Below are 124,948 nucleotides of genomic sequence, written 5' to 3' on the forward strand. Positions count from 1 at the left end.
AATATAATCGATACTATAACACAACAATCGGCTGATAATGTGTTTAATCTAACAAATGCTAACCAAATTAACAAATTTTCTAGACTTTACAATAAACAAATCCCTATTAAAAACGAACAATTTAAAAACAAAACCGTAATGAACTTGACTAACACTGATTTAACCACTGACATGATTTCTGTCCTTTCTAAAGGCCTTAACTTTGCCGTTACCCCACGCACAATTCCAGTGGATGAGACAATTGCTGAGGTAGAATCAGCAGTAAGACTCCTTCCACATAATGAGGCAGAGATGACTAGACACGAGGTTGCCAAAATAATTGAGAATAGTAAAGTACCGAAAGTAAATATTAGCTCGAACGAGGCAAAAGCCTTAAGAGAGCTTCGTCTAAATAAAGATATTCAAATCCTAGCAGCTGATAAGGGCCGCACTACTGTAGTGATGTCACGAGCCGATTATGATAATAAAATTAAAGATTTATTAGAGGAAAGTACCTACATTAAAATTAAACGAGATACAACTAATACTCTGGAACGTAAGACTACTGCAATCATTGCAAATTCATTAATCCCAAAAAATGAGCAATTCCTAATTAAGCCAAGGGCTTCAAAACCACCTAGACTGTATGGGCTACCAAAGATCCATAAAATCGGCATCCCTTTACGACCCATAGTCAGTATAATTGGCTCTGCCACATATAAATTAGCAAAATATGTAACTAAACAAATACAGCCCTACATCGGTAGGACATCATCATTCATAAGAAATTCAGAACATCTTGTGAATATGATCAAAGATATTAAACTTAACCCTAATGATATTTTGGTGAGTTTTGATGTGATTTCGCTATTCACTAAGGTTCCAGTGAGCGAGTTGCTTAAATTACTTGATACACTGGTAAAGAATACAGATTTACCAAAAGATATTCCAAAACTCGCTGACCATTGTTTAAATAACACTTACTTCTTATGGAGAGGTGAATTCTTTAAACAAAGGGAGGGAGCAGCAATGGGCTCTCCTTTATCTCCTGCTATAGCAAATTTGTACATGGAAAACTTTGAAACCAGAGCACTTGCCTCGAGCACATTAAAACCATCCTTTTGGTTTAGATATGTGGATGACACTTTGGTTGTCTGGCCACATGGTAAAGATACACTTAACGATTTTCTAAATCATCTCAATGCACAAAACCCGGCCATTCAGTTCACCATGGAAATGGAGGTGAATAACACACTCCCGTTCCTGGATATTTTACTTGGGCATGGCCTAAATGGTAAAATAACACACAGCGTTTACAGAAAGCAAACGCACACTGATGCCTATCTGAATGCAAAATCGCATCATCACCCAGCTCAGAAATCCTCTCTTATCAAGACGCTCATACATCGGGCTAAAACAGTGTCAGATGATGAAAGTCTAGTGAGAGAGATTAAACATGTTTAAGAAGCACTAAGACAGAATGGCTACAATAATGCTCAAATTAACAGAGCACTAAATGCCAAATCACGATCGCAAAGCAACACTGCTGAAAGCGATCAGATTATTAAAACAATAAAAATACCATTTATCTCAGGAGTAACTGACAAATTAGCCCGTGTTTTGCAAAAGCAAAACATTACAGTAAGATTTGGTACAGTACACAAAATTCAACAACTAGTAACGTGCACTAAAGACGAATTACCTAAATTATCAACAGAAGGTGTATATCGGATTAATTGTGTATGTGGCAGATGCTATATTGGACAGACAGGGCGTAACGTTAGTGTAAGACTAAAAGAACACCAGAGAAATATTAAACTATCGCAAACACAACTGTCGGCAGTGGCAGAACATGCTTGCCAACAGGGACACTCAATTGATTTTGACAACGTTGAAGTGTTGTGTAAAACTAGTTACTACTGGCAAAGACTAATTAGAGAATCCATTGAGATTGAGAGAAACAGAAATAACTTTAATCGCTCAGACAGCTACAGGCTTAGTGCGGCCTGGAAGCGTATTATTAAATAAGATGCATTACAATTCCTTATAAGGGAAACAAGCACTAACTGATTATTAATGTAGCATAATCACAATAGAACACATTCCAAATGATTACTAATCTACAACTCGCATCGTAACAATAGCCTTATTACTAATCAAGTATATAATTACAATAACCCCCCCCCCCTCAAATCTTTGCACCTGATGAGTTAATGAGTTAATGATGACGTCACCCTGCTGCTGCTCTATATAAGAACGGGAGACACAGCAGAGCCTCACCATTCTGGCGAATTGCCCGATGATGCTGGATGCAATTACCAGCGAAACGTCGTACTACTCAAAAATTGTAAATGTTGTGGTTTCACGCTTCAACACACCGGTGGGCTAAAGCAGTGAACTATTTGTCTTTTGTCAACGTGACACTTTTTTACTGATTGGCCGTGTCGGGTGGTGGAGGGTTACGACACATTTATAAATAACGCGATCTAAACCCAAAAATCGTTGATTAGTAACTACACGTGTCAAGTGAAGTGTGTGTAGTCAGAGGCATAGTAACTACACGTGTCAAGTGAAGTGTGTGTAGTCAGAGGAATAGTGACCACACGTTGTATCGTGACAAGTCAAGGTTTAATAAAAAGTGTGCTACCCGTCAAGTGGTTTCCTGCCGTCATTCCAATACTTCATGTGTGATCATTATTTTAATTTCGTCTGTCTATCCAACTGGTGGATGAAGGCCTCCCCCGTGCTGTATTGGCTGCGGGTTTTTTTTTAACCATACTTCACCACCCTGGCTCGTGGGGGGTTTGCGAACTAAGGACCGGTTCAGATATCATTATCCAGAACCAGGTATCGAACTCAGCTCGCTGGGGTAATAGCGCGGTGTGCTAATCACGTCCACGGCTCAACTCCCGTGTTTATATACATTACCTATATATATACTGTATGTGTGGATTCTATATTTGAAGTTTTTGTGACTGCAAGGATCCATATTCTTTGGTTCTTTCGGTAAAGTCACGTAGGTGAAATAAAATATATATAATGCAAATAAATAAATGTATTTATTTCTTATATTCTTGGTTCTTTCGGTAAAGTCACGTAGAAGACAAATAATAAAGTAATATAAATATAAAACAATAAAAATTCTCACGACGTTTCGACTGCAACACAAGCAATCATCATCAGGTGTGAAATCCACAGCAGTCACGAAAGCTTTAAATCAGTATTTTTATTTTTAGTTAATTTTAAATAAAAATAAAATACAAATAAATAATAATAATACAATTTTATTTTCGTTTATTTTACATTTTGTATGTGTGGACTATAATTTCAGAATTTTTGTTTTATTTCGGCCTTGCTTGGCGAGTGCTTGGATGGCCATTTACACCCCTGAAGTGCCTCTTTATAGTCGGGAGAGGCCAGTCGTAATTTCCATTGACATTCATGACTGTGAGGGATGGAAACGACTTGGGGAGGCTTTCGTCCAGCCGTAGATAGATCATGCCTGAGGATGATAATATAGATGAATGTGCTTCTCCGTTTTCAACATTCAAACGGTACAATTTAATAACAACGTATTTCAGAAACATAAAAACTACGAAAAAGTACTCGATTCAATTTTAAATCTTAATTTGGAGCTTTCGTAACTGCAGGAATTATTCTTTGGTTCTTTCGGTAAAGTCACGTATAAAGATAAAATAATAAATTAAATTAAATACTAGCATACGACGTTTCGATTGCAACACAAGCAATAATCATCAGGTATAAATTAAATGGAAACACAAATCTAGTATACTTAGAAATGTAATGTAATACAACAGAGAGTCGGATAACATAACAGTCAACACCCTATCTAGTAGTATTACATTACATTTCTAAGTATACTAGATTTGTGTTTCTATTTAATTTATACCAATTTTAAATGTTGTTGTACGATCCCCGGCGTTAGCTGGTTGAGTCGCCTGGGGGTTGGAGGCAGCCGTGAAAGTCGGAAATGTCAAGCGAAGAGGAGAGGGAAGAGGAGAGCAGGAAGATCTTGGCGCAGATCGTGGAGCTCAGCAAATGGAAGGGCATCTTCCAAGCGCAGGGGTAAACGCATCGCGAACGATCGCCAATTCACGTTTACGCTGGAGCCGTCTTCGTCAGTCGCAATCTATCCACTGCTGGATGCATGCATCCGTCTTCACTTTATACATTTGTAATAAGAGCATATCACGACCATCAAGGCATCTCGAAGCGCGTTCCATGTGCTGTGATAACATATGCACGAATGTACAACACTTAGCATGCATGAAGTACAATCCATTAAATTTCGATTAAAAGCTTTCGTGACTGCAGGGATTCATCTTCTTGGTTCTTTCGGTAAAGTCACGTAGAATAGAAATAATTAAAAAAAAAATCTAATAAAATAATTCTCACGACGTTCCGGCCACAACGCAAGCAGCCGTCCTCAGGAGGAGAACAGGTCTGTCGAGAAGACAGCGTCTGTTCTCCACCTGAGGACGGCTGCTTGCGTTGTGGCCGAAACGTGAGAACTATTTTATAATATTTTATTTTTATTTTATTATTATTTCCATTCTACGTGACTTTACCGAAAGAACCAAGAAGATACAATCCATTAGTTTTCAATTTTGCACAGTGTACTCTTTGGTTCTTTTGGTAAAGTCACGTAGGTATAAAATAAAATAAATCACGACGTTTCGGGCGCAACACAAGCATGCTTTCCCACCTGATGATGGAAGCTTGTGTTGCGATCGAAACGTCGTGTGATCTATTCATTTTCTACCTACGTGACTTTACCGAAAGAACCAAAGAGTATGGATTCCTGCAGTCACGAAAGCTTCAAATCGAGTTTGCACAGAATGTATGTTTAACTTATTTCGCACCGTACGTAGTCAACCGTGCTAATCGGAGGTACGGTTGATTTAAAAAAAAACAGCAATGTTCCATTTCAGATATTCACCACGCCGCTGCTGAAGTTGTCGACGAGAGAGACTTGTAGTGTCCGTGAAAGATGACCGACTCACATTGCCCCGTGTGAAATGCGCACTATTTGTCTTGCAGACCCAGCCCCAAGGACGATCTCGCAGAAGACGAAGCAGTTGGGACCGAGGTGAATGCAGAAATTGGCTGTTCGACGTTGAAGCAGGCATTTTATTTAACACTCTCATGCATTGCGCACTAATACGGGACACTTTTTTAAATCCTTTATATTAAGTTCGCTTGCTTGCTTAGGACCGTGCAAATCTTTCGGTCGTTTTTTAACCCACTTCCCGTGATCCAATCGAGGTGACATTTTCCACACAGATTCGTTGTGCGTGACAATTAATGTTCGTGAACATTTTTTTCCAAAATTTTACACTTTTTAGGACAAAAATATTATATTTAATTACCAATTGCTTAATGGTGCAATGCAATCATCTGACCCATAGGTGGCAGCCATCTCAAGCCAGAGGACGAGAGGACTCTAGCCGCCACGCATATAAAGGATTTATTGTGAAAAACTTTGTTTTTACGGGTTATACTTATTAGAACTGCGTTTTGTGTTTAGATTATTGTCCTCCCCACCCCCGCCCATCTGATTTGCAAGGTTGGCTACGTACGGTGCGAAAGACGTTACACACACACACGTATATGCGTGTTGTTTGTCAATGTCCAAATAGGCGTTTCATTGAGCTGAAGATGTAACCCGCAGTGTGAGGAGCTAAGTCTTCACCCACTGCAGAAACGGTTTCCAGCTATTTAGGTAACAGATTTATTGGCAACCTTTATATACATCGGGTTAACACGTAGGCTTTCGCGACCAATATTATTCATAATCAACGTTTTTGGGTTAGGTCGCGTTATTTATATATTTATATATATGATGACGTCACCCTGCTGCTGCTCTATTTAAGACGGGGAGCAAGAGCAGAGCCTCACCATTCTGGCGAATTGCCCGATGATGCTGGATGCAATTACCAGCGAAACGTCGTACTACTCAAAAATTGTAAATGTTGTGGATTCACTCTTCAACACACCGGTGGGCTAAAGCAGTGAACTATTTGTCTTTTGTCAACGTGACACTTTTTTGCTGATTGGCCGTGTCGAGTGGTGGAGGGTTACGACACATTTATAAATAACGCGATCTAACCCAAAAACGTTGATTATGAATGTATATACATCGGGTACGAGCACGTGGAGATGGGGAAACTCATTTGCAAATAGTAACACACACACAGATCAACCAGTTAGACACATCAACCAGTTAGACACACCAAATACCTGAAGTTAAACAGACACAACGAGCAACGCAGGCAATGTAAACATTCAAAGAGACGTCATGAAACCCTGTTCAAGCGGAGCCAGAGGTGTTTCTTGCTAGCTGATAAAAAACAAACATTTGATCTGCGTGAACCAAACATTGAATCAGTGTTTCACTGTAGAGAAGCAATATTTACTTGCCTCTTTGGTTCTTTCGGTAAAGTCACGTAGGTAGAAAAGATAATAGATCACGACGTTTCGATCGCAACACAGGCAATCGTCATCAAGTGTGAAACAAACACAGCAGGAGGACTGCGGCAACAAGAGTTTATGTAGGATTTTGGTGGGACCAACCCATGGGTAAGTGGGTGGAGCTAGAGAAGGAATGTTTTACGTAAATGTAAATGTGAGAGATTAGCATGTCAATGTGAGACGGCCCAGCCACCGGTTGGTGTGCCAATGGCAAACCTCTTAAGAGTAAAAGATACACATGTTGAGAGAGAGGCACAGAGAGAGAGAGACACACACAGAGAGTCACAAATAACAGCTGACGTAGGCAGGTAGGATGGAAACATCACAGTCAGTTAAGACTTCACCTGGTTAATAACGTCCTTCCAACGATTGCTCAGTTTGTACCCATCCTCTCGGTTGAAGTTGTGTCTGTATTTATATATCTGGATGGCCTCATGAACACATCTCTGAAGGTAGCCGGTGGGTTTGCAAAGTACCTTCGTCTTGGAAAAGTCAATTTCGTGTGAGCCCACTGCGTTAAAACAATGATCAGCAAAGGCAGAGGTATTGGTCCTACCGTGTTTCAGATCTGCCTTGCGTTCACGAACGTGGTTCGAGACATGTCGTTTCGTTTTCCCAATGTAACTGTTGCTTCAGCCACAACTTAGTTTGTAGACACCAGGGTATTGCATGTCAAGAATCACATCCTTTACACAAGAGATCAAATCGCGGATTGTGTGTACTATGTTAAAACGAACCTGGATCTTGTGTTTGTTTAAGATTTTAGAAATCGTTTTGGTAACCCCTGCAATGTATGGTAAAGGTATGGTTTTGATTGGGTCCTCAGATGGTTGTCTCCCCATGGTTGGGGCTACAGCTTTGCGGATTGTACGGTCAGAATATCCATTCATCCTGAGGGCTTGGTGTACGTGCTCCAGCTCACTGCCGAGGTGGTGCTGGTCGGAGACTATGGTGTAGTGTTTTGATAAGGGAATTTTTCTGGGCTGGATGGTGGTGGGAGTCAGGCTTTAGATAGGCATCCGTGTGGGTGGCTTTCCTGTAGACAGTGTCCCAACGAGCCATCAGGTCTCTTCTCGATCAAAACATCCAGGAATGGTAGCTTGCCATCCTGTGTGAGAGATTAGCATGTCTCACATTGACATGCTAATCTCTCACATTTACGTAAATAAATCCGTCTCTAGCTCGGCCCATTTACCCTTGGGTTGGTCCCACCAAAATCCTATTTAACTCTTGTTGCAGCAGCTCTTTCTCCTAAATCAGCAGTCCTCCTGCTGTGTTTGTTTCACACCTGATGACGGTTGCTTGTGTTGCGATCGAAACATCGTGATCTATTATTTTTCCTACCTACGTGACTTTACCGAAAGAACCAAAGAGTATGGATTCCTGCAGTCACGAAAGCTTCAAATCAATATTTACTTTGCTCAAGTAATGTTCCAGCACAATCTGTGCAGCCCATAGGTGGCCAACCGATACGAGATGATAAAGTTACACCAGGTTACATATTTAACTCTGCCATAAAAAGTTGCGTATGAGGTAATGGCCCTTGTTCACAACGCGTGGAGTGAGAGGCCAGAGAGTTTGCACATCATGTCGACATGTTGGTGCAATGTTTATTTAAAACACGTCAGAGCCCGTTGGGTCCAAACGTTTATTTTTGACAGACTCCAGGGACACAGAACGATACAGTCCACATGTAAATAAAGCGGTCAACACATCTAATGTTACATCGGCATGGACATTAGAGAAAGATCAAGACAAAATTCACAATCAACAATGAAGCAATGACGACGAAGTGCGGTTTATTCACGTGTTTGTAATTTGCTAACAGGATATATTTTACCAGTAGAACAGGATATCTATCTGATAATGTGACAAAGTTGTCAAATTATAAAAGTCGTGCGAAAAATGCCAGGATCTTTTGGGGAACATGCGATGTTGCATCGGAGGACCGCGATTGAAGGTGCTGGCTAGGGGGGAGAGGCCTTCATGCAGCAGTGGAATTGATCATGGTTGATGATGAGCATGGTGATGTTGCTAGCAGTGGAATTGATCATGGTTGATGATGAGCATGGTGATGTTGCTAGCAGTGGAATTGATCATGGTTGATGATGAGCATGGTGATGTTGTTGCAGTGGAATTGATCATGGTTGATGATGAGGATGGTGATGTTGCCAGCAGTGGAATTGATCATGGTTGATGATGAGGATGGTGATGTTGCTAGCAGTGGAATTGATCATGGTTGATGATGAGGATGGTGATGTTGCTATTGAGGTGCTTTGGGTCACACTATCAAGGCGACGCGTGGCATGTTGCAAGTAGCCAAGGATGGGAAGAGATGGAGATCCACGACTGTCAGTCCCCACACATGATGATGTTAACGTGCTATAAAGTTTTAAAAATTCGCAGAGAATTGCGTAAAAACTGGAGTCGACTCATTTTTCACGCTCGCCTGGGTGGTGGTGGAGGGGGTGTTTGGGTCGATCAGGGACAAGAGATCCGTCACTGTGCGTGCTTCTCTGGTCAGAGCGAAGAGCCTGAGGCTGGAGCCGAGCGGGAGCATGGGGCCTCTGCTTCCCATCCCGTGCTGGACACAAGCCGCTTTCTTGAGGCCTCGTGCGTTCCCAGCCGCAATCTGCTGTCTGCCGCACTGGGAGGGGAGGCCATCACATTGCAGACAGCCTCGGTGAGGTCGCCCTTCGGGGCACTCGGAGCTAGAAGTTACGCAAATCTTCTTGGTTCTTTCGGTGAAGTCACGTAGAAGGGAAATAATACAATAAAAAAAATTAAACATGATAAAATATATTGCTATATTATTTTATATTATCTTATTTTATTATGTTTTATTTATTTCTATTATTTTATTATTTCCCTTCTACGTGACTTTACCGAAAGAACCAAGAAGATGAATCCCTGCAGTCACGAGAGCTTTAAATCGAAAGTTACGCAAAGTCAACGGGCTCGCACGCGACAAACGTGTAATCCGCCCGTGATGCTCACCGGAGAAGCGGACGATTACATTTCGATTTAAAGCTTTCGTGACTGCAGGGATTCATATTCTTGGTTCTTTCGGTAAAGTCACGTACAAGGGAAATAATAAAATAATAAAAATAAAACATAATAAAATTTCGATTTAAAGCTTTCGTGACTGCAGGGATTCATATTCTTGGTTCTTTCGGTAAAGTCACGTAGAGGGGAAATAATAAAATAATAAAAATAAAACATAATAAAATTTCGATTTAAAGCTTTCGTGACTGCAGGGATTCATCTTCTTGGTTCTTTCGGTAAAGTCACGTAGAAGGGAAATAATAAAATAATAAAAATAAAACAATCAAATTTCGATTGAAAGCTTTCGTGACTGCAGGGATTCATCTTCTTGGTTCTTTCGGTAATGTCACGTAGAAGGGAAATAATAAAATAATAAAAATAAAACATAATAAAATTTCGATTTAAAGCTTTCGTGACTGCAGTGATTCATATTCTTGGTTCTTTCGGTAAAGTCACGTAGAAGGGAAATAATAAAATAATAAAAATAAAACATAATAACATTTCGATTTAAAGCTTTCGTGACTGCAGGGATTCATATTCTTGGTTCTTTCGGTAAAGTCACGTAGAAGGGAAATAATAAAATATGATAAATATAAAACAATAAAAAAATTCTCACGACGTTTCGACTGCAACACAAGCAATCATCACCAGGTGTGAAATCCACAGCAAGAAAATTTGAAGAAGAAAAAAACGCCACTTTTTTCAAATTTTCTTGCTGTGGATTTCACACCTGATGATTGCTTGTGTTGCAGTCGAAACGTCGTGAGAATCTTACTGTTTAATATTTTTCTTATTTTATTATTTCCCTTCTACGTGACTTTACCGATAGAACCAAGAATACACATACCACATGTTGCAAACTCCTGATTATATCAGCAAAACTTCATTCTTCCACGTTGCACTGTTCACTTCGACGTTGCTTAACTTTTTCTGCCATGAATTCCTAGCGTCCTCTAGGAATTCTCACGACGTTTCGACTGCAACACAAGCAATCATCACCAGGTGTGAAATCCACAGCAAGAAAATTTGAAAAAAGTGGACGATTGTTTCTCCATGTATCTGTCTCTCCAGATAAAACCATCAGCCTCGTAGCTTTCCAGGAGTGCAACATTCCAGCAACTTTGGTTCAACGCAAGAAAACTGTGGACCGGTTTCGTATCAAGTCATTGACTCATGGTTGATGATGAGCATGGTGATGTTGCTAGCAGTGGAATTGATCATGGTTAATGATGAGGATGGTGATGTTGCTAGCAGTGGAATTGATCATGGTTAATGATGAGGATAGTGATGTTGCTAGCAGTGGAATTGATCATGGTTGATGATGAGCATGGTGATGTTGCTAGCAGTGGAATTGATCATGGTTAATGATGAGGATGGTGATGTTGCTAGCAGTGGAATTTATCATGGTTAATGATGAGGATAGTGATGTTGCTAGCAGTGGAATTGATCATGGTTGATGATGAGCATGGTGATGTTGCTAGCAGTGGAATTGATCATGGTTAATGATGAGGATGGTGATGTTGCTAGCAGTGGAATTGATCATGGTTAATGATGAGGATGGTGATGTTGCTAGCAGTGGAATTGATCATGGTTAATGATGAGGATGGTGATGTTGCTATTGAGGTGCTTTGGGTCACACTATCAAGGCGACGCGTGGCATGTTGCAAGTAGCCAAGGATGGGAAGGGATGGAGATCCAAGACTGTCAGTCCCCACACATGATGATGACTCATTGACTCAATGACTTGTTTGTAATAGGCAAGGATGCTCTCTTTGTTCAAATGTGTTCAGCTTCATGTCGGAAGATGTGTTCGCTTCTGCGTCGTAAATCAATCCACGGTGGCGTTATGAAATCGTCGTAAATGCGCATCCTCAGAAATTGGACCGTCGTAAACCAGAGTCCGCCTATAATATAATCATTACATAATCAAATGTGTAGGGAGGAATATAAATAATCAAATTCACCACATTAAACAAAGTATATTGTCCACATCCCATCAGCCTTGCGGCCTTCTGAGAGTGCATGTGCTGACATTGTTTCACGCAAGAGCAATAAGAATAATGACGATGCCCTTCGATTTATTTATCCAGAAAAACCTTACCGAGTCGCTGACTCGGTTTGTCCATTTTCCCTATTGAGTGTTTGGCAACCCAGAGATCATCTTATAGAGCATTTAGGGCACAGCAACACCTCGCTGGTCTCGCCAAGGAGCATAAACCACCACGTCAACTCCGGTCATTCTCGCAGCAGCGGCTTTTGGCTGGCCATCGAACAAAGATGGTCACCTCATCGTGCGCTTTCAGACGCGCTTCTGCGGCCGTCTGGAACGCTCTTCCTTCTGATATTAGGAAGCATACTGGAGCTGTACACTTTCAAATCTAAATTGAAAACACTTCTTTAGAAACTGCTTTTTGTGTTCAGTTTGTTGTCCTTTCCCCTGCAGCTCCGAGTAGCACGGTTGACTATGTACGGTGCGAAAGAAGTTCAACATACATTATGGTGCAATATTTGATGACACAAACTACCCTTAATTTTCAGTTAATATTGAATGTTAAGCAAGAACAATAACATATATGTTCTTCCCAGGAGCTAAAGAAAGCGCTGTTTGGATCCGCGGCCATCGCCTTCCCATTGGCGTGGAAAAAATCACGGTTCCTGTTCCGAGAACCAAAGTCGCCACTTGGATACGCACTGATCACAGACAGAGTAAGTAGGAGACCCACTGATCATGGACAGGGGGAGCAGTCACGAGCAACGCGACAGGCCATGGTTGCGGAACCTACGTCCTGCAAAATCGAACCACAATTCAATTCACACGACCCCCTCCACAATTCACACCACCCCTACTACAATTCACTCCACCCCCACCACAATTCACTCCACCCCCACCACAATTCACACCACCCCCACAACAATTCACACCACCCCCACCACAATTCACTCCACCCCCCCCCCCCACAATTCACACCACCCCTCCCACAATTCACACCACCCCCACCACAATTCACACCACCCCCACCACAATTCACTCCACCCCCACCACAATTCACACCACCCCCACCACAATTCACACCACCCCCACCACAATTCACTCCACCCCCACCACAATTCACTCCACCCCCACCACAATTCACACCACCCCCACCACAATTCACTCCACCCCCCCCCCCCCCCACAATTCACACCACCCCTCCCACAATTCACACCACCCCCACCACAATTCACACCACCCCCACCACAATTCACTCCACCCCCACCACAATTCACACCACCCCCACCACAATTCACACCACCCCCACCACAATTCACTCCACCCCCCCCCCCCCACACAATTCACACCACCCCTCCCACAATTCACACCACCCCCACCACAATTCACACCACCCCCTCCACAATTCACTCCACCCCCACCACAATTCACACCACCCCCACCACAATTCACTCCACCCCCCCCCCCCTCCACAATTCACGCCACCCCCACCACAATTCACACCACCCCCTCCACAATTCACACGTCCCCCGCTACAATTCACACCACTCCCACTACAATTCACACGACCCCTGCTACAATTCACACGGCCCACGATGCCACGTGACACAGCTTTTGGCTGTAAAAGACAACAGTTATGGGATATAAGTGATGCAATTTCCTAACATGTCAATTTCAGATACAATTCAAAACACGTTTTTCTCGGATCATCCCAAATGTTTGTTTCTGGGCTCAATTTGCGTTTTAGTCTTTTTTAAAGGTCGATCCAGTGATCGAGAGCACACCTCTATAGCCTTGTGTACGATCCGTCTTTCTGTTCGCACAGGCTGGCGCAAGGGGCCTACAGATGGTGGTGCAGACGTACATCGTCAAGCACCTGCTGTTCACGGCTGACGGCCACGATGCCGACGACGTTCAGTGGTAGAGCCGCCAGCGACCACGCCGGCGTTCGCCTGCACACTGACCTCGACCTGGCGACTTAACCGGGTTATCGTGTGTGGCAGATTGATGGTCACCAGTGACTGCACGCGCACACAAACAATGCAGTGAAGGATTCCAGGAGGTAGAGGTGGGGGGGTGTGATGCCTTCTCCCATTGAGACCCAGAAAACTGGAAATGTATTTGACATTTACCAGGAAAATGTCATTAACAGTTTTTTAAAACCTTCACATTTTGGGAAGTTTCTAGATCCACCTCTGTGATGACGGTGGTGGTGGTGATAATGGTCGTGGTGGTGGTGATATTAATCGTGGTGAAGGTAGTATTGATGCTGATGGTGTTGGTGATGAAGATGGTTGTGAAATTCATGGTGGTGATAATGATGGTGATATTAATGATGATGCTGGTGGTGGCGATATTTGTGATGGTGGTGATGATGATGGTTGTTGGTGGTGGGGATGATGATGATGATGGCCAATCCCTGCACCCCACCCCCATCTGCGCAGCCTCACGTCAGTGTCTGCTCGCGAGCAGAGCCGGGCTCTGGTGGAGGCTCTGGCTGACGCGCTGTGCAAGAGCGCTGGCGGGGGCGTTGGCCCCACGCGCGTCTGCCTCGCCACCCACGACGACTACGTCGGCGGTGGCGACGGCCGCCTCGGCGAATACCGCTCCGACAAGGTCACCGAGACGGTGAGCGGTCCCTCTCTCTGGAGCCGCCACCACCACCACCACCTCTTAGAGGGAGCGCCTGGGGCAGAAACTCTGCCCTCGGTGCCCTTGTGGTACGTACGTTGAACTTCTTTCGCACCGTACGTAGCCGACCCGTGCTAATCGGAGGTGCGGCGCTGGTGGCTGCTGGGGTCAACGAGGGAAAGCGGCGCAGGGGACGCTGCTCGTGCACCTTTGCCCACTTCACATGAACTGATGTTTGTCTCGCGGTCGCATGGCGAACAGCACGTCAGCTCCCGAACGTCCGGGTAACGTTTTGTTTACTCGCGAGACGAGGTTTCAAACTCGATCCGGGCGGCCTGAGAGGCCACGGTATAGCGGGGTGGCTATCGATGCCGACCTCCACTGCGCCACCGGCGTCTTTTACTAATACGGGGGGTTACGTGCGCAGAGAGCATTGCAGCGAATTCCATCGTTGTACCGTACGTCTATGCTCCCATAGCCTAGGTTTGGTTTTTTTTTGCTTCGACAGCTCACACTGGCGAGCGTGGTGAAGAATGGTTAAATAATTCTAGATTTGAAGCTTTCGTGACTGCAAGGATTCATACTCTTAGGTTTTTTCGGTAAAGTCACGTATGTAAAAAATAAAAGTAAAAGTTAATAAAAGTAATAATGGAAATAAAATAATAACGTCGTGATTTTTTATTTTATTTTATTTCCATTATTACTTTTATTAACTTTTAATTTTATTTTTACCTACGTGACTTTACCGAAAAAACCTAAGAGTATGGTTAAATAAACCCAAACGACGCACTCGCGCCGTCGGAAGGCCCTCATCCGTCAGTGGATTGCGAGGGGCTGTCACCGCCTTCTAGGGCTTTGACCGACGCTCGATTAACACGCCGCACGCCTTTCTGAGAGGGGAAAATAGCAATTCCGAAAACGCGGACACGGTTTTTTTTTTAAGCCACGGCTTTGCCTTTGCTGCGTTCGCGTTCTAAACATCGCCGTTACCGTCCCTGTGCAGCTGCGCATATTTGAGTTCGCCGAACGAGAAGACCTGCTGCGCTTCCTGAAGAGACATCTGTCCTGCGTACGACTCGCACACATCGTTCACGTTGATCACTCACCTTCCTGAGCTCATTTGCACACACTTATTATCATTATTGTTGTTTATTTTCTTCGACTGTCGTGGCGGAGTGATTGATCTAAAATCCCATGATGTTCTGCAAGAGCTAGAGAGCTGATATCGAGCAATAATACAGTCAAGGCAATTATACTGGTAGGAACCACCTGGTTCCACCAGCCCACAGGGGATTATTATTGTGTCCGTCCGTCGTGTATCCAAAAATGGGAGGGGTGGGGCTGGGTGGAGAAGGGAGGTTGGGGAGGGGCTGGGTGGGGAGGGCTGGGTGGGGAGGGGCTGGTCACCCCGTGGTGCCCTTATAAAACTCAACGTTTAACCTACTCACGCCGGCTTGTGCCCGCCCTCAGAGTCGGGCATATTTGCGGAATACACCACGCCGCCGTTGACCCTGGCCATTGACCGAGCAACCCAACGTTCCTACCAGCTCCCTCCGCAGGAATGTGTTAATTCAGGGGCCGATGGCACAGTGGTTAGCGCACTGCGCTCTGAACCCTGCCTCCTGAGTTCAATCGCTGGCCATGGCCAATGGTAGCTGCCTGGACGGGTTTTGACATCCCCCTGTTGAGCCCACACTGGCCAACGTGGTGCTCTTCTTTCATATGGCCGATGAAGAGCAACTACTGTTACCGATCATCTCGAAGGGATTTAGCCATTCAATTGCTTTGTTGGAGAGTTGGTAAATTGCAGCTTCGCCAAACCCACCCGCCACATTCAGGTTTGTATTTGGGGCAGTGCGAAGTTAGACGCTCCACGAATTGGTGTTCGTAGCCGCAGTCTCACGCAGGATGGGAGAGTAGTTTTGGTTGTTCTCCACTTGTGTATTTGGTGTCTACCGCGCCTCCCGTTGTTTGTGCGGATCTGGTTAAGCGCTGCCCGCTGATTCTGTGGATTAGATGGAAGCCGGGCAGTGTGGTTGTCGCATGGGTGGAAAAAAAACTATTTTTCCAGCGGCACGCATCGGGTTTTTTCTTTAATACAATTAAACCCGATTTCGGGGAATTAAAACCTGGTTTAATGAATACGAAACTCTGATCCAAGGCTTAGGCTGCTTCCTCGTCGGTGCTGCTATCGTACTCGGGGCCGTCGGGCACGGGGTAGTCGTAGAATGCGGCGGGCAGGTTGGTCTTGATGAACACGAGCTTCTCCTCCACAATCGTGGGTGACAGTGAGTTCCTAAGCTTGGAATGGATGAAGCCCATCGTTGAGAAGTGCGATTCTGCAATTAGAACCAAGTAAACCGGATTTCTCCCAATCTCAGATGATCGGGTTTAATATAATAAGTATAACCAGTAAAAACAAAGTTTTTCACTATAAATCCTTTATATGCGTGGCGGCTAGAGTCCTCTCGTCCTCTGGCTTTAAATGGCTGCCACCTATGGGTCAGATGATTGCATTGCACCATGAAGCAATTGGTAATTAAATATAATATTTTTGTCCTTAAAAGTGTAAAATTTTGGAAAAAAAATGTCACGAACATTAATTGTCACGCACAATGAGTCTGTGTGGAAAATGTCAGTTCGATTGGATCACGGGAAGTGGGTTAAAAAACGACCGAAAGATTTGCACGGTCCTAAGCAAGCAAGCGAACTTAATATAAAGGATTTAAAAAGACAATTAAACCCGATTGTAAAAAACCCGACTGTGCCACCCTTGGGTTGTCGTCGTCAGGCAACTCCCTACGTGGCCAACACCACGTGGCGATGGCTGCATCCAGCAGTGCACTGGCAGTGGCTGAACTTATTATCGAAATGACACAATGGAGAATGCACACCCACAATTGGCCGTGCCTCCCAATAGAGCCTTGTGGTTCAAATAGCAACGGTGCACAGGCAGCAGCAGCATGAGCCTGCCTTGTGCACCCAGTCCTTGCAAGTGGTGCGGGGCAGCGCTGGAATGACCTGTAGCCGTTGCTGCCAAGATCAGGGCTTGATACAGGGGCTTCCAGACTCCCTCGCGATCCACCACCATGGGCGACATGCTGGGTTGGGGGTAGGCCTTCATCCAGCAGTGGATTGTTTAACGGCACCTTATACCTTTTTTCTTCTTGGTTCTTTCGGTAAAGTCACGTAGAAGGGAAAAATACAATAATAAAAATAAAACATAATAAAATACAATTCTCACGACGTTTCGGCGACAACGCAAGCAGCCATCCTCAGGTGAAGAACAGGTCTGTCGGACGCTGTCTTTCCGACAGACAGACCTGTTCTTCACCTGAGGACGGCTGCTTGCGTTGTGGCCGAAACGTCGTGAGAATTGTGTTTTATTATGTTTTATTTTTATTATTTTATTATATATCATCATATAATATTATATATTATTTTATTATTTCCCTTCTACGTGACTTTACCGAAAGAACCAAGAAGATGAATCCCTGCAGTCACGAAAGCTTTAAATCGAAAAATCATCATTATTATTGTTGTTGCATATTGATAGATATCGAATAATGATCTTTGCGTTTTGCAACCGTGCCGCATGCATCACTGGTCACTCTCCCCGTGGTGGTGGTGGTGATGGTGGTGGTGATGGTGGTGATGGTGGTGGTGATGGTGGTGGTGATGGTGGTGGTGATGGTGGTGGTGATGGTGGTGATGGTGGTGGTGGTGGTGATGGTGGTGATGGTGGTGGTGGTGATGGTGGTGATGGTGGTGGTGATGGTGGTGGTGATGATGGTGGTGATGGTGGTGGTGATGGTGATGGTGGTGGTGGTGGTGGTGGTGATGGTGGTGGTGATGGTGGTGATGGTGGTGGTGATGGTGGTGATGGTGGTGGTGATGGTGGTGGTGATGGTGGTGGTGGTGATGGTGGTGGTGGTGGTGATGGTGGTGGTGATGGTGGTGATGGTGGTGCAGTTCCAGGATTTCGGGAGCCACGGGGCGATCTTGTTTCTGTACAGCGCGCTGCTGTCCCATGGCGTGGGGAGGTGAGTCCCACGTGACGCACCGTGACGAGCCGACCTCATCCGTCAACGTGTCGGGAAGTGACCCTTCTTCACAGCGCATTGTTGTTAAACTACCGTACAAAGTCAAGGCGGTGACGTAAATAGAGTAAGGGGCCGTCCATAAATGACGTCACGCGATTTTGGACGATTTTTTACCCCCCCCCCCCATCGTCACACGACGTCACAAAAAGTCAGACACCCCCCTCAAATATGACGTCACAAAGCTCTGTCCCCCCCCCCCCCCAAAAAAAAAGACATGCTTCAAATCGCTTTAAACGATTGTCATTGTAGTGAGTATTTAATGTGGCGCTGCACTCTGATGTTGTAGGAGAAAACATTTATTAAAAAGTCTATTTAATTAAGTAGTACGTGTTGCCTATATTTATTTAAAGTTGCGCATTTTGATGTGACGTCACATTTCTCAAACCACCCCTCGTCACAAATGTCTGACCCCCCCCCCCTAGCTGCGTGACGTCATTCATATACGGCCCCTAACAAATGCTGGACCGTGCCTTTGATGTGTTTGGGTCGACTTTAGCAAGAGATTTCTTTGGAGGAAAGTGCACGGTTCAGCCGATACCACGCACAGTGCGGAGTAATTGTGTAGCGTGGATTCCATGTCCCGTGTCACACGGTGCAGGGTACTGAGCGACTGTGGCCACACTGCATCCCATCTCCTGCAGCTGCATCAAGGCAGCTACGAATGCGCACAGGTAGTACGGAACCACACGCAAAGAGATTCAAAACACGCATCTTCTTTCCACACTAATCGGTCCGTCCCGACACTGGTGATTTCCACTTTCCTCGCACGTTGAAGGCAAATGCTCATTCATTGATTTGGCTAAAGATGTAACACGGCCCGCTCCTTTGAGACTCGGCGAGGCTTTTCTGTGCAAATAAATAGCATTGTTATTTTGCTACATTTAGCGGTTTGTGACCAATATTTAAAAGGCGAGAGATGTATTCGCTCTAAAGAGAAACCAGAGTAAAGTACTCTCAGTTCTTTCTGTAAAGTCACGTCGGTAAAAAATTTAAATTTAAATTAATAAAAATTAAATAATAATACATTTTAATTTTAATTTCAACCCTCGGAAAATAATAATAATAATACATTTTAATTTCATGTTTTTACCTACGTGACTTTACCGAAAGAACTGAGAGTATGAATCCTTGCAGTCACGAAAGCTTCAAATCTAGAATCAGAGTAAAGTAGTTTAACATAGGCTTTCACGACCAATATTATCCATAAGAGGTTTTTTTGGGTTAGATAGCGTAAATTCTGGCTGTCGCCTGATGAGGCTGGTTGTAATTACCAGCAAAACGTCGGACTCAGATTGTAAATGTTGTAGGTTTTCTATACAACACACTGGTGTGCTGAACTAGTAACGAATGGGCATGTTTTGTTATGTGACAAACCTTACTATTGGCTGTGTCGGCTAGTGGCAGGTTTAACGACACATTTATAGTTACGCGATCTAACCCAAAAACACTTCTCTATCATGCAGAGTAAAGTAAATATTGAAAGACTGCCCACACATAATAACTGGCTATACCTCCATGCCTCTCATCAAATCACCGGGAATCCACCCGGTCTGGTAAGAGCCACAACAGCCTTTGGATGGGTGACCACCATACAGAAGGTTGTCAAAGGCGACTGTGGGTCCGTGCTACATCCTAAAAGGAACCCAGATGCCACATTGGCACCGCCGCTGGAGGCGGCTTGGCGTGAGGACCGGGGAACTGGGCCCGATGCGGATTTCCACTGCAACATCCCTGGGGCCGTGCCGAGCCAGGCGCTGGGCCTTCTGGGCTCGCTGGTGTAAGGGAGCTCTGCGTGCTTTTCACCGTGGCCGCCCCTCGGAAATAGTCGTGGGATTGCGGGTCAACGCAGAAAGGAGACGCTGTCAATGGCATCATTCGCATAGGTCAACAACAACAAAAATCATGGCAGAAATGGGTTTTTTTTTAGATATTGGCTTTGCCTAGCTGAACCTAACCCAAGTCTGCATTTACCGCCAAAAATATAAATAAATTTCTAAACATACTATTAGAAATATCCCCCCGTTATCCATCATCTCATAATAACGCGGTGGCATTTGGACAGTTTATAAATCACGAATGTATTAACGCCATCGTCATCATCAGTCGCTGTCGATCCAGTTGCAGATGAAGGGTTCCCCACGCCGTCACCAAGCACGACGAGCGCGTTGGTGCGAAAGAAGTTCGTCACACATGTTATTCTTTGCCAGAGGAGTGTCCGCAAAGGTCCGGCGGCAATGACCTTTCTCCGTGTGCAGGCCCTGGTGAACCTGCTACTAACAGGGCAGGCGAGTCTGTCTGTCGTCAACGGAGACGCGGGTCTTGGCTGGGATGATGAGCAGCAGCAGCAGCATCATCGGCAGGGTCCCCAGAGCCGCAGTGAAATCGGATTCTTGCGTTGGAGCAGGGAAGACCGTGAACCAGAGGCAACACGACAGGTCGGAGCATGGTCACCCCCAACACTCCCCATGTCCCCATAACCAACGGTTTCCTGTATGGACGCATCAAATAAAGATGCAAATTGACGAACGTCCATCAAGACGCGAACGTTCGATCAAAAACCTACACGTCGATCGTGATCTGTTAGTAAACAGGTGGCGCTATGTAATCATGACAGGACATCAACAACACAAAGACATAATAAACGTTTTTGGGTTAGATCGCGTTATTTATAAATGTGTCGTAACCCTCCACCACCCGACACGGCCAATCAGTAAAAAAAAGTGTCACGTTGACAAAAGACAAATAGTTCACTGCTTTAGCCCACCGGTGTGTTGAAGCGTAAATAACGCGATCTAAACCCAAAAACGTTGATTATGAATAATATTGGTCGCGAAAGCCTACGTGTTAAATTGACTCCCTATGCTAATCCCTCACAGTAACATAGCCACTTCCGTGCCCTCGTTTAGGAGGCCGCTCTCCTATCTAACAGTTACATGCTAATTTCTCACATTAACATCACTAGCCCAGGCCACTTCTTTATAACCCTTGAGCTACATCCATTTTAAACCTTTTAAAACAATCTGCCTCAGCAGTAGACCATGCTTTCCCACCTGATGATGGATGCTTGTGTTGCGCCCGAAACGTCGTGAAAATTTTATTATGTGTTTTTATTATTATTTTATTATTTCCCTTCTACGTGACTTTACCAAAAGATCCAAGAATATGAATCCCTGCAGTCACGAAAGCTTTAAATCAAAACTCCCAATACTGCGGTTGGTCAGCCAGACCCATTAATGCAACCACGTCAGAGCTCAACAACGACCACAATGTTTATTTTTTGTGATATTTCATTGGCAGTGGTGGGCAAGCGTGGTGAAGGGGCGTGGTGCTCAACACCCACCCCTCGTGTGCCTGTGCCGGCTTTCATAGGTGCTCGCTAACAGCACCCCTTGCCCCCCACCCCATCCTCTTTCTATTTTTTTTCTCCCCTCCTCGCCTTGCCTTGTCCTTAAAAACACCCATGCTCCCATCTGTTGTCGCTACGTGAGTGGGGCAATGAGCACCGCGCCTGGGGCTGCTGTCCGCGGAATTTCTGTGCCCCCATCCCTTCTTTTTCATGGCTTGAGCTCTCTTCTCTTCCTCCTTGTCTTCTCTCTTCCTCCTTCTCTTCCTCCTTTCGTACGGCTGCGGACATCGATGCAAAGCAACGACGTCAATTTCACATTCAGGCGGTCGAGCCAGATAACCGAACTCGGCAGGAGCAGCGGAGTTGTATTGCCGCTGTGATGCTGTCTCCTCCGTATTTGTGGATCGGGCATTGCATCGCTATACGTTGCACGCTCTGTTCTGGATGGCCACAGCGGCACGCTGGAGAGTTTTTAAATAAAAAATGTGTGCATCAGGTATCTTCCATGGTTTGTGCGGATGTGGTTTAGGGTGGAGCATGCGCTTCGTGGAAGATCAGACCGGGCACAGAGCTCGCTCTCTCTACCAGTGCTCTTGTTAAACAAACAGCACTTGATAATTGTTTTTTTACTCTTCTTTCTGGCAACAAAACTGACACCTTTTTACAAGGAGTCATGTTTGCATAGACCACAATACAACATGACTCCTTGTAAAAAGGTGTCAGTTTTGTTGCCAGATAGAAGGATAAAAACCCAATTATCATATTTTTACTGGCAAATGAGGTTCCAATGGTGTAAACAGCACTTGCCCCAACAGCCCGTTAAAGGCTACACGGGGGATCTTTGCCTTTGTGTTCCCGCAGGTCGGCAGCATGCTCAAAACCCCGCGCCTGCCCGTGTGGCTCTGCAGCGTGAACGGGCGTCTCGGGGTCCTGTTCTGCGGCAAGCGCTCACTGCTCTCACACTGGCGCGCGGAGTGCCGCTTCAGCCTCTACTACTGCAGCGGCAGCGCGAGTCAGCGCGCTACCGTCAAGCTCACGCTGAGTACGTCATCCCCCCTCCTCGCACGCTGTCACTCCGCGTCCCGACACGCCTCCCGGTTGGAGCACGTTTGGCTACGTACGAGTTCGACGTACGTACGACCAAGCAAGGCCCTTTCGCCAAAAAATGACGGTCGAGATTTTATTATTTTAAAGGTGGCTACTTATTCAATGATGCTGCCCTCCCCCTCCCCCCCAATATCTGGAACTTTCTCTTTGACCGTCTGCATTGCTAACTCCACCGTGCCCCCCCACCCCACCGCCCCCCCACCGACCCCACCATATTCTGTATAATCAGAAGTTGATTTCCCGAGTAAAGGGCATTGAGATTAAAAGCTATTTTTGAATGGCGACTCAGCCATCAATTCCATGATTACAGGTGTAGGAGTGTTACGGAGGGGCTGTATACAATGGGATCTAATGGGGAAGAAACACAGTGGGCGTGGCTATGTCGGTGCACGGGCAGGTGCTCCCAGCGACGTCCGCATCGGGCAGCCTGGGGGGCTGACTCGGAGCTGGGATCCCCCGGGGCCCCACCCCTCAGCGGGGGGTTTGGTATAAAAGGGGATGAGCCGGAGGGCTCGGGGAGATATGTTAAGCTTAACCAAGTGAAGACCGAAGATCGTCCAGATAGGGCCCTGGACTCCCCTGCATCGCCGCCCTTATCAGGGCCGCACAGGACCGAGCCAGCGGCGTGGTCCCGAGAACCAGAGCCAGTGCTCTGGGACTCCGGGTACCGTAAGCCCGACTTACCAGTGTCGGGCCAGATAGCCTCCCCTAGCCCGTTAGTGGAGGACTAGGAGGTAGGTTAGGTATAGCTAGCAAGTGTATTCCCAGCTAGCCGGGTGAGGGGGCCGATACCCCCTCCAATGTTGTATGTCCGTGATTGTGCCAACTGACGCGGAATAAATACGTGTGCCTCCAACCCCGGCGTCCAAGAGATATTACATCTGGTGACAGAAGTGAACAACCACGAACATGGACACGCGCCGGACAGCTCGAGCCGGGGTACCGGAGGCTGAGGACACCGATGCAGTTGTGGAGCACGAGACGGCTGAAGAAGGCATCGAGCAGCCGGGGCTGGATGCATCCACACCGCAGCATTGGGATGGGGGAGATCCGTCGACAGATGGACTGCGGCAGGCTCACGCTAAACTGGCGGAGCTGCTGTACGCTGCTGCCGCCACGCTGGACCAGATCACATGGCTGGGGGCTGGTGGACCGCCACGGGGCGACGACAGCCGACGACCAGCGCGCCTTCCCGCCATCTCAACGGAGCCCAACTTCGAATCTCCCGCCATTGCCGCAGCAGCTGCTGAGGGCGTGGCCGGCCTGAGCCTCGCGTCCGACGTCGGGCGTACAGTGGCTGCCGCGTCATCACCAGCGGACAGAGCATCACCACTGGTGCGACCGGCGATGCCATCCGTCGTTCGCGCCGAGGCCGAGCAGAGTGACGGTGACAACGGAGAGAGACCTTCCACGGCGGCCGCTGCGTTACACCAAAGGCTACCTCCACTCAAGGAGTTTGTTGGCGAGGATGGCGACTGGGGCGGCTTCCAGCTGCGCTTCCTCGCGCACCAGGAAATGGCGCAGTGGACAGATGCCGAGGCTCTCCGCGCGCTGCCGGCGCTCCTCGACAGCGACGCCCTCGCCACTCTTGCATCGGCACCGAAGGACAAACGCTCCACGCTGCAGATGGCACTGCAGCTGCTGGCTGCAGTCTACGGACCACCGTCGGACTGCAGGCAGCTCTTTTATGATCGCCAGCGAGGTGCAAAGGAGTCGCCCCTGGCGTATCGTACGAGTCTCCTGGCACTAGCAAAAACGGCCTTCCCACGAATGGACAACGAAGGCATGGACGCTATGGTGACCGAAAAGATCCTCCTGCTGGCGGACGACTTAGACATCGTCGTCGTGGCACAGGACGACGCAGAAATGTGTTCCCTCCAGGCTGCACGACTCCTCCACGCCAACCTACTCTCGCAGCGACGGAAGGCCAGCAAGGCAGCGACCGGGCGTGCTGTGGCTGCAGCCACACTCCCGGCGGAAGAAATTTGCGCCGTCGATCGTCAACTGCAGCAGAGAACGGGAGTACGGGCGGGCCGGGACGGGTCGAGCCGCCTCGACCATCCATCGTCGTCGCCAGCGCTCCCGCGCTGTTACAATTGCGGCATCCGGGGCCATGTCGCCTCGGGGTGCCGCTCTCCTCGGCAGCGCGGGACGACGCCTCGACAGGACGCCGGCCCTCCTCCCAAGCTCCATCAACATAACCCGGCGAGTCGCGGCACCCCTCATGTTTGGCCCACGCACACACCCGTCACACACTCGCACACCGCAGCGAACGGGGGGCCGACATTGCACACCGTCGCGCCAACACGCACCACTGTGGGGACTCATATCGAACCCAGCCAGTGGTCCGTGTTGGCCCATCGCGTTGTGGCCGCATCGTCGGGATCGTCAGCCATTGTGGGGCACATTGACGGGGTTGAGGTGCGCATCCTGGTCGATACGGGAGCATCGGCGACTATCATTTCTGAACTAATTTACAATATTCTTCCTGTCCAGAGCCGTCCTTTGCTGCCCGTTAACGTTCCATTCTATGCTGCTAACGGGGGCTCACTTGGCATCATTGGACAAATTCGAGCGCAAATTTGTATCGGTGATATCAAATTATCTGGCCCGATTTTTGTTTCCTCCTCGCTGGCGGTTCCGTGCCTGCTGGGGACGGACTTCCTGGGCAAAATGCCGATTCGTATTTTGATCGACCAGGGCTGCATTGAGCTCCCGTCGGGCCGACGCATGGCGTTTCTGCCGTCCCCCGCTGTGGGTCGGACGGCGTTCGCGACGGTACCGGCGTTCGTAGAGAGAACGGTACGCGTACCGCCGGGGGCACAAATGTTGGTGCCTCTTAAACTTCGTCGGCCCTTCGCTAAAGGCATTGGGGACCAGGGGGTTCTGCTGGGGCCGTCTAGGGCCGGGGTTAGTGGACCTCATTTAATTCCGGCCCAGACCATCGTTAAAGGGGACGGGGATCCTTTCATCGCGGTCCTCAATGTGGGGTCGCAGACGGTGGTGGTTCCACAGGGAACCGTGCTTGCTTACGCAACGCCGGTGCCCTGTGAGGAACCCGTCGCGAATCACGTAGGCACTGTCCCTCTGCCGCGACCACATTCGGACAGCGATGAAGGGTGGCTCGAGGCGCTTTGTGCGGGATTGACGGACCTGTCGGACTTAAAGCGTCAAAAGCTTAAAATACTGCTGCGTGAATTTTCCGACGTTTTCAGTCGGAACAAATTCGATTTGGGCTGTACCCATCTGCTGCGTCACCATATTGATACAGGTGACAGCGCACCAATACGCCAGAATCCTTTTCGGTTAAGTCCCGCCGAAAAGGACCATGTCAAATCGGCCGTTGATGACATGTTAGCCGCCGACATCATTTCTCCCTCTACCAGCCCTTGGGGAGCGCCGATCGTCCTGGTTAAGAAACAGGACGGCTTGTTGCGTTTTTGCGTCGATTTTCGTCGCCTCAACAAAATTTCTGTTGCCGACGCATACCCGCTCCCACGGATGGACGAATCGCTTGACGCCTTGGCGGGAGCGCGATTCTTCTCCACATTGGATTTGCTTTCGGGATTCTGGCAGCTTCCTCTGGACGATGATTCAAAGCCTAAAACTGCATTCCGTACACCGCACGGCCTGTTCCAATTCAACGGTTGCCGATGGGACTCCACTCAGCGCTGGCAACTTTCCAGCGATTGATGGAATTGGTTTTGGCTGGATTGCAATGGGACTCGTGCTTGATTTATTTGGATGACGTTATCGTCTTTAGCAAAACATTTGACGAACATCTCCAGAGGTTGTGGGCGGTTTTCCTCAAAATGCGGGCTGCTAATTTGAAATTTAAACCCCAAAAATGTCATCTGTTACGCGAATCTGTGCGTTATTTGGGACATATCGTCGGACGCTCAGGTATTGCTACCGATCCCGCCAAAACGCAGTGCGTCAGCTCCTGGCCGACTCCCACCTCTGTGGGAGAGGTCAGGAGTTTCGTTGGATTCGCGTCGTATTACCGACGGTTTGTCGCGGATTTTGCGACAATTGCGAAGCCCCTACACGCTTTGACGTCAAAGGGGGTCCGGTTTCATTGGGGACAGGAGGAGGAGGCTGCTTTTCGCTCCCTTCGGGACGCTCTGGTGAAAGCTCCTCCCTTGGTTTACCCCGATTTTTCTAAACCCTTTTTGCTCGACACCGATGCGAGCAACACGGGTATTGGGGGTGTGCTTTCCCAGGTGGTTGACGGCGTAGAACGGGTAGTCGCGTACGGTAGTCGGGTGTTGTCTCCAGCGGAGCAAAGATATTGTGTCACCCGGCGGGAACTGATGGCAATTGTCAATTTCATCCAACAGTACCGCCCATATCTGTACGGTCGGCGTTTCACCGTCCGTACAGATCATGCGGCACTACAGTACGCCCTGCGAGTTCAACAACCATCGGGACAATTGTCTCGATGGTTGGAGATTCTCCAGGACTTTGATTTTGAAACTACGTACCGTAAGGGCGTTCGCCACACCAATGCGGACGCTCTGTCGCGCATGCCAACCACCTCCGAATGCGCATGCCTCCTGGGGTCGGGACGTTGCAGGCCTCCGGGTCAGATATCCGTTCCGGTCTTGGCGGCTGCCGACGACGCAGCGTCAATGACGAATTCGATCGCACAACAGGGTAAAGATTCCCTGTTGGGGTTGCCTGTCACTGAATGGGGGCGCCTCCAGATGGAGGATACCTCCCTCCTCGCGTTGCGTCGTCGCGTCGGGGGTGCGGGGCGGGGGAGGGGTGATGCCGACTCATGGGAAATGGTCCAGGGTGTGCTAATGCATTGGGACGGGAGATCCCATCGACACCGGCTGGTGGTCCCTTCTGGGTTGCGGGGTAAGGTGGTGTGGGCCGCTCATGAGCGCCTCCTCCACCTGGGGACCCAAAAGACCCTCGCCTTGCTTCAGCTTGATTTTTTTTGGCCGGGCATGACAAGGGATGTCGCGGATCTGTTGGGGTCATGCCCTCGGTGTGCGCAACGGAAACCACCAGCACAGGAGTCTAACCCGCCTTTGCAATCTATCAAAGTCTCCAGAGTCAACGAGCTTGTCGCGCTGGATATTCTGGGCCCATTTCCCACCACCCCCAGGGGCAATAGATATTTGTTGACCGGTGTGGAGTACTTTACGCACTGGCCTATGGCCTGGCCCCTTGCCAACCAGTCGGCAGCAGCCATCGTGGAGGCCTTTGTCCAGGGATACGTCCTGGACAAAGGTGCTCCGGAGCGGCTGCTGACCGACCAGGGCAAACATTTTTCCGGCAAACTACTCCAACAAGTCTGTGAGCTCCTGGGCACGAAAAAAATTTGTACCTCCCCGTATCACCCGCAAACTGACGGGATGGTCGAGCGTCTGCATCGAACCATCACGTCGATGTTGTCACAGCAGGTTTCGGACTCACAGACCGATTGGGACCTGCAAATTCAAGGGGTCTTGGCAGCATATAGAATGGCCCCCCATGCGGCAACGGGATTTCCCCCCTTCTTCCTCATGTATGGCCGCGAACCTGACCCGCCTGTTCGGGCCCAGCTGCAGATCCCCGCGCCGCAGGGTAAAACTAAATTGGCCGATCCATGTTAAATTTAATCTTGCTAAATTAACAGAGGCACGGGATGCTGCCATGCAAAATTCCGACCTCCGTCAGAAAGCTAATGAGAGACTCAGACTGGGTCGGGCGCACGTGCTGCAGTGGAAGCCGGGGGACAAGGCATGGCTGCACTGTCCACAGGTACCACTTGCAACCTCCTCTAAACTGGTGCGGCCGTGGCGGGGCCCTGTGGAAGTGGTTGAGGTTTTGCGGCCTCAGTGCGTACGCATCAAATGGGGGAAGCGGCGGTGGTTTGTGCACCCGTCCAGATTAAAACCCTTCGTTGCGGTACGAATTCCCACTTCACACACGCGTGGCCAAACATGTGGGGGGTCGATCGACTCAAGGGGTCCGTCTCCGCTGCTCTCACCTGACGTGTTGCCGGCTGTCCCGCCCCCAGTTGCACCAGGAGTGACGGACTCACGCCCGACAACCCCTCCTGGGGATGCCGAGGGTCTCGCAGCATCAAAAAGACACTCACTCGGAGACGGACAGTTGCCACCCGACAGTCCGCCATCCGGGGTTTCCCCGTGTGACGGGCCCGCTGCAAGAACGCGCGCAAAAATGCGCAGACTTTTGTGACGGCCGGAGAAATGTACATATGTTGTGTTCATTGTGTGTTGTGTGGGTGGTGTGGTTCCTGCACATTGGATTGTACATATGTTGTGTTCGTTGTGTGTTGTGTGTGTGGTGTGTTCTCCTACATATTGTATATAGGGTGCTCTTACGGTATTCGTATTTATTCAGGGGGGGTGCGCCGGGTTAATTCTCTTCTTGCTGTTGCGGTTCTTGTTGGTGTTCTTGTTATTGTTGAAGAAAAATTGTGAGGCACACGCGGGTTCAAGGGGTAAATACACTTTTATTGTTGTTTTTTTTGCAGCCGGGACGGCTGCGAGCTGTACAGGGGGGGGTGATGTAGGGGTGTTACGGAGGGGCTGTATACAATGGGATCTAATGGGGAAGAAACACAGTGGGCGTGGCTATGTCGGTGCACGGGCAGGTGCTCCCAGCGACGTCCGCATCGGGCAGCCTGGGGGGCTGACTCGGAGCTGGGATCCCCCGGGGCCCCACCCCTCAGCGGGGGGTTTGGTATAAAAGGGGATGAGCCGGAGGGCTCGGGGAGATATGTTAAGCTTAACCAAGTGAAGACCGAAGATCGTCCAGATAGGGCCCTGGACTCCCCTGCATCGCCGCCCTTATCAGGGCCGCACAGGACCGAGCCAGCGGCGTGGTCCCGAGAACCAGAGCCAGTGCTCTGGGACTCCGGGTACCGTAAGCCCGACTTACCAGTGTCGGGCCAGATAGCCTCCCCTAGCCCGTTAGTGGAGGACTAGGAGGTAGGTTAGGTATAGCTAGCAAGTGTATCCCCAGCTAGCCGGGTGAGGGGGCCGATACCCCCTCCAATGTTGTATGTCCGTGATTGTGCCAACTGACGCGGAATAAATACGTGTGCCTCCAACCCCGGCGTCCAAGAGTCCTCAACGATATTACACAGGTTTAGAGAACCAACAACTTGATAATAGCAATTATATTGTACAATTACACTCATGCTTAAATGTTTGTGATCTCAATAGAGTCAGGTTAAATGAGGACAGAGATGGTAGAATGGAGATGCCGTGTCCAGGCTCAGGACTTTCGCCTTCCTCTTCTCTGCCACCTTTAACCATTTCAATCTGTCGCAGTGCCTGAATACAGAAACGAAACAGTTTATTTTTATGTTGCCAGGTAAAGTCCACTGAGCTATACAGCTATTTTTCAGAAGCGACCTGGCCACAAATGATAGCTCAACGAAATGGCTTATCACGTGGAAATGTATAGCAGCCAAATACTCTAAATGCACGTTAAATCTCAATGTGGAGGGAAAAAAACCGGAGGACCTGGAGAAAAATCCCCGCGACCACAGGGAGAACATGCAAACTCCAAATATACAGCAGCAGGCGTCAGGGTTGGGATCAAACACACAACCTCCTGCACACCAGGCGAGCGAGTTAACATCAACTGGATACTGCTCCCTCATCTCTGCAACTTCTTTCTTTTCCTTACCCGATGATGCTGGATGTAATTACCAGCGAAACGTCGTACTAAAAAATTGTAAATGTTGTGGATTCACTCTTCAACACACAGGTGGGCTAAAGTAGTGAACTATTTGTCCTTTTCTTCTTGGTTCTTTCGGTAAAGTCACGTAGAAGGGAAATAATAAAATCATAAAAATAAAACATAATAAAAAATACAATTATTTCATTATTTCCCTTCTACGTGACTTTACCGAAAGAACCAAGAAGATCAATCCCTGCAGTCACGAAAGCTTTAAATCGAAATATTTATCCTTTGGCAACGTGACACTTTTTTTTGCTGATTGGCCGTGCCGGGTGGTGGAGGGTTACGACACATTTATAAATAACGCGATCTAACCCAAAAACGTTTATTATGACTAAAACAAATGTATCCTCTTCCCCACAATCTCATGTCACCCTTCGTGTACAGCATCTCGAGATGCAGTCCCATTTAGATGCTTCGCAGATACAAATTGTATTGTGATTAAACTGCGTACCACCACCTCCACTTATATCACGTCATTACCATGATAATATATAAGGTTAGTAAGTGTGTAACAATTAACTCATTGATCGATTAAAATTCACGTGCAGTGTTACACTCACTATAGATTCATAATTAGTTAACTTTGGGTTAGATTGCCATGCAGCAACAATGTTAATTTTAAACTATAGCCCTCCACCACCGACAAAGCCATTCAAATCAAGTTGTGACGTCATGGGAACATTTGGCAGTAAACTGGAGGAATGTGAGCAGCGTTTTCACAATTTTGTGTAAAATTGTCAAACAAAAATGTTGCCTTATTATCAATGCTGAGGAACTTTAGTAAATGCGCACGATCCTTGAAAGAAAGTATCATGAATTGTGAAAATGTATGAAATTGTGATGTTGCAGTAAAATGTTATATGCATATCAATTCGCATAATCTCATTATCACTACCACCATCAACATCCATGGTCCATCTCCTGCTAGATGAAGGCCTTCTCCGATTACCATAATCATCATCATCAGGAAATTGTCAATATCTTTTACATCATGCAAGAAGTCACAATTCCACTCAGCACAGTCATGATACAATCAATGTTTTCACAATGTTGTCGCCTCCGTCTCCACAGTACCCGGTGTTTGAGAGACCGCACCAGATATTCATTTAAAGCCGACTCGATCTAGAGGAGGCCCAGGACCGGTTTCAGATATTCCCCACCGATCTTAACCGTGAGCAGGACACGAGCTCAGATCGCCGCGTTCGCGGCACTGTGCGCTCACCGCTGCGTTTGCCGCACCCCGCTGTGTCGTCTCGCCACCCACGCGACAGACACGCACTCACACCAGTGGGAGCAGGGCCAGTGGCAGAAGGACGGGGGCACGGAGAGGACGGTGCCCTCCCTGGAGCGGCTCATCCACACCCGGTGGGGTGGCACAACCGTCGATTGGAACGGCACAGAACCATTCTACTGATGGTGGCGGTGGTCGTGTTGAAGTTATGGCCTCCGATTATTTTATCCAGTTGGATTCGAAGGCCCGAAAGAAGTTCAACATACGTACATACATGACAACGAGCAGAATAACTTGCGTGCGTGAGCAAGAATTGACGAATCCACCTCTGAACTGTGGTGTGTTTGTTATGTAATGGAAGTATAAAGTAACATGTTTGGGCTTGACTGGTCCTTATGAATCTTGAAATTTGAAATTGTGACAATATTAGTCTTATTCATTGTGCATATCTGTACGTCCTGTGTGATTTAAAAACAATCTGATGGTTGATAGACGATAAGTTTAAAGTTCCATATTTTAAACTTTGATTACATTCTATGTAACACAAAATGCATTGTGACATTAAAATCAAGAAACTTCGAGAATAGCATGCGATCATGTCAGAATCAGAATATGTGCATTTGTATGCATGTTTACAGATTCCATTTGAATTAAATGACATCCTTAATTAATGGCGTAAAATTCAGTTCAGGACTTTTCTGTGAAAATAATTCCTTGATAGTGATTTACATACGTATACTGTGTGGTGCTAGTAGTCGTCCTATGGTCGTGTACTTTGTGCTACGTGTAATAAAAGACTCCGTCAGGCACTGCTGGTCTCCGTTGGTCTTTTATTGGGTTCTTTCTCCGCACCCTGCTGGTCCTGTCCGCAGACCAGCGTCGTCTCGCGCGCGCCCCACACGCGCTCCCTTGTCAGCTCCTCTACTCTTCCTCACACCCCGCTGGTCCTGACAAGGGACGAGCATCTCCTCGCGCGCTCCCACGCACGCTCCTCCGTTAGCTCCTCCACTCCCGCACTCCGCACACCGCTGGCCGACGGCGTCCTGAAGGTCCTTCGGCCACGTGGCCGATGGCGCGGATCTCCTCTCACCACCCAACGTGGCTCAGCCTCTTAACTCCCGCAACTCCCCCTATCTCTCTCGGGGCTCCCACTTATATCCTCTCCCCCACGTGACCCTGACTCCTCCCCTTTCGGATCGTCAGATCCGGCCTTCCCATACTGCCCTGCTGGCTCCACCCCCATTCACCTCGCTTCCCATTGGAGCCGAACGGCGGCCCCTCCCACACGCCCCCCATACCGGGCTCCGCCCCCCAATACCCCGGGCCGTGTGATTGGGCCAGAGCCCAGCAGCAAACCCCATTTACGCTCGCATTACATATGTATAGAATATAAGCATGCAACAATCCCCACATCAAGGCACGTGTAATCTGATACACTGTGCTAGCTGCCTTATATGACAATTACAACAACCATCTGGTGCACAGGATGGGATCTCCAAGATTGGAAGGCTGCCCTGGTGGTCCCCTTTTTAAGAAAGGAGACCACTTGTAGCAACAACTACTGCCACATCTCCGTCAGTGTACTATTTAACATCGCCTTGCCAGGCACATCGAGGAGAGGCTTGTGGAGCCGTAATGTGGGTTTCACGTGACCTACATCTCTGCTTTGTTGACCTAGTCAAGGCTTATGATAACATCAGAAGGCCACGGTTCTGGGTTATTTTTCGTGCTTTTGGGGTCCCCCTGACTCTGCTCACAATCATTAAGTTATTTCATTATAAATGCCCGGATAAATCTACCACGGCATCTCCCTCAATTCGCTGAGAATGTCCTGGCAATTGTTATTCAACGTCATCTTGCCAGGAGTGGGAGCGATTTACCATTAATCTTGGTGTGCAAGAGGGATGTCCTCTGGCCCCTACACCATTCAACATCTTATTTTACCACGTAGTTCGAGACGCTTAGTAAGGCTGTACAGGAGGTATTTCCATCTGCTACAGATACAATGGGAGACGAATGAATGACCCCGTGTGGTCAAGGGATGGCTCCCTATTGTTTAATCATGCTGGTGATCTGGAAATTGCTGCGCATTATTAAGGAGTTGGAGAGTCTACTGCTGAACCTGGAGTGTGCTACTAAGAGATGGGGCCTAACAATCAGCGGCACAAAAACAAAGTACCTGTATTTATGACATCAAATATTCCACCCCATCCATGAGTGATCGGGCAGTTGTTGAGAGAGTTGAGACATTTCCATACATGGGCAATCTACTTATGCCTAGCTCCAGTTTGGTAACGGAGATCTCACTCCGAATCAGTTGAGCGACTTTGGCTTTCCATCAGCTGGATAATGCTCCATAAGAAGATCTGGGTCTTCTTGGCCACAGTAATGCCCTCTCTTCTCTACGCAAAACATGGAGCCCTTTAAACTAACATCTGCTCTGGATTGAAACGTACAGGTTGGCCTGCTTATGATCCATCACGGGTTAACCAGACTGGATTATGTGAGGAGCTCACATATCCCTGAAAGACCTTGAGACAGTTCCATGAGTGAGTTCTTCCAACAGCCAAGGCTGCATTGGCTGAGTCATGTAGCCCGCAACCCATTGCACCTGGGTCACAGAACAGACCCAGGTGCCATAGGTTAGCTGACCAAGATGACTGGCAGATGCCCCAACTGTGCCCCCTGCCGTGCCAACTTGCTTCATTTTATACACACGTCGCTTCGCTCGTTGTTGTGAGCATCAATTTTATACCCTCAGTTGTTGCTGGAGGGCAACTGCCTCCAACTGCCCAGTAGCAGCAGCGTCCTTAACGAGCCTCCCCCATGGAGGCCGATCTTGACACCGCTGGTAGCAGTCGTCAGCAAGTTCACTCAGCTCCACATCCTTCCATACCGCACCACTCCATTTCTTCTCCAGCCCATGTCGTTCCCGTTTAGCCCCCTCTATGCGGCCAAACAGAAGCTGCTTGGGCATGCGGTGGCTGGGCATGCGGTGGCTGGGCATGCGGTGGCTGGGCATGCGGTGGCTGGGCATGCGGTGGCTGGGCATGCGGTGGCTGGGCATGACCCAGCCAACGCAGCCTTTGCCTGCCAGAGAAGCTCACCGATGGGAATGTGTGCAGATCTTTCACGGATTTGTGAGCTCCTCACACAATCAAGCCTGGTTAAAGCTAGGATGGATCGTAGAGCATGCCAGCCTGAATGTTTCTAAGGGGCCGTCCATAAATGACGTCACGCGAATTTTGACCCCCCCCTTCGTCAGACCCCCCCCCCCCCTCAAGTATGACGTCACAAAGCTCTGCCCCCCCCCCAAAAAAATTTAACATGCTTCAAATCGCTTTAAGCTATTGTCATTGTAGTGTGTATTTAATGTGGCGCTGCACTCTGATGTTGTAGGAGAAAACATTTATTAAAAAGTCTATTTAATTAAGTAGAACGTGTTGTCTATATTTATTTAAAATTGCGCATTTTTATGCGACGTCAAATTTCTCAAACCCCCCTCCCTCGTCACACATCGTCACAAATGTCTGACCCCCCTCCTCCTCCTCTAGGTGCGTGACGTCATTTATGGACGGTCCCTAACCGCCCCAGATGTTCCTTGAGAGGGGTCCACGTTTCACAAGCGTAGAGAAGCTTCGTGTGGAGCGAGAGACCCGGTAGCTTCCACACAGCGTTGCGCAGCCGATGCGAAGATAATGCCGCTCGACTGATTCCGAGTGAGACCTCTGCTGTGAAACCGGAGCTTAATCAACAAGCACCGCTCCCCCCACAAAGATCCCCCGTGTAGCCTGTAACAGACTGTAGGGGCAAGTGTTGTTAGCGAGCACCTATGAAGGCCAGAACAGCACACAAAGGGGTGGGTTGGGTCAGCACCACGCCCGGCCGCCTTTGTCTCCCCAGTGGCGATGTTTACACACAGCACCAGGTACTCATTTGAGGCTGAGTCGACCTAGGGGAGGCCCATGGCCGGTTCAGATAATCGTCACTGATTTTGGCCGTGAGCGGAAATCGAACTCGGGTCGATAGGTTCGTAGCGCAGCGCGCTAACCGCTACACCACCGCTCCCCCCACGCACACAAACACACAGACACACACAACAACAACCGCCATTCGCCACTAAGTGGCAGTCACCACAACTTTTGTGCCAGGCTACGTGCACCTTGAGGCCACGTGAAGTGTCGAACGCCCGCTGGCAGGAGGTCACGGGACAGACCCAGCAGGTGCCACGGGTCAACTGACTGTCAGACACACGCACACAGACACACAAAGAAAAACACGCACAGACACACGCACAACACAGACACAGCACACACAGACACACACACGCTGAACACACACGCACAACACAGACACACACGCACAACACAGACATACACACACACAACACAGACACAGCACACACAGACACACACGCTGAACACACACGCACAACACAGACACACACGCACAACACAGACATACACACACACAACACAGACATACACACACAGACACACGCACAACACAGACACACGCACACAACCCACACACAGACACATACACACACACACAGACACACACACAACACACACACACAACACAGACATACACACACAGACACACGCACAACACAGACACACGCACACAACCCACACACAGACACACACACAACACAGACATACACATGTAGGGGTGTCAGGGGAAGGATTCCCACCAATAGATGGGTTAGTGGGAGGGGTGATCGAGGAGATATAAGGAGAGAACGGGCGGGAAGAAGGGGCCTTTGGCGGGAACGAGATTGGGACGGCTGGGGACAGGTGTGAATGGAAGAAAAGGAATAAAGGACGAGACCCCTGCAATCTCGTGTCGGCTCCCCTTTACATTTGGTGGCAGCGGTGGGATCTTAATGGCTACAAAGAAAAATCCCCGCGGGAAAGAGCCAAGGGAAGAGGAAGCAGGGGCCGGGGATCCTTCCCATCCCGGGCAACAAGGGGGCCTGCTATCAGAAGCAGCAGCAGGGGGCCCGGATCGCCTGGAGGACCCCATGGAGGACCGCATGGCCCGCGTGGAGAGGGCACTCCAGGAGCTACTGCAGAGGCTCCCTATGGGGGGCCCGCCAGCACCGGGACCCCCACCCCCACGCATACTACGGAAGGAGAGGCCACGGGACCCGGAGGCTGACCAGCCGGCCGGGCGGGAGTCGCAACCAACCTCGTCACGCCAGCCTGTTGTATACTAACCCTTCTTCCAAAATTGATATTAATAATGTTTGATGATATTTTTATATATTATCTTTTTACTTGTTTTTTAATGAATGAAAACACACCAAAGCGCAGCAAACTGCAAAACACCAGGTGTTGTTAAGTAATGAACTGGAGGAGGGCTAGGATGGCAGAATTTGCAACCTTGCTTCAAGGAAAGATAAGGCCTGATAAACGGGCACATGTCACCCGTGCAGGCGGCAGAGACAGTGGGAGAGTCAGCCAGACATAGTTAAGGCAAAAAGCCCAACCATCCTGCATGGTTTTAAAGTAACGTCAAAATTCGAAATTCAACAACAGAGTAGGCTAAATTATCGATCCTCACGCTCGCTCAAATTGGAGACCAGGCTGCGAGCTACATCAATGAACCATTGCCCATTTGCTAATCCAATACTGAATGTTAATATTACTGAAGTCAAAACGAATTCTATGACCTCAGCACATGGGCGAATAATAGGGCAGTGTCAACTCAGAGGCGCCTTTGTCTAAATCACAACCACAGAAAGCCAGGAATCATCACTGATTGTGTGTTTAGGGATTCTGAGCTGGTTGGAACACGTGCACACAGGGAGGAGGTAGAAATACGCCTTGTCCTCCTGCAGCTGAGGGAGCAAAGATAAATCCAGGGTGAGTGGTCAAACGAAGTGGGTCAGCTCAAGGCTGTGTGCACAGGGGAGGGAGCTGATTTAAACAACCCTGCACGTCTGAACGTGAGGGGGCCTTTGACCTGAAATTAAGAATAACACTCCCAGAGCAGAAGGTTGGAGGGCCACAGTGAGACGAATAAGAGTGTTGTATATCTCTCAAGGATGCAGACTCAGCTGAACAACAAGGCTGCGGGGGTCACCAGAAGTTCGCGTTCGCCTAGTTAAGACAAAAAGCTCAATTATTCTGTATTGCTATTAAAGTAACGTTAAAGTCGGAATTTAACAACAGGGTAGGCTAAAGTTATTGATATTCACACCCACTCCAATTAAACCAGGCCACAAGTTACGCCTACTGAACCATCACCATCATTAAGTCAATATGAAATGTTATTTCCATCTATACAACTCGACCCGAAGCATATGACAATCAGAACCTTCCTAAGTCAAAATTGAATCGCACCCAGACAGGAGCGAATAGTCGATATAAGGTTGAAGAGGGAAGGAAATTAAGAGCACGGCGAACTCCAAACGTAAGCAAAAAGCCGGGAACGACACCAACCCAGCGACCCACCAGCCCAGCAACAGCGAGTCGGGCTTCGACAGGCCATAAAAGTAGAAATAATAACTCCTGGGGTCAGGGGACACAAGAAGAAGCAGGCAGACAAAAACCAGAACTGACTCCAAGGTTCAACCGCCCTCACCTACAAGGAGTGACGGAAATTAATGAGGCCTTGAGTTAACGGCGTCAGCTGGACAGCAACAACAACGGCGAGCAGAGATAGGGTTGGGCAAAGACTGCGGGGCTATGAAATGCAACTTCATGTCAGTAAAGCCCTGACGAACAAGTTAAGTTAAAGACATCACAATACATAATATCGTACATAACATCAATGTTAACGCTATTCACCGTAAACTATATTCCGCTTATATAACCATGCAGACACCAAGGAATACGAATTCCTAGGATCAAGAAACTTACCCCTTAACCTAAGATATCGGAAATAAATTAATAATAATAAGCATATGCATGAAAAGACAAAAGTAAAACTTATGGAAAGCCAGGATAACGGGATGAATCACCACCAGGTCGAATATAAAATACATAATAAAAGAGCGATGTTAAACCCAGGGTCGGAGAGAAAGGGAGATCCCGGCCGTCTTTGTATCCCCGCAGCGCGGGATAGGAGTGTGTATACGCTCGGGGAAACACCTCCACTTGAGTCAAGCACCACGATGGGAAACGACAGACCTTAGGTTACATACAGAATCATAACTGTGAAATGGTAAGGGACAAATGTTAACTTAAAACTTTTTAACCATTTCTTTGTGCGTCGGTGAGGGTCGGAGGGAGTGTTGCCCCTCCCTCCAGGTCGTGCAACACGGACAAAGACGCCTATGAGACGATTTGTAACGTCTGTGTTTTGGTTCATGAAGAAGGCCAGACAAGAGATAATATCGCACCCAGACAGAGAGACGACTTCGAGGCAATTTGTAACATCTGATTGTTTGCTCGTGGATTTTATGGAGGGAGTATGACAACGGAATATACCGTGGGTGATGCACACAAGGACATACGGACGTACGGACACACACATGGACACACCTACCTACGGACAGATCCTGACACAGCAAAAATCGAAAGAAACCCCGCCTTGTGGGCAGGATCTAAAGGGATTTTTCGGCATAAAAGAAAGGACCCTGAGCATTGGAAACCAGCTCGACCGGGAGGGTCGACTCAGGAGCGAGCTGCGACCAGCGGGTCGGCTCGACTCATCTTCAGCTCGACCGGGAGGGTCGACTCAGGAGCGAGCTGCGACCAGCGGGTCGGCTCGACTCATCTTCAGCTCGACCGGGAGGGTCGACTCAGGAGCGAGCTGCGACCAGCGGGTCGGCTCGACTCATCTTCAGCTCGTCTGGGACTCAGCCGAGTTCGATCGGCTCACCGGAGCCGGCTCTCGGGGCTCGACTCAAGCGGCCCCATCTCCTCTGCAGGCGGGCAAGACCCGCTTGACAGCTCAACTCGGCCTGCGTGGGTCAACCTCTGCCGAGTCGGAGGTCTCTGCTGCCGCCGGAGTGGTGACGGTCGCGGTTTGGCGACAAGGCTCCGTGCTCACCCTGGTCGACGACCCAACACTGCACGCTGCGAGCGAGCTGTGGGCGCCACCTACCGACCGGGTTCCGAACTGCGACAGCGTATCAACGAGCATCCGAACCAGTTCACCACGGTGACAGGGGAGCGACTGATACGTATGACGCGCACCGCCCCCTCACCACACGACCACCAGGCGTCTGTTTGACATAAAGAACCGACTCCGAACACTGACTATTCAAGACAACTCTTACCACTCAAACACACTCGAACCCATAAGCCATCCGTGGCTGTGAAGGCATCACAACGAGACCGAGTGATGGCCATCCATCGTTTATAAGAGTATTCGTAATTTTTATCTTTAATATTTAGTGGGCTGTACTCTTAATCGCATAAATTCCCAACAGATCCATCAATACGAATTGATTCTTGGCACCTCCTTCCGCCGAGCCACGCTCACGTGGGGAGTGGTGGCCCACCAGATCCTTATCAGGTGATCTGGTCCCCAATTAGTAAACTTGGTATAAGATAACGATCTTCGGAAAAGGAGCACCGTCGCAGGCCCTTACTCCAAGCCATTCTGTTGTCAGATAACCTGCCGATGTATCTGTTGAGATTGGTGCCTTTAAGAATAATAACTGTTTTTGATTGTGTTTTTTTTTATCGCCGTATAATCTTTCAAGTATCTTTCAGTCATAATCGCCGCACGTACTCGCATCCTCTACAGAATATTCAACTGTCCCGTGACCCAAGGTGCTAACAACGTGATAAGGGTTGCGTATGATCAATAAGGAGTGCGGTACTGCGTGAACAATATTGAGTATAATCATTCATTAACGTTAAGGTTTTTCTTAGCATAGTATTTGCATATTTTAACGACTCTCTCTCTCACTAACAACCATCGCGTTACGCGGGATCCATGTGCCGTTGTCAAAGTGAAATCAGACAATCGTTGATGATACTGTATTGATGCCGTGTTGACGTTCCGGGATTGAGAGTTCGCATACTATATCATAGTTGAGGTTGAATTAATAATAAATTGATTAATACAGAAGTGGTTGTGTGATTCTTTCCTGAAATCTATGCATAAGATCTGCTTCTGCGTTGAGATCTGAACTTGGTGACCTTAATAAACACACTAATACATACTCAGTAAATGTTAAAGCGATAACGGGGTGAACCGGGGACCTAAATATAACCACGAAAACCCACTCTGGGAATGTTAAAGCGAGAATGAGACGAACCTAGACAACGATGCCGAGTTAATCTAAGTTAATCTTGCATACTTACACCACACCTGCATAACTGCATACGATTAATTGCCTTATTCCGATCGATAACCCACCCTCGTCACCGAGGCGGGGTCTGGTTATCATAACGACTTGCATTATCATAATTACACCCACTCGCATAATTACAACGATTACCTCTCGAATTGGCATAATTAAATGTGCATAATTACATAAATTAACATATTTCCGGATAATTACACATTTGGCCAAATTTCATTTGATTATTATTATTATTTTCACTGAATATTCATAACCCACATATACAACATAATAATTTCACCCACGCACGCATACAACATAACAAATTTTGATAACCAACATATACAACAAGCCGCCGCCGCTCCCGCCAAAACCCCCAGGGCTAAACACCCAACACGGAGAGCAGGTGGCCGGACGGCCGCGTCGGCTGGGGCCCGTCGACAAGTTCGTGGCTGAGGAAGACGATTGGGAGGGGTTTGTCCGCCGATTCGAGGCTGCCTTCCACGCTCTCGAGTGGACAGACGAAGAGGCACTACGAGCGCTGCCATCCGTTCTGGGCAAAGAAGCACTCTCCTCTTACACCTCCCTTCCCTCGCACAGCAAGTCCACGCTACAGGCGGCCTACGAGGCTTTGGGGGAGATCTATTGCCCGGCGGAAGGAGCCTTTAAACGGTTCCAGGATCGCCAGCGAGGGGCTAAAGAATCCCCTTTAACCTACAGGGGTGCGCTGCTCGTGTTGGCGAGGAGAGCTTTCCCTCGCCTGGCTGAAGAAGCGCTCGAGGACCTCGTGGTCGAGCACCTCATCGCCTACGCTTGCCGCGCTGGCGTTGTAATGCCCATGGTGACGCCGGAGGAACGCACCTCGCTGTGGGCTGCCCGGACCATCCAAGCCCACGAGCAGGTCATGGGCCGGGCGCCACCCGTGGGCCCGGTGGCTGGCGCGGCGGGGGGGAACAGCCGAGCCATTGCCGCAGCGCTACTGGGTCCAGCGACACCAACCGCCGAACCTGCACCGTCGCCACAGGCTGCCTGTGGGGCAGCTGGGAACGGACCGCCGACGTCTGAGATGGAGCCATCGCTGCGGGAGGTGTACGTGGCGATCTGGGGACTGGCGGAGCAGAGGGACCAGGGGCGCGACCAGCCGCCGCGTCGCTGGCAGCCGCCTCTACAACATCGCGCCGAGCCCCCCCGACGGAACGCCCCGTGGGTCTGCCACCATTGTGGTCGAGAGGGGCATGTGGCGAGGGGGTGCCGTACGGAGCCGGAGGCCGCCAACGTCACCTGGAACCCGCCGGGGCCGAACGCCGACAGGATCCAGGCGAGTGACGCCGTCCCACCCGGCCTCTCGGTCGGGCCGAGTAATTACAATTCCGACGCCGCGAACTCACCTGGAGTCTCCTCGGGGTGGGCGCCGGTGGTGTCGTTTCCCGGTACCCACTGTCCTGGTCGGGGGAAGGGGATAGCGCCGGGGCCTGTGATTGCGTCACGACCCAGAGTGGCGTCGCGAACGGACGTGACGTTGCATCCGGAAGTGACGTCGCGGCCGAAAGTGGTGTCGCGGATTGCGCCGGGAATCGCGCCGGGGCCGTGGACCGCGCCGGGAATCGCGCCGGGGCCGGGGACCGCGTCGGGGATCGCGCCGAGGCCGGGGACCGCGCTGGGAGTCGTGCCGAGGCCGGGAGTGACGTCGCGGGCGGAGGTGACGTCGCGGGCGGAGGTGACGTCGCGGGCGGAGGTGACGTCGCGGGCGGAAGTGACGTTGCGGCCGGCAGTGACGTCGATGCCGGGCGTGGCGTCGCGGGCGAGCGGGGTTTCGCGGGCGGGCGTGACGTCGCGGGCGGGCGGGCGGGGTTTCGCGGGCAGGCGTGACGTCGCGGGCGGGCGGGGTTTCGCGGGCGGGCGTGACGTCGGGGGCGGGCGGGGTTTCGCGGGCGGGCGTGACGTCGCGGGCGGGCGTGGTTTCGCGGGCGGGCGTGACATCACCGGCGGGCGTGACGTCGCCGGCGGGCGTGACGTCACCAGTTACCTGCGACGCCGGCGAGTTGCCAGGGGCAACGGCCCGGGGGCGGAGGCAGCCCACACGATTGACATTGCGCCCTGGAGCAGTTCCACGGCCCGCCTCACCACCGCTTTGCGGCAGAGCGAGACGGAACCAGGGGGACCACGCCCCCGTGACAAAGGAAAGGGAGGGGCTCACGGGAAGGCCCACCCCCCAGTCCCCACCGCCCCCTATAATGGGGGGGCCCCCCCACACCACAAGGGGGGCCCATCCTACGTCACCAAGGGGGGGCAATTTGCACCACATAGAGAGCCCAGCCCGCAACCCAGGGGTAAGCCCACACTATGTAACAAGGGCGCGTTCACCCTGCTGCGACGCACTCCAAAGGGAGGAACCCCATCTTCGGTCCATTCACATCCATCCCCCATCATTTCACCATGCACCACAGGATAACGAGACGCCGCCTGGTCAGTGGCCAGACTCAGCCACACAATGGAGGAAGTTGGCAAGGCGGGTGGTAGCGGCCACATCAGGAACCTCGTTCCTGGTCGGTGAAATCGCGGGAGTGTCGGCACGTATCTTGGTGGATACAGGGGCATCAGCCACGATCATCTCGAGCACCATGCACGAGATGCTGCCGGATAAAATCCGACCTTTAGTCCCCGTCAAGACAACGTTCATTGCAGCAAATGGAGGCAGCATGGGCTTCCTGGGCCAGGTTGAAGCCCCGATACAGATTGGGCAGCTTTCGGTAGCAGGACCCATCCTTGTCTCCGCAACGTTGCCCGTACCCTGCCTGTTGGGGACAGACTTTCTGAGGCGGATGCCAATGAAAATCGATCTGGCCAATGGGCGGGTGGAAGTCCAAGGAACGCATCTCCATTTCCTAAAGGCGGAGGGGGCCAGCCGGGGTGTACCCTACGTGCAGGCTCTGGTCAGTAAGTCTGTCTCCATTCCCCCGGCAGCCCAGATGCTGGTTCCGCTGCAATATCGGTCCCCCCTCGTGACAGCCCGACCAGACTCACCCATCCTGGTGTCTCCGGCGTCAGCTGCCATGGATCGCTATGCGCTGGTGGGAGCCGAAACTATTGTACAGAGGAACCAGCATCTGTTCATTCAGGTGCTGAACACCTCCGATAGAACAGCGACGGTGCAGGAGGGAACAGTTCTGGCCCACGTTAGTCCCTTGTCACTAGGAGCCCCAGGGACAGAGCCCGAGCTTGTAGGCAGCATCAGCCAGTCCGAGGACAGAGGGGCCGAATCGTGGATGGACCAGCTGGCGGGGCCTGAGCCAGGATTGCCGCCCGACCAGAAACAGCAGCTGCACTCGTTATTGCAGGAGTTCTCGGACGTGTTCAGCCAGGGACCGTTCGACCTAGGGCGCACAAATCTGTCACAGCACCACATCAACACGGGAGATGCCGCACCCCTGCGCCAAAACACATATAGAATGAGCCCAATGGAAAAAGGGCACATTCAACAAGCGGTGCAGGAGATGCTGCGGGCCGACATAATTTCTCCATCCTCGAGTCCCTGGGGGGCACCGGTGGTCCTAGTCAAGAAGTCAGATGGGTCACTGAGATTCTGTGTGGACTTCCGACGCCTAAATGCCGTCACGCTGGCCGACGCATATCCCCTACCACGTACCGACGACTCATTGGATGCACTGGCGGGAGCAAAATTTTTCAGTACGCTGGATTTATTGTCCGGGTTCTGGCAGGTCCCACTAGACGCGGACTCCCGGCCAAAAACAGCGTTCCGGACACCACAGGGCCTGTTCGAGTTCAACTGCCTGCCTATGGGCCTCCAGACTGCGTCGGCAACGTTCCAACGCATAATGGAGTTGGCCTTAGCAGGCCTCCAATGGGAAACGTGCCTCATCTACCTGGATGACATCATTGTTTTCAGCCGATCATTCGAGGAACACATTGACCGATTACGTCAGGTATTCCTGCGGTTCCGGGACGCGAACTTGAAGCTCAAGCCGTCGAAGTGCCACCTTATGCAGTCGTCGGTACGCTACTTGGGCCACGTCGTCAGTGAGTCTGGAGTGGCTACAGACCCGGAAAAGACGGCCTGTGTGAGGGCCTGGGCTGTTCCCACAACGGTTCCGGAGGTACGCCGGTTTGTGGGTTTCGTTTCTTACTACCGCCGGTTTGTGCCCAACTTCGCAACCATTGCCAAGCCCTTGCACGTGTTGACGGCGAAGAACCAGAGGTTTTATTGGGGCCCTCTGGAGGAAGAGGCATTCCAGCAGCTGCGCTCGCGTCTGACAGATGCACCACCATTGGCCTTTCCGGATTTTGGCCTCCCCTTTATCCTGGACACGGACGCCAGCGATGTGGGCATCGGCAGTGTTTTGTCGCAAGTCCAGCAGGGTCGGGAGGTGGTTATCGCCTATGGTAGTCGCGTGCTTTCATCAGCGGAGCAGCGCTACTGCGTCACACATAGGGAACTCCTGGCAGTCGTTCACTTCGTGCAGCAATTCCGACCCTACCTGTATGGTCGCAAATTTACGGTCTGCACTGACCACGCGGCCTTGCAGTATTCGCTCCGCATCGACCAGCCTTCGGGCCAGCTGGCCAGATGGATAGAGCGCCTGCAGGAGTACAGGTACCAAGTAGTGCATCGCAAAGGGACCCGACATGCCAACGCAGACGCATTGTCCCGACTGGCGCCCCAGGGCCCTTGTGCATGCACCACAGGCGGGGCACGCTGCAAGGGGGCGAGGCCGGAGGGGACGGTCATCGCTCCCGTACGCACGGCGGAGGGCGCACAGGGTGAGGTCCAGCTGACCGACCACGACCTGGGGCTGACCTTGGACGATTGGAGACGGCTACAGCTGGAGGAAGCCCCACTGCGAACACTACGCGCCTCAGCAGAGGCAGGGGGGGAGGAGTACATTGTATGGGAGGATCTCCTCATGCGATGGGACCCGACAGGGCGCCGGCGATGCCTGGTAGTTCCGGAGTCGCTGCGTCAACAATTGGTTATGGACGTACACGGCCGCCAGCTGCTGCACCTGGCGGGGCGGAAGACACTGTGCACATTACAGCGTCGGTACTTTTGGCCAGGTATGACCGCTGACGTGCATCGATGGGTCGCTACCTGCGTCGAATGTGCGCGGTGAAAGCCGCCACCCCGGGTAAGCCGGGCGCCCCTACAGCCCATCACGGTGACCAGGGTCAACGAATTGGTTGCGTTGGACATCCTGGGACCACTGCCGGTCACGCCACGGGGAAATAAATACCTGTTGGTCGGAGTCGAGTACTGCACGAGGTGGCCGATGGCATGGGCCCTCCCGGACCAAACGGCACAGACCATCGCCGATGCCTTCGTGGGAGGCTATGTCCTTGATAAGGGGGCACTGGAGCGGTTGCTCACGGATCAGGGCAGGAATTTCTCCTCACAGCTTTTGAAGGACGTCTGCTCTATCCTGGGCACTAAAAAGGTCCGAACATCTCCGTATCATCCCCAGACCGATGGGATGGTAGAGCGGCTTAACCGCACCATAGCGGCCATGCTGTCCCAAGTGGTGGACGAAAACCATTCCGACTGGGACCTCCACATTCCATCGGTCTTAGCGGCGTACAGGGTGGCCCCGCACGCGGTGACGGGGTTCTCGCCGTTTTTCCTGATGTACGGACGGGATCCCGTTCCGCCTATTGAGGTGCAGCTGACGGACATTCCCGCAAGAGCTGACGCATGGCCGAAGGCACTAAAGACCTCCCTCATTTATTTGAGAGAGGCCCGCCAAGCAGCCGAGGCCGCATCGGCCACGAGCCAAGAGAGTAAAGTACGGATACGGGAGAGGACAGTGACAGCCAAGCCCTTTAAAGTCGGGGACCAGGCATGGCTACACTGTCCTCAGGTGCCGGTTGGCCTCTCACCAAAGCTGCACCGACCCTGGAAAGGGCCGGTCAAGGTCATTAAAGCACTCCGACCGCAGTGCGTCCAGGTCCAACTGGGTAAGCGACGATGGTTTGTACACCCCACCCGCCTTAAGCCATACATCTCTCCACCGTCATCTTCACCAACATCACCACCAACATCACTGCCAACATCATCATCATCCCTACCCAGGCCAAGGTCGCCGACCACCACGCGCCGACCGGCAGGGGGTTCGGTGCCCTGTGTTCCCTTGTCACCTACAGCACCCCATGTGAGGCCTGACGGAGCGGCGGCACGAGCAGGGGCCGGAGAGACAGCGGGGCCAGGCAAGGCGACACCGGCACCACCGAACCAGGGACCGCGACGAGAGGGCCTTCGAAGGAGGGGGCCGCCACGGTCATCTGCTGCCTGTGGATGTCCGGGCTGTTACGGGATGCTGGCTGGAGACCTGGGCAGGCCGCGCAATTGATTTTGTTGTGTTATATTGCATTGTATGGTTGTGGGGGGGTTAAGGGCTGTCGTCACTGTCAATGGTGGGAGGCATGGGGAGACTTAAATGGTCCATGGGGGAGGCAGAACCGAGGACGGTTATTTTTTCTCCGGGGGGGGGGGGGGGGGGTGATGTAGGGGTGTCAGGGGAAGGATTCCCACCAATAGATGGGTTAGTGGGAGGGGTGATCGAGGAGATATAAGGAGAGAACGGGCGGGAAGAAGGGGCCTTTGGCGGGAACGAGATTGGGACGGCTGGGGACAGGTGTGAATGGAAGAAAAGGAATAAAGGACGAGACCCCTGCAATCTCGTGTCGGCTCCCCTTTACACACACACACAACACAGACATACACACACACAGACACACACAACACAAACACACGCACACAACCCACACACAGACACACATACACACACACAACCCACACACACACAGACAGACATACACACACACAGACATACACACACAACACACACACACAACACACACACAGACACACACACAACCCACACACAGACACACAACACACACACAACACACACACACAGACACACACACAACCCACACAACACACACGCACACAACCCACACACAGACACACAACACACAACCCACACACACACAACCCACACGCACACAACACACACGCACACAACCCACACAGACACACACAGACACACACACGCACACGGAAGTGTTCGCTGAGCACAGTGCGCCCATCCCTGTGGGGCTTTCCTCCCGTGGTGGCGAGCGGCGATGGAGTCCGAGGCGATGGAGTGCGAGGGGGTCGACGGCGCGGACACGCAGACGACGGTGGACGCCTACATGGTGGACAAGAACAGACGGGAGTGGCTGAAGCTACATGAGGAGCTCATCACGAGCATAATACGGGGCCCCCATCTTGTCACAAACTACAGCCTCATGAAGCCAGGTGAGGCGGTGAGCCGGTGAGAGGTTTGTGCCGTGCCAAGGTGATGGTGGAGCCGAAGTTGAAGTCGTTTCCCCCCCCCCCATTCCCTCCTCCGCCACCACCGCTCCTGTCAAAGTGTAAAACTCGTGTGGTGGGCAAGAGAGATGTAAGTATAAGTGGCCGCGGTCAGCTGAGAGAGAGAGAGGAAGAGATGAGAGACAGGCGCCGTGTTGGAAGTGAGATTTGTTTCAGTTTCAGTTTCCATTTATTTGGTACTAGCTTTACTACCCGGGACTTGGGTTCACCACGCCCGGCCGCCTTTGTCTCCCCAGTGGCGATGTTCACACACCACAGCAGTTACTCGTTTGAAGCTGAGTCGACCTAGGGGAGGGCCCAGGACCGGTTAAAATAATCGTCACCGGTGGTGGCCGTAAGCGGGAATCGAACTCGGGTCGCCGGGTTTGTAGCGCAACGCGCTAACCACTACACTACAGAATATTCTAATACAGTCCAGAATGTTCTAATACAGTCCAGAATGTTCTAATACAGTCCAGAATGGTCTAATACAGTCGAAAATATTCTAATACAGTACAGAATATTATAATACAGTCCAGAATGTTCTAATACAGTCCAGAATATTCTAATACAGTCCAGAATGTTCTAATACAGTCCAGAATATTCTAATACAGTCCAGAATGTTCTAATACAGTCCAGAATATTCTAATACAGTCCAGAATGTTATAATACAGTCCAGAATATTCTAATACAGTTCAGAATATTCTAATACAGTACAGAATGTTCTAATACAGTGCAGAATATTCTAATACAGTCTAGAATATTCTAATACAGTCCAGAATGTTCTAATACAGTCCAGAATATTCTAATACAGTCCAGAATGTTCTAATACAGTCCAGAATATTATAATACAGTCCATAATGTTCTAATACAGTCCAGAATATTCTAATACAGTCCAGAATGTTCTAATACAGTCCAGAATATTCTAATACAGTCCAGAATGTTATAATACAGTCCAGAATATTCTAATACAGTCCAGAATGTTCTAATACAGTCCAGAATATTCTAATACAGTGCAGAATATTATAATACAGTCCAGAATATTCTAATACAGTCCAGAATGTTCTAATACAGTCCAGAATATTATAATACAGTCCAGAATGTTCTAATACAGTCCAGAATATTATAATACAGTCCAGAATGTTCTAATACAGTCCAGAATATTATAATACAGTCCAGAATGTTCTAATACAGTACAGAATGTTCTAATACAGTGCAGAATATTATTATACAGTACAATGTATACATCATCATGCAACTTGGGTAATGTCACCCCACCACACCCCCGGGTCAGAGTCTGTCTCGCCCACAATATCTAAACTCGTGTGCGTAAAAGCTTCGTGTTGTGTTTGTTCTTGTTCGTATCGTCTCAGTTGTTACCGTGTCACAATGTCTTTTATTTCCTGCCTCGATTGTAGTGGAGGATGCACATTCTCATCTGTGTGTGTGTGATTGCAGGGCTAGGTTATTGATATTGCTATCCAGTAATATATAATGTACAGTAGCTCTAATTATCCCGGAGGAATCCAGAATCTGATTAGCTATAAAGCTCTTTTTTTCCGGATGTCCTGTGCAAGGCCGTAATCTCCATATATAAAAGGCAAAGTTGTGAGTATGTGTGTCTGTTCAAAATGTTTAGCGTACTTCCCGACATGCAACAAACTGGAAATTTGCCATGTGGGTACTTTCCAGACTGTACACCATGCAATTTTTTTAAAAATACACTTTTATATGTTTTTTGGAGGGGGGGGCTCAAGAATGCATATATTTTTTGCACGGCAAGTGAGCTGTGACGTCACATCTGTCACGTGACCCGCGCATGTGGAAGCGTAACGCATTGTAGTGTAGCGGGTAGCGCGCTGCGCTACGAACCCGGCGAGCCGAGTTCGATTCCCGCTCACGACCAACACCTGTGACGATTATTTTCACCGGTCCTAGGCCTCCCCTAGGTCGACTCGGCCTCAAACGAGTAACTGGTGTGGTGTGTGAACATTGCCACTGGGGAGACAAAGGCGGCCGGGCGTGGTGAATCCAAGTCCCGGGCGAAGCCGGGTAGTAAAGCTAGTTATAATATATATATGGGGGGGGGGGGGGGGGTGACACATCCCCAAGTTAGAGTATAACATAACACTAATACAGCACTAATACAGCACTGATGCAGGCCCCGGCTATCAGTTGTCCGTGACAAAGGTTCCCGAGATAAACTCTCACGCCACAGTGACCCTCAGTGCACAGACGTTGTTGCGCCATGTCACCCTCCTCGACCTTTAACCCTGAGTCACCCTCCTCGACCGTTAACCCCTAGTCACCCTCCTCGACCTTTAACCCCCTGTCACCCACCTCGACCTTTAACCTCGAGTCACCCTCCTCGACCTTTAACCCCTAGTCACCCTCCTTGACCTTTAACCCCCTGTCACATGTCACCCACGTTTAGGTCAATGAACGCCCGGCAATGTCAAGACCAACAATGTTCCTGACATGTGTAATAAAGGACTCTTTCACTGTGTCTTTCTCCGTTGTCCTTTATTTGGGTTCGCACAACTTTGCCCGCACGGCTCCTCGCTCAGAGCTTTCTTCACCTCCCGCTCGGCAGCCCTTCTGCTGCCGTCGCTCACGTAGCCTTTCTGCTGGCTCCCGCTGCAGCTCCGCTGCTGGCTTTCTCTCAGCCTCTCCGCCCCGATCTGCAGCCCCTCGGCTGCTCTCTCTGCAGCCCCACAGCCCCACTGCTGCTCTTCGTCTCCCCCGTGCCCGGACACCGCTGGCCAACGGTGCCGAGTCCCGTCCTTTGGCGATCACGCCACTTTCCACCTCCTGCCCTGCGTGGCCTCCTCCCGTCTTTATTCTTACACTCTCCCCCTGTCTCTTCCGGTTCCCGCCCTTAAGAGCTCTCCCTTCTCCCCACGTGACCCAACTCCTCCCCCCTGTTACGTCATATCCGCGAGGCCGTTTACGCCCGCATTACACCACCCTCCCCCGTGGAGAAAATTTCAGCCGTCCTCGGCTGAAACAACCAAGTAATGCGAGCGAGCACCAACCATCAGACATGAACGGACAACGGAGAAATCAACGAATATACAATAACAAGAACAAGAACAACATTAATCAACGAAAAGTAAGGGACTTCGACCGCGTGCGGGTCGCCGGCCCGTCCCGGACGAGCGGCGGCCCCCCTGCAGACCGAGAATGCGACGGGGTTTTAGGAGCGACAGGATCAAAACCGCCTGTCGCTATTGGAGGCCCGCCAACGCCAAGGTCCCGTTTTCCCGAAGGACCAGAGTCCGGGGTGTCCCGCAATCGTGTCTGTGGTGGGGTTGAAAGGGCGGTGGGGCCAGGTGTCCCCGCAGCCGTGGTAGGCCCACCCAGAGCAGAGTCCCCCGTCTCCTGCAGTGTCACGGCCGGTTTGTCTGTAAAAGGCACGACAGGCGCTCTTGCAGGGTCAACAAGCACAGGCAAGGGTGCGTCGGCAGCAACAGACACCGGCAAGGCAACATCAGGAGATGACGCATCCGTTTGAGGGGCCACGTATGGTTTTAAGCGAGACGTATGGACGTACCAGCGCCGAGATCCGAACCGAACGTGTGCGGACTGCGGGTTGGGAACCTCGATGAGCCTAACAGGCCCTTGCCATGGTTTATGTAATTTAGGGGAGGTCCCTGGCCGCACCTGCGGACAATGCAGCCAGGCCATGTCCCCCACCTTCCAGGGGCACTTCCCCTTCGAGCGTCGAGCGCACCGTTCGTTCCGGGCCTGGGTTTTGGCCGTAGCCATGCGGGCCCCTTCCCGCGCCTCAGTGACGCGGCGAACGGCGTCCTGAATGTAATCAGGGAGAGGTTTAGTAGGTCCCCTCACTCCTGTTCCCAACTGCACATCCATCGGCGGCACGTTTTCGCGACCGTACATAAGAAAAAACGGCGAATATCCTGTAGATGCATGAGGCGTCATCCGGTATGCCGAGAGTACCCCAGGGATATGCAAATCCCAATCCGCTTGTTTTTCATTAACCGTGTGACACAGCATGGCGGACAGAGTCCGATTTAGCCGTTCAACCATGCCATCCGTCTGCGGGTGGTAGGGAGATGTCCGGATCTTTTTAGTTCCCAGAGCCGCACACACCTCCCCCAACAACTTAGAAGAAAAATTTCGGCCTTGATCCGTGAGCAGCCTCTCCGGCGCCCCCTTGTCCATGACGTATCCGAATAGAAAGGCGTCTGTAATGGACGCCGCCGACTGGTCGGGCAAGGGCCAGGCCATCGGCCAGCGGGAGAGGTACTCCACCCCAACTAGCAAGTATTTATTAACCTTAGCGGATGGTGGGAAGGGTCCCAAAATATCCAACGCCACCAACTCGTTAACCCGAGACACTTGAATAGACTGTATTGGCGGCACATATGGGTGTTTAGGCGGCTTCCGCCGGGCACACTCGGGACACGCGCGAACGTGCCCAACGACATCCGTCGTCATGCCGTGCCAATAGTAATCTCGCTGCAACGTCAATAAGGTCTTCTGCACCCCCAGGTGTAACAGCATGTCGCAATGCAGAGTCCTAATCAATTCGTACCGCAATGACGCCGGTACAACAAGACGCCAGCGTTCCTGTAACCCATCCCTCCACATCAGCAGTCCGTCGCGGAGAGCGGTCCCCGGCGTCCCTCCGGAAACCGGCCCCCCCCCCCCCTGTTGTATATGTTGGTTATGAAAATTTTGATATGTTGTATGCGTGCGTGGGTGAAATTATTATGTTGTATATGTGGGTTATGAATATTCAGTGAAAATAATAATAATCAAATGAAATTTGGCCAAATGTGTAATTATCCGGAAATATATTAATTTATGTAATTATGCACATTTAATTATGCCAATTCGAGAGGTAATTGTAGTAATTATGCGAGTGGGTGTAATTATGATGATGCAAGTCGTTATGATAACCAGACCCCGCCTCGGTGACGAGGGTGGGTTATCGATCGGAATAAGGCAATTAATCGTATGCAGTTATGCAGGTGTGGTGTAAGTATGCAAGATTAACTTAGATTAACTCGGCATCGTTGTCTAGGTTCGTCTCATTCTCGCTTATCTTTAGGTCCCCGGTTCGCCCCGTTATCGCTTTAACATTTACTGAGTATGTGTTAGTGTGTTTATTAAGGTCACCAAGTTCAGATCTCAACGCAGAAGCAGATCTTGTACATAGTTCAGGAAAGAATCACACAACCACTTCTGTATTAATCAATTTATTACTAATTCAACTTCAACTATGATATAGTATGCGAACTCTTAATCCCGGAACGTCAACACGGCATCAATACAGTATCATCAATGATTGTCTGATTTCACTTGACAACGGCACATGGATCCCGCGTAACGCGATGGTTGTTAGTGGGAGAGAGTCGTTAAAACATGCAAATACTATGCTAAGAAAACCTTAACGTTAATGAATGAAAGATACTTGAAAGATTATACGGCGATAAAACACAATCAAAACAGTTATTATTCTTAAAGGCACCAATCTCAACAGATACATCGGCAGGTTATCTGACAACAGAATGGCTCGGAGTAAGGGCCGGCGACGATGCTCCTTTTCCGAAGATCGTTATCTTATATCAAATTTACTAATTGGGGACCAGATCACCTGTTAAGGATCTGGTGGGCCACCACTCCCCACGTGAGCGTTGCTCGGCGGAAGGAGGTGCCAAGAATCAATTCGTATTGATGGATCTGTTGGGAATTTATGCGATTAAGAGTACAGCCCACTAAATATTAAAGATAAAATTACGAATACTCTTATAAACGACGGATGGCCATCACTCGGTCTCGAGTGTTTTCTTCACAGCCACGGATGGCTTATGGGTTCGAGTGGGTTTGAGTGGTAAGAGTTGTCTTCAATAGTCAGTGTTCGGAGTCGGTTCTTTATGTCAAACAGATGCCTGGGGGTCGTGTGGTGAGGGGGCGGTGCGCGTCATACGTATTAGTCGCTCCTCTGTCGCCGTGGGGAATTGGTTGGATGCCTGTTGATACGCTGTCGTAGTTCGGAACCCGGTCGGTAGGTGGCGCCCACAGCTCGCTCGCAGCGCGCAGTGCTGGGTCAGCACCTCGTCGCCAAACCGCGACCTTCAGCTGCAGAGCGACCTTCGACTCGGCAGAGGTTGGGCTGTCGCGGCCGAGTTGAGCTGTCAAGCGGGTCTTGCCCGCCTGCAGAGGAGACGGGGAGCCGCTTGAGTCGAGCCCCGAGAGCCGTCTGAACTCGGCTGAGTCCCAGAAGCTGAAGAGTCGAGCCGACCCGTTAGTCGCAGCTCGCCCTTGAGTCGACCCGCTCGGTCGAGCTGAAGATGAGTCGAGCCGACCCGCTCGGTCGAGCTCGCTCCGGAGCCGACCCGCTGGTCAAGCTCGGCTGAGTTGACTCTCCTGGTCGAACTCGGCTGGTGAATTGACCCTTCTGGTCGAACTCGGCTGATGAGTCGAGCCGACCCTTCCGGTCGAGCTCGCTCATGAGTCGACCCGTTGGTCGCACTCGTGATGAGTTGACTCCTGGTCGAACTGGTTTCCAATGCTCAGGGTCCTTTCTTTTATGCCGAAAAATCCCTTTGGGTCCTGCCCACAAGGCGGGGTTTTCTTTTGATTTACTGTGTCAGGATCTGTCCGTGTGTAGGTGTGTTCATGTGTGTGTCCGTACGTCCGTGTGTCCTTGTGTGCATCACCCATGGTATTTTCCGTTGTCATACTCCCTCCATAAAATCCATGAGCAAACAATCAGATGTTACAAATTGCCTCGAAGTCGTCTCTCTGTCTGGGTGCAATATTATCTCTTGTCTGGCCTTCTTCATGAACCAAAACACAGACGTTACAAATCGTCTCACAGGCGCCTCTGTCCGTGTTGCACGACTTGGAGGGAGGGGCACACTCCCTCCGACCCTCACAGACGCACACAGACATGGTTAAAAAGTTTTAAATTAACATTTGTCCCTTACCATTTCCCAGTTATGATTCTGTATGTAACCTCAGGTGTGTCGTTTCCCATCGTGGTGCTTGACCCAAGTGGAGGTGCCTCCCCGAGCACATACACACTCCCATCCCGCGCTGCGGGGATACAAAGACGGCCGGGATCTCCCTTTCTCTCCGACCCTGGGTTTAACATCGCTCTTTTATTATGTATTTTATTTCGACCTGGTGGTGATTTATCCCGCTATCCTGGCTTTTCATAGGTTTTACTTTTGTCTTTCATGCATAGGCTTATTATTATTAATTTATTTCCGATATCTTAGGTTAAGGGGTAAGTTTCTTGATCCTAGGAATTCGTATTCCTTGGTGTCTGCATGGTTATATAAGCGGAATATAGTTGACGGTGAATAGCGTTAACATTGATGTTATGTACGATATTATGTATTGTGATGTTTTTAACTTAACTTGGTCAGGGCTTTACTGACATGAAGTTGTATTTCATAGCCTGGCAGTCTTTGCCTCACTCTGTCTCTGCTCGCCGGTGTTGTTGCTGTCCAGCTGACGCCGTTAACTCAAGGCCTCATTAATTTCCGTCACTCCTTGTAGGTGAGGGCGGTTGAACCTTGGAGTCAGTTCTGGTTTTTGTCTGCTTGCTTTTTCTGATGTCCCCTGACCCCGGGAGTTATCATTCCTACTTTTATGGCCTGTCGAAGCCCGACTCGCTGTTGCTGGGCTTGGTGTGTTGTTCCCGGCTTTTTTTGCTTACGTTTGCAGTTCGCCGTGCTCTTAATTTCCTTCCCTCTTCAACCTTATATCGACTATTCGCTCCTGTCTGGGTGCGATTCAATTTTGACTTAGGAAGGTTCTGATTGTCATATGCTTTGGGTCGAGTTGTATATTAAAGTATGGAAATAACATTTCATATTGACTTAATGATGGTGATGGTTCAGTAGTCGTAACTGGTGGCCTGGTTTAATTGGAGTGGGTGTGAATATCAATAACTTTAGCCTATCCTGTTGTTAAATTCCGACTTTAACGTTACTTTAATAGCAATACAGAATAATTGAGCTTTTCGACTTAACTAGGCGAACACAAACTTTTGGTGACCTCCGCAGCCTTGTTATTCAGCTGAGCCTGCAGCCTTGAGAGAGGCACAACACCCCTATTCTCGTCTCACTGTGGCCATCCAACCTTCTGCTCTGGGAGTGTTATTCTTAATTTCAGGTCAAAGGCCCCCTCACGTTCAGCCGTGCAGGGTTGTTAATCAGCTCCCTCCCCTGTGCACACAGCGTTGCTGACCCACTTCATTTGACCACTCACCCTGGATTTAATAATTTAATTCCTTAAAACCATGCAGGATGGTTGGCTTTTTGCCTTAATTATGTCTGGCTGACTCTCCCACTGTCTCTGCCCTTGCACGGGTGACATGCCCGTTCATCAGGCCTTATCTATCCCTGAAGCAAGGTTGCAATTCTGCCATCTTAGCCCTCCTCCCGTTCATTACTACAACACCTGGTGTTTTGCAGTTTGCTGCGCTTTGGTGTGTTTTCATTCATTATATATCAATGATGGAAGAAGGCTAGAATACAACATTCCGCCCTTTTAAAAATGGCCAGTGGTCAAATGGCCACGGGTTATTTTTAAAAAAAATGTATACCCTTCTTCCATCAAGAACCATCAATTGTCCTCAAGTTTTGTTGCTATTTCCTTACAACGCGCGCGTACGTGTCACAACTTAACATGATTATATGTGACAAGAGAGGAAGAAAAAATTTTTTCCTAAAGGAAGGTAAAACGATAAGGAAGGGAGAAATTATTCTATTGACTACGTGTTATAGGAGATATCGTTAAAAATATAGTTTCTACGGTTATTCTTGGGTGGCATCATCAGGCCTTGGCTCTATCCCTGCTCCTGGACTCGAATGGTAGGTGGCTTGTGCCTGCGATTAGTCTTTTAAGTTCGGTCTTCATTTTGGCCACATGGTATGTTAAGGTTAGAATAGCCGGGACTAGTATGATTATCCCTGTTGCCCCTGTGATTCCCATCCCCATCTGTTGATTTCGCTGATATCCAGCCTCTTTGGTCGCCCAAGTAAGATCTGTTATGTTAATCTCTGATTCGCTGAGGGATAATTTCACCATGTGGAATTCTTTACTGTTCAACAAGTTAGACAGAGTGCTGCTTATCTCAAACTTGTGGCCTCGGAATGTGTCTACTATTTCTACCTCCGCTTGGTGTAGGCTTTTGTCTAGGTTATATAATACCTTGTCCCCTATGCGTACGAATGTTCCTCTTGGTATTGTGACCAGTGCGACGTGGCTTGGAATCGGAACTTCCATGGTGATGGAGTGTTGATCGGTAGAAACAATTGCCGTATCTAGAGGGGTGCTAATCAACCACTGGGCATTAGCTATCATGGCCACTGTTCCGGTTCTTTTTTTGGGTTTACTTAGCTTCAACTTGCAAGTTTCCTTAGAGCTTAGGTTTGACAGACCACACATTATTTCTGCTGTATTGGTCAGAAATGGTTCCCCTGGGCAGAGCCAATGAACCTCTTTCATTATTTGACACAGGTTTAGGTCAGGCACCAGGTACTTAAGGGGGCCTTCTTCCTGGTAGGCCACCACTACGGGAGTTTCCATCTTGGAGTAAATGTCGTTATTCCATGTACCCACGTTCAATACTGTCCGCAATCGAAATACATTTCCGGGTTTGACCAGGGGTAAATTTAGCAAAAATGCCAGCTGTCTAGTTTGGGGGTCCACATGTATGGGTGTGGCTGTACCCATGTTGAAGGCAATTTGTACTTGAGTTGGACTGATTGTTTCCGGGGATGCTGCTTGTAGCACATCTTTTATCAGTGTTGGAGTTACCAGATATGACGGAATTTGTCCTTGTATAAGATCACTGATGCTGCCGCTGGTGCTACGCAACAAGTCTTGGATCACCCACTGAATTGGCTCTCGAATACTCTCTTCTTCGTATAGATCTCGGATTGCAGAACTCAATTCTTGGAATGTTAAGTTAATCATGATAGAATGTAGGTTTACGAGAACCACGGTGTCTCGGAGGGTGGATCCCATTTCGACCAGATTCTTTTGTTGGTGTTGTATTTGCTGCTGGATCTGATGCATATCGAGCTGTAAATTCTCGATACCTTGCGTGAGGTGTCCAATCTTTACGGCGTTGGATATGGATACTCCTAGTGTGATTAAGGAGCTAAAACCGGATAGTATTCCAAAGACCCCTCCCAGGCCGATAGACCTCTTGGAACGTGTTAGGTTGACAGTGGTGGGGGGAAGTATCATGGTTCTTTGTAATTGCTTCAGGATCGTTCCGACATTTTGTTCACTGTATCTTAGGAAGTCATAATACCATATTCGGGTTGCTTGGGTAGCTTGGGGTGGTAACTTCCCGAAGTGCTTCTTTACCACCAAGGCAGGTTCCAAGGAGACATAGACTTGTTGGGTTACTATTTTCGTTTCGGTTACTAGGAAGCTGGAGGAGTCTCTCAGCATCACCCCGGATTCTGGTCCTGGCTTGATCAGCTCTTGGCTCCCTTCTAGCTTGGCAAGGTACGTTAGCAGGAGCGTGAGCAGGAGGGCTGCCATTTCCTGGAAAACATGTTACACATTATCGTAGTGTGATATGCCCATTAGTTTAGTTCCCCAGAGATTGGTGTTTTATTCTGAGTTAATTTTTTTTATGTCCTAAGGTTAAGCGTTATTATGTTTCCACTTAAGCTTTCTGGAATTCGTACTCTTTAGTTGTTATTTTTTTTTGGAAGGTCGTATAGGTAGGAAACATATAATAATAAGAAATTATTGTTTGTTGGTTAATTATCTTTGTTAAGTTTCTACTTTTCGGTACGGAAAACGTTAAGAAAACGCGAAGTTCCAACCGTTATTTATTCTGCCCTTTTCTGTATATCTCCAGATGTCTTGGGAGGCTAGTCCATACATCTTTTGTCCATTTGGATGTCCATGACCTCTTTGTGACCGAACTCTCAACACTTTAACCGCCCTCCATGTTTCATGGATTCCTGGTGTTCTTGTGAGGAGAAGTGAGTTGTTTTCATTAATTAATTAAAAAAAAGGTATATATATAAATTGAAAAAAAATTATGATATTTTTTTTGCCGCCCGTTTGAAAATTATCAGGGGTCGATTTGGCCACTGGCGAATTTCCAAACCAAGTAAATGCCCCTTTTTTTGTGTTATGAATCTATAAGTCGCCCTCACTCTCGGCGGTTATTTCTTACGACGCGCGCATATGTATCACAATCGTAACATGGTTACATTTGAAATAAGCAAAAGAAATAAAACACAACGTTAAACATCGGTACTAATCCATAACGCATTCCTTCCAAAGCGCGCGCATGTATCACAATCTTAACAAGGTTACATTTGAAATAAGCAAAAAAAATACCACAAAACTTTAACATCGATATCACCAGTTACATGGTTCACATCCCTCATAACTCCGACGGATATTAATTTTTTTTGTTTTTGTTAAATCCTGGGAAACGATAGGTAGCGGTTTCGAACGCATTTTTGCGTTAATTCCCTCCTGTTACATCCTGGCAATCTTTTTACCAAGTTCCAAGTGTCTGGTTTACCACTTATCACTTTGATCATTTGATCACGGTTTTCCAGTTCGTTTTTGTAATTTCCCCTCTCACTCTCTCGCGTCGTGGGAGTGTGGGGTGTAAAATTGTGCTGCACATAATCAGAATTCGCGCACACAACCAACTTCGGTACTCCGTCATCACTGGCATTCGCTCTCTCTGCGATTACATGCACATTTGCCGAGTCAGTGTGTCGATTTAATTCTGTCCCTCGTAAGGTTGCCCTCTTTGTTTTTACGAGTGTGTTGGATTCCAACACCATTCCCGATACGTCATGGACATTCGTCTCCATTTTAGCACTCCGACCCACATAAATTTTGGTTTCCCTTGGATATTTTCCATTCAAAGGCTCATGCCTGCGCTCCTCAGGGCGTGTCCCTGCTGTCGGTTTTTGTACTGAAATCTTTGCGCCTGCTTCCTTTAACTGCTCGAGGGTATGCTGGAGGCTCTCGAGGTGTTCTTCCCAGGAGGAGTCCTTGACCAGTATATCGTCGACATAGACGATGGTACCTCGCTCTTTTGCGTCGTCCATTGCCTTGTGTAGGAATATGTTAAAGTCCGCAGGTGAATTTGAGTATCCAAATGGACATCGGTTCCAAGTATACTGTATTCCATTGAATGTAAATGCCAACTTGTATTGATCCGCTTCTTTCACGGGCATGGTCCAGAAGCCATTTGATAGATCCATGGTGGTGAGAATTTTTGCGCCTTTTATTTGGTTGAGATTCTGGTCGATTTCTGCCATTGGCCATCGAGATAGGGGAACCGTTTTGTTGAGTTGCCTATAGTCGATGGTGAGTCGCCACTTGCCTGTGGGTTTCAATACAGGCCAAATCGGTGAGTTGTAGGTTGAGTTGCATTCTCGAATTATATTCTTCTTGAGTAGGTTCTCCAAGGTTTCTTGGATTGATTCGTAGGCAGCCAGTGGAACCTTGTATTGTTTCACATATACCGCTGGCGCTCCTTCCAGTGTGGGAATAGATACCACGTGTAGGTCGGTTTTGCCGCAATCATAGGGGTCTTCTGAGAACAGGGAGTGGTATTTGTGGAGCAGTTGACGAAGCTCATTTCGTTGAGTGTCGTTCTCGAGGGCGTCTGCTGCTTCAATTTGTTGTTCGATTTGTTCTTCTATTAGGGAGACTCCTTGTCCTGGGTCTGGGTCCAAGGCCTTCGTGGTTTCGGGCGGCTCGGTTGAAAGTTCCTTTTGCGTTACTATCGGTTGAGTTGCCTTGGCTTCATCCGAGGGTAATACGCTCTTGCCCTCGTGTTCTCCTTCATCAGTTTGCAGTTCGTCGGTTTGGCCTCCAGGGGGCGGTATATACTCCATGAGGGGACGGTCATTTGGTGATACTGACTCTAAGTCGGCTTCCTTTCGGTCTTCTCTCAGTCTGTTAGTCATTAGCTGAGTGATCCGAACTCCTGCTGGGAGCTCGTCTTCGTTCCTGGTTGTCGTTGATAGGTCGTTGAGCTCTTGTGTTATCACTTGGATTCCCGTGGAGTCTCTCATAACGTCTTCATCTTCTGAGTCCCTCTGTTGCTCCGGCATTGACTGTGCCCAAATTTGTCGGGATTCAAGGTTCATAATGGGTTTCAGGCGATTCAGTAGTTCTATCCCAATGATCAACTCTTTTCCGGGGCTCCGTACGACATATAGGGGATGGTTCATGTTGATTTTGTTGAACGTCAACTTCGTCATAACTTTGCCCAATGGTCGCATGTGGGTCCCTTCACATCCTGAGTAGGTAAGGTTACTTGGCATCATCTGTAGTGTTTCATTCTTCCTCTGGAGGGCAGTCTGGAGTTCGTCAAATAATTCTCTGGATATCATGGATATTTCTGCTCCAGTATCACAAAGGCCCTGGCTGGTCAGGGTATCTTGCAGTATTACTTCCACGTGGACTCGTCCGACTGGTCCTACGGGAATCAATTCCCCCAGATGGTACCCTTTTCCCTCTGGTACCACTTCGGTGATTGCTTCGGGGCTTCTTGTCTTCCCTACGTTCACTTGGGCTACCTTTGCGCTGGGTGTATCCTCCTCCTGTGTGGGTATAGTTGGTATTCTTCCCTTTGCTATTTGCATGGGAGTCTTCATACTCCCTAGGAGCTCTTTTTCCATCCTAATGTGGTGAGCATATCGATTCCTGTTAGCTAACGGTGGTCTATGCTCTATTGTTAGTGGAGGCGGCAGTGGGGGACGATATGGTGACTGGTTTAATGGGCGTCGGCCTCCGCGGGGTAGGTATGGCCCGTCACTCGCTCTTCCTCCTCCATAATTCCAGCCTCCGCCCTCTCCTGCATTCCATGGTGGTGGCGGCTGTGGGTGCCAGGTTCCCCTTGACTCGTCCCTCCCCCCACGTGGAACGTGGTTCAGCGTGTTGTAGACGGGTGTTGATTCTATTGGGTTAGGCGCCCTCTCCTGGGGGAATTCATGTCCACCCCGTGTGGCGCTAATATTATTCCTTGGAGATTCGCTTCCCTCCAGATCGAGGCATTCTTTATCTCTGGTGACGATGTGGGTTTTGGCTATGCTAGTGGTTTTCCGTCCGTTCACCCAGGCCGTGTGGGCCTTGCTTTCAATCTGGCGTAGGGAGAGGCAGTCTCGGGGTCCAACATCATTCCTACTATTCTCACTATTTCAGGTCTCAATGATTGAAAGAACATCACTTTTAAAACTGTCTTATCTCCCTGGGCATTGTCCCCGTCTCCTGCGTAATATGCTTTCTTAAGGCGTAGGAGATAATCTCGTGGGTCTTCGTCTACTCGCTGGGTCATCAACTTTGCCGCGTTCAATCCTTCGGATAGTGTGAAGTATTCCCCAAATCTCTTAACTACTGCTCGGCTCAATTGTTTAAAGTCACTCTTCACCCTATTTGGCAGGGAGGCTACCCATGGTCTGGCGGGTTCATGTAGGCTCCTTGATAATAAACATGCCTTTTCTGCTGATTTACCCAGACCCCGGATCTTAGCCTCCTGTTCTACCGTAGCTATGTAAGTGTGTATGTCCCTGTTCTTGTTATGTGGATCGAAGTAGGGAATTCTCACGAGTGCTTTGTCCATTAGTTTTAGTGTCTTACTGTTAAAAGTGTGTTGTTCGTCATCAGTGGTGTCGGTTCCTGAGGAGTGCTCACTTGAGCTACCCTTGTCTCCACTATCCCTGTTGTCATGTTTCCCGTGTCTGTGTCTCTTGTTTTCCTTATGTGGGTCTTGTGATTCGTGTTTGTGGGTTGGTGTGCGTGATCTCCTTGAGCGGTGTCTATGTGGTGAGTGTTTTTGTCCTTGACCTTCATGCTGCCTACTACGTGTGTAGTGCCTGCTAGGTGAGGTGTTGTATTTACGTTTGTCTCGTGCTTCATGGTTATCGGGATTCCTGTCTCTGTCATCTGTGGTGCGGGTGGTTTTGCGTGGGTGATTTTCACGGGTCATGCGTCCCTATGGTGAGCTTTCTCTGTTACCCCTGTCGTGTTGATAATGTTTACGTGAGGTGCGTCTCTCTGGTGAGCTGTGTCTGTCATCTGCATCATGTCGGTCATGTTTGCGTGAGGTGTGTTCCTCTGGTGAGCTCTCTCTGTTACCCCTGTCGTGTTGATAATGTTTACGTGAGGTGCGTCTCTCTGGTGAGCGGTGTCTGTCATGTTTGCGTGAGGTGTGTCTCTCTGGTGAGCTGTGTCTGTCATCTGTGTCATGTTGGTCGTGTTTGTGCGAGGTGCGTTTCTCTGGTGAGCTGTCCCTGTCATCTGCATCATGTCGGTCATACTTGCGTAGCGTGCGTCTGCCTGGTGTGCTGTTTAGGTCATGTTTCCCGTCTTGCACCAGCTCCGCCCTTTTCTGCCCTATCATTACAGTGTATCCTGATGACTTAGGGTTAATTATTTGTCTCTCTCTAACGTTGGGGTGGTCGGCCTCATGTTTTCCCGTTTGTATTACTATTTCCTCTTCTCTCTCCTCGATTTGCGAGGGTGTTACTTCATCAAAATTGCTTTGCACAGTAGCCATACTCATTGTGGGATCTGGCCCTGGGCTATGTCCACGTGGCTCGGAGTGTGGTAAATTGTTACTCCCGTATGTGTTCTGTGTATCAGCGTCTGGGTGTTTCACTGGTGCATTTAGTGCGGATTCTTTCTCTCTCATGAGGGCGTGCAGACGCTCTACCTGCACCATTAAGGACAGTTTCTCTTGTCTTTCCCTTTCAAATTTTTCCTCATTCCATAATCTTTCTCTGTCTGTCTGTGCGAGGAGATACGAGTCTACCCTCGCTATTTCTGCAATTTTTACGTCACGTTTGGCTTTGCCACATTTCATCACGTCCTTAAGTAGTTTCCTTCTATGGGCTTTAACATCTTCTGTATGGCACCCCTCCCATATATCTCTCTGCTCCGTCTGCTGGCTAGCAGTCCGTCCAGTACGTTTTAACACAAATTCCCGATATTGTTTTTCTATAGATTCCATCTCCTCCTCAGAGGTCCACTCTGTATCAGTGTTATGCGTTGGTGTGTCAACCTCAGAACGTTGTGGATCCTGCGCCATCTCTATTACGTAGTGTGGTTAACAGACTTAAGAGTGTATCTTAATTCTAACATCTCATGTGCGGCGTGAGTTACTCTAGAATTCCCCTTCAGCGCACATATAAACAATTGTATCACAGGATGCGTCAGTTCAACTCGAGCAAATAATTTCAGCCCAGCTGTCTTTGTTATACTCTGCTACTCTGGTATTTCCCTTCAGAGCGCGTGTATACCCCCGTTTATAATCACAAGGCAACGTTAGTTCACACCACTTGATTAACACAACAGTGATTCGTTCCTGAATTCATGCACAAACTGTCTGCGAGAAATCCCGGACGAGCCCCCATTATGTTGTATATGTTGGTTATGAAAATTTTGATATGTTGTATGCGTGCGTGGGTGAAATTATTATGTTGTATATGTGGGTTATGAATATTCAGTGAAAATAATAATAATCAAATGAAATTTGGCCAAATGTGTAATTATCCGGAAATATATTAATTTATGTAATTATGCACATTTAATTATGCCAATTCGAGAGGTAATTGTAGTAATTATGCGAGTGGGTGTAATTATGATGATGCAAGTCGTTATGATAACCAGACCCCGCCTCGGTGACGAGGGTGGGTTATCGATCGGAATAAGGCAATTAATCGTCTGCAGTTATGCAGGTGTGGTGTAAGTATGCAAGATTAACTTAGATTAACTCGGCATCGTTGTCTAGGTTCGTCTCATTCTCGCTTATCTTTAGGTCCCCGGTTCGCCCCGTTATCGCTTTAACATTTACTGAGTATGTGTTAGTGTGTTTATTAAGGTCACCAAGTTCAGATCTCAACGCAGAAGCAGATCTTGTACATAGTTCAGGAAAGAATCACACAACCACTTCTGTATTAATCAATTTATTACTAATTCAACTTCAACTATGATATAGTATGCGAACTCTTAATCCCGGAACGTCAACACGGCATCAATACAGTATCATCAATGATTGTCTGATTTCACTTGACAACGGCACATGGATCCCGCGTAACGCGATGGTTGTTAGTGGGAGAGAGTCGTTAAAACATGCAAATACTATGCTAAGAAAACCTTAACGTTAATGAATGAAAGATACTTGAAAGATTATACGGCGATAAAACACAATCAAAACAGTTATTATTCTTAAAGGCACCAATCTCAACAGATACATCGGCAGGTTATCTGACAACAGAATGGCTCGGAGTAAGGGCCGGCGACGATGCTCCTTTTCCGAAGATCGTTATCTTATATCAAATTTACTAATTGGGGACCAGATCACCTGTTAAGGATCTGGTGGGCCACCACTCCCCACGTGAGCGTTGCTCGGCGGAAGGAGGTGCCAAGAATCAATTCGTATTGATGGATCTGTTGGGAATTTATGCGATTAAGAGTACAGCCCACTAAATATTAAAGATAAAATTACGAATACTCTTATAAACGACGGATGGCCATCACTCGGTCTCGAGTGTTTTCTTCACAGCCACGGATGGCTTATGGGTTCGAGTGGGTTTGAGTGGTAAGAGTTGTCTTCAATAGTCAGTGTTCGGAGTCGGTTCTTTATGTCAAACAGATGCCTGGGGGTCGTGTGGTGAGGGGGCGGTGCGCGTCATACGTATTAGTCGCTTTTCTGTCGCCGTGGGGAATTGGTTGGATGCCTGTTGATACGCTGTCGTAGTTCGGAACCCGGTCGGTAGGTGGCGCCCACAGCTCGCTCGCAGCGCGCAGTGCTGGGTCAGCACCTCGTCGCCAAACCGCGACCTTCAGCTGCAGAGCGACCTTCGACTCGGCAGAGGTTGGGCTGTCGCGGCCGAGTTGAGCTGTCAAGCGGGTCTTGCCCGCCTGCAGAGGAGACGGGGAGCCGCTTGAGTCGAGCCCCGAGAGCCGTCTGAACTCGGCTGAGTCCCAGAAGCTGAAGAGTCGAGCCGACCCGTTAGTCGCAGCTCGCCCTTGAGTCGACCCGCTCGGTCGAGCTGAAGATGAGTCGAGCCGACCCGCTCGGTCGAGCTCGCTCCGGAGCCGACCCGCTGGTCAAGCTCGGCTGAGTTGACTCTCCTGGTCGAACTCGGCTGGTGAATTGACCCTTCTGGTCGAACTCGGCTGATGAGTCGAGCCGACCCTTCCGGTCGAGCTCGCTCATGAGTCGACCCGTTGGTCGCACTCGTGATGAGTTGACTCCTGGTCGAACTGGTTTCCAATGCTCAGGGTCCTTTCTTTTATGCCGAAAAATCCCTTTGGGTCCTGCCCACAAGGCGGGGTTTTCTTTTCATTTACTGTGTCAGGATCTGTCCGTGTGTAGGTGTGTTCATGTGTGTGTCCGTACGTCCGTGTGTCCTTGTGTGCATCACCCATGGTATTTTCCGTTGTCATACTCCCTCCATAAAATCCATGAGCAAACAATCAGATGTTACAAATTGCCTCGAAGTCGTCTCTCTGTCTGGGTGCAATATTATCTCTTGTCTGGCCTTCTTCATGAACCAAAACACAGACGTTACAAATCGTCTCACAGGCGCCTCTGTCTGTGTTGCACGACTTGGAGGGAGGGGCACACTCCCTCCGACCCTCACAGACGCACACAGACATGGTTAAAAAGTTTTAAATTAACATTTGTCCCTTACCATTTCCCAGTTATGATTCTGTATGTAACCTCAGGTGTGTCGTTTCCCATCGTGGTGCTTGACCCAAGTGGAGGGGCCTCCCCGAGCACATACACACTCCCATCCCGCGCTGCGGGGATACAAAGACGGCCGGGATCTCCCTTTCTCTCCGACCCTGGGTTTAACATCGCTCTTTTATTATGTATTTTATTTCGACCTGGTGGTGATTTATCCCGCTATCCTGGCTTTTCATAGGTTTTACTTTTGTCTTTCATGCATAGGCTTATTATTATTAATTTATTTCCGATATCTTAGGTTAAGGGGTAAGTTTCTTGATCCTAGGAATTCGTATTCCTTGGTGTCTGCATGGTTATATAAGCGGAATATAGTTGACGGTGAATAGCGTTAACATTGATGTTATGTACGATATTATGTATTGTGATGTTTTTAACTTAACTTGGTCAGGGCTTTACTGACATGAAGTTGTATTTCATAGCCTGGCAGTCTTTGCCTCACTCTGTCTCTGCTCGCCGGTGTTGTTGCTGTCCAGCTGACGCCGTTAACTCAAGGCCTCATTAATTTCCGTCACTCCTTGTAGGTGAGGGCGGTTGAACCTTGGAGTCAGTTCTGGTTTTTGTCTGCTTGCTTTTTCTGATGTCCCCTGACCCCGGGAGTTATCATTCCTACTTTTATGGCCTGTCGAAGCCCGACTCGCTGTTGCTGGGCTTGGTGTGTTGTTCCCGGCTTTTTTTGCTTACGTTTGCAGTTCGCCATGCTCTTAATTTCCTTCCCTCTTCAACCTTATATCGACTATTCGCTCCTGTCTGGGTGCGATTCAATTTTGACTTAGGAAGGTTCTGATTGTCATATGCTTTGGGTCGAGTTGTATATTAAAGTATGGAAATAACATTTCATATTGACTTAATGATGGTGATGGTTCAGTAGTCGTAACTGGTGGCCTGGTTTAATTGGAGTGGGTGTGAATATCAATAACTTTAGCCTATCCTGTTGTTAAATTCCGACTTTAACGTTACTTTAATAGCAATACAGAATAATTGAGCTTTTCGACTTAACTAGGCGAACACGAACTTTTGGTGACCTCCGCAGCCTTGTTATTCAGCTGAGCCTGCAGCCTTGAGAGAGGCACAACACCCCTATTCTCGTCTCACTGTGGCCATCCAACCTTCTGCTCTGGGAGTGTTATTCTTAATTACAGGTCAAAGGCCCCCTCACGTTCAGCCGTGCAGGGTTGTTAATCAGCTCCCTCCCCTGTGCACACAGCGTTGCTGACCCACTTCATTTGACCACTCACCCTGGATTTAATAATTTAATTCCTTAAAACCATGCAGGATGGTTGGCTTTTTGCCTTAATTATGTCTGGCTGACTCTCCCACTGTCTCTGCCCTTGCACGGGTGACATGCCCGTTCATCAGGCCTTATCTATCCCTGAAGCAAGGTTGCAATTCTGCCATCTTAGCCCTCCTCCCGTTCATTACTACAACACCTGGTGTTTTGCAGTTTGCTGCGCTTTGGTGTGTTTTCATTCATTATATATCAATGATGGAAGAAGGCTAGAATACAACACCCCCCTTCGCAGCCCGATTCCGCAGGGTCCCCAATGAGTCGTCCAGCATTTGTTCACGAATCCATACAGCCCGTGGAAGGTTCAAAATCCCATCGGCCGGTCCCGGCCACACTGGAGCCTCAGGCACCTCGACCGCCAACGCAATAGGCCGAGGGGGCTGCTGGATCGGCGTACACCTATGCGTCCCCGACGCGCACGCGCAAGGGGATTGCTGCGGCAACCTAGAGAGTGCGTCCGCATTTGCGTGACGCATCCCCTTCCGATGTTGAATTTGGAAGGAAAACTCCTGCAGCGTGTCCAACCATCGTGCCAGCTGGCCAGATGGTTGGTCCACCTTCAGGGCATATTGCAAAGCCGCATGATCCGTGTGAACAATAAGCGAACGGCCGTAGAGATACGGTCAAAATTGGCGGAGAAAATAGACAATAGCCAAAAGTTCCCAGCGAGTGACGCAGTAGCGGGTTTTGGCGGGAGACAGAACCCGGCTACCGTACGCCACCACGCGTTCCACACCGCCTTTGGACTGTGACAGCACGGCCCCAATGCCCGTGTCACTCGCGTCCGTATCCAGAATGAAGGGGTGATCAAAATCGGGATAGTCCAACGTCGGCGCCGTAGCCAACCGATCGCGCAGGCCTTTAAACGCCGCCTCCTCCGGCGGTCCCCAATCAAATTTCCGTCCTTTACCCGTAAGGAGGTACAGAGGCCTCGCGATCGTTGCGAAATTGGGAACGAATCTACGATAATATGAGGCAAACCCCAAAAAGCGACGCACATCCCCCACCATGGCCGGGGTTGGCCAGTCACGGACGCACGCTGTCTTCTCTGGATCCGTGGCCCCGTCGGCACTGACTATATGTCCCAAATAGCGCACGGACCGTTGCAGTAGGTGACATTTCTTAGGTTTAAATTTCAGATTGGCGGAGCGCATTCTGGCGAACACCGCCTCCAACCTCAGTAAATGTTCGTCAAATGTGCGGCTGAAGACGATAATATCGTCTAAATATATCAGACATGTCTCCCACTGCAACCCCGTTAATACCAGTTGTTGTATCTATGCCCTGTTTTCCGTTATTAATATTAAGAATAATTAAGAATTTTTTTTTTTTATATATCTATTTTTTTAAAATTAAATAATGAAAACAACTCACAAGCACACCAGGAATCCATGAAACATGGAGGGCGGTTAAAATGATAAGAATTCGGTCACAGAGAGGTCAGAGACATCCAGATGGACAAAGATGGATGGCCTGACCTCCCAAGACATCTTGAGATGCACGGAGGGGGTGCAGAGCAGAGTAAAGGATAATAACGGTTGCCACTCGCGTTTTCTTAACGTTTTCCTAACCGAAAAGTAGAAACATTACAAAGAGAATTAACCAACAAACCATAGGTTTTTTTTATTAGTAATTATCTTATATTACTCGTATTCACCGCATACATATTATTTAGAATTATATGTTTCCTATCTACATGACCGTCCTAAAAACTAAAGAGTACGAATTCCAGAAAGCTTAAGTGGAAGCATAGTTACACTTAACCTCAGGACATTAAAATATAACTCCGAATAAAACACCAATCTCCGGAGAACTAAACTTGGCAAAGCCCCAAAATAATAATGTGACAAGGATCAGTACAAATATTCATTAAACATAGACGAATGATAACCACGATACTAAGACCGAAGGAACTCATAAAATATAATTCAAGAATAAATGTAACACACAGGACCACATAAATGTATTGCAAACATCTCCTCAGCCACCTTTGTCTTCCAGCGGGGTCTGGCAAGCAAGGAGGGAGCAAAAAGGTCACAGGGGGGAATCGGTGCCTGACATTCCAAAGACATCTGTTTTTTTTCTGTTTGTTTTCTCTCGCAAAGAATGCGCAGAGAGGGGAGTCACGTTTTGAGTTAGGCACGGGCGCACATAGCGAACGAGCAGTCTGGGTCGAGTCGTGCTCGGTCTTGCAACTCGGCTTGCGACGCAGCGTTACGACAGGGCTCGCAAGAGAGTTGGGGCAGATCGTGCCTCGAGGAGAGATGGGACGACGAGACGTCGTTAAGGTGACAGTCTGAGTGCAGTCTGTCCGAGTCGCGCTCGGCGTTGCGACGGGGCTCGCAAGAGAGCTGGGACAGATCGTGCCTCGAGAAGTGATAGAACGAGGAGGGGTCGTTCGAGTCACAGAAGTCTGAGTTCAACCTGGGTCGGGGCTGGGTTTCAGCTGTGCTCCGGCTGGCGGAGCGTCGTGAGGAAACGAAACACCGATGCCGATAGCAGGTGTCGCTTCTCGCAGAACGAAGTTAAGTGCGAGTGAAGCTGGCAGCTGCACGAACAAGGGAAGCACGGAGCAGAGAGAGTGATGAGTGACGACAAGCAATCAACCTGTAAAAGGGCGGAGATCGCCAAGCGTCGACCAAGCGAGCAAAGCAGAGAGCGCGAAGCAGTGGAGAAAGCCTGGTCAAACGGCTGTGAGGAAGAGGACCGCGCCATCGAATGCGCCGTGTGTCTAATACACACCCAGATCAACCAGCATCAACCAAAACCGACTCGTCATCCCGTAGTGGAGAAAGAGAGTCAAAGTCTTCCGAACGAGCGCCGCCGTCAGAGCTGCAGAGAGGCGCCATCGCGCCGTCAGCTACCGAGGACCGCCAAGCGCAAGAGCAGCACGACTCGGACGTCACCGGGCGTCACCGAGCGTTGTGCCAACTCGTCATCTAGCAGTAGAGGGAGAGAGAGCGCAAGAGCAGCACGACTCGGACGTCACCGGGCGTCACCGAGCGTCGTGCCAACTCGTCATCTTGCAGTAGAGGGAGAGAGAGCGCAAGAGCAGCACGACTCGGACATCACCGGGCGTCACCGAGCGTCGTGCCAACTCGTCGTCCAGCAGTGGAGAGAGAGAGAGAGCGCACAAGCAGAGACACGCCGAGCGAGGGAGCAGCAGGGGCTCGCGGCGGCCACGCCCAACCCAGAGAACTTCTGGCCGCTGTTTGTATCCTCCCACACCACACAAGCTAACGACACAACTCCCGGCTCCAAGAATTAATTAATATTACAAGGGGACAACGCACACACAGCACGCGCACGAATAAGACTAAAAAAAAAAAATTGTCTTTGCGTTTCAAAAAGGGTTGCCATTTCGAGGTGGTGCATTCAATATCAACTGATCGTGCAAAGCAGTTGCTGCCGTCGAGTTACATGAATAAGAAATGTTTTAGTCATTAATTTTCGTTAACTGCATAATCACGCCAATGAAGAAGTATTTTTAGTCATTTATTTTCGTTAATTGCATAATCTTGCCCATGAATTTATTGACGTATACTTGCTTTCGGATAAGAGAGTGTCATGTGCTTGTTTAGAATAAAATTGCTTAACACCAACTGTTCAAGTGCTTCTTTCCAAGTCCATGCAAAACTATCTTATTCTTGATAACTGTATCCTGTGATGAGATCTGAAACTGGAGACCTAAAATAACATAAACACACTAAGATAATCGGTAAACGTTTAATCGATGATAATCGTGTTATCCTGATTGATATAACAATGGATAAACGAAGCTAAGCCTAATTATCATAACTGCTCACAGTAACATAATCGCAAGCATCCGCATAAATTACTACGATTATCTCCGCGATTATCATAATTTATGCATATAATTACACACATTATCATAATTTATGCATTTTAATACACACATTAACATAATTAATGCGATTTGCGCATTTTTTTGGAAAATTATTAATTTTTATTATTTTTATCAAAATTTCATAACCCAACACATACAACACAGTTCCATCAACCTCTGAAATGTAGCGGGAGCAGCATTCAACCCCATCGGAAGACAATTGAATTGAAATAAACCCTGCGGCGTACGGAAAGCAGTCTTTTCCCGCGAGGACTCATCGAGGGGAAGCTGCCAGAATACCGAAGAGAGATCCAGCGTCGAAAAGAACTTTGCCCCCGACAAGGCATCGATGGAATCATCCATACGCGGCAGGGGGTACGCATCCGCCACGGACACTTTATTTAATTTGCGAAAATCAACGCAAAATCGCAATTTCCCGTCTTTCTTTTTAACCAAGACTACAGGCGCGCCCCACGGGCTGTTAGATGGAGATATTATGTCCGCAGCCAACATGTCATCCACTGCTCCTCGAACATGGTCTCGCTCCGCTGGGCTCATCCGATGCGAGTTCAACCGAATGGGAGCAGCGTCCCCTGTGTCAATATGATGGGAAAGCAGGGAGGTGCGTCCCAAGTCCAAATCGTCGGAGCTAAACACATCGGAATAACTCAACAATAGCGCGCGAAGCGTGGAACGCTGTTCCCCGGAAAGGGAAGAATTTTCCCCGCACAATTCGGCGATCCAGCGATCATCTGGGGCCGCAGGGCCCGAAACACCGGCAATCATATCCCGGCGGCCCAGATGGTCCTGGGCCGTAAACGCCGTAGTGGCATGGGCCACGACCGTTCTGGCTGGCACGCAAACATTTTCCGTACTCCCATTAAGCACCTGCAAAAATGGCTGCTGGTCCGGCCGGATTATAGTTTGCGCCCCGACGAGCGCCGATCCGCCCGTTATGGTAGCGGACAGCGATAACAAAACCCCAGTTGCTCCCTCCCGACCAGGCACAGGTTTCCGATATCGCAAGGGGATAAGCATCTGTGAGCCAGGTGGAATGTCAACAGATACCTCGGACAGCGCCTGCACCTGGCAGACCGGAGCAGGTCGCCCCCAGGGCGACGGCAGAAATGTAAGTTTTCGACCCCCCGGTAATTCGATACAATTTTGATTAACTCTTATTAGAATGGGCATTTTGGCCAGAAAATCAGTTCCCAACAAACACGGAACCGCAAGGGACCTCGAGATTAACACCATCCCCGAGGCCGACACTCCCCCGATAGATATATTGGCGTCCACCTGGCCCACAATGCCCATACTTCCCCCGTTCGCTGCAACGCAGGAATCGTAAACCGGACGCACAGCCTTCGGTGGGATGCCCAACAGATGGAAAATTACATCAGATATAATGGTCGCGGACGCACCGGAATCCACTAAAATGCGCACGTCAACCCCCTGTATAGAACCCGGTACAGTGGACGAACCAGTAGCGGCCGCGACAACCCGCCGGGCCAATTTACGCCACTGCGTTACCGAGCGACATGGCCCAGTGGGTGGCCTCCCGTTATTAACAACACCCGGATCGCGCGGCAATGGTGATGAATGAGGTGTCAAGCCTTGCCGGGTGTCTGGTGCGCACCGACTTGCCTGTCCAGGAGGGTCCTGTCGAGGCCTCCTGCTGGGGCGGTCCTGGGATACGGGCCCAGCAGTCCCTGGCGTAATGGCCCTTGCGACCGCAGCGGAAGCACTCGACGTCGTTACGACGCCCTGCAGTCCCCCCAACCCGACGCTCCCGCATCGGCGGCGCAGATCGCGGCCCCGGTCCACCGCGGGCCGACCACTGCGCAGAGGCGGCTGTCAGCTCCTGCGGGCCCCCCCGTCAGGAACGTACACCGCCTTCTTGGGATCCCAACCCACGGCACCTCCTTCGACGATGGGCCCCCCCGTCCACGCTGTCACTTGCTTCCAGCGGCGTAGATAGAACTGGGCATCCAGACACTTTGCGGCCGCGCGGGATGTCAGCTTCTCATGGCCACACACCGGCATAGGGATCCCGAAATCCCTGGACAGCTCCAGCATCTTGCCCAAAATCAGGGGTTCCAGTAGGTCAGGCTCCGTCTCTGGGTATGCGGCCATGGCTAATTCCAAGACAGCACCCCTGTATGCCACCGGCTACTCTTCGGGTGCCCGCTGGCGTTGAACGAAGCGGCGGTGAGCATCATCCGGTGGCTCGTACGCATCCGCCATCTCGTCAAAAACTCCTCTCAGTGTCTTCTTTTTCTCGGCCTTGATGGACCCGAAGAATCGGACTGACCCGTCATCGAGAAGAGTTGGCAGAACTTCCAGGGCCTCTGCGTTAGTCCACCTGGCGGAGTGCACCGCCGCTAAAAATCTGTAGGCGAAAGCACTCTAATCGCCACCAATGGAGAATTATTTAACAGTTGTCAAGTGACGGCTGCGACTCCTCGCTGCGCCGTCCTCCGCAGGCGACTCGTCGCGTGGCATATTCAAAATGGCGTCGCACCGCAACGTGTCAAAAATGGCGGCCTCCCGCCGCGGAGGGCGCAAGATGGCGGCTTCCCGCGGTTCTTCCCCTGCCACGCCCAAGATGGCGTCCTTGCGCCGCGTGGCAGAGGGCGCTGGCAGCGCAGGCAAGGCCGCAGCCTGACGATCACCCCCGGGCCTCCCCGACGCTGTCGCCGGTATGACGAGGTCGCACAGTTGCGCCAATATGGTCTTCAAGGTCTCCAGCTGTGCCGCCATCTGTCTTCATCGTTGGTCAGCGTCCTCCGGGCGGAACCACCGACGCGGCGACATCTTGCACTCCCGGACCAGCACTCGTTCCCGCTCGGATTTCCTCCTCCATCGCAGGCAGGTCCACTGCCTGAGGAAGGTCGTCGTCGTCGGAAGATGTAGCAGACGATGGTGCAGGGATATTCTTTCTTCTGAGCTGTTTTGACATGCCGTTTCACTTCTGACACCAGTGTAATAAAGGACTCTTTCACTGTGTCTGTCTCCGTTGTCCTTTATTTGGGTTCGCACAACTTTGTCCGCACGGCTCCTCGCTCAGAGCTTTCTCCACCTCCCGCTCGGCAGCCCTTCTGCTGCCGTCGCTCACGTAGCCTTTCTGCTGGCTCCCGCTGCAGCACCACTGCTGGCTTTCTCTCAGCCTCTCCGCCCCGATCTGCAGCCCCTCGGCTGCTCTCTCTGCAGCCCCACTGCTGCTCTCCGTCTCCCCCGTGCCCGGACACCATTGGCCAACGGTGCCGAGTCCCATCCTTTGGCGATCACGCCACTTTCCACCTCCTGCCCTGCGTGGCCTCCTCCCGTCTTTATTCTTATACTCTCCCCCCGTCTCTTCCGGTTCCCGCCCTTAAGAGCTCTCCCTTCTCCCCACGTGACCCAACTCCTCCCCCCTGTTACGTCATATCCGCGAGGCCGTTTACGCCCGCATTACACATGCACTCCCAGAAGGCGGCGTGGCTGATGGGATGTGTAAATACAGAAAAATATATCATCGGCGATGCTCCAGACCCTTTATAGCATATCCTGTAATGTAGTTCCCCTTTGATGTGCCTGAAACGTCGCCGGTATTTTTTTAATATTGTTTTTTATATATTTTTTTCTATTTAAAGGTCACAGTGTTGTATGTGCTCTGTGTATGTTGAACTTCTTTCGCACCTTACGTAGGCAACCGTGCGAATCGGAGGTGCGCTATTGTTAACGAACGTGTCGAGTTTTTGGTTATTTGTGCTTGTGTACCACTGCCGACGCAGCAGCAGCATCACCCGATGATGATGCGTTTACCCACAACAACAATCGTTCTGTCTTTAAAACGTTCATAAAGTCTTGGCAAAGTGCGGTGGTGATGAATCTGCACACATCCACAAAGTAGCACCGAGTTCAATGTGAACATAACTATGAGGTGGTTCAAAAACCTATACTCTTGATGAAGGGTGGATAGAAATACACTTTAATGCAATATCAAACGACTTTATTGACTTCAGAGTAATCAAATTCCTAAATATAACATGATAACAAAATATAATACTGGTAGGAACCACCTGGTTCCACCAGCCCACAGGGGATTATTGTGTCCATCCGTCGTGCATCCAAAAATGGGAGGGGTGGAGAGGGGAGGGTGGGGCTGGGTGGGGAGGGTGGGGAGGGGCTGGGTGGGGAGGGTGGGGGGTGGGAGGGGTGTGGCTGGGTGGGGAGGGACTGGTCACCCCGTGGTGCCCTTGTTAAACTCAACGTTTAACCTACTCACGCCGGCTTATGCCCGCCCTCACAGTCGGGCATATTTGCGGAATACACCACGCCGCCGTTGACCCTGGCCATTGACCGAGCAACCCAACGTTCCTACCAGCTCCCTCCGCAGGAATGTGTTTACTGGACTTAACTATAATGTTATTCAGCTCTGTTAAGAGTGAATGGTTTCTCTGAATATCTCTTTAGTGTAGGATCCCACTGCTATTAAGAAAGTCCACATTGCCTGAAATATCACCTGGTGTTTTTCTCGTCATGTGTCAGTGTGATTCACAAATGTGTTGTTGAGTCTGCAGAGGTTTGGCTGAAGTCGCACCCTGTCCCGAGACACTTGAGTTTTGTTTAACACGCGCACATATCAAAACACAACCTTTAGTCACACGAGAGGGCTATACTAATTCATGACACCACAATCGGATTTAACACCGCGATTTACCAACTCTGACGTTGATGCCTCCGCAAGGTGTATGGGTAGAGTTCCCTGGGTTACTGAGCATGATCTTGGATTACATTGTTTTATTGAATGCATGCGGGTACAGTCTTGAAGCAGAAGCTGGGTAAAGCGGATGGTGCCTGGCTGTGACAGACGGTACAAGGTGGCAAGGCGGTGGCGCAAGCGGCAGGGAGCAGTCGCAGTAGAAACACCCAGAGGGCGCCAGCAGCAATTAATGACGTGCTCGCAAGCAGTGATGTTGAGCACCAGGAGGAATTTTAATTTAAAGCTTTCGTGACTGCAGGGATTCATATTCTTGGTTCTTTTGGTAAAATCACGTAGAAGGGAAATAATAAAATAATATAAATATAAAACAAGAAAAAAATTCTCACCACGTTTCGACTGCAACACAAGCAATCATCATCAGGTGTGAAATCCACAGCAATACATTTTTCATTATCAGGTGTGAAATCCACAGCAAGAAATCATCAGGTGTGAAATCCACAGCGAGAAAATTTTCTTGCTGTGGATTTTAATATTATTTTATTATTTCCCTTCTACGTGATTTTACCAAAAGAACCAAGAACACCAGGATGAACTTAAACACAAGGCGTGGGCCGAGCTCAGAATTTATTTCATGCAGTGGGACCCTGAGTCTAATGTCGTGGACTCTTTTACACGGTCGAACGTGGTCATCAAGATGCCCGTGCAAAATGGAGGGATAACACAGGCAGCATGCAAGGTGTTTTCAAGTTGTCATAAACATAGATTCCATGGTACAATAAGGTAATTAAGGACGTGCATTATAGCTAACAATGTCATAGGAAGAAAACAAAAGCACAAACATAGAACGACAGTATGTAAAAGAGTCAATAGATTGGTATTACAAAAGTGAAATAATGAATTAAAATCAACGAGCGGCTCCAGATCGATGGCAACACGTAGATTTTGATTATAGTAAAACCTTGGATTGCGAGCATAATTCGTTCCGGAAACGTGTTCGTAATCCAAAGCACTCGTATATCAAAGCATGATGCTGCTCTCTATCCTCTCTTCATGTTTTGCAACTCAACAGAACTCTCGAGAACTGGTTACTTGCATGCCACTAATAGAGAAGTTTAGCTTGGTGAGGTAGGGAAGCCATTCCGTCTGGCTCCATCTTGTTCTCAGAGGCAGTGAGTACAGTATTATATTTCAATTTCTCCATTGTCTTATATGGGGATGTACCATTTAAGAACCCAAATCCATCCCACGTCTTATTAACTCAGCATCTCGCCTGGTATACATGAGTTTGTGGTTTTGAACCCGACTTTGATGCCTGTATATTTAAAGTTTGCATGTGTAGTGAGTTCCAGGGAGACTGACGACGGAGTCGAGACACACTCTTTTATTAAACTCAAGGACAGTACAATACTTGAAGGGGTAACGGCCCCTTCACCCGTACTAGATGGGAAAACACCCCTAGCACTATTTCCCCTGTCCTGTTCCCAGTCCTCCTCTAATAGTGCTATGGGAGGCTGTCTGATCCGGCCCTGGTAAAGCACGGATCCCGGCACCCAGCTAACCCGGCCTTGCTTTTACAAGAGCAGAGGTCCGGAAGCTCTTGGGGCCGCGCCACTGGCTTGCCCAGCTCGGCCCTGACGAGGGCAGCGAGACAGGGGAGTCCCAGAGCATATTCTGCCGGTCTTCAGACTTCACTGGTAAGCTTCTTCCACACTCGCCTCGAGCTCTCTGGCTCCCCGCCTTTTATAGGAATCCCCTCCGAGGGGTGGAGTTATGGGGGATCACAGAGCCCCCATGGCCCCCCAGTGGTTAACGGATGCGGACGTGGATGTAGACACCCGTGTGTGGGTGCAGACACCCTTGTGCTTTCTGTCCGCCCTTCTCCCCGTAATAACCCCTACACTTGCATGCCACTAATAGAGAAGTTTAGCTTGGTGGGGTAGGGAAGCCATTCCGTCTGGCTCCATCTTGTTCTCGGAGGCAGTGAGTACAGTATTATATTTAAATTTCTCCATTGTTTTATATGGGGATGTGCCATTACAGAACCGAAATCCATCCCACGTCTTATTAACTCAGCATCTCGCCTGGTGTACATGAGTTTGTGGTTTTGAACCCGACTCTGATGCCTGTATATTTAAAGTTTGCATGTTCTTCTCATGGTCGCGTGGATGTTTCTCCGGTTCCTCCAGTTTTTTCCTCCATATTTATAAACACGCGGTTAGAGTATTTGGCTGCTGTACATTTCCACATGATGAGCCAGTTTGTTGAGCTATCATTTGTGGCCAGGTCGCCTCTGAAAAAGAGCCACATAGCTCAGCAGGGCTTACCTGGTAAAAAAAAAAGTTCGTAAATTTCGAGTACATTATGGTGAGGTACACAGCTCTTAAAATGGGATTGGGTATCAATAAGTTGAATACCTTATTGCAAAAGTACATGAAAAGGAAGGGAATAAATAATGGTGTTACTGTACTAGGGAAACGTCGTTTCCAATTGTTAAATGATGTAAATTGATCTCCAACAGACCGGTGGAGCAGCTGAAGCAATAATGAGTTGTCACATTTGGTCATGTGGAGGAGGGATGTATTTGTACTGTCTGTCTAACACTGCTTAATCGACAATGTATGTTTCGTTTGTACTCATTTGTACCGTTTCGGTTGGCACTGTACAGACTCGTCTGTATTTTCGGCATCGTTCATATTTGGTATCGTTTGCATTGCCTCATTTCAACGGTCTCGTTTGTACTACGTCAATGCACCAAACCTGAGACCATGTGTATATATATATTTGTATCTACACATTTGTAAGATGACTTTGTATCTTCCAGAACATGGCGAAGAAGTATGTGCAATGGACACCAGCAAAGGGGCAACGTGCGGAGCTCAACTTTTCCTGTCAAAATTACTCGAGTTTGGCAAGGACGGGTGGTTTGTGGAGTTCGTCAGTGCACTGAGGAGAGCAGGTGTGGTCATTAATTTTTCACATTAACATCACTAGCCCCGGCCACTTCTTTATGACCCTTGGGCTACACCCATTTCAAACCTTTGAAAACAGTCTGCCTCAGCAGCAGACCATGCTTTCCCACCTGATGATGGACACTTGTGTTGCGCCCGACACGTCGTGATTTATTTTATTTTATACCTACGTGACTTTACCGAAAGAACCAAAGAGGATATTTATATTTATATCCACAACCCTGGCTGTCGCCTGATGATGCTGGTTGTATTTACCGGCGAAATGTCGTACTCGAAATGTAAATGTTGTGGGTTTACTCTCCAACACACCGATGTGCTGAACTAGTAACGAATTGGCACGTTCTGTTTACGTGACAAACCTTACTAATTGGCTGTGTCAGATGGTGGCGGGTTTACCGACACATTCATATTTACACGGTATAACCCAAAAAACCTCTGATGGATAGGCTTTTTATCTTGGTCTCTTATGTGTGTTTGGCTATTGGTGTGCCATCATCCCGCTGCTCCGGTGAGTGTGCCCAGTCACCCCAGCAGGGCCCCCTCCCAGTCTCGTGGCCCCACAGTCTTGCTGCTCCCCCCCCACCACCAACATGGTGCGGCAATGTAGCCCGTTGACCGTGGAATCACGCAATAATGCATCTCTACACGCTTGGTGAACTGCTTTCATTTCGACTCGTAACGCACCACTCAGTATTGGCTCGCTCAATAGAGAGGGAACGACTCAAGAGGCGTGAGGAAGCGCAGACAAGCGGGAAGGCAGCGGCCACGCGGTGTGCCAATGCCAACAATTGCCCAAGCTGTGCGATCCTATTCATATCAAGGTGGTATGGGCCAATTGAGTGTTTACATGTGGGAGTAAACGGAAAAAAACCTAAGTGTACAAGGGGAAATCACCATATCCCATACCGATGGAACAGGTGGAGTCCACATGTTTTCCATACCGCTTTCTGCTCTCATCTGCTGGTTTAACAGGGTTCTGTGTATTTTTGGTTTTTTAAACTTTTTCCATCTCTCTCATTTTTTCTTCACGTTTTTTTTGTGTGTTCTCGGATAGCTTGTGTCGTGTGTTTGTGTTTTGACTTTTCTTCCAACTTTTGGTGCACTGTCCAGTACAACGTCAGTTACTTAGAATGAATCCTGCCACCTGGCTAGATGTGGCGAAAGTTTTTCCATCCTGCTTTAATAACCTCTTCAGATTGAGTTTTCTCGTCATTTATAGATTTAATTACGCTACCGGATTTGCCAGGTCTCCATTGAAAAACATAATAATAAGTCCTCACCTGCCTATTCCCTTAATATCATAATCACTTACCTCAATGTGACAACCCGTTTCTCTTTTTTATGTATATATGTATTTTGATTGAGGCAATGTGCGGGCACGTCGTGACGCACGCCTACACACACCGTCAACACAAGCCAAGCCGGTTATGAAAATCATACGGGCCGGCGGGGGAGTCCCTCCGATGGAGGAGAGGGTAACTTTTGATACCAATGTCTGAAGCAGTGTCTCATCAATGATCGCTAATGCTTTGTGTGTGTGTGTGTGCAGAATATAACACCTTGGCAGACTGTATAGACGAACAAAACTTTTCCCAACTGAATGACCTAGAGAACCAGAGAAACATAATCAGGCTGCATAGAACCACCATGGAGTATCATCTGCTTCCACGTGATGTCATAATGCATTTGGAGTTCCTGAGGGAGCTAGACAAGCAAGAAATCATACAGGTATACGATCGGGATATACGCGAGAAAGGTTGTACACTTTTCAGATGCGGTTCCGCACTCCCCCACAAATGTAACAACTAATTATCTTTGTGTTTAACACGTAGGCTCTCGCGACCAATATTATTCACAATAAACGTTTTTGGGTTAGATCACGTTATTTATAAATGTGTCGAAACCCTCCACCACGCGACACGGCCAATCAGCAAAAAAAAGTGTCACGTTGACAAAAGACAAATAGTTCACTACTCTAGCCCATTGGTGTGTTGAAGAGTGAATCCACAAGCTTTACAATTTTTTTACAGTACTCAAAAATTGTAAATGTTGTGGATTCACTCTTCAACACACCGGTGGGCTAAAGTAGTGACCTATTTATCTTTTGTCAACGTGACACTTTTTTTTGCTGATTGGCCGTGTTGGGTGGTGGAGGGTTACGACACATTTATAAATAACGCGATCTAACCCAAAAACTTTATTATGTCTTTTTGTTGTTGATGTCCTGTCATGATTACATAGCACCACCTGTTTACTAACAGATCACGATCGACGTGTAGGTTTTTGATCGAACGTTCGCGTTTTGATGGACGTTTGTCAATTTGCATCTTTATTTGATGTGTCCAAACAGGAAACCCTTGATTATAGGGACATCCGTGGTGCAAGAAAACTTATTGATCACGTGCTGCGATCTGACGTGCCAGATTTGTTGAAACAGTTCAAGTCTGCCATCATCAAAGCTGGCGCTCGAGAAATAGCTGATCTTCTTGATGGTACCGTTGCATTTGCAGTGAATAATGGATTTAATTGTCTTTGTTTTGGCCACAATTATGTTGACAATCTTAAATGGTTTTATTAATTGTTGGAACTGTTCATAGTCTGTTTAGCAAAGACTGTTTGTGATTCCCAAATGCCGTGCGAATAACAATTTCGCACAAAGTTACGCAGGGGTGTACCACCCCACGGTAAGATGTCTCATCAGTTCATTTCAAATCGATGACCAAACATTGGGAACGGAATGGTTTACATGTGACGGTGTGTTCATACGCGTTTTGCACAATGATGCGCCTGTGAAGTGTCAGCATTCCATGAGGGTTTTGTGAAATCGTGGGATTTAGTTTTCAGTAAAACCCAGCGTGGAACCTATTGTATGATCCAGTCAATCAGTGAAGCAGCTATTAGCTTTGGTGCTTAGGGGAACCCACTCCTCCTACACTTCTTCCTGCCCTTTGGGTGGTGTTTGGCCCTAATTCCGTTTGGATCCAACGCTTGAAGTTTTTCTTCCACAACCTCAATCTACATTCCCATATGCCTTCCTCAGTTCCTTATGCTAAGTGGTATCCATTATAATTCTCCTTTCACAGTCGTATGCCTAGTCATGCTGTCGAAAAATATCGCACCCCGGGTCACTTTGTGCAGACGTTCAGGCCGAGATGGAATCCCCCAATACACAGTCTCTTCCAACAAGGCCCGACTAGGCAGATCACTTATCAAGGCACGTGATGAAACAAAATACACGACAATAGGGCCATGTGGTAAATGTTAAGAGGTTACAGAACTTTGTGAAACTGATCCCTGTGCTACAAGTAGCTTCCCGACTCTAGCTTTCATTTGGGAACTTGGTATTCATCTTACAGTCATCAGCGATGACCCCCACAGCCCCAAAACCTCCATCCCCCCTTTCCTACATTTTCCTTCACCCCACCTTTCTTCCAGACCCTTCCGTGCTTGTCCTCTTTCACCGACATTCTCATTACCGCTGCTTTCCCTCCACGTGTTATGCTGTGCGCGTACAATACGGTATTGCATAGCATAATATTCAGTTTTCAACGCGGTACATTTGCAGTTAAAATAATTGTGCAAAAAATTAGCATTTTCTTAAAGAACGCATATGCAAAACGTATAAAGAATGTGTTCCCTAATTCATCAGCAATGTGTATGTGCAACAACTCAATGCGGTAACATGCAGTGGGGGATTCCAGTACATTGCAACAATATTGATATTGTTGTATGAATCAGGAGTACATTTGTATCTGAACACATCAATTACATTTTTTACTTAACAGGGAAAGAAGAGTATCGTGATGAAGATGTACAAAATGAATCTTTCCAGTACGCGGTGGACATAGAGAAGCAAGATTGTGGAGCTGTGGACCATGGTAATGAATCATCCCAAATGAACGTTGATGACAAAGGTAAATTCATGTTGTTCATTACACAAAATGAACAGCGTTTGTGGTGGATAATATAAATGACTGAACAGATAAGCAGATGCTATGTCTCCTTCAAATATCCGTATAGTCACACCAGAAATAAAAGTATTTCTAAGACAACACATTGACCCAACGGCCTTATGGGAATGCATAATCTAGATTTGAAGTTTTCGTGCCTGCAGGGATCCATTCTCTTTGGTTCTTCCGGTACAGTCACGTAGGTATGAAATAAAATAAAATATATCACGACGTTTCGGGCGCAACACAAGCGTCCGTCATCAGGTGGGACAACCACGGCAGGAAACAATTGCTGAAGCGGGCAAAAGGGCTGCTGTAACAAGAGGCTATATAGATAAGAGAGGGGGGAGAAGCCAGGGAGGAGAGATAGAGAGGGGGGAGGAGCCAGGGAGGAGAGATAGAGAGAGGGGGGAGGAGCCAGGGAGGAGAGATAGAGAGAGGGGGGAGGAGCCAGGGAGGAGAGATAGAGAGGGGGGTGTGGGGTAGGGGGGAGTCGTTCTGCTCACTAGATGGATTAAGAAGCGAGCAAGAACAAAATGCCAGGGTGGGGGGGGGCTGAAGAAACTGGAGATGCGGACATGAAGGCAACACCATAACGCAGTTAAGGTTTTACCTGGTTAATAACATCCTTCCAATGATTGCTCAATTTGTATCCATCTTCTCGGTTGAAGTTATGTCTATGTTTATATATCTGGATGGCTTCATGAACAAACCTTTGATAGTAGCCCGAAGGTTTGCAGAGTACCTTGGTCTCGGAAAAAACAATATCATGAGAGCCCACAGCGTTATAGCAATGGTCAGCCACGGCGGAGGTATTAGTTCCGCCGTGTTTCAGATTTGACGTGTGCTTGCGAACACGGTCCGAGATATGTCGTTTCATTTCCCCAATGTAACACCCACCACAGGTGCAACTTTTATACCTACGTGACTTTACCGAAAGAACCAAAGAGTATGGAATGCATAATGTTTGTAGTTTTGATTCATGACCAGCAAACCGGCCCGGTTTTGACTTAGTGTCTTATTAATGGTCAGGCTTGCTTGAAAGGGTCCACCGTAAAGATACCTTGCCTATAGCATCTGACAGTTCACCAGTATAGATGAAAGCAAGTCTGACTGCTGATGAGACACTGTAAAACACCGCTCTCAGTTTGCTTGCGTTTAATGCTGCTGAAATGAAGCACTCCAAGAAGGTCGTTGGGTTGATGGGTTGTGTAAGGAAATATTTTCCTCGTGGAGAACGAAGCATATTATCCACTTATCGATAATGTAGTGCAAATCATGTGTTTCTACTATGCAATATATTTTGGGATGGACTTTCTTATGGGTCCTTCCCTTTGGATTATTAAATAAATCACCGTAAGCAACTGGAACATGTAATCGGCAAGTTTAAGGTTCATAATTGGTAGCTCACAAATTGTATCCCATAGGGAGAAAGCTGGAACTATGCCACGTGATACTGGTAAGGTTAGGGGAGGCGTTTTATGAAGATATCGATTACACAAGGTTATTTATACATCCCAGGCATCGAACCACATTTTTAGAGGAAGAGGAGGAAGTTCCAGATGTCGCACCTGATGGTGTAAACGCTGCTTTTCCACGGTATTACAAAAGGGAGAAACTACTGATCCAGATGAACTGGGAGATGTCAAAGGAGTTGAATCAGTTGTTGGAACAAGCTGAGCCAACCTATGAATTCATGTTGACACAAATTAAATAGTTCAATCATTCAGCAATGCTTAATTTGTGCTTCTATTAAAACAAACAGTGGAACATATAGATGTATAAAATGATAACCATCCTGGATTTGCTGACGGTATAGTCATTACAAAATGGCCAGTGCCAATTAACTCTTGGAATTATTTAAGAATTTAAGAATGAAGACAGCCAAAAGAGTTGGGCTCAAGATAAGTGTGAGAAAAGAAGAGTCGCATACAAGTTTTTTCTAGATGAATTGGGGTTACTTGTCAGAGGACTTGCAGGCCAGCGTCAGCTCTAATGAGAAACATGAAGTTCATATTCTTGCGCACAGTGGCAGTAAGTTGCTGAGCTAGAGCCAATGTCGAGGTCTGCTGGGGACGACGAGAGGGCGTCAGAAGAGAGTTTGTTGTGGCTTTGCTTTGTCTCCTCTGTTGGAGAAATGCAGACGACGGTGCTTTAATATGGCTTGGGTTGCATGGCCACAGTCACACTGTGGCTTGTCTTGCACTTTCCATTTATGAAGGAGATGAAGAGAAGTTGTGAGGGAAGGATGGGAGTGCATGAATTGGAGGAAAATGGTTCATCTGTGGGTATGTCCAGTTTTCACGTGAATGGTGCCAATTGAAAACTGATTCAATAAATGATTATTATTATTTTTTTACAGAATCTGCACTCGCAAAACCAGCGGAACAAGTGATATCAATTGATGAGCCCAAGTCTGTGATGTGTGGAAATCTATCGCTACGACAGTACCAGGCTGAACTCGCAGAGTCTGCTCTCAAGGGAGAGAACTCCATCATCGTTGCCCCTACAGGTGAGCAAACGCCCAAGCCTCTGGGCGATATGCTGCTCGTGCAGGAATTTGTATGAGGGGTTCTTAAACAGTCACGCCACTGTAAGTTTATTCTCAGAAATGATGGGCCCAACGTATGTGAGGCGCTGGTGGCTATGCACGTGGCCTGTAGTCCAGCACTGGAAGTCGAGGGCTGGTGGATTGCACAAATGTGAAACCCCTCCCGTGGACGTCGAGAAGGCATCCACACCCTAGCTCGCCAGGAGAGAGCAGCACAGCAAAAATGTGGACTCCACCTGTTCCATCTGTACAGGGGGTAGTGTTTCCCCTCGCACGCGTGAGTTTCCTCAGGTGTGCTCCGGTTTTCTCCCAAGCTCATTTAATTGGCGAATAACACCTTAATATACAGAGGACCGCAGAGCTTGGGCAGTTGTTGGTAGCGCCGGCTCATCATGTGGCTGCTGCCTTCCCCGCTTGTCTGCGGTTCCTCTTCGTGCCTCTGAGTCGTTCTCTCTATGAGAGCGAGTTAATATATGGCGGCGGCGGAGGCTTATTATCACGTACAGCGGCGCCACGGGTAATGGGCGACTTTGCGCTGAATTATACAGTTTCTATCACATGCTAACCGGCACTGCAGTCACAGGCGATGTGGCTGAAGGATTTTTTGCGAGGAAAACTACCTTTAACACTATTGGTGGCACTCATTTTCACCAACCCTTTGTAGTGTTGAGAATGGTAGGCTTATACTGGTAGGAACGAAGTGGACCAGCCACCAATAGATTATATCGTCCGTCCGTTTGTCCGTCCGTCCGTCCGTCCGTGTAGCAACATCGCCCCCTACTGCAAACACTTGGCATGACCCTACAAAAACCGAGACCTAGGCCTGAAACTCTCCCTTCGTATAGTTCCCCCGTGTGTGTGAAAGGGAGTTAATGTTTAACAATGTTACATTCCCTGATGTTTTTTAATAGCAACATTTACATTTAAAGCTTTTACATAAATAATTAAAACATTTATATTAACAATTAACTCACGGCGGCCTAAGGCCTACAGCTAGGCCTAAAGCCTAGACCTAGGCCTCAAGCTCTCCCTTCGTATAGTTCCCCCGTGTGTGTGAAAGGGAGTTAATGTTTAACAATGTTACATTCCCTGATGTTTTTTAATAGCAACATTTACATTTAAAGCTTTTACATAAATAATTAAAACATTTATATTAACAATTAACTCACGGCGGCCTAAGGCCTACAGCTAGGCCTAAAGCCTAGACCTAGGCCTCAAGCTCTTCCTTCGTATAGTTCCCCCGTGTGTGTGAAAGGGAGTTAATGTTTAACAATGTTACATTCCCTGATGTTTTTTAATAGAAACATTTAAATGTAAAGCTTTTACATTAAAAACAACTCCCTACCCCCCCCCCTCGTCGGCGGCTCTCCAGCCGAGCCAGGCCTGGGAATCTCTCCCCCGCTCGGGATGTATTGGGCGGGGCTACAGCGGCAGGGGACGGGGCTACGCGGGGCTGGGCGGGGCAACGGCGGCAGGGGGTGTGGGCACGAGGTGGAGGGCGGGGCTACGCGGGGTTGGGGCAGGGTTATGGCGGTAAGGGGTGGGGCAACGAGCTGGGGGCGGGGACACCGAGATGGGGCGGTGCCACGGGTGGCCGGGGCGGGGTTACGCGGGTGGAGGGCGGGGCCACGGGGCATCCACTTATTGGCGGCCATTTTTTGCCATTTCATTTTATTATAGCCATTCAATTGTTCGGTCCTACCAGCCCACCCCACAGGGTCCTGTTTATTGAGTTTCTAATTTGGTTAATGTCCTATGGTAAAATGTTATTTTAATAAAATAGTTTATTTTTTTTCCTTTATCTTCACACAGACAGTGGCAAGACGTTTGTGGCTTTGGCAATCTGTGACGAGCACCTGAGGCAACGCTCCGGAAAAGGCCCGAAGGTTATCTTTCTGGCACCGACACTGCCTGTGTTCCAACAACAATACGAACGCTTCCGCAAGCACTATCAGGACGAGAGGTATGTGTGCACACAATCGCGCGCGAAAATGTCCCATTTTTACCCTTAGACGCGCGTGTGATAATCGCCGTTAGCAAGTGATGTGAAGTCAATTAGGTAGAGATAATAAAATAAAACAAAGCACGACGTTTCGGGTGCAACACAAGCGTCCGTCATCAGGGGGGGACATACTTCAGAAATTGTTTTCGCTGTGGTTGTTCCCGGCTGATCACGGACGCTTGTGTTGCGCCCGAAACGTCGTGTTTTTTTAAATTTTATTTTCTCTACCTACGTGACTTTACCGAAAGAACCAAGAGTATGGATCCTTGCAGTCACGGAAACTTCAAGTCTAGAACAAGTGATGCGAGTCCAGTATGGCTGAAGCCAGCACGTAATAACGATTATAAATGTTTGTCCCGCTATCAATCATAACAAATGAATATCAAATGCTAGTCCACGTGGCTTTTGCCGATCATGAAAAAAACATTCGTTTTAGTAGAAATCGAAGTGGTCATCCAAAGCTTTCATAACCAAGGAATTAATGATTTATTCGTGGACATTATCTGCTATTTTGAGATTACATAGAGTGCCAAAGTATAAATAATAAGAGCGGTCGGGAAAGGAGAGAATGTATCACCGAAGCAATAGTATTGATCGCCATTGTGACCACTGATAGAAGTGTGGGTGGTGATGTCAATGAGGATGATGTTTGCAGGGTGATGAGCGTAAAAGTGGTAATGAGATGCAGGCATTGTGAGATGGGGTGATGATGTGATGAATGGAAGTTGTACAATTGGTGTACAGAGTGCGGGTGCACTGCACGGCAGTTATAGTTTGGATAAAATTGGGGTTATGAGAGGTGAAGAGTGGGAGAAGTAGTAGTAGTAGGTTTTTACCCTTTAAACTGGTACAAAAACTGACACCTTTATACAAGGCATCATGTTTGCAATAACCACAACACAAGCAGTCACAATGCAAACAAAAAGAAACAACTCTGATAATGATATGCACTGTCCTTGAAGTTGATTGGTCCACACCCGAGACAGCTTTTCTTAGAGCCTAGTCTCCATTGGTGTTGGACCAGATGACGCCAAAAGGTGTACAACTCAAAAACAGCGCACTATTAGAGTATTGAGAGCTCGGGGTAAGCATTTACACTGAGACCTCCTTTACCAGTGGCAAAATATAGTAGTAGGTTTTTACCCTTTAAACTGGTACAAAAATCATTATCAGAGTTGTTTCTTTTTGTTTGCATTTTGACTGCTTGTGTTGTGGTTATTGCAAACACGATGCCTTGTCTAAAGGTGTCAGTTTTTTGTACCATTTTAAAGGGTAAAAACCTACTACTATATTTTGCCACTGGTAAAGGAGATGTCTCAAAGAGTGGGAGAAGTTCGTGTAAATGTTGCAGGAGTAAACTATAAACGATTTAAACTATTTTTTATTTTACCGGGTAAGGTAAGGCCCCACTGAGCTATGTAGCTCTTTTTCAGAAGCGATCTGGCCACAAATGATAGCTCAACGAAGTGGCTTATCACGTGGAAATCTATCGCTGCGACCAAATACTCTGAACGTGTGATGTTGATTCTAAACGTGGAGGGGATAAAACCAGAGGACCCAGAGAAGAATCCATGCGACCACGGGGAGAGAGAGACACGCAAACTCCAAATATATAGCAGGCACCAAGGTCGGGATCAAGGTAGTTAACATCTCACCACAGAGAGAGAGAGAGACACGCAAACTCCAAATATACAGCAGGCATCAGGGTCGGGATCAAACCCACGACCTCCGGCATTCCAGGCAAGGTAGTTAACATCTCCTATTCACCGCAGGAGTAGTTTGGCTGAGGGGGGATCGGGGTGAAGGGGTGCACGGGTGGGGGGGAGGGGTGTCCGTTTGTGTTAATTTGTGATAAATTTCCACAATCTTTTGTCATCCTGCTTAAGCACCTCGTGTGAATCCCCTGTCGCCGTGTCTCAACGTTTCAGCAGCTTGGTGTCCGTGGGCCGCGTGGCTGGAGGAGCCGAAGCCCCCGAGCCCCTAGATCTGCAGCTGACGAACAATGACATTCTGATCATGACACCGCAGACACTGCTCAATGGGCTCGAGAAAACAAAGGTTTGCGCCATCACGGATTTCAGCCTCATCATCTTCGACGAGTGCCACCACACCTGTAAGAACCACCCCTACAACGTAATCATGCAGCATTACCTCAGGGTCAAGCATGGACCCAGTGCTCAACCACTGCCACAGGTACGCATATGTGCGCACGTACGGACAGCGTTACATCTCGGTTGAAGTCAGATGTTTGTAACAAGCGGTTTAAATCTGGAAAGGTATTCCGCCGTCAGGTCCAGCAAGGCCTTCTCTGCTGGCCTAGAGATTGTCAGAATCAGAAAATGTTATTTTTATAATTTAATAGAAATTTTCATTAATGCTATATGTATTTCACAAAGTTCGTTCCCATTAGTCTATTAACGTCATTTCATTGCTACTCTCTCTCTCAGTTGTGCTGCTTCCAGTGCAGCTCATAAATTAGAGCTTTTATCCAATCAGATCTTCCACCTGTGTTGTCTCCGCCTCTCCGGGAGAAAAATCGACCCTGAGGCCTTCAGAATGGCGAGTGAATCCCCTCTGCTGTTGAAGCAAATGGGGACGATGTTGTAGATTGTCATATTCTTTAACCAATCAGATGTCGAGTTTGCCATGTTGGGCGTATTCTTTGACACGCCGGACGGAGCCTTCTAGCTGGCCTAGCCGCCTACGTCAGCATTTTTCTTGCCGCGTGATCGGAGGGTCGGTTAGCTAACTGAAGTAAAACTCGCTAGCACGTAACGGAGCATCATCTGAGATTTATTTAAACTTTCTTTCTTGACGTTTAGATTTTTAGATGTAGTGCTTTAGATATGTTTTTTCTGTGGGGAAGCCTGTTGAATCCTGATTGTGTTATTTGTGTTTTGCTGAATTTTTGTTTGCGTGGTGGTCGTATGAGTAAATGTGACTGGTTGTTGTGAGTTTGTTCTTGTATCTTTGGTAATTACATTGATTTGGGCTATGCGAATATGGGGTGGTTACGTCGAATGACAATAGCCTATAGCCCTAGTGTCATGGTGAGGTTATTCGAAGGCGGTTTAATTGCGGGAGGATAGCACTGAAGGCCTAGGTGTAAAATGCACGGCCCGCCACTGTATTCCACAAACGTTTAATGCCTGCTGATTTGACTTTATCCTTTCTGGCATAAATACAGCTGTCAAGATCCATAATACAGGTTTTTTTTGCATTATGGATGATATTGGTCGCGAAAACCTATGTGTTAAACTGAACTGTCAAGATGTTCAAACACCAAAAAGACACCTATTGCAAAGCATTAAGTCTACATTATCCACACATACTCGTGGTAGAATAGGTTGACTGAACTTCTTAACAGTTGTATTTACGCCAGAAAGGGTAAAGCCTTTTATTTTGCATTATCTTAATACTGACACACATAGATGCACCTGTGATTTGTAGTTTTACTTCAGGTAAAGGCCGCGATTTAAGTCGTAGTTGAAAGGCGACTCTTATTTGGCAGAAAAATAAATGGTGGTGATTACGCCAAAGCTTGCCTTTTTTCTCTCTCCAAATTTAAACTTTCTAGCTCCTCTAGATCATCATTATAATTCGCACCATTTACACACTCAATCTGCCACTCATTATTGTCATCGTGGTAAGGTGTAATGTACAGTATTTAAAAACACACTTACCTTGTATTTCCCCTTTCACAGATCGTGGGCCTTACAGCCTCTGTCGGAGTTGGAGAAAATAAGAGCTTGAAAGGGGCAATTGATCATATCTTAATGCTGTGCGCCAACATGGATACTTGTGTCATATCCACTGTTCGGAGGAATCTCAAAGAGCTCGCTCAGTTTGTGCCCATAGCACAGCACAGTACGTATCTTCCTTCTTCACTGCATGTGCAGGCTTTACCATGCGACCTCATTTATTACACCATCTTCTCTTGTATGGCTGATGTAGATGCAAAGCAACAACTACGATTTCACATTCAGGTGCTCAAGCTCAGATAACCGCGTTAGGAGCAGCGGAGTGTATCGTCGCTCTGGCGATGTCTCATTCGTATTTGTGGATCGGGCCTTGCGTCGTTAGACGTTGTGCGGTCTTCTGGATGACTGCAGTCGCACACTCAGAGAGTGTTTCATTTTTCCGTTTGTGCATCAGGTATCCGCATCTACGCTCAGTACAGGGCCTTCTCGCCATAGTGACAAAATTTAAAAAGCATCAACATTGTCCACGTTTGGTAATTTGAACGATGGAAGAATGCAAACTGGTGACGTCGCTGAGAAAGCGTTCAACTTCACGCGAACGTACAGTGACCGACATTACACCCCCATATCGTAACATAATGTCGACATGCATTCCCTTCCCAAGCGGTTTTGCGTAGCTCAATCGGACAACAAAAATTAGGTACTCAATCAATTAAAACAAAAATTTTAATACATTTATCTACGAAGGCTGCTATAAACAGCATATATGGCAGACTTTGTAAAGCTTCGTTGCTATGAAGCATTACGGTTACCAGTTTTACTATTCCTGCGTTTTTCGTAAGCCCGAGGGAACAGCCCTCAAATCATGATCATCTATAAAACTGTTTTTTGTGCACAAACTAAAGATGCATTTAACGTCTCAAACGGGTGTTTTTCTTACCTCTGCATATTTAGCCTTTAAAAGTTGGTGATGAGATCAGGTTGCAATGCACATGGGCGAGTAAGACACAGAGTGTGGGTTGACAGGTACGAGAGTGTTTTCACAGGAAATGTCTCATATTTCGTACCTGGCTACGGGTTTACTCTCTCTCTCCCTCTCGGTGCAGATATCCTACAGGTTGGGAGACGTCGTGCCGACCCATTTGCAGACATCATCAAAGATATTATGGCCAAAGTGGAGGACCTCTTATTTTCCCTGAACTTACCAGGTGAGTGTTTTCATGCCTTCTTCATTCTGTGACCTGTTCAATGAAAGGCAAACTTTCCCCGTACCTCGTCCTACCTCCGCACCTCCAATTAGCACGGTTGGCTACGTACGGTGCGAAAGAAGCTCAACATACACACATAACTACAAACTAAGTGTAAAATTCCACCTAAGGTGTAGTTTTTAACCAATGCTCAGCGGTTGAGCATGCGAGGCGGTCGCCCCCCCCCCCACCTCGCAGCAGATAATTTGAGGTTAATCCTTTGCTTAGATTTTTTCCAGAAACCTTGCCGCAGAAGGTCACGTTGAGTGTGGCGTTTGCGCTGTTGTGGAGACGAAATGCCAAGACAATCAATTTACTTGGGTTCGGTCTGAGTCGATATTTAGTGAAATACTCTTGACATGATGTTTAAGGTCACAGTTGAGAGTAGCCTCCACCTCACCACGGCTGTGGGGTTGTGTAGCGGGGGGGGGGGAGAAGATTGTCCACGCACATGAACTTGCAGGAGATATCTATGGAATATTACTCGTGTACTGGTTGAATAGTGTAAAAGTGAGCAAAGCACCCTGGAGATGCCGATTATTGAGGGTGAGGGGTAGTAATTAAACTTGTCTGGCCAGGTCGAGGTGCACTCTTCATTTGCTGAGCAGGTTACAGATCAGCAGCAGCGTATGGCAAGATTCTGGATAGCTTCAGCATTACATTTTGATACCAAACCGTATCATAGGCCAAAGACAGATCAATAAATGTGACACTGGTCTTGACATTTCTTTCGGATCCGCCTTTGATGGTCATTGTACTGGGCAGGACTTCATCACGAAAAATTATTTGTGGCCTGATCCTGGCTTGTTTCTTTGGGAGGGATGGCTTCCATGATGGGGCTGATTCTTCACACTCCATTGTCTGTCTGGTTAATCTGACATTCCACATCTTGCACACACATACCACCTAAATTTTTATTTACTGTAAAGCTTTCGTTGTCAGGGATTCATATTATTGGTTCTTTCGGTAAAGTCACGTAGAAGGGAAATAATAAAAATATCAAACAATAAAATTCTCACGACGTTTCGACTGCAACACAAGCAATCATCATCAGGTGTGAAATCCACAGCAAGAAAATTTGGAAAAAAAACCACCACTTTTTGCCAAAACGCAAGCAGCCGTCCTCTGCGTTGTGGCCGAAACGTCGTGAGAATTTTATCTTATTATGTTTAATTTTTATTATAAACATTTTTCCCTTCTACGTGACTTTACCGAAAGAACCAAAGAGTATGGATCCCTGCAGTCACGAAAGCTTCAAATCAAGATGATCAAATTCAATTATAAATGGCCACATGGATTGCGTGAAGAGAATATAAGAAGAGCAAGATATTTAGAGTACACAGAATAGCAGATAGATTTTTAAACGTTAGAGCAGAGGGATAAAGACTTGGACAAATAACCTCAGAGAGGTTCAGCCAGATTTTTTGACACGGCCTTTATTTAAACGAGCGGTGAAAACAAATAAATTCTTGAAGAACGTCATTAATGGGGCTGCAAAGATGAACTCACGGCCCGATAAGCCGATTTATATTATCACCAAGGTTATTCACAGCAACGTTGTAGAACACATTCCTGCGGAGGGAGCTGGTAGGAACGTTGGGTTGCTCGGTCAATGGCCAGGGTCAACGGCGGCGTGGTGTATTCCGCAAATATGGCCGACTGTGAGGGCGGGCACAAGCCGGCGTGAGTAGGTTAAACGTTGAGTTTTATAAGGGCACCACGGGGTGAGCAGCCCCTCCCCACCCAGCCCCTCCCCACCCTCCCCTCCCCACCCAGCCCCACCCCTCCCACCCCCCACCCAGCCCCACCCTCCCCACCCAGCCCCTCCCCACTCTGCCTACCCAGCCCCTCCCCAACCTCCCCACCCAGCCCCACCCTCCCCACCCTCCCCTCCCTACCCAGCCCCTCCCTCCCCACCCAGCCCCTCCCTGCACGATGGACGGACACAATAATCCCCTGTGGGCTGGTGTAACCAGAGGTTCCTACCAGTATAAGGATATGTAAAGACTGCAAACCTCCACCCGCCTAGCTGCATTGACTTACTCTTCCCTCCAGATGGAACAGTTAGTTGCTATTTCACAGCCAAAACCTGCCATCAATCCCCATGTCAATAAAATGCGAGTCCGATAAGTAGGACATTAATCCCATTCACCCTTCTCGTCCCAGACTCTGAGCCCGAGCTGAAGAAAGGAAACGAATGCGGCACACAGCAGTATGAGCAGTGGGTGATAAAAGTGCAGAGGGAGGGGAGCAGGATCTCCATTGCGGACGACAAGGAGCTGGAGCAGAAATTGTGCTGGTCCATCTTCTCGTGCACAAGCCACCTGCGGGTAAATTTATATAACCGGGGGGGGGGGGGGGGGGCGGTAACGTTCAATCAAATATTAAAAGTTCGACAGTACTCTTGCTTTGCATGACTCCGCTGCGGCTCTGTGTTACGCAGTTCCAACCTCTCGCGGCGGGCGCCTGCCACTGCACATTGGGACCCTCGGATGAAATGCGCCTTACAAATGTCAATTATTATTAGCTTCCAGGAGACATGGCAGCGCCCATATCATTCCTGCGCCGGCAGGGACTGAACTTTGATTGCCACCGGTTCACTACTTGCTTCACAGATGCGGCACGGCCTCACCCTCGCTGCCTCTCAGTGCCTCCCACGTGGCTCTCTGCCTGTGTAACAACTGCAACGTGGTCACTTTGGGTTACCACTCAGCCCAGACACACAGCACGCCTCACCCCTCCCTACCTCTAAACGCCTCCCACGTGGCTTTCTTTATACAGTACGAGCTTTACTACCCGGCTTCGCCCGGGACTTGGATTCACCACGCCCGGCCGCCTTTGTCTCCCCAGTGGCGATGTTCACACACCACAGCAGTGACTCGTTTTGAGGCTGAGTCGACCTAGGGGAGGCCCAGGACCGGTCAAAATTATCGTCACCGGTGGTGGCCGTGAGCGGGAATTGAACTCGGGTCGCCGGGTTCGTAGCCCAGTGTGGCGCTACCCACTACACTACAATGCGTTACACTGCCACATGCACGGGTCACGTGACAGATGTGACGTCACAGTTCACTTGCCGTGCAAAAAATGTATGTATTATTGAGCTCCCCTCTCCCCCCCCCCTAAAAAAAGAAGTGTATTTTTATAATTTGTGCATGGTGTACAGGCTGGAAAGTACCCACATGACACATTTCAAGTTTGTTGCATGTCGGGAAGTACGCTAAACATTTTGAACAGACACACATAATCACAACTTTTTTTCCTTTTATATATACGGAGATATGAAACAGCATTCAATGAAGCGTTTGACTATCGTAAGGAACAAAGTTATTAACATATGAGAAGGGACGGAACCTTACGTGCTGCCCCTCTGCTCTAAGCCTATCACGACCCAGTCCTGTCCACACTACTACGATGTTTCTTTGTTGTAATTTCTTTGATCATCTGCACTGTTTATCATGAACTTTACCGCACCTGTTACACTCGTTATATATGGGGTGATGCAACTCCATGTGTACCTGCAATTAGGTACTGAACAGCACATTTTGGAATCTGACTCGTGACCAAATGCTTAATGAGGTATCTGGCAAGACCTGCATTGATATATTAGAGTGCAGTTTACAGCATATGGAGAGAGTTGAATCTCTATTGAAAACTCAACATACACACACTACTATACATGACATACTCCACTATACACTACACTACTCTATACTATACTACACTACTATACACTACACTATATACTACAGTACTATACTACATTTGTTGTCCTGCCCCCGCACCTACGATTAGCACGGTTGGCTACGTAGTGCGCAACATAAGTTCAACAATGTACATACACAAGTTCAACATACATACAAAGAGGTTGATACAAAACAGAGATAGAGAGAAGGGAGCTGTTAACCAGAGGAACAGAAATGGTTAAATCTTGATTTGAAGCTTTCGTGACTGCAGGAATCCATACTCTTTGGTTCTTTTGGTAAAGTCACGTAGGTAGAAATAAAATAAAAAAAATTAATCCGTACAAACAAAGTTTTTCACTATAAATCCTTTATATGCGTGGAGACTAGAGTCCTCTCGTCCTCTGGCTTGACATGGCTGGCACCTATGGGTCAGATGATTGCCTGCCACCATTAAGCAATTGGTAATTAAATATAAATTTTTCTTCCTAAAAAGTGTAAAATTTAGGAAAAAATTTTCACGAAAATTCATTGTCACGCACAACGAGTCTGTGTGCAAAATGTCAGCTCGATTGGATCACGGGAAGTGGGTTAAAAAACGACCGAAAGATTTGCACGGTCCTAAGCAAGCAAGCAAGCGAACTTAATATGAAGGATTTAATAAAACAAATCACGACGTTTCGATCGCAACACAAGCGATCTTCAGCAGGTGGAACAACCACAGCAAGAAAATGCTGAAATGCAAAAACAGATATATATACAGTAAAACAGAGAGTCAGCAACTATGAAACACTGAAACAGTGAAACACAGGAGAGTGAAACATCAACACAAAAGCAGAGGAAGCAATTTCTGAGCTTTCTTTCGGAGTGTGGCATTGCTGAACGTTTCGTTCTGCCCGTTTCCCAATTGAACATGTGAAACTGTCTGCAAGGCTAAAGGATTGGAGGCCAGATGTCGACCAAGTCCCAGGCAGGGGCAGGATATGGGAATTCTGCCCAAGAGCATTTTTCAATTAATTAGCCTAGACTTTTGCAGCTGTTTTAGACTAATTTCAGGGTGCTGATTCCAATCTGATCTCAGATTTGCTCTATCACATCTCATTTTTATGCTATCGGCATACCCCATTTTCATTGATTTTACCCGAAATTAACTCTGTCACTTATGATTGCAAGTTGTTGCGAGTCAGTGACTGCTTTAGTGTTAAAATATGGTGCTGTATTTTTAGGATAGTGTGTTTATAATATCATTTTATGTAGATATCCACATTTAATATTTTTCTTCTGCAGTTTTTATTGAAAATGCAATATTTGATATCTCAAAAACCTGATGTGATGGACAAAAACTGATGCCAGATTTGGAATCAGCACCCAAAAATTACATTTAAACCGTTGGAATACCTTATGCCAGAAAAAGTGTGTTGACCAGTGTTATCCATCCCCCTGATCGGGCCTCGTTCCCATACACATTGTACACCCAAAGTGAGCGTGCCGGATGATCCTGAGAATAGGACGGAAAGGTCGCATCGATTGCACCAACTCGTGGTACGGGTTTCAGGTGGATTTGCTTGAAAGCCTAATGAACAGGCCTTAAACCTCTCCAGCAAATAATTTCCCCTGATACCCAGCTTCTTCAGATTCCTGACTACAATATATCCTTTTGTGAGAAAAAAATCAATACAATTCCTATACATCTTCTATTTTCCCGCTTTCCGAGCCCTCTCTCTCTCTCTCCACGGTCTTTAATACGTCGCCATCCTCACGGTAACGCCATCGCACGCTCTCCTATCCTCACTGACAACTTCTCGCCGTGCCTTCTTGGGTCTCTTTCTCTTTCCCTCGTTTGTCATGACTCTGAACTTTCCAACGCAGCCATCCGTACGTCCAAGCCCTCTCAGTCTCTTCTCACTCAAATTCTCCTCTGCCGACGATGCTACCTGTATTATGGATGCTTCCTTCACTTGTTGGCTCATCTTTTAGTTTCTCACACAATCTCTTCCACTCCCTCCACAAATCCACCTCAGCATTCTCATCTCCGTTAACCTCATGGTGTGTTCCAGCCGCTCATTAGTGCCCCGGGCCGTACGTTAACACTGCTCTACTCGCCAATTAATTGCCGACGGCACCCAAATATTCGTCTCCTTTCCCTCTTTCAACCCTGACCTTTCCTGTCGCATCTCCTCCACCCTGCCTGACTGCCATCCAATCCTGGATGGCGCTTCACTCTCTCGATCTGTCCAAAACATCATTATTTTTGTTACAGCCTCCCTCTCTCCCCCATCCCATCCCTCCCATCCCTACCCTCCTCTCTCCCTCGCTCCCGATTCCTCTGCCCTCAACCTCGGTGTCACCTTTGACTGTTGGCTCATTCTAGATTTGAATCTTTCGTGACTGCAAGGATTCATACTCTTAGGTTTTTCGGTAAAGTCACGTAGGAAAAAAATAAGTAATAAAATATAGTTGAAATTATAATAGAAATAAAATAATTATTCTAATAGAAATAGAATAATTATTTTATTTCTATTATCATTTCAATTATATTTTTATTATTTATTTTTTACCTACATGACTTTACCGAAAAACCCAAGAGTATGTTGGCTAATTCTTTCTGCCCACATATCCACGGCGATTCGCATCTGTCACTTTCATCTATTCAATGTCAGGAAAATCCCACCTTTCATTTCACTTTCTGCCACTAAAACTCCTGGTTCATGCTCCGATCTTGACCCGGTCTCGACGACTGCAATTCTCTTCTATTCGGTCTCCCTGCCTATGCACTCACTTCCCTGCCAACAAATTAAAAATAACCCCGCGTGGGTTATTTTCAGTCCCCCGTTTAATTCTCACATTTCACCTCCTCTCCATCAACTTGGCCGGCTCCCCGTTTACTGTCGCTGCCTCTCTCTCTCTATCGTCATGTCCCCCCCTCGTGCCCTTCGTTCAGTCTTCTCTCTACTAATAATAATAGGGGGTTTTCCCCGTTTTTCTGGCAACAAAACTGAAACCTTTTTACAAGGAATCACGTGTGCATTAATCACAATGCTTGTGGTCAAAATGCAAACAAAAAACACACTCTGATAACATATGCATTGTCCTTGCAACTGATTGGTCCGTATATTATCAAAGTGTTTTTGTTTGCATTTTGACCACAAGTATTGTGATTCCTCGTAAAAAGGTTTCAGTTTTGTTGCCAGAAAAAAGGGGAAGAACCCCTATTATTATATTTTGGTACTGGCAAAGGAGGTCTAATGATGGAGAGTATTTTCTCTGTCTCTCCTCCTTGTGCCCAATCTCGTTATCGATCCTTCTCCCTCCTTGCGCCACTACCACTGCAGAAGGAACTTCCCCTGTACATTGAGCAGCACCGTCCATAGACTCGGCACTGTCCCCGTGTACATGAAGCAGTCCCCCTCCTTCACCCCCTTCACTTCCCTTACCTCCTTAACCTCCCTTGCCTCCTTCACCTCCTCCCCTTCCTCTCTTGAAGTTTCACCTCTTCCCCGTTGCCCATCCTCTTCCCTCCCATCCCCCCCCACTCCGTTCCGCCCCTCCCCTATAGCCCTTCCGTGACCCCCACAGCAAGAAAATGCTGAAATGCAAAAACAGATATATATACAGTAAAACAGAGAGTCAGCAACTATGAAACACTGAAACAGTGAAACACAGGAGAGTGAAACATCAACACAAAAGCAGAGGAAGCAATTTCTGAGCTTTCTTTCGGAGTGTGGCATTGCTGAACGTTTCGTTCTGCCCGTTTCCCAATTGAACATGTGAAACTGTCTGCAAGGCTAAAGGATTGGAGGCCAGATGTCGACCAAGTCCCAGGCAGGGGCAGGATATGGGAATTCTGCCCAAGAGCATTTTTCAATTAATTAGCCTAGACTTTTGCAGCTGTTTTAGACTAATTTCAGGGTGCTGATTCCAATCTGATCTCAGATTTGCTCTATCACATCTCATTTTTATGCTATCGGCATACCCCATTTTCATTGATTTTACCCGAAATTAACTCTGTCACTTATGATTGCAAGTTGTTGCGAGTCAGTGACTGCTTTAGTGTTAAAATATGGTGCTGTATTTTTAGGATAGTGTGTTTATAATATCATTTTATGTAGATATCCACATTTAATATTTTTCTTCTGCAGTTTTTATTGAAAATGCAATATTTGATATCTCAAAAACCTGATGTGATGGACAAAAACTGATGCCAGATTTGGAATCAGCACCCAAAAATTACATTTAAACCGTTGGAATACCTTATGCCAGAAAAAGTGTGTTGACCAGTGTTATCCATCCCCCTGATCGGGCCTCGTTCCCATACACATTGTACACCCAAAGTGAGCGTGCCGGATGATCCTGAGAATAGGACGGAAAGGTCGCATCGATTGCACCAACTCGTGGTACGGGTTTCAGGTGGATTTGCTTGAAAGCCTAATGAACAGGCCTTAAACCTCTCCAGCAAATAATTTCCCCTGATACCCAGCTTCTTCAGATTCCTGACTACAATATATCCTTTTGTGAGAAAAAAATCAATACAATTCCTATACATCTTCTATTTTCCCGCTTTCCGAGCCCTCTCTCTCTCTCTCCACGGTCTTTAATACGTCGCCATCCTCACGGTAACGCCATCGCACGCTCTCCTATCCTCACTGACAACTTCTCGCCGTGCCTTCTTGGGTCTCTTTCTCTTTCCCTCGTTTGTCATGACTCTGAACTTTCCAACGCAGCCATCCGTACGTCCAAGCCCTCTCAGTCTCTTCTCACTCAAATTCTCCTCTGCCGACGATGCTACCTGTATTATGGATGCTTCCTTCACTTGTTGGCTCATCTTTTCGTTTCTCACACAATCTCTTCCACTCCCTCCACAAATCCACCTCAGCATTCTCATCTCCGTTAACCTCATGGTGTGTTCCAGCCGCTCATTAGTGCCCCGGGCCGTACGTTAACACTGCTCTACTCGCCAATTAATTGCCGACGGCACCCAAATATTCGTCTCCTTTCCCTCTTTCAACCCTGACCTTTCCTGTCGCATCTCCTCCACCCTGCCTGACTGCCATCCAATCCTGGATGGCGCTTCACTCTCTCGATCTGTCCAAAACATCATTATTTTTGTTACAGCCTCCCTCTCTCCCCCATCCCATCCCTCCCATCCCTACCCTCCTCTCTCCCTCGCTCCCGATTCCTCTGCCCTCAACCTCGGTGTCACCTTTGACTGTTGGCTCATTCTAGATTTGAATCTTTCGTGACTGCAAGGATTCATACTCTTAGGTTTTTCGGTAAAGTCACGTAGGAAAAAAATAAGTAATAAAATATAGTTGAAATTATAATAGAAATAAAATAATTATTCTAATAGAAATAGAATAATTATTTTATTTCTATTATCATTTCAATTATATTTTTATTATTTATTTTTTACCTACATGACTTTACCGAAAAACCCAAGAGTATGTTGGCTAATTCTTTCTGCCCACATATCCACGGCGATTCGCATCTGTCACTTTCATCTATTCAATGTCAGGAAAATCCCACCTTTCATTTCACTTTCTGCCACTAAAACTCCTGGTTCATGCTCCGATCTTGACCCGGTCTCGACGACTGCAATTCTCTTCTATTCGGTCTCCCTGCCTATGCACTCACTTCCCTGCCAACAAATTAAAAATAACCCCGCGTGGGTTATTTTCAGTCCCCCGTTTAATTCTCACATTTCACCTCCTCTCCATCAACTTGGCCGGCTCCCCGTTTACTGTCGCTGCCTCTCTCTCTCTATCGTCATGTCCCCCCCTCGTGCCCTTCGTTCAGTCTTCTCTCTACTAATAATAATAGGGGGTTTTCCCCGTTTTTCTGGCAACAAAACTGAAACCTTTTTACAAGGAATCACGTGTGCATTAATCACAATGCTTGTGGTCAAAATGCAAACAAAAAACACACTCTGATAACATATGCATTGTCCTTGCAACTGATTGGTCCGTATATTATCAAAGTGTTTTTGTTTGCATTTTGACCACAAGTATTGTGATTCCTCGTAAAAAGGTTTCAGTTTTGTTGCCAGAAAAAAGGGGAAGAACCCCTATTATTATATTTTGGTACTGGCAAAGGAGGTCTAATGATGGAGAGTATTTTCTCTGTCTCTCCTCCTTGTGCCCAATCTCGTTATCGATCCTTCTCCCTCCTTGCGCCACTACCACTGCAGAAGGAACTTCCCCTGTACATTGAGCAGCACCGTCCATAGACTCGGCACTGTCCCCGTGTACATGAAGCAGTCCCCCTCCTTCACCCCCTTCACTTCCCTTACCTCCTTAACCTCCCTTGCCTCCTTCACCTCCTCCCCTTCCTCTCTTGAAGTTTCACCTCTTCCCCGTTGCCCATCCTCTTCCCTCCCATCCCCCCCCACTCCGTTCCGCCCCTCCCCTATAGCCCTTCCGTGACCCCCACATGACCTCTGTTACGGTCATTCATTCCTCGGCCTTTGAAATGCCCTTGCCTTCTAAATCACTCTATTTTCGTTACCGCTTTTAAATTATGTAAAGCGCCTTGCGCTATAAGGCGCTCTATAAATATAAAATAAGATACGATTCATACTAATTGACGAGTTTCTTTCTTCGGGCTCTGATGCAAAGGTCAGCCTGCGTTTGCATGATATTCTTATCTTTTACTTGAACGTTTACAGCTGTGAATGGAAGCCCGTGCCTCTACTGTATGCATATTTTTGGAATGGCGAACGTGGGAAGATAAAGGCATGAGGAGAACTGCTTACTTAGTACCCGGCTCTTCCACACATTAATTTTTGTGTCGTCCAAATTGCTCTGATCATAACCAAAAGGTGCCGTGTAATGTTTGTTTTTGCAGAAGTACAATGACGCTTTGTTTATTAATGAGGATACAAGAGCTAAGGATGCAATGAACTATCTTCAGAAATTCTTTGCATCGCTGGATTCTAAAGGTTTCATTGACATAGATGAAACACTCGTCAACCTTTTTAAAGGTAAGCTTGTCTTTAAATATTTTTTTAGTTAAAAGTATTTTTATACCGTCTGGCCCAGGAGATGTCCCTGGTCTTTAAATACGTGGACAACAAATGAGGTATTCTCAACATTACAAAATGTAATCGTGACAGGCATTGTATCTGTAGATGGAACACTTGAGGCTTGACAGAACAATCTGGGGAAGCAAAGAGATAAATACAATGTGCAGTAGATATATTAAAACATAGACCCTGTCAGCAATGGAGACTTCTTCCACCTGCCATTGGGCAAAGACTTCCCAGATGACCCCAAACAGAAAACCCTTGCCTGCATTATTCGTTTATGAAACTTGTACATTCATTGTTGCCAGTTAGTGATTATCACATCTGACGTTAAATATGATGGAGGCATTACTTTGTTTACACACTTGCTGAGCAAACAGCGCTGTCACGACCCGAGCCGTTCCTCGTTCAACGCGCTAGATGCGTGCCTGAAAAGTGCTGCGTTAAGCGAAAAATCGTGAAGGGAAGAACCACCGATTATATGCATTGGAGGGCATAAGTAAAGAAACCGATGCAAAATTGACTCACGCTTGCACTGTAAAGTCACACGACAGTCATCCAATGGCAGGGCAAGAAACTGAGACGAGGTTATGCCGCGTGCTGTGTCACACCGCTAAAGCGCGCAGCGCAAGAAAGTAGTTCATCATCGACCAGTCGAAAACTGCTTTCATAACGGTGCACGTTCTGTTTTTGTGCGAAAAAGTGTTCCCTCACGGAAGAACCGCATTACAATAAAACCTTGGATTGCGAGTAACTTGGTCTGCGAGTGTTTTGCAAGACGAGCAAATTTTTTAAATAAATATTAATTTGATAAACGAGCGAGGTCTTGCAGTACGAGTAGTACGTGTATACGCTTTGTCTGCCGAGCGTCACGTGATCACAACTGATATATGAGTGCTTTGATCTACGAGTGCTTTGGATTACAAACACGTTTCCGGAACGAATTATGCTCGCAATCCAAGGTTTTACCGTATATTGAAAACGCATTACAGTGTGCACGCTCCTTAAGCGAGGACTTTTCGTATTTGAAAATTCGTCGCTCGATAGAAGTGTGGGTCGGTCCAGAAGTTAGTCACCCAACCCCCAACAATATCCAGAAACCCCCAATCGTAAAATAACATGTTCATTCTTGAAAATAACAATAAGCAAAATGTCTCGCAACAACACTCGCCTCTACGCGAGGAATAATACTGGTTTGCAGTCTTTACATATCCTTATACTGGTAGGAACCTCCTGGTTACAACAGGCCACAGGGGATTATTGTGTCCGTCCGTCATGCATCCAAAAATGGGAAGGGTGGGGCTGGGTGGAGAGGGGAGGGTGGGGAGGGGCTGGGTGGGGAGGGGAGGGTGGGGAGGGGCTGGGTGGGGCTGGGTGGGGAGGGGCTGGATGGGGAGGGAGGGGCTGGGTGGGAAGAGGCTGGATGGGGAGGGTTGGGAAGGGCTGGGTGGGGAGGAAATAATAGAATAATAAAAATTTTACATAATAAAATACAATTCTCACGACATTTCGGCCACAACGCAAGCAGCCGTCCTCAGGTAAAGAACAGGGCTGTCGGAAAGACAGCGTTCAGCATCTGAGGACGGCTGCTTGCGTTGTGGCCGAAACGTCGTGAGAATTGTATTTTATTATGTTTAATTTTTATTATTTTATTATTTCCCTTCTACGTGACTTTACCGAAAGAACCAAGAAGATGATTATATTCACTCACCGCTGACTTAAATTGAAGTGTACTGTGTTGAGATGGCATTCCAACCGACTGATGCTTATTCAGCCCTTGCTTCACAAGATGCCCATGAATGCTGCCCACTTATCTTGGAAGAAGCAACGCTTTGTCTGTTCCATGGCTCTGGCATGATATGTAGCAAATGTATGTGTAGGTATGGTGAACTTCTTTCGCACCATACGCAGAAAACCGTGCTAATCGGAGGTGCGGGGGAAGGACAACAAACTCAACACAAAAAGCAATTCTAACTAAATTAGTTTTCAATCGAGATTAAAAAAAGTGCATAGCTCCAGTGGCTTCCTAATATCGGAAGAAAGAGCGTTCCAGGTGGCCGCAGAAGTGCATCTGAAAGCACGCGATGTGGTGATCATCTTTATTCGGTGGTTAGCCAAAATGCGCTGCGAAGATGAAATGTTTGCTCTTCACGCTTATAACAATTTTTTAAACTGATTAAACTCCCTCGCCTCTGAAACGGTGCTTAGGTAACTCCTCACCTCTTCTTTCCAATCACCTCATCCCATAGCTTACTTCAGGTTGACTTTCAAGTAAAATTTTCAAGACGTGCCCTCTGTACATATCTGCATTTCGAACCACTCAATCATACAATCCAAGTACATTTTCTTCCCAAGGAACATTTTTATTACATTTTCAAATTTTTCATCATTCTACTCCAAGTTAATCACAAGCATTATCAAATCTGTACGAGATAAGAGTAATACCGTCTCTTGCCTTCACCAAGGTTATTATAAGAACTTAGGAAAGAGATGATAAGAGCTGATGAATGAAGCACCGATTCAACATTTTCCCATGTAACTTTGCCACTACATTTCGATTTAAAGCTTTCGTGACTGCATGGATTCATATTCTTGGTTCTTTCGGTAAAGTCACGTAGAAGGGAAAAAAGAAAATAATAAAAAATTAACCCGTAAAAACTAAGTTTTTCACTATAAATCCTTTATATGCGTGGCGGCTAGAGTCCTTTCGTCCTCTGGCTTGAGATGGCTGCCACCTATGGGTCAGATGATTGCCTGTCACCATTAAGCAATTGGTAATTAAATATACTTTTTTTTTTCCTAAAAAGTGTACAATTTTGGAATAACGAGTCTGTGTGCAAAATGTCAGCTCGATTGGATCACGGGAAGTGGGTTAAAAAACGAACGAAAGATTTGCACGGTCGTAAGCGCGCAAGCAAGCAAGCAAGTGCACTCAATATAAAGGATTTAAAAATAAAACATATTAAGATAAAATTCTCACGACGTTTCGGCCACAACGCAGAGGACGGCTGCTTGCGTTTTGGCATTACACCTCGATTATTAATAAGCGAGATTAGTATTTTGAATTTCGGAATATCTCTGGCTGAAGCATCCCTTAAATTTGAACGACAACATTACACGGTGTGTTGTGTTCATTGCACGGTGCACACGCCATTGCACACGATGCTGACGATTCACACCCGCGTGAGTTCCTCCACAATGGAAGCAGATTTATTGAAAAACAGGAGATGAGGGAGAGCTACTGGCTACGTGAGGGCACGCCACCACAAATTGGATTCTTAACCCGACCCCCCGTACACGGAAACACGAATACATGTTAACGAGCAAAAAAACATTTGGAATGAACGTTGCCCAAAGCCTCCTTCTAAGAGTTTCATATTTTTTTTACGCGGCGATTTCATCCGGCTGAAGGGCGTTCTCCACTTGTTGTAGAGCTTCGCGGTTCGAATCTCAACAGGCCGCCCTGGTTATTACTGCGGGTGCACCAACCTTAAAAAGACTATGCACCATCTGCATCACAGTGGACGTCCCCGTGACGCCATTCTAAAAGAGGCGGCAATGATTCTAGATTTTAAGCTTTCGTGACTGCAAGGATTCATACTCTTTGATTTTTTCGGTAAAGTCACGTAGGTAAAAAATTTAATAAAATAAATGAAAAAAAAATTAATTCACGACGTTTTGGAGGCAACACAAGCTTCCGTCTTCATTTATTTTATTTTATTATTTTCGCAAAAAAACCAAAGAGTAGGCAATCAGTTGGTCATTGTGTGCGGGCGTCATGGTCCACAATTGACCAAAAATAGAAAAATGTACCTGCACATTATTCAATTGGAATTAGGCATAGCAACATCGCCCCCTAGCTGTGATACTACTGCACGTTATGTCTGTGAAACACATTTGTGAGAGCCTTGCACTATCAGAAAGGTGCACAGAAATTGAAATGCACACCATTATTATTTGAAGGGCACGGGTATGTGTACTTACGTGACTGGCGCATACGGAAACCAGTCGTTGTTGTCACTCACAAGGCCATGAACGTTTTGATTATTAATAGGTTTCAAATTTGGTCCTGCGGCAGGGAGATTTGGACAAATATTAATGGCCTTGATTTGATGCTTTCGTGACTGCAGGAATACATACTCTCTGGTTCTTTCGGTATAGTCACGTAGGTAGAAAAAATAATGAAAGAAAACACGACGAAAGAAAACACGACGTTTCGGCCGCTTGTGTTGCGACCGAAACGTCATGTTTTTTATTATTATTTTTTCTCTGTACGTGACTTTACCGAAAGAACCAGAGAGTATTAATGGCCTTTTAAAACTTTTATTTTATGTTTTTTACGGAGCTTGTCACTTGTTTTTAAAGCGAGATTTGTGTCTGCACGCGCGTGTTTATGTGTTTGCATGTTGCCCTCGTTTTCAGAAAAGCTTCGCGATCTGGAGTCATGTCTGAACAATCCTGAAAATGAAAATCCGAAGCTCCTCAAACTGGAGGAAATACTGCGGCACGAATACCAGATCAATGCTGCAACCAAATCCATCCTCTTTGTGAAAACACGTGCCATCTCCGAGGTGAACGCACAGTATCACATCGCACTCACTTAGCCGGGTGCTGGTGGCACACACCCCGAGTGTCGAGGTGCCATTCCCTGGCTCACCAGAAGAAGGCAGCGCAGCAAAAATGTGAATTCAACCCGTCCCTTATTAATGGGATAGAGTGTTTCCCCCTCACACGTGTGGTTTTTCTCTGGGTGCTGTGGTTTCCTCCCACATGTAAACACTGATTAATTTCCCAGCAACACCTTGATATGTAGACGATCACAAGTGTTGAGTCATTTGCACGCGAGCTTTCGAATTTGGCAAATGTGGACTGTAACGCTGGCAACGTTTTTAATGACGTCAGGGATTTCTAGCGTCCACTGCGAAACGGATGCCGCCTATTTCACGGTCAATACGTGCGAGGAGGAAACATTCTATCCCATGAATATGAACGGGTTGAATTCACATCTCCTGGTGAGCCAGGGAATGGCACCCCGACACTCACGGGTGTCTGCCACCAGCGCCCGGTGCAATTTTTTAAATCTCAGCATCGTTATCCTGCGAGAAGTACAACTCAAGGAGTAACAGATTTCCACTGCTTGTGTTTCAGGCAATGGAGAGTTGGATCAATGAAATCAAAACAGAGTTGCCTCATCTCAAGCCCTCCAAGCTCATTGGACGGGCTAAAAGCAAACAACATGAAGGTCCGTTTCCCTGATGAGAATGTGGCAACTTTGTCGTGAATGGTTTTACGTGTGGGATGGGAGTATGAGTTGAATCTGACTTAGCTTTCCTTAAACTCGGCTAAAATAATAATCGAGTGCAAATTTACTGAAAATCCCAAAATAGTCGGATTCTCACCTTAATAGGCAAGCCAGGTGCTGTTCACCCAAGAGGGATGAGCCGTGGTTTCACCTTTACTTCAAAACAAACGGCTCATCACAATCAATTAGTCGCAGGCCCCAGTCTATCGGGCAACAATGTTTGGCGCCCGACGCCAAGCTGAAAGCACGCCGAGATTACGATGTCTGAGAAATTGCATCTCGCCTGGCACAGGAGTCACGCTGGAAATGTCTTTGTGTGCGTATGCAAAATGTTGGTTTATGGTTAAACGCATTAACGACGTTATTTTGGTATCTATAAGTGGCATGGTCCTCTCGTAGGTTTTCTCAGCCGAATAATGAACACTTCTTACAATGTGTCATCAAGAGCACTCAAGAGACAAAGGCAGCCACGTTTGATGATTTCAAACGACTAAGATTGTGCTACCTTTTCCAATAAACCAAACCCAGATATATTTCTCAGTCAGACGAGGTCTATAAAAACTGTACAATATACTCCAAACAAAGTTCAACACAACACCAGCAGATGTCAGTAAAATTCAATGTCTGAATGTCCAGGCTGTGTTGGAACATTCCAAATGGACATTTACATTTGTGGATAAGAAATACCTACCATATTACTCCCAACAATATCCATCATCAGCCGAAGTGGACCAGATGGCAACCCTCGATACCATTTCCTCACTATTTTTATAAATGCACTCGTGTGTGTGTGTGTACTGGGCTTTGAACCTGGTGACCTGGGTTTGCTTCCTACTCACAGCCAGCAGTGGTGACGAATATCTTACCAAGTATTGGGCCGGTCCTAAGCATCCCCGAAGTAATTTCAACCTTAAATGAGTACCTGATGCTGTGCGTAAAAGATCACCACTGGAGAGACAAAGGCGGCCGGGCGTGGTGTTGGCCAACCATTCCCTCGTGCGCCGTGTCGGCCACCATGGGTGCTCGGTAACAGCACTTGCCCCAACAGCCTGTCAAAGGCTACATGGTGGATCTTTGTCTTGGTTTGTGCATGCACGTGTGCTTTGGGTATGCAGGAATGACTCTAAATCAGCAGTCGGGGGCTGTGGACGAATTCCGAGAGGAGCAGGGAAGCAATCTGCTCATCGCGACGAGCGTGGCGGACGAGGGCCTTGACATCCAGCGCTGCAACCTGGTGCTGCTGTACGACTACGTGGGCAACGTCATCAAGAGCGTGCAGACACGCGGTACGAACTCGTGTAGACACGCGGCACGCGCTCGTGTAGACACGCGGCACGCGCTCGTGTAGACACGCGGCACGCGCTCGTGTAGACACGCGGCACGCGCTCGTGTAGACACGCGGCACGCGCTCGTGTAGACACGCGGCACGCGCTCGTGTAGACACGCGGCACGCGCTCGTGTAGACACGCGGCACGCGCTCGTGTAGACACGCGGCACGCGCTCGTGTAGACACGCGGCACGCGCTCGTGTAGACACGCGGCACGCGCTCGTGTAGACACGCGGCACGCGCTCGTGTAGACACGCGGCACGCGCTCGTGTAGACACGCGGCACGCGCTCGTGTAGACACGCGGCACGCGCTCGTGTAGACACGCGGCACGCGCTCGTGTAGACACGCGGCACGCGCTCGTGTAGACACGCGGCACGCGCTCGTGTAGACACGCGGCACGCGCTCGTGTAGACACGCGGCACGCGCTCGTGTAGACACGCGGCACGCGCTCGTGTAGACACGCGGCACGCGCTCGTGTAGCCACGCGGCACGCGCTCGTGTAGACACGCGGCACGCGCTCGTGTAGACACGCGGCACGCGCTGGTGTAGACACGCGGCACGCGCTCGTGTAGACACGCGGCACGCGCTCGTGTAGACACGCGGCACGCGCTCGTGTAGACACGCGGCACGCGCTCGTGTAGACACGCGGCACGCGCTCGTGTAGACACGCGGCACGCGCTCGTGTAGACACTCGGCACGCGCTCGTGTAGACACTCGGCACGCGCTCGTGTAGACACGCGGCACGCGCTCGTGTAGACACGCGGCACGCGCTCGTGTAGACACGCGGCACGCGCTCGTGTAGACACGCGGCACGCGCTCGTGTAGACACGCGGCACGCGCTCGTGTAGACACGCGGCACGCGCTCGTGTAGACACGCGGCACGCGCTCGTGTAGACACGCGGCACGCGCTCGTGTAGACACGCGGCACGCGCTCGTGTAGACACGCGGCACGCGCTCGTGTAGACACGCGGCACGCGCTCGTGTAGACACGCGGCACGCGCTCGTGTAGACACGCGGCACGCGCTCGTGTAGACACGCGGCACGCGCTCGTGTAGACACGCGGCACGCGCTCGTGTAGACACGCGGCACGCGCTCGTGTAGACACGCGGCACGCGCTCGTGTAGACACGCGGCACGCGCTCGTGTAGACACGCGGCACGAGCTCGTGTAGACACGCGGCACGCGCTCGTGTAGACACGCGGCACGCGCTCGTGTAGACACGCGGCACGCGCTCGTGTAGACACGCGGCACGCGCTCGTGTAGACACGCGGCACGCGCTCGTGTAGACACGCGGCACGCGCTCGTGTAGACACGCGGCACGCGCTCGTGTAGACACGCGGCACGCGCTCGTGTAGACACGCGGCACGCGCTCGTGTAGACACGCGGCACGCGCTCGTGTAGACACGCGGCACGCGCTCGTGTAGACACGCGGCACGCGCTCGTGTAGACACGCGGCACGCGCTCGTGTAGACACGCGGCACGAGCTCGTGTAGACACGCGGCACGAGCTCGTGTAGACACGCGGCACGAGCTCGTGTAGACACGCGGCACGAGCTCGTGTAGACACGCGGTACGCGCTCGTGTAGACACGCGGCACGCGCTCGTGTAGACACGCGGCACGCGCTCGTGTAGACACGCGGCACGCGCTCGTGTAGACACGCGGCACGCGCTCGTGTAGACACGCGGCACGCGCTCGTGTAGACACGCGGCACGCGCTCGTGTAGACACGCGGCACGCGCTCGTGTAGACACGCGGCACGAGCTCGTGTAGACACGCGGCACGCGCTCGTGTAGACACGCGGCACGAGCTCGTGTAGACACGCGGTACGAGCTCGTGTAGACACGCGGTACGTGCTCGTGTAGACACGCGGTACGTGCTCGTGTAGAAAACACGCCGGAGTGCTTACATGTGATCGGCCAACTTGCAGTCGCATCTCATCTCAGTGGCAGCTGTCCCAGTGCGGCACAAGGAGACTCGGCACCTGGTGTGTGAGCGGCCATTAATCTGCCAGTTGTACGGTGGTGATGATTTCTGCGGTGTGTCATTCAAATTGAGTGATTTGCGGGTGATTTAACGATTTTGGGCAAATTTGGAAAATGACGCTGGCACGCAGTGGACTCTTTACTTCGAATGACGTCAGGGCATCATTAACGTCCACTGTGATGCAGACAGCGTGCACTTGCAAAATTAATGCCCCCGCAAGTATTCGCGGTAAAAACAACGATGATTCACACATAAATGTTACAAAGTATAAATTTCGATTTAAAGCTTTCGTGACTGCAGGGATTCATCTTCTTGATTCTGTCGGTAAAGTCACGTAGAAGGGAAATAATAAAATAATAAAAATAAAACATAATCAAATAATTCTCACGACGTTCCGGCCACAACGCAAGCAGCCGTCCTCAGGTGAAGAACAGGTCTGTCGGAAAGATAGAGTCTGAATGAAACACCGCCAGGCTCCAAGCCTGGTGGTGTTTCATTCAGAAGATGGTTACAAAGTATGTTAAAAATATATATCCGTCACCTCCACATACGTTCCTCTCCAATCTTGCCACTCAACGAAACGAACGCGAACCTCTCCTCTCTCAGGCATGCGACAAGTGCTCATTCGTTTGCCTTCTCATTGTCTGAAACGAGCTCCGCCGTGCCATTGCTTCTGACTGCATTCCAGTCCTAAAAATGTCTACGCTCAAAGGACGTGCTCCTGTCCGTGCGATTCAGTGTCACTTGAACACTTTTGTGGTTATTGGGATGTCCACGAGCTGTTTACAGGGCCTCTGCAGCCCAGATCCCAGTGGACATATCAGCCAATGTTCAAGTCTTAGGGGCCGTCCATAAATGACGTCACGCACCTAGGGGGGGGGGTGTCAGACATTTGTGACGATGTGTGACGAGGGGGGGGGGGGGGGTTTGGGAAATGTAACGTCACATCAAAATGCGCAACTTTAAATAAATATAGACAACACGTTCTACTTAATTAAATATATTTTTTAATGTTTTCTCCTACAACATCAGAGTGCAGCGCCACATTAAATACGCACTACAATGACAATAGTTTAAAACGATTTGAAGCATGTTTGATTTTTTTTGGGTGGGGGGGCAGAACTTTGTGACGTCATATTTCAGCGGGGGTCTGACTAAGGGAGGGGGGGGGGATCAAAAATCGTCCAAAATCGCGTGACGTCATTTATGGACGGCCCCTTATAATCTGAAAATATTCCCGGTGCCACAATCTATTATGACATTGCTCCAACTAGCCCCGCCCACCGCTACCTCTGCTGCTGCTGCTGTGCGCTCGCTTCCTCCCGTTCCACGACTCCTACCGCCACCTGAGACGGAAAAGCGTGGAGCAACAACGAGGGGCCTAAATCAGAAAGGGGTGTGGCCTGAGGAGTAAGGGGGAGGGGCCTAAATCAGAAAGGGGTGTGGCCTGAGGAGTAAGGGGGAGGGGCCTAAATCAGAAAGGGGTGTGGCCTGAGGAGTAAGGGGGAGGGGCCTATATCAGAAAGGGGTGGGGCCTGAGGAGTAAGGGGGAGGGGCCTATATCAGAAAGGGGTGGGGCCTGAGGAGTAAGGGGGAGGGGCCTAAATCAAAAGGGTGGGGCCTGAGGAGTAAGGGGGAGGGGCCTAAATCAGAAAGGGGTGGGCCTGAGGAGTAAGGGAGAGGGGCCTAAATCAGAAAGGGGTGTGGCCTGAGGAGTAAGGGAGAGGGGCCTAAATCAGAAAGGGGCGTGGCCTGAGGAGTAAGGGGGAGGGGCCTAAATCAGAAAGGGGTGGGCATAGGGGAAGGAGGCAGGGCCTAAACAGGAGGCAGGGGCTACGTAGATTGAAATTCCCTGTTGATTTAAAACGTAATGGAGGCTTATAATCAAATGCATTGCAGCGGGTAGCAGCATAGCTTCAGTGCCCCAGATGCGGCCATAGGCCAACTAGTGCATGTGAATACAGTGAAACGCAGGAGGCAACACACGCTGGTTGCAAGCACTGTCACACGATACAAACACCGGCACGCAAGCGAATGTGGTGATGTTATTCTTCTGCGTGCATTGCTTTGGTTATGTAACGTTTCACAGCACAAGCCAGTGCCCATCAGTACATGTCTTTGCCCATCTTCACGCTGATTAGGACGAGGCCGCGCAGAAAACAGCAAGTGTATGCTGATCACCACCTTGAAGGGCGGCCTGGCAGAGAAAGAGAAGGTGAACCTTCTGATGGAGAAGGTCATGTACACCGCTATCGAGAATGTACAGAAGCTTGGCTCTGTCACCATGGCTGAAAAGGTAACTGTGCAATAGCGTTTTTGCATACCCTTCCTTCCTGCGATGTGCTCCAATCCGTTTCCGTGGGCTGGACCCCATTGACTTTAGTCCCGTACCCCAAAACCAACAGCTCATCTTTTGCAGACAACATTTAAATAAAGGAAACAACCGGGGAAGGCTTGCTGGAAGGATTGGTGGATCGCACAAACGTTGCGATAATCCCTTCCCATGGATGCCAAGGATGTACTACAACCCTGCCTTGCCAGGAAAAGGCGGTTGCAGGAAAAATTTGGAATCCATCTGTATGGGATAGCGTTTCACCCTTGCACTTGTGGGCTTCCTCCAGGCGTTCTGGTCTCTTCCCACACGCAAGTGCTCATCGCTTAAATTTCGATTGAAAGCTTTCGTGACTGCAGGGATAAATCGTCTTGGTTTTTTCGGTAAAGTCACGTAGAAGGGAAATAATAAAATAATAAAAATAAAACATAATAAAATAATAAGAAATGTCGTGAGAATGATTTTATTATGTTTTATTTTTATTATTTTACTCATCGCTTGGTTTGTAATGCCTTCATATATAAAGGACGGCAGAGCTTGGGAAATTGTTTGCGCCAGGCTGACCGCATGGCAGTGGTTCCTTCTCGTGCCTCCGAGTCATTCTCTCTCTCTCGCTCTTCAAGAGTGATTGATTACTGTGAAGCAGTGCGTTACGTGTTGAAATTATCTTTTTCATTGAGATTGTTGAAGCAATTGCTCGAAACTTTTGACTGTTATTGTCGTGGCTGCCTTGGCAGTTATGCCGCTCTACCGCGACATGAATAAAGTTTCTTAAAATATACGTATGAGCTATGATATATTTAAGCTTCAAATCAAGAATGATATATTGAATTAGTGTTAATGTGTGAAAAAAAATGCTCTTCTTGGAAAATAATATTCTAACTCTGTCAAGTAACAAGACTGGCGCTAGACCTCGGCAATTGCTGTCATCAACTCTGCGATCGACCCACCTGAACACCGTTTGACCACTTACCCTCCGAAATGCCCTGCAACCATTACGTTCTCTTCTTCTCCTCCAACTCTCGGGAGGCTTGCCAACAGTTGGCCTTTTTAGAGTGTGCGATTGACACTACCAGATTTTAGTCCTCAGACTAGGGATGTAGTCACTCCCGTCTCCTCGTCGCTGTCGGGAGGATCATCAATGTGACCTTTCACTTTGGTGGTGTGCCAGCTTAAGAGCTGTTGACCCCGCATCTGACCCTTGCTAATGTGCCGCTGAGACACGGTGGCCAAGTGTATCTTGCCCCGAGAAGATGCACACTGAGATCAACAACCCAATGATAATGATATCTCCCATTGCTGTGAAAGAGCCCCTACTGGAAGAGGCTTCTGCCATACTCTTTGGTTCTTTCGGTAAAGTCACGTAGGTATAAAATAAAATAGATTAAATCACGACGTTACACAAGCGTCCGTCATCAGGTGGGACAACCACAGCAAGAAACAATTGCTGAATATAATTTATTTTATTTTACACCTACGTGACTTTACCGAAAGAACCAAAGAGTATGGATCCCTGCAGTCACGAAAACTTCAAATCTACCCACTCATGAGACCCACTTGTTTTTCTTGTCTGGCAGCTAAGTTGCTATTGTGCCTCCCACCCCACAAACCCAGTGTTTTGTCTTTCATTTACACATTTGGCAGCTATTAAAGTCTACGTGAAAAGCCGCTTCTCTGAGCTTTCATTTGTGGCCAGATCGCTTCTGAAAAAGTACTAATAGCTCCGTGGGCTTTACCTGGTAAAATTAAAAGTTTCAATCGTGCATGGTCCAACACCCAATGAGTATTTCAGACTGATGTTTGCAGGTGGAATTTGGTTACACAGGCAAACTCAGTGCCGGTTTTGACCTGTTGAGTCCCATGATTAAAGCGTGTCTTGTTAAATTAATTTGTAATTAATACGCTTGTTTACCCAGGAAAGCCTCGCTGAGTTTCATGATTGTTATTCAGGAGGGCCCCACCAAGTCTTGCTAGTGGGGTGGGAGGGTGATTACTGAGTATATTCCAACTGATAATTTTTTGCGGGTCATCTTTCAAATGTGGGCCATGATGCCGGCACGCAATGGCCTACGTTTGCAAATGACGTCACAGGATCTTTAACATTCGCATGTGAAGCAGACGGTGTGTGTATGTATATATATTTTTTATTAATTAAGACAGCCGCAGTAATTAGTGGCCACTGGATTCGAAATGTGAACTCTCTGGAACAAGCAGCGAACGCTTGCTGCAGAGATGTCCCTGAACCTCAAAATCATTCAGCAGAGTACTGTATGGCAATAAGAACACGATTATTATGGACTATCTTTATGGAATGAGTGTAGTAGAATGTAAAACCGCTTTGGGTTTTTTGTTACAGATGGAAAGCTTGCAAAAGGCCACCCTGAGTTCTGCCGAATTTCAGCGCATGCTGCAGGGATTTAAAAAGCCAGAGGGAGACATCTACTTGCTGAAATGCATCAAGTGCAAAGAAACAGTCTGCAAATCAAGCGACATCCGCTTAGTTGAGGTGGGTAATCCATGTCGAGCAAGTGTGACATTTTATTCCACATTTACCGAGCATAACGGTCTGAATAGTTACAGCTGGGCCACCTGTGTTGATGACGGTTTCTGTACGAGAATGTCTGGTTGGCGAATGTAACCACGTGTGATTATATTTAAACAATCAAGAGGATATACATTTGACACCCAATCTCCACTGCCCCACGATCATCTGCTTTGATGTCTTCCCATTGGCATAAGTTGACTTGCTTTTCATTTGTACGATTTTGGTTCAATTCAGCCAGTTCAAAGCATGTGTTTTCTTACGTACGTACATGTCGTTTTATTTGTGTAACTTGTCTGCTGTGAACAGAATGCACACTACACTGTGATTTCTTCTGCCTTCATGGAGCTGGTAGACCAAAAGCCCCACAAAAAACCTGTGTCTTTTGATGGAATCAGCAAGATTGGAAAAATCCAGCATAAGAAATGCACGAAAGATTGGGGGATAACGGCCATGTACAAGGGCTTGAAGTTTCCCTTCATCAAGATCCAGAGCTTCATTTTCAAGAAGGAGAATAGTGACATTCAACTAGTCCTCAACAAGTGGAAAGATTTTCCAGGAATAATTTCAGTGTTCTCTTTTGAGGAAATTGGACAGATCGGGGAAAATGTCCTTTTGGCTGAGTAACTTGCCATCGGATGCTTATTTTATTGCTGCACTAATATGGATTGGCAACTGTCCAAATGTGCTTCTTTATACCCTTACGGCGACTTTATGGTGTACCGCAAGCGGTATAATATATTGTTTGGATTTTTGTGTGAGCTTAAAGATGTTAAAAATAGGGTTTTAATTATTGCATGACATACAAATTTGAGGGTTTTAATACTTAAACGTAAGTTATGCATTTTAATACATATATGGAGGTGTCTGATATTGTGAATAAACAATGCGTAAATCCACACAAATAATCCTCCCAGTAAACATGGAACATTGGGCCCAACGTAAGTCCAACGATTCTCACCATATGCCACCGTTACTGGGTTATAGTGAATTACCATGTAAGCAATGCAGTCATTTTAATGAAACAAACTTTATTTAATATGGTGTAAAAGTTTACACAATTTTTCTAAATTGTGTATATGAAAGATTATAAAATAAATCTTTAGCCTGATTTTAAAAAAAAACGCAAAAGCTTATCAGATGGTTTTCAGTGTGCACTCCACATTAACAAAACGTCGACAAGCATGCTGCACCATCGACACATAACTCGAAAAACTGTACCCACAAACCTTGGCTATGATATCAATCCGGACTATGAACCCACAAACCTAAACCAACAAACCAATAAACGCAGATTCCGAACCCACAAACCCGTACGAGGAACACACAAACCCAGACTCGGAACCAGTAAACCCGGATTATGAATTCACCCATATTTAGCAAACCCTTCCCTCTCGCAGATTTAGCTATCGTGTGGTTTTGCACTTAATGTATTGAGGCACAGTTCACCATTCGTGCCCCTTTGGCAGAGGTCGCAAACGGGTTTTGATTCCTTACCCGTACCCGGCCGCACCAGGGTCGCAAATGGGTACCCGTACCCGGCCGGGTACGGGTTACCCGTACCCTACCCAATACCCGGCCGGGTACGGGTAGGGTACGGGTATCGGGTACCCGATTGCAACCTCTGGGATGAAGCCATGGTACAGGCGCGGGTGGGTTGATTCTAGAAACTTGAATTGTGAGAAGAGTCAAGACGTTGGGAAATGAGTGACAAACGGTTACTCACCAGTGACTCACGGCCTACCCGTACCCGGTCGCACCAGGATCACAAACGGGTACCCGTACCCGTACCCGCGGTTGAACGTGAGATTCCTGTACACGTTGTAACCGCACTGCTCACGACGATGCTGCCGTGGAAGAACACACGCGGCACCATCTCGTCTCCCAAGTGGCCCATCCCGAGTCCCAGGCCACGAGGTGTTCCCAGCCTCCAGTGAGGAGGCAGTGAGGTTCAGCCGCATGATTTTTTTTTTCCTGTATACAATATTGCACGCCACATTTACCGTTCAAGTTATGTTTAACACTCGAGAATATTAATCATATTTTACATTCACAATACTTCCTGTTGAATCTGTTGGGCTGATGTAGGGTAACGTGAAATAAATGTAGGAGTGGGTGTTGTATTACGAACCGTGAAGCAAGCCATTCTTTTCCCATTTATGCCTTTGAGTTTGCGGATCGCGGATTTGCCGATAGCGGCGATTTGCAAGAACATATCTCCCACGATGGGCAAGGCTCTGCTGTACCTTCCACCAAATATATTAGAAGATGATATCTGTGTTGATTAAATGTATTTCCCTCCAATCTCAATACTTTCTGAGGGCTTGGAAACATTCTTTTGCACAAGCTCGGATCCATTATAACGAATTACATTTACGACACAGGATGATCGTGAAACACAAGTCGATTTCAGAACCGAACTGAAAGAGAAATAAAGTTTGTCAAATTATAATAGGGGGTATTGTGATGTACTTCTTAAAAATGTTACATGTGTATACCGTTAATACAAGTAATGCAGAACAGATGGCTTTGGTGGCTGTTTTGGCTAATGCCATGCAAGAGCAGTGAACCCTATTTGAGTCTGGGCAGCCATGTGTACCGATGTGTGAAGATGTAGCGGATACCGATGGCTCCTGGAGGTGCATCTTAACCCTCGGCGTAGGTGAACCATCGTGCTATGGTTGCCCACGAAGAAAGGAGATAAGATTCCTCGGCACACACAGACCCGTCAATTCATCCCATTTGATACGTTCCTGCGCTTCATGAACATTGAATTGTGTGTAAGATGTAAGAATCGGTTATGATTTTTAACGTGACTACCATTTTTCCGGATTTCATTTCAAATATATGCCTAAATTTGTTTTCTGTCAATTTTACAATAATGTAAGTAAACTTTAATCAAACCTATAATTAACCTGCGTCATTGGTTATTCGGTCTTGAAGAGATGCAACTGTGAACATCCTTCAACTCGATGACTTTACGGAAAGGTGAGCAGTATTCTGATATCTTGATTTGAAGTTTCGTGACTGCAGGAATCCATACTCTTTGGTTCTTACGGTAAAGTCATGTGGGTAGAAATGTTTTATTTTATTTTGTTTTATTTTATTGCAACCTACGTGGCTTTACCGAAAGAACCAAAGAATATAGTATTCTGATAATTTACATTTGAATCCTGTTACATTTAAAATTGTATTACATTTTGATTTAAAGCTTTCGTGACTGCAGGGATTCATATTCTTGGTTCTTTCGGTAAAGTCACGTAAAAGGGAAATAATAAAATAATATTAATATTATATTTTTCTTGTTTTATATTTACATTATTTTATTATTTCCCTTCTACGTGACTTTACCGAAAGAACCAATAATTTGTATTACATTTGTTAATAATAGCGTGCCCAACAAGCAAACCTCTGATCTGCGAGCCCACCACCACACTGCCCAGCTTTCACATTGCTCATCAGCGAGCCCACCGTCACCACCACGCTGCCTGGCTTGCATCTACCACAGAATCAATGGGAAGCACTTTTAACCAGATCGGCACAAAGGTGTGGACACCCGATATTCAAGTGGAAAAATAATTTCTTGAAAATAATTTCTGTAGATCTGCTTTTTGTGTTAAATGTCCTTCACCCCGCACCTCCGATTAGCACGGTTGGCTAAGTCCGGTTCGAAAGAAGTTCAACATCACCTTCACCAATGTAAAATTACAGATACAAGCCACACTAATACGGTATGATTGGGGCCATGCAACCCAAACTATGGATGGTAAACCCGTAGAGATACATGACCCATGGAGACATGACCCATAGAAATACATATAAACATGCCACAGTCGTGTTTGGCCATGCAATACACACGATGAACAATAGAGGCAGTAAACCACTGTCATCTGTACTCCTTCAACGGAGGGAGGAGGAACAGCAAAGGCGACACGAACTCCCTCCTGAATCCCTCGTCGTGGCGAGCAGACCGCGACATTGGGATTCAGCTCTTGAACATACTGATGATCCCACAGGCAAGGATAGACGAAGGCTTAACTCCTTGCGCTCAATCACTCCGCGGTGATGTCACCACGCCGCTTGTGCCAGGCTAAGTGCACTTAGAGACCGTCACGTGAAGCGGAGGTTATCGCTGCTGGCATGGAGAGGTGACGGGACCGAGCCAGCAGGTGTTATTATGGGTCAACCGATTAAATACGAATCTTTATTGAAACTTGATTGAGAGATGCATAAAGATATACAAATACACAGACCTTGCAGGTGTTATTCTGGATAAGCTGATTACATCTGAATATGATCATTATGGCGGTACCCCCGGGGTTCCAAATAATACAAACTGGCCAAGGCAATAATTTGTTATAATTTCTCGGACACTATTTTTGTCCAGGGGTGTTACTACTGGTAGGAGCATCTGGTTACACCAGCCCACAGGGGATTATTGTGTCCGTCCATCCGTCGTGAAGGCAGGGGCTGGGTGGGGAGGGAGGGGCTGGGTGGGGGGTGGGGCTGGGTAGTGAGAGGCTGGTCACCCCGTGGTGCCCTTATAAAACTCAACGTTTAACCTACTCACGCCGGCTTGTGCCCGCCCTCACAGTCGGGCATATTTGCGGAATGCACCACGCCGCCGTTGACCCTGGCCTTTGACCGGGCAACCCAACGTTCCTACCAGCTCCCTCCGCAGGAATGTGTTTGAGATGATTGACATGCATAGAGATATCCAGATACACACACAGACCCAGTGGGTGTTACGGGTTAACTGATTGAGACGAATGACGGATGCACCTGTGGGGGTCGCTAGCCCCCGAGATCCCTCCCTCGATAATACTAACGGCCGGACTAACATCATCAATCGCCCCCCCGCTGCTAAGCGAACCGCCGCTAAGCTCCTCACCCATGGTGTGGGAGCCGTCACCCGAGGATTCCCCTCCACCGCGGGTCCGCGTAGCAGGCATAGTTAACCACGTACGCGCACACCCACACACAGCTCTGCACGGCACTCACCCAACACTGACCACTCACGTTAGGATCGCGCACCTGTGTTACACACGTCGTGAACGTGCGCGCACACACATACAGCTCCACACGCGATACCCACTCTTGCGCCGCTGTGCGCCGCGCTGGCCGCTCACGTTACGATCGCGCACCTGGGGTACGCCGATTACGCACGCCGAGAGCTTACGCAAGTAACGAGCACACGCAAGCGGGGCACACGCCGACACAACGACTCAAGCCGCCGCCGCCGTGCGCGCGAGACAAACCGTACAACAATGCGCAGCCGATTACGCGCTCGAGCCGTGGGGTCGGGGGTCAGGGGTCCACCACCGCGCCGCACTTTACGCAAGTAACGAGCACACGCAAGCGGGGCACACGCCGACACACAAAAGTGCTCTCCCCGGGCGTTAACGCACACACCTCCGTACCCGCACAATCGTACAGAGACCACGGCCTTTATGCATACAACGACCACACACTCGCGAATGCAGTGCACGCTAATACCACGTTCCAAAAACACCCAACAACACGGTTTTGTTACTACGCTCGAGATTTTATTAGCCCTTGCTAACCAACCGAGCCACCCGTGTGTGTGTGCGGGCCAGCAAGGCGCTTCTAACCCACACTCTGGTGCCGTGTAGCCCTATTCTATGCTGCGCTCTCTGCTAAACCGCTTTCCTACTCGTCCTTACCCCGAACTAACCCTCTCCTACGGATCCTACTCTCCGCTCTGAGGTGTTGTAAGGCGCGCAACACGATACCGTCTGTAGTCCTTGGTGACCTTGCGGCGCTCAGATCGTCCTGCAGACAATCTAGCGGCTCGCCCGATGACTCCTTCGTCGCTGACCCCGTGTCCAAACTCCAGAAGAAGAGCCTCCCCTACTGCCCCTGCGTTTTCTTTTAAACTATTCACATCAAAGGCTAGGCGCCCCCGTCCCGACCGCCTTGGTCTCTCGACCAATCTTGAGCCTAGGATTTCCCGCTCTTTTGCGATCCCGCCGGCCTTTGAACTTTCGACCAATCAGTCGTCCCGGGTCCTGATCCCAGCTATCTGCCTTGCTGACCCGTGTTTGTGTTTGTATGCGTTTCTAACTGCGGGGCTCTCTGAGCTCGCCGTGGTCGTGCGATCTCAAATCCGCCCACGGCGCCGCAGTGTTACTTGGCCTGGGAAGGGTCCTGTCCAATTCCCTGGCCCTGAGAAACCGTGGGGTAACCCCCCTAGGGGGCCCTCGGGCGAAAACTCAGGGTAGGTGACCCGACCACGAGGCCCTACGTGGGTGCGGGTGCGTGTTTATATGGGGGGGGTGATGGGGGGCAGTGCGGCGGTGGAAGCCGGGCGGCTCCCTGGCTCGGCCGAGCGGCCCCGTCGCTGTGGCACCACACACCACCGCCTGATAGTTCACGGACACTAAGGGGCCGTCCATAAATGACGTCACGCACCTTGGGGGGGGGGGGGGGTGAGAAATGTGACGTCACATCAAAATGCGCAACTTTAAATAAATATAGACAACACGTTCTACTTAATTAAATAGACTTTTTAATAAATGTTTTCTCCTACAACATCAGAGTGCAGCGCCACATTAAATACGCACTACAATGACAATAGTTTAAAGCGATTTGAAACATGTTTTGGGGGGGGGGGGGCAGAGCTTTGTGACGTCATATTTGAGGGGGGGGGGGTCAAAAATCATCCAAAATCGCGTGACGTCATTTATGGACGGCCCCTAAACTCATCGCCTGTTGCAAGGAGCGCGCGTCGATAGACAACAACCACAACCACCACCATTCTCCACTAAGTTGCGGTGACGTCACCACGACGCTTGTGCCAGGCTACGTGCACCTTGAGGCCAGACACAGACGCAAGGTCACCGCGCTTGCTCTGCCCCCTACCCCCCCCCCCCCAACTCGAATCCATCATCTGGCGTCTGATTTGGGGATGCTGCGTAAACAATGAGGGGGTGGGTGTCACGGAGAACGTGATAGCGATCGATTATTCAACTCAAGACTGATGTCTCGTATCGATATTAATCGATACCACCCGAGGGTTGATACAACCCTCTCAATTAATTGACCCCTAAATTTGTGTTTTTGCCCTTTGCACGTTCATTTCTGTTTTTAAGTAAACCTTACTTTAGAAGTATATATTGCGTTTTAGATAATTAAATGGGGGTCACGAGACATCTGGACCGCTTTGTAGACTAAAAACGGGCACATTTGCCTCTAGGACAACATGAGGTCTGTGAGCACAATGCAGTTGGATTGTGATACATTTATAAACTGTGATACAGTTATAAACTGTGATAAAGTTCAACACGGCGGATTGCGTTACAAATCAATTCCTTCTGCCACACGAAATTTTAGATGCCAGTCAGAGGCGGATCTCGAAACTCCCCTACATTCACATATAAATCACAACACTCATTCAATCGCGTATCTACTCCGCTAATCAATCGAATATTCTAATTCCTTTTGATTCTTACGGCGAAATATCGAACGGGCGAAACCGGGACAGGCG

General features: G+C 48.3%; 2 protein-coding genes across 4 annotated transcripts; both read left to right on the plus strand.

The window, feature by feature from the left end:
- Nucleotides 1-3,970: 3,970 nt before the first annotated feature.
- LOC144946914 (inactive ubiquitin carboxyl-terminal hydrolase MINDY-4B-like) lies at nt 3,971-31,943 on the plus strand. Its single transcript, XM_078875982.1, is given in 13 exon segments — nt 3,971-4,065; nt 5,041-5,089; nt 8,996-9,154; nt 12,103-12,222; nt 13,332-13,426; nt 13,951-14,134; nt 15,141-15,206; nt 18,110-18,180; nt 18,839-18,911; nt 20,496-20,675; nt 22,448-22,628; nt 31,695-31,854; nt 31,856-31,943. Coding segments are annotated over 13 exon segments (1,521 nt in total).
- A 15,853-nt stretch (nt 31,944-47,796) lies between these two features.
- RIGI (RNA sensor RIG-I) lies at nt 47,797-120,356 on the plus strand. Of its 3 annotated transcripts, none has more exons than XM_078876207.1 (18): nt 47,797-48,199; nt 79,660-79,794; nt 81,357-81,535; nt 82,158-82,299; nt 83,593-83,721; nt 86,120-86,269; nt 88,121-88,271; nt 90,239-90,503; nt 92,015-92,177; nt 93,118-93,219; nt 95,425-95,588; nt 103,779-103,914; nt 108,379-108,527; nt 109,105-109,198; nt 110,374-110,544; nt 114,709-114,863; nt 117,256-117,405; nt 117,790-120,356. In XM_078876207.1, exons 1-18 carry the CDS (start codon nt 48,025-48,027, stop codon nt 118,066-118,068), a joined length of 2,889 nt encoding a protein of 962 aa, XP_078732333.1. In that variant the 5' UTR covers nt 47,797-48,024; the 3' UTR covers nt 118,069-120,356. The 3 variants fall into 3 exon arrangements, with proteins under 3 accessions (XP_078732333.1, XP_078732331.1, XP_078732332.1); XM_078876205.1 differs by having other exon boundaries at nt 47,798-48,199; nt 117,751-120,355; XM_078876206.1 differs by having other exon boundaries at nt 47,798-48,199; nt 90,242-90,503; nt 117,751-120,355.
- The last annotated feature ends 4,592 nt before the right edge of the window (nt 120,357-124,948 follow it).

This window comes from Lampetra fluviatilis, chromosome 43, assembly GCF_964198595.1.
Source record: "Lampetra fluviatilis chromosome 43, kcLamFluv1.1, whole genome shotgun sequence".
Classification (NCBI taxonomy): Eukaryota; Metazoa; Chordata; class Hyperoartia; order Petromyzontiformes; family Petromyzontidae; genus Lampetra; species Lampetra fluviatilis.

Excerpts from the sequence above, each read along its gene's own strand:
- RIGI (XM_078876205.1), top strand. The coding sequence starts at position 48,025 with ATGGAGTCCGAGGCGATGGAGTGCGAGGGGGTCGACGGCGCGGACACG. Across the intron at positions 82,300-83,592 it reads AATAGCTGATCTTCTTGATG|GGAAAGAAGAGTATCGTGAT; the intron begins GTACCGTTGCAT and ends TTTACTTAACAG. Across the intron at positions 103,915-108,378 it reads ACTCGTCAACCTTTTTAAAG|AAAAGCTTCGCGATCTGGAG; the intron begins GTAAGCTTGTCT and ends CCTCGTTTTCAG.